We start from the raw sequence: 144,179 nt of genomic DNA, 5'->3' as shown, positions 1-144,179 counted from the left end.
TTCAGCTATAGTTATTATAGTATAGCTATAGTGTAACCCACGATGATGCGCAGATTTGTCAAATCTAATCTTTAATAACATTTACAGTACATATGGTGCTACTTTAACGCACTAGTGCGAAAATTAGCATATTACGTTACTGTGTCGAACATTTAAAGGGCCACATGTACTGTAAGACGTTGTACGATACATGTGCGAATAGGTAATTCGCAACTCGTGTCGATTTAAAACACTCCCTTCGGTCGTGTTTTAATTTATCGCCACTCGTTTTGAATTTCCTATTTTTCGCACTTGTATCGTAATGTACTATTACGTAATAGACCTGCTCATGTTTCATGAATTACTCTGTATATATTATATTACATATTAACACTAAAATTCCATATTATCTCTTTTTTATAAAACTGCTACTCAATTTCTCCAAAATATCAAAAACTCCTGGAGTAACCCGTGTTTTTTTTTTTAATTTGCGGTTTTTTTCTCCTGACTGTGGCTTGACAGACTTAACATATTATTTTTCCCATCACTACCAATTTATGCTGCGACCGATATGCGGTGAAGCGCGGTTCGGCTTCATGTCATGAAGTTGAACGTCAGATATAAGTAAACGACAATCATATTTTAAACTCTGCGTTTGGCCGACGAAATCACGGAAATATATTAAATAAAATACTTATTAATTTTATTAAGAGGAAAGCGGCCGGCAGCTTCTCCATAAAAACGTAGTCCCCATTTTCTTCTCTAGATATTGACATTATGGAAAATATTATTACATAATTTGATGTATATTAATAATAGCTATGTCCCTACGTTTGACTATTTCGATTTCTGGATTATTGTAAAAATTAGAAGCGAAAAATATTTTTCATACAAATTTTAAATGCTCTTAACTCTTATAATAATTACAAAATTGAAATAAATCAAACGTAGCTGTCGTCGATAATGTCAATATACAACAAATTGTGCCAAAATATTTTCAATAATGTTAATATCCAGAGAGAAAAACGTATTTAACTGATTTTCAAGACCGAAGTTCACGGAACACTTGTCCCATAAGTGTTCCGTGAACAAAGTTTTGAACGGAACACTAAAAATGAGGACTACGTTTGTATGAAAAGGTTTTACCATGCGGGTCTTCCTCTTTCGTCTTTAAACTAAGCTAAAAGCCAGGTTGCGGCCTTAGGGGGTGGCGAGCAGGGCAGTCGCCCGGGGCCTCGCGCTGGCGAGGGCCTCGCATCAACCTGATGACATGTTTACATGGGCCTGATTTTAACAAGGGCCGCCTGGAGCCTCGCGAAGATTAAGGTCGCCACAAAAGGTCACCGGTGACCGTAGAGCTGGTAGTTTTCTCGCTGAAAGATTTATTCTTGTGATCCAGCAAGGAAAATGCTGCTAGCATCTGCGGCTTGCCGCAGGGGGATAGTTTGAATACCTATTTTATTTTAAGATCAGAACCCCTAGTGTAAATTTATTTGATAGCGTGACGACGCGTTTGCATTTTGTATGGGATTTAGAAACAGCGCGCCTAGCGGGACGTTTCGGAAACTCAAAATCCCATACAAAATGAGACTTAACGCAAACGCACGTCACGATATCGAATTAATTTACACTAGGGGTATAGTATTATTTCGTTTTAGATTTATGTTTTGAGTTTCATAGTATTCGATACTTAAATTCAGAGATTGAAAAAAATATTAAGTACTTCTGTTTTTTTACGATTAGATTTTATGCTAGTAAGTTTCTAGATTCGTATTAATTATGACTATGCTCTGAAAAGTTGATACCAGTCAATTGCAAAATCTCTTGATTTAAAAAATTACTCTTTAAGATTCCTTAATTACCGTTCCCATGACCAGGCAAAATTAATTATTAATTAACAATACGATTACTAATGGCTATTGAACTTGTGTCAATCTTTTTTCAATACCATGTCTCTAGATACACACAGAATCCTACGGGCCTTGTTTGAACCTGACTTCATCAGTCTTTCAATTTGTCGCAGTTTGCATTTTAGTTATCGGCTATCTTACAATGATATTGTCAATAAAGATTAAAGAGTTTTTATTTGACTACGGAACCCTAAAAATTGAATTTAAAGTAGCCTGGACTTAAATCGACCGGGATATAAACCGTGAACCTTTTATATTGTTTTTATTGAGCTCCCGATATATCGACGCAGTTACATGCATCTTGTTCACGGGTAACACAGTCTAATGAAACTAACCGTGAATCATAAAAAACTATCAGAGTAGCCTGACCTATGATCTCCGAAGCGATATTAATATCTCGTATGTGGTTATGTCCAACACCAACACGATGCGGTCAGTCAGGTCCGGGCCATGTGGCGGTTACACTGGATGCGATTCGCACGTCGGTGCGATGTGCGAGCGGGATGTCACTATAATATGCGGATAGCGTTGTCTCGCTCAAAGTTCGGAGCGTCGTGCGAATCGCATCCGGTGTGATAACCGCCCACATGTTCAGATATTTGACATAATACCCCTAAATTACAAGCAGCTTACGCGCTATCACATGAACGGGGTCTACCGCGAACACCGAAGTTCGCAAATTGCGGGCATCTGACATCCTCTGTCACCCTAATTACGCTTTAATTGGAGTAAAAGAGAAAGATACCCGCAATAGGGAGTATTACTGCAATGTTTTGCCGCCAGCGTGCAGCACTATCACGTATCTTAAACCATAAAGTAACTTATACATACCGTGCCTTAAACTGTATTTTGACAAGTTTTCACACATAATAAAATGTGACATTGATGCATCAAAGCAGTTTGTTTACAAAGGGCCTACCGGGAAACGCGAAAATCGAAATTAGTTATCTGCCTCTTTATCGCTCAAATATGCAAGAGTGATAGAGAGGTTAGATAACGAAATTTCGATTTTCTTGTTTCGAGGTAGACCCTCAGATTGTGATTGATTTTGTTAGTGGCGCCCAGACACAGAGTTTCACGTAATATTCCCTATTTGCGAACTTGGGTGTTTGGGGTAACCCCTCTGGTAAGATACAGATATATTTGGATGGCTATGAAATACCTGCAGAGGACTCAATTATAAAATACCTTCATGCCACGATGTGTCAACGTAATATAATATGCATATTACGGCTTCCGATATTTTGTATGATTGAAACGGTTTCAAAGCAACTTTGGGTACGAAACACACGGAGACTTTTTGCAGAAATTCAGTAGAACTTTCGTGAATTGAATTGCGAGATGTTCAGCCCTTGTCGTAATCACAAAGCGCAAAAGAAGCGATCCAGTGTCGATACCAACTCAAAAGTGCCGTGATGGATTCGCGCTAATATAATTCAGCATTGCTTCTGCAAAATAGCAACAATTAGTAAACTTAATTAAAATTTTCGAAATTATAAATGAACAATAAAATCAAACTGTTTATCCAATGGATAAAGATATGTTCGTGACGATCACAAAACATATACGAAATTGTACAGACAAGAAAAGCCAGAAAAGAGGAAATCGTAAAGTGTGCATCACGAACTGGAGCCCACTCAGCATAAAGCTAGCTATAAAGCCAGTGCTGGTCTTCCGTAGGGCCCATTCAGTGATAACACATAAAATAACACATTAAAATGTAAAAAAAAACAAGTGGAATAATTACGGAAACAAACAAACATTTTTTTGAGAACAATAATAACTACATCAATAAATTGCTCTGATATTTAGATTAAGATGATATTTGTAAAATTTGACGATTTAAAAGTGCTTGTTGCTAGGCATATTTGAATAAAGAATATATTGACTTGACTTGACAAAACAAATATATACAAGAGAAAATATCGACAAACACACCTACTAATATTGTTTTCATCACACTTGCTCGAAAAAATCTTATTTCATGCAGGTGTATTGAAGGACAAAGGCCTATTTTGTTTCCGTAAGAGTTATGGATTGTGAAAAAAGCTATAACTCCCTAGATATAGCTTTTTTAAATTATGTCACTTATTAATACAAACCAAGTAGCATTTGATGTTTATAATTTTATATTTTTGTTTATGTTTAAAATTAAATAATTCGATTAATTTAACAGCCGTTTAAAATATTTTTACATAATTTTCAATCGTGGCTGAATGCCGAAAAGGTGTAATATGGCAATTAGCCACTTTAAGTGTTTAGCAGTAATACACTGGTTTACAGGCAGGCTTTTACAGAATATACATTCATATACTATGACACATAAGGTGTTTCACTACTACTCCCTGGACCCGCTCGAAACAATATTAACAATGTTATTTGATAGGTCTGTGCCTTTGATACCTAACCTGTCAAGAAATTACAAAATAGCAGACGAATGTTTGATATGTCACCGTATTTAAGAATTATTTCGCTTAAAATGTACTTTTTTCTTCGCAAGTGTGATGAAAAACATTGTGTAACTCCGGGGGTAAGAATATTGCAAATTCGGGTCTTTAACCACCACCCTCGTATCCAAAATTTCACTAAACCCCCCGCCCGCCCCGTTGCACAATGTACTATAACTTGTGTGTAAAGTTTGGCAATGGGTGTTATCGCTGCTGCATACTGGGGCAGAAAAATGCAAATAATGCCTGTGCCTTGACATTAAGCACGACCGTGCCGTGGCCTATATTCTAGGCTGAGAGTACAAACTATTGTAGCAAAATGCCTGAACAGACGCAAAACCTAGTCAATAGACAGTAAGTTCAAGGAAATTGAAACCTCTCTCTTGAAATTCTTTTTGAAATATTGTTCAGCTTTGCTCCATAGTAAAATTAAACAAAAATTTACTTAGTTCATTGGGGCATTCCCTACTAAAGAGGAGTTCAATAGAATAGACAGTTAATGTAAACAAATATTACAGATTTTTTAGTAGCATTTGATGTATAACCTAAAAGTTTTACTACTTACTTCGTTGGCTCAGCGACCCAAAATGAGACTTGGCCTCCGACACAAGACAGTGCCACTTTTCTCGGTCCTGTGCGACCTCTCGCCAATTGTCGACTCGAAATTCGCGTAGATCCGGCTCCAACATGTCGCTCCAGCGATACCTAGCGCGTCCGATATGACGTCCTCCTGCTAGGCGACCCGGGTACGCTCTTTTTACGTTCCAATCTTCGTCCACTCGATGACTCGACTTGTAAAAGTTTTACGATGGTTGTTTTTTGAACTATCATATTAATAAGCAAAAAGACCGCCCGTTGTTTACCTCTTTTTAATGTGCTGTATTATTTGTATTGTTTCTGTATTGAGGTGTGGAATAAAGAGTATTTGTATTGTATTGTATTAATAATTAACATATGTAACTGCTGGAGCTAGGTCGCAGCTACAAGCAAGCATTGACGCATGGCATGGTCGCGTTCATATAAAGTGTTATGTTGTATCTTAATGATTTGTCTTGTATATTTTAGGTTTTTTTCTTAATTAAGTGCTCCTCTCGTGTATTTTTGTAGCATTTTAACATGTATCTTTATGTGTTATCTGTCGTGGCATCACCGAATGGGCCCTACGGAAGACCAGCATTGGCTTTATAACTAGCATTATGCTGAGTTGGGTCCATTTCGTGATGCACACTTTATGACTTCTTCTTATCTGGCTGTTGTTGTCTGTACATGTTCGTACACTTTTTGTGATCGGTACAAATACATATATTTTATGTTTTAAATCATTTGCATGTATTGTAACTAATAATTTATATAAATAAGGCTTTAGTAGCTATATAAACTGTTCATAAAATTAAAGTTGTCTAGAAAAAGTGCGAGATCACGAACAAATGAAGATTATTTTTTGTAGATTTATTTGTCTGTTCTATTGAATTCCACTCTATTTACAATACATTTAAATTATACTAAACAAGAGATGTTGCCTTTCAATTTCATTTTATTTAAGGACCGACCAAGATCATTTTTTGTTAGTACAAATATGACTTATAAAATATGGTTAGTAATTATTCTATACACTATATAACGTCATTCTATGCATGTTATAATAAATAAATGAAATGAAAAAAAAAAAAAACAAAATAAAATTTAATAATCAAAATAAAATTCGCCATTTGTACTTATTTCGATGTTCAATAGTAATTTTGATAAAATAATTTAACATTTTAGCATTTTATGTCCATTGTCCAGTCAGAATTTAAAAAACCATGAAATTACCAGAAGATAACAACGTCAAATCACAAGTTAGTTACTTGCTATCAAATTTTTGAGCGCATGATAACAAAATATCTCCCACCCCAAACTAACAAAAGAAAAATAAGATCCCTGACTAGGCGATTTCTGTAAACATAAACCTGCAGTACGCAAATATACCTTTTTCCATACAATATTCCGATTCCACACATTTTGATGTGCCCTGGTTACACGATGATCACGTATACAAGACACGTTTCGACAACTAGATATATTTAATTTGGGCAAAACGTGACGCGTGTTTTCCCTAAGTCATGCAGAAGATGAAAGGATGCTTCAAAGGACCTGTTTATGTATGTGGAGACTATGAATCACGTTTATTGAATTTTGTATCTTTAGAGAAGAGGATAGGGTTGTATTTGCTTTGATTTATAGAGTTTTGAGATTTAGTATAATTGAATTTTATGCCATTCCATATTTCATAATTCATATTTTATTTAATTTTTGTTTAGGGGTAATGTGGGTTTTGACTTTTAACGTGAATAAATTCAAGCTTGGTACTAAATTAATTAATTGCATTGGTATTTCTATAATTTTAACAAAGAATATAAACAATAATTTTAACAAAATTGAGTGATGACGTAGTAACTTAAAAATGTTATGTAAAATCTTTAAAAAAAATATTATGTTCAAATCTAAAACAGTAAATAAAAGGAAGCAACCTGTTCTCAGGGTAAATATGGACATTCATTCACTTGTACATATATATAACCAACGCATATAGGTACCCAACGTAACATACTTGTTTACAATATTAAAATCCTGCGCTTTCTACTATCTGCGAATTCGAAAATATAAATCGGTACTATACAGATACCAAAAACTTTTTACGAATTAAAAAAACATCAATGAAATGAACTCTTCGACAAGTTATCTAAAAACACTTTAAACTAGGTATCCATATTTATGTAAGTGGAAACCAAATAAAAATATACCCCTGCATCCGCCATACATTATGTATGAGACATTACTCCCACATACCAAAATGTGGTATAGACCGAATGGCACCCTGCCCTGTCTAAATTATTTAACAGTAAACGCTTTTATTTCTATACCTTCCTACAATTTACGAATACAATTGTAAGGCAATTTAGAGAAGAGCTATTTGACATGATATGTTTTAAAGAGACTGATGCCAAACGCAGTTATAATTATGATACAAAAAATCAAGAATAAAATACAAAGATAAAAACTGTCAGAAGAAATAAAAACATTATCTGTCAAATTTAGGTTTAGATACGATATGGATCAGTAATGTCATTGTCAAAAGTGACTTTTATTCAAACAAAAACTACACTTTTGACAGCGATATATCTGATAAATATCGTATCTAGACCTAATATTTGACGTTCGAATCGGGCCGGTAGACTTCGTGGTTTCACTATTTTGAAAATTTTCCAAAATTGCATTAACGAAAAAACGCGTACGGCCGTCGGTCATTACCGTACACGTTTCGTACATTTTTTCAAACAAAAAAGTCACTTTGGTCATATACGATCCATATCGTATTTAGACCTAACATTTGACGTATCTTAAAGTTCGAATCAGGCCGTTACACTTCGTGGTTTCACTATTTTGAAAATTTTCAAAAATTGAATCATCAAAACAAAAACGCGTTCGGTTGCCGGCAATATTTTTAATTTTGACCATGGATTAATATGAAGTAAGGATAATAATCTGAAGAACCTTCATGAAATATTTATTTATCTCATACACTGAACTCATAAATTTAAACCGCACTTAACTCCGGGGTCCCCTAATCCCTTGTAGCGCGGTCTCCAACCGGTTTCAATAATACTTACTGCCTCTAAGCTTCCAGTACCCTAGTTCTAAGCACTTTAAGATATATTACAATAATTCATAATAAAGATTTCAGGCTTATTAAATATGCAAACTTAATTTAATTCAATAGATAACTAAGATATTTTTGCCTAAAATTACAAATTCGATTCAGAATAAAACAATCGAGAATTTCTGTTTTCCCCTTTGGTTGACTGGTAGGGAATGCCTTAAGGCATTAAGTCCGCCATTTGTACTTATTTTTATTGTGCAATAAAGTTTAAAATAAATAATAAATAAATAAATAAAACTTTCCACAGAAATGTCAAAAAAATTAGAAATACAGCTTTTAGGTGCGAAGCCCATAAATGTATTGTCTACGTAAGCCTGATTCAAATTTTAAGATACATCAAAAATTTCCGAACGATTGGACAAGTCAGTGTCAAAAGTGACGGTTTACTTTTGACACTGACTTGTCCAATCAATATCGTATCGTTCGGAAATTTGGTTTGAAGAAACGTTTAAACGAAATGTTTGACGTATTTTAAAGTTCTAACATGCCGTACATAGCTGCCATAGCTGGTGTGTATTTTTTTTTGACACACGTGGCACCAATTATAATTTTGTTATAATCGGCGCCCGCATTCCACTCACCAACGAGGCGAATGATAACAAATAACATCATTTTAGATGTTTCGATTTTAGATAAAAATAAATAACAAAATGAATTCAAAACCAGACGAATTAAATGCTAATAATGATGATACACATATTTGAGTCTAGCAGTGAAACTAAAATTGGTATAATTTAATAAAAAATGTGGATGTAAAAACATCACGTCAAATAAATATGTCAAAAAGCAACTCAATTACTATATGAAACTTAAACAAAAGTTTATTACGAAGTTTAGGAACTAATAATATTTTATCAAGCAAATAAATATGCAAGCAATACTACAAATAAATATGCAAGCAATACTACAAATAAATATTCAAGCCATACTACAAATAAGTATGCAAGCAATACTACAAATAAGTGTGCAAGCAATACTACAAAAAAGTATGCAAGCAACACTACAAATAAGTATGCAAGCAATACTACAAATAAGTATGCAAGCAATGCTACAAAAAAGTATGCAAACAATACTACAAAAAAGTATGCAAGCAATACTACAAAAAAGTATGCAAGCAATACTACAAAAAAGTATGCAAGTAATACTACAAATAAGTATGCAAGTAATACTACAAATAAGTATGCAAGTAATACTACAAATAAGTATGCAAACAATACTGAAAATAAGTATGCAAGCAATAAATCAAAGGAAAAAATTAGTTTTTTTTTTATGTGCCTCCCTAAAGCGTGTGAAACAAAAACGTAGAAATGGAAAGATTCGCTCGCTTCTCGTAAGGTTCAGTAGCTTAGTTGGTTAAAAGAGATCGGAACGGTGTTAGGAAAAATCACCAGTCCTTGCCGAAAGTGGTGAGTTTTTAAATTTTTGAAAGAAAGAAAGAAAGAAAGAAAATAAATTTATTCAGGACGGTTACAATGTTGCTTAAATATATTGAAACACATTTATTAGTAAAAAAATATAAACGTTACTGAAAAGGTCTCCCCTCAGCTTGATGTCAAGTTACCTTTCAGGTATCTTGACGCTGGTCTTCCGTGGAGACCTGTCCAAGCGATCGCATCTGTACGTAAATTTAAATAACATTACTAAGTAGAGATGAGAATAGGAATCACATTTTTTCAGTTAGCGCTATTTATATATTATGTATACCTAACTTGTTTTCACAACGACATATATGTAGGACTAATTAGAATTTACCCCGTGGTTCTATGGAATGAGAATAATAAAAACTTAATAAACGTTAAAGTTGGAATTGGCACTTGGAGCTGATTTCTGCAAATTTAAAAGGTACTTTTTGTATTTTACTTTAAAAGACAAAATTGAATGCGAATTTAGTATGGGCGGCGGTATGTTGTTCCAGCATTTCGTGGCGGAATATCTAAAACTGCCACGAAATGCAGCTGTGTTGTGCCGTGGGCAGATAAGACGAGTAGCTTCTCTAACAGGCCGCTGTGAAAACTGCAACTTTTTAGATAGATAGTGGGGTGTAAATGACTTAATAATACCAAATAGCATACATGCGAAATGCAGAGAACGACGCGACTCCATGTTCATTAGCCCGCTGTTATTAAGGTAAGGAGTTATGTGAGTTCTGGGTGGTATAACGAAACAAAATCGAGCACATGCGTTCTGCACTCGCTGTATGAGTTTTTTCGTTTTATATTGAAGACATTTCCCTATAACGGTATCTGCATAATTAAGTTTAGATAAGACTAGAGATTCACAAAGAGCAATTCTTACATCTGTAGATAAAAATTTACGAACTCGGTATAGTATCTTAAGTCGATAAAAACAGATTCTCGAAATGTCTATCACATGGTTATGGAACTTCAGTTTCCCGTCCATAAGAATGCCTAGGTTTTTAGTTTCAGTGACCTGATCTATACAGTCCGCACCAATTTTGATAACAGGGTTACAACCAATAATCTCACGTATTTGCTTATCAGAGCCTAATACAATGAATTTTGACTTGAGAGGGTTTAATACTAAACTATTTATGGAGGACCACTGAACTATCCGTTTCAAATCGTCATTGATTTTATCGACTACACTGGGAGTATCAATAGGTCTAACAGGCAAATACACTTGCAGGTCGTCAGCATAAATATGATATTTACAGTTCTGGATAGAATTAATTATATCTGCACTATATAGAATGTATAGGATTGGACCCAATATTGAACCCTGGGGAACACCATGGGAAACTACGGAAGCTTCAGAAAGGTGGTTAGAACCACTCTCAGTATTTACTTTTACTCTTTGTAGCCGACCGCTTAAATAACTAGAAAACCATTTTAGGGTAAGAGAGTCAAACCCATAATAAGCTAGCTTGGAAATTAATAGATCATGGTTTATAGTTCAATTTTCCGTGAAATAAAAATTTGAATGATTATTAAGGTAGGAATTAAGGTAAAAGAAATGGAAGCACAGAGAGAATGGGAAGAAGAGACTAGCTGCAGACAGTCTAAGATGATCAAGAGCATTGATCACAAAAGAACCAGGTATCTTCTGAAACTAAAGTAAGAGCAGTCTGAGAATATTGTCAGGTATCATATTACTGGTCACAGCACTCTCAACAGACATCTCAAGGTAATGAAAGTAAATAGAGACGCCTCCTGTCCACACTGTGGTAAGGAGGAAACTAGCTTCCATCTACTAGCAGAAAGTATCATGTACGCGGCACTGCGATATAATACATTCGGTAGAGACTCACTAATAGAAAACGAACTAAAGGACGTCGAACTTAAAGATGTCCTTCTGTTCTGCAGGAAAACAAGAAGATTTGAGGAGATTGGTATGGGAATGCCGCCGGGACAGTAACCTGCAGCTCCAACTTCAGGGAATTGGGCTGAATGAACGCAACACGCGATCGACAGCCCGCCTGCTTCCGGCCGGGCGTCCCTACACTACATCTACAAGGTAGGAATTAGTATAACACAGCTTACCACCTTACTACATTTCAGTTACAAGAACACGAAATATCAATGGAAGCCATTTTAATCAACAGTTTATTAGAAAACTTGATGCTTAACTTTATCAAACCCATAACTTTCCTATCCGTCACGTTCAAAATTGTATTTTATTTTCTACTTACCAAGGTCGCTTTTCGAATTGTTTATATAGAAAAGATATGGTGTTTTGTAAGTAAGGTCGGAATGGGAGTGTATCAGACGTTATCGTGTGACCTAAAAAGTTAATAAAGTCGGGGATAACTCTGATAAATGGTAAATTGGTTTAGAGCCCTGTGTGAAAATAAATGGTTTCCCTTGGGATAAGAAACAGGACAAATACGTTCAAGTAAAACTATATTACGGGTCAAACAACTACACAAATACAAGGAGGGTGTATGTAAACGGCACCAATCATGGGACATTTAAGAGAAAATTTGGAGTATTTTTGGTATTTCACCGACATCTGTAAAGCTTAAAGCGTAAAGCTTTAAAAGCTGAATGTTCAATTCGTCCTTTATGTTTTCTATGTATTTAATGAAAGCTACTGCAATTGGTTTTAATATTATTAACCAATTAAAACTGTGGTTTTTTGCTCCAGTAATGGGATGTATAGCGCCATTCATTTTCAAACTAACAAATATCAATGAAAAATTAAACTTAAGCAGCTCTTTGGCTCTTGTTTATGGTAAACTGTTGCCAGCGATAAAAAACTGATGGTAAAAACTCGTTTTACAGGATTTGTCTATAGCATCCCATTACTGGTGCATGTTCCATTATAGGGGTGTTTAACGACCCCAACGAATATTCGTTGCGACGCGAAGATGTTATCGTCCATTATTTTTTATACTACACTGTGAATGAATACCTAGTAAATTGTTTTTTTTTATTACTCTACCCTAAATCCCAATGCTGGGCAAAGGCTTCGTTTTCTCCACACAACCCTGTCATTGGCTTCCCACCATTTTGGACAGAATGCATCCAAGTCGTCCCGCCGTCGCCATCTCCTTTTTGGTCTTCCTGCACCCCGTCCTGCACCGGTTCCGTGGGTCCCACTCGGTAACCATTTTAGTCCGTCTTTCTGGGCGCATCCGACAGATGATGTCCAGCCCAGTGCTACTTTAGCTTGACGCCTCCATCTACAACTCGAGTTAGTTCTGGGGCGAAGTTCCGTGTTTCTGATTCGATCAGTTCTACGAACACCTAATATACCACGCTCCAACGCTAGCTGATTTATTATTTTTAAACCCTGGTTTTATCGTAATTAAAATAAATCAAATATGTTAAATAATTATTTATGGTTATAATTATTTTAAATACTGTTATAAACACGTTCCATAGTGGGTCATTTACTTGCCAATAATAACAATTGTCGAACGTAGTATAGATAGTGTCATTGACGAAGACGCGTGTCTTGAGTCTTATTGTCATGTTAATAAAGGTAAGATTAGACAAATCTGCATGTCATCTTGAATGGCACGAACTATAATAACTTTCTTCTTTTTTTTTTCTTCTTCGATGGAACAAAATAAAAACAAAAAAAAAATATTCTCATATAATACCCGTAGGTATTCCATACAAAATGCATCATATTGCTAGGTACTCAATAATTCAATGTAATACCATACAATTTTCATGACAGATTATCTTTCCGAGTCTGCCATTAACTGTAATGATTTACATTTCGAAGACTGGTATCTAAATAGACTAAATTTATATTAGTATTCCTATTATAATTCATCGTTATCTATATTACACATTGTGTAATGTTTAGCAGTCTTAATGCTAGGAATTATTTTCCTATCAGTATTATTCATTGTTTTTATTAAACATACTAAATTTTAGTACACAAATTACCATTTCACCCTTCAGTTGATTGCTTGTTCCGGCCGAATAATAAAATAACAATTTAAATTTAAACTCCATTAAAATTCAGTGCCGACAAAATATTCAACGTCACAAAATGTCCTCGATTCTAAAAAGTTATATAAGAATAATAAATTGTTACCAGTTAGTACATCTTGTTCCAAATTTCACATGCTATGTGCAGCCAGCCAGCTACCAATTAAACTTGATATATTGCTAGTGTAACACAGATGACATGTTATATTTGCAATTTAATCCGTGAATGTCAGTTGAAAAACTTGTTGCAAATACATACATTATGAACAATATTTGTTTTACAAATGACACCCTTAAGTAACTATTCAATAGTGATATAATCAAGTTTTTCAAACTCGTACCTTACGTAGGCAACTCAGCAAGCTTCGTTGCCTAAACACGGTACTCGACTGAAAAGCTCTCTATTATATAACGATTGTATAAAATACAATTATTGGTTTTTGTAAGTGTTGTTACAATATAGGTTGGGATCGTCTTTTCAGCAATAAAATTATGCTTGTGACAGAAGACCCCGCTCTTCTAATAAGTAAGGGTAGAAACCAATATGTTAGTGTATTTAATCTAATACTTAAAACTTAAGACTAAATACTTATTTTATAGTAAAAGCCCTTTGTATAAGAAGAATGAGATGCAACTAGTGTGAGTTAAACAATGGAGAGCTTTGTACACTGCTCGACTATATAGGTACGAATAGAGTGGTTTCTGGTTCAAACCCGTAGAGATTCAGTGCTTGAATCTTTCTTTACAATACTGTAGCTATGGTACAGTTAATAATGTACATATGCATTAATATAGGGAATTAAAGTTTAATCAATTAATCAATAAATAAATATTATAGGACATTTTTACACAAATTGACAAGTCCCACTGTAAGCTCAATAAGGCTTGTATTGAGGGTACTTAGACAACGATATATATAATATATAAATATTTATAAATACTTAAATACATAGAGAACACCCATGACTCAGGAACAAATATCCATGCTCATCACACGAATATATGCCCTTACCAGGATTTGAACCCGGGACCATCAGCTTCGTAGGCAGGGTAGTGACCCTGCCTACGAAGCTGGTGGTTTGGCCTAGTGGGTAGTGACCCACTAGGCCAAACCGGTCGTCAAAAAAATGTACTTTAATGAACATGAAGATTATAACAGAAAAATGGTATATAAATACTATTTATTCTGGAATATATTCTCGACAGGGGTAATAAATAAGGATCGAATTTACGAGAGTTTAAACGTAACTTCTACATAAATATACATTTAAACAATAACATTGTTAAATCTCCTATTTGTACAACTTTGCATTATGCGTCAATCTGATCTTAGCCGCACCGATGGCAAACGACCCGATGGCCTGACCCTAATACCATGGGAACGGGGGCGGTGCTTGGTGTGGGACGCTACGTGCGTCAGCACCTTCGCCGCCTCCCACATCAGCCGTACCTCGCGCACGGCCGGAGCGGCAGCCGAAACGCAAGCGGCTTTAAAGAGGCAAAAATATGCCCCTATTTGCCCAGGCTACATATTCGTTCCTTTCGCTGTAGAAACGGCGGGTTGCTGGGGAGCGGACGCAAAACGTTTTATACGCGAACTAGGCCGTCGTCTCAGGCAAAAGGGGGAGGGTCCCCACTCCGAGTCGTTCCTAGTGCAAAGGCTGTCCATGGTAATTCAGCGTGGAAATGCTGCGAGTATCATGGGCGCCTTTGCACCCGGGACGGTGGGGAGCGGTTTGTTTGTGTAAATTTTAAGTTTTAATAATATAATTATATGTTTTTGATCAAATATTTATTAAATAATACATATTTTCATTTCATCTGAGTTGAAGTAGGTACATTTGAATCCTATACTGACCGAGAAACGTCACGTTATGAAACCATTACACAACAAAAACGTATAAAAATATCATGAACCTCTATAAGCATTTTATAACTTAAGTCTATGACATAAGGCTCATATTTATTCACGGAGTTGAGGGTAGTTAGGCTATTTTAGTGCAATTACAGTTTAAAGCTACCCTCGTCGTGGGGTTGTTGAATAATTTCTCCAACACCTGTTGACGTGGTTTTGTTTTGGGATTGCTCGAAACTTATGAACGTAGGTATGACAGTTATTTTTAATTTTGAATTGTTAAGAAATTGTTATGTTGTCGTGTGTGATGAAATAGGCAAAAAAGAATAGTTAAATAATGAGTTCAATTGATTTCATGTTAGTACATAGGCTGCTACGGAAGTTGTTAGCTGCTTTGGATCTACTCATGCGAGTACAATATTATTTATAAAATATATATATATATATATATATACCATATATAAGAAGTCCTTATATAAGAAATAATAATAATAATAAAAGCCTTTTATTACCCAACTATAAATGTTACAAATATATATATAGTAGGTACTTATATAGGTGATGTCAATTCATTTTTAGGAAATCGCATACCTAGTCTTTTTTTGTTTTTTTTTTTTTACTTCGACGTGCCGATCAATGATCAGCCAGGATGATCAGTAATTGAGACTCCATCATGTGGTATCATTTTATAGACATTATTAGGTTAAAAACATAATAGATTTTTTAGGTTCGGCTAATTGCGAATCTCGACCGTTTTCATCGCGAATAAGGAATCAACATAGCATTCAAAAGTCATCTACTTGCATATAATTCCACCATTGTCTCACATAGATACTTACCATCATATTTGACAATCTACTTTTTCAACACGTCACATCACTAGCGGCCGGCAGACGTTTCTGTCTGACACCCACGTGACTTTCAACGAACCAATCACAGCATGGGACTCGCTCACCGCGTCTTCCACACCCCTGTCTTTTTGGCAGCATCGGTTTCATGAAATAATTACTCGAAGCTACGTATATTTAAGCAAGCTACGTATGTAGCTTACGGTCTGTCTGTGACCTATTGTTACTAAAATGTAATGTATGTACCTACAACATTATAATAGTATTTTACAGTACATATGGTGCTACTTTACCGCACTGGTGCGAAAATTAGCATATTACGTTACTGTGTCGAACATTTAAACGGCCATATGTACTGTAAAACGTTGTACGATACATGTGCGAATAGGTAATTCGCAACTCGTGTCGATTTAAAGCACTCCCTTCGGTCGTGTTTTAATTTATCGCCACTCGTTTCAAATTTCCTATTTTTCGCACTTATATCGTAATGTACTATTATAGTGTTGAAGAATTTTATGGATATTAATTGATTATATAAACAAAAAACTCAATAAATATTTATTTTTAAAACTATTTGTTATTATAATTTATATTATTTTATGTTTTTTGTTGCTTTCTATTCAGTTACAATTTAATGAGGTGTACGCGTGATGTTATTTTTGTAGTTTCCTATGTTTCCAGATGTACGTTGATACCATATTAAACGATTTAAATTGAATTGTTCAAACGCAGAGCAATTCCAGTAACAGAGCGCTGAAAGTAAAAAGTTTGAAAAAACAACTCGGTCCCAACAATTTCCAATGCTCTACAATCCAGATTAAGGGAAAACTGGCAATTTTTACTAAAACTTTGTCGGATTGGTTTTGTATCCGGCTTGCCGCAGTATACAGGGTCTTTAAAACTTGAATTTGTGATTTTTTTATACAGGAGTCAAACGAGCAGACGGATCACCTGATGGTAGGAGATTACCGCCGCCCATGGACACCTGCAACACCAGAGGGGTTATAAGTGCGTTGCCAGCCTTTAAGATGGCTTCCGTTCCTCCTTCCGTGGCGTTTAGGCATAAATACAGAATCAAACTAATTTTTGTTCGCATTATTTTTATACGACGCGGTGGTAAACAAGCATACGGCCAGCTTCAGGCTGCTTACCGTCACCATAGCCTATGAACAACTGCAACACCAGAGTGCATGTGCGTTGCTGGCCCTAAATAGCTTCGTTAGTTTCGTTACCTTATTTGTTTTTTTTTCTAAAGCAGAAAAAATATACAGACTTCATACATAACAATTAGCTAAAGTTTTTATAAACCTCAAAGCAAGTATAGAGTTGCCACTTGTGATCTCTCGCGAGGGACAGAACATACGCAGTGCGACGAAATTAAAAACACGTTTTAACATTTCTGATAACATAGCAAAAACCACCTACGTAATTTAGTCGGGTTCATTGTTGCGCACCAAACACTGGTGGGTAACAACAATACATTTACCGTTGTCATGATTTCTTAATAATAATAATAATAAGATTGTAAATAATTGTCCCCATTCAGTGAATGGTCTCATAGCGAAGAGTCTCGACCAACACCTTGAGAGACTCTCGCTAGGTGGTTGGATCAAGGGTCAGATGCAGAAGGCGGTGATCTTGGACACGGCGCGGATAGTCCGCCGGTTCCTCTCTCTGCGGCCCTGACCACCGGCAGCTTGGGCCCTGCCCCGCTGCTGGCGGCACCCTAGGTTAGGTTTTTTATAATGTGTTTATATATATTTTGTATTGTTTTGTAAGTGATTTTATATTTTACTTTTATATTCATATTATAAATGACCTAGCCTAAGACCAAAAATAAATAATAATAATAATAAATAGTGTAATCAAATATGAATTTAACGTTGGCAACATTACGAAAATACCTAAATGAATGTGAGAGTGATGGGTAAAGATTCATGGCTCACCTGGCAACACTTATTTAGTGGTAGGGGTAAGCGGAAGCTAAGGAGAGTGTTGTACAGACTCGTTCACTTGGATTGGGGAAGTCAAAGAGACGACATCTTGATGGCAACGGGTTCAGTAAAGTTAAAGAGACACTTCCATTTTATAATTAGAGCAATCGGATATATTTATAATACCGTTTTGACGTGGAACTTAGGGCTTTTCAGAAGCTGGCAACAATGATAAACGAGATTATGATAAGGATAAACAAGAATAGTGCCATCTCTGCTACTCCTCCTGAAAGTTCTATAAGACCATCTCGTCCGGTCATCTTCCCCTCCCCCTAGTCGCCTCTACAGTTACAATGCTCCGAGTTAGAAACTGTCAGTAAATAGTATAATCTCAAAATTATTATGTGATATTTTAATTTAGATATAGATCCCACGCTGGCCATATGCGGGTTGGAGACTTTACATACACCATTTCTTCGCGGATGTATGCAGGATATACGATATTTCCCTTCACCGAAAAGCTGGTGGTAAATATCAAATGATATTCTAAACATAAGTTCCGAAAAACTCATTGGTACGAGCCAGGATTTGAACCCGCGACCTCCGGATTGAAAGTCGGACGTCAGATCCACTAGGCCACCAGTGCTTGATATAAGAATGACATCTAAATGATGATCTAATTCAGGGGTGGCCAACTTGATTAGACCCAAGATCTCCTGTTTACTAACGAAACCCTGTGCGATCTACCAATTACATATTTCGTGAAACCTTAAATGAGACTGGTCTACGGATTTATATTTTTTGCCTTGCCACGATCGACTGGCCTAACAGTCGCGATCGACTGGCCTAACAGTCGCGATCGACTGGCCTAACAGTCGCGATCGACTGGCCTAACAGTCGCGATCGACTGGCCTAACAGTCGCGATCGACCGGTCGATCGCGATCGACCTGTTGGCCACCCGTGATCTAATTGATGTCATTCAGCTATCGTGCATTTCGCTCGTATTTGCCCTACATGTATTGGCGTGGGCGAGAGATACGATACATGTATTCTGAAGTCAATGTACGTTCTAATTGACCTATAAGATACTAGACATAATTTAAGATATTTTTTTTGGAGATTGTCAGCGACAGATTTTTTTATACCACGACGGTGGCAAACAATTATATGGCCCGCCTGATGGTGAGTAGTCACCGCAGCCTATAGACGCCTGCAACTCCAAATTTAACTTGCAAGATTTGACCCGTACAAACATACATAGTTAGACTGCAAGTTAAATAAAATAAAAGCTTGTAAAAACGACTAACGCGTAGCAATGCGTGTGTGTGCAAAAGTAGCGTATCGAGATAGGCTACTTTCGGTGCTGACTATACCTAGAGCAGTTGGATTACGTTGTTTTATTAGCTATTGTACCTATATGTAAAAATTCTGTTATCACCTACGGGAGAGCGGTGTCTCTTGACACAAGTGTCATGTACGCTTAAAAAGAGGCACCAGCCCAGTCAAAATCACGTTTGTTTGTGCTAACTCAATAAACATTTTATTTATTTATTTATTTTATTTTTATTCGTATTAAGGGGCTCCCTGGCACTAATGACCTTCGATCTGAATCCCTAAGTTTTCTAATGGTTTTTATAGCTCATCATATTAACAGCAACGACTTTAAGCAATATAGTATCTCATATGTAGGTACTTCAAAGTTCAATGTTTTCGAGATATTTGGCATCAAAGTTGAACAAGTTTAGGCCAAAAAACTGGTTTTCTGGCCATAACTTTTGTGTTAATTAGTTAAAAAATAAAATCTCTGACCAGTTTTTAGAGACGTCAAAGACGAGCCCAAATATGTAGATTTCATATACATATGTGAGATCCTTCACAGCAATCGAGTTATGAAAAAAGTATTTCTTTAAACAATATTTTAAAAAAATATAAAAAAATAGTTCGTTTAATTCTTCATTTCTTTCAAAATCCGGCAGACAATAAAGGAGATAAAAGATTGAAGAACCGATAGCCTTTTGTCTTATAATTCTATCTGTAGCGCAAATTTGACGACCGGTCTGGCCTCGTGGGTAGTGACCCTGCCTATAAAGCCGATGGTCCCGGGTTCAAATCCTGGTAAGGGCATTTGTTCGTGTGATGAGCATGGATATTTGTTCCTGAGTCATGGGTGTTTTCTATGTATTTAAGTATTTATAAATATTTATTTATATATTATATATATCGTTGTCTAAGTACCCTCAACACAAGCCTTATTTAGCTTACTGTGGGACTTAGTCAATTTTTGTAATAATGTCCTATAATATTTATTTATTTATATTTATTTAATGTAAGAGTAACGGCTCAAAACTTGTCAAAAAATCTATGACAACCGAGGGGAACTCCTTAAATACATTAGGAATTATAAGGGTCACAGCACCGTATACCTTTAGACAAAAAGCTAGGGACGGAAATAAAAACCTTATCACGAAGACGTAAAGTCTAATGTTGCGATAAAATTTATATTTTATAATACTGAAATCACAAAACTCGATACACTGCCTCGTAACTCAGTTAAACGATGGACTTTAAAAGACGGACGGAAAAGGAATCGTAAATTCCCTTATTGCGACAGAGTTCCAATCGTAAGGGACTCCATTAAAGTTGGAACCATGTCTCGGAGCGTCGCTTTGATATCTCAATGGAATTAGTAGACCAAAGTGTCGATGTAAATGTTTCATGGTGATTTTAAATATATGATTAAATATTATAGGACATTATTACACAAATTTACTAAGTCCCACAGTAAGCTCAATAAGGCTTGTGTTGAGGGTACTTAGACAACGATATATATAATATATTAATATTTATAAATACTTAAATACATAGAAAACACCCATGACTCAGGAACAAATATCCATGCTCATCACACGAATAAATGCCTTTACCAGGATTTGAACCTGGGACCATCAGCTTCGTAGGCAGGGTCACTACCCACTAGGCCAAACCGGTCGTCGTAAATAAACTCGTGGTATTGTATAAGGTTCTTGTAAAACTGACACGATTTTGTCTTTGGTTTGATTGGTAATAAACTGTACGGTATTACCTGGAGTCAAACCAAGCTAAGTTAGCAGCGATTTTGATAGCCCAGCCTGTGCAAGTGTTAAGAGGATACGGGAGCTAAGATTTAAATATTATAGGTGAATATATCCGTATCGCAAATGGAAGCGGCTCCTAAAATCAGTGCGATAAAGACAACGCCTGGTTAATCGAAAAATCGTTTGTAAAAATCTCAAAAAACGATGTCTCGTACTCGACTGTTTCCTCCCCCATAACTTAACCAATTGTAACGAAATTTTGAGGTCTAAATGGTATCTATGGTATGGCTTTTATCTGTGTCGGACTGTTTTGCTTTTTAGGCTAAATGATGTCAGTTTTGAATACCATGCTTCTCTTTGCAGCCTAGTAAATTAAGCCGTTTTTGCGAATATATATATATATATATATTTTGCATGCACACGGTGAAATTTAATCGGCGATCAGAATATTTGAAGTGTACTAGCGCCTTAAGAAACAAAAATATTAAAAAAAGCAAAACAGTCCGACTCAGATATTGATAATAATAATCTGTGTTGGAAAAAACATTGCTCTAGCTTCAAAAACCATGTAGGAAACAGTCGAGTACCTTTGGTTGAAGAAATGACCACGCCTGTTGCCTCTAAAGTCAACATCATTATTTCATAGAAGTTTGACGTTTAAAATAACACTTGCACTGTCTGTAAGCTCAATTAAATAGGGGTTCAGAATATTAATCTCCGATAACCTGCGCTCAAGTGCGCATTGTGTCGCGAGAGTAAGTCAAGTAGAGTAGAGTGTCGCGTAGAGCGCGCGGATGTCTCGAGTGACTCTCGAGTCTCGGTCACTTACCTCGGATTATGTCAGGCTTGCCTGGGGAATTTGCAGGTAGAGCGTATTAATTTACGCTGCACATACTGAACATTCGAAATTATACATTAAGAGGAGGTTAACTACTGTTGCCAACCTTAGTACACCGATTTGCGGTACATTTGCGATCGAATTGCGGGACTTCGGTATGAAATGTGGGACTCCTTTGCTCGGCCTAATTGGGTAGGGTATAAAATTAACTTTCTAGGCACGGTATTTAGTGCCAAGCGAGCGAGTGAGCGCACGGAGTTTTCGGGCGTTACTCTCGTTGCGGTATATCCAAATTAAAATCACGCGCTCTTTACTTTATAATTGAACGTTCGTTGCAGAGCTTGTAATCTAATCTAGCATGATAACGGGACCATCGGCGTCCCGCGCGGGAACTTTGTGAAACGCATACTCTGGTACTCCCGAAACGAGACGTCCCTAGACGTTGGCAACCCTAGGGTTAACGCAAAATTGTGGTTATTATTTTGAATTTTTAGTGTTCCGTACAAAACTTTGTTCACGGAACATTTATGGGTGACTTCGGTCTTGCAAATCGGTTAAATGCGGTTTTCTCAGAGACCGTTTAACGTACATAGCTACAATTTGGAACAGTTATAGAAATGACCACCACTAACATTGTTTTAAAGTCAAAACCACTTTTTCATCGTTTTATTCGTGGGCATACGGAAACTAGAATATATTTACAACGGCAGACTTTAATCAAAGCCTTAAAAGTTGAAAGTAAGCTCGATACAAAATAAATTTAGGAAAAAAACGACTAATTTTCATTTATTTTAAGTACCATATTGCTACCCCGCATGACAAGCATATAATTATCATTTTTAGTACTTATAACATAGCTAATGTTATGGCCAATGGATCTGACAAGCTAAATTCTAAACATAAATGTATTTTTAGCGTAATTAGAGACAAAAAAAAATTAAACCCGCGCGATGGTGATATCGCCCGTCGCAAATCTTCCGCGGCGAGCCATATTTTTTGTTGCCTTCTAATTTCTTGGCTTTATGCTCCCTCTTAATCGCAATTATATAAAACACAAACTAAAGGTCACCGCATTGTACTGTTACCAGATTTTTAAATCAAAGATCGGGCGTTGAAAGTCGAATAGTTTAAATTAACTTACGGTATTAGAGTCCTGTGCTGTGGCTTTATAACTATAACTGGACTTGAATTTGAACAAAAATAACATTTGTAAGTTAATTTAATCTATTCGACTTCCAACGCTCGGTCTTTATTGTCTTGGATAACTATGTACTTACCACTAGAAAACGATAATAAACTTTGAAGACTTAGAACGATTACATCGTAAGTGGTCTGGAACTTATTCGATAGAACGATTGCGTAACATGGACTAAGTTTTTCGTTTTAGTAAAGTATAATTATTGTGTAAGTATTGGAATAATATTTTAGCAAAATAGTATGTCTTTAGTGTATATTATGATATTTTAACGAATACTGTAAAACGTAATCCCAATGGGACGCTTTGAGGCGTCGCCTTAAAATTAAAACCACACTTCTCCAATGAGTTCTTCGGAACTTATGTACGAAATATCATTTAATATTCACCAGTCGCTTTTCCGTGAAGGACATCGTTAGAAAACCGTACTAAACCCAATAAGGGCTAGTTTGCACTTTGGGTTAGAAGGTTAGATGGCAGTCGCTTTCGTAAAAACTAGTAACTACGCCAATTTTTGGGATTAGTTGCCAAGCGGTCACCAGGCTCCCATGAGCCGTGGAAAAATGCCGGGATGCGAGGAATATGATGGTGAATGATCGATTTACATAGTCTCACTAGAGTTTGTAGTTGTCTCACGCCTCAAGAATCAACCTGTATTTACCTACTTGTGACGACCGTTATATTCATGCCAGTCTTACCTGAAACAGAAAAATAATTTGTTTATATAATGATCTCAAACCCAAACTGAAATGGACATTATATACTATTTATACAAAAAGTGACGAAGATCAAGTAAGGAATGTCGAGATCCATCGCTGCAACAAGGTGTTGGCAAGTTGGGCAGGACATGTTGCGAGACTTGCGAGGCAGAGTGGTGGCAAGTGGACTAAAATGTTAACGGAGCGGTGGCCGCTTTCGGATGAAAGAAGCCCCTTGTATCCATTGGCTCGGTGGGTGGACGACATTCGGAAGATTGCGGGTCACTTCTGGATGAGATTAGCTCAGGACCAGGACAAGTGGCGTACTAGAAGAGAGGCTTATGCTTAGCAGTGGGCGATAAAGGGCTGATAAGACGATAATGATGACGTAGCCCTCCAGTGGTGAAAGCCGATTTTGAAGCGGCGTCTTCAGCTATCGTGGCTAATGCCACGGAACCCTAGGCCACCTCGTCATGGGGGAACCTGTCCCAATTCCTCGACTATATGACTTAGAAACACATCTTAGGGCGAGCAGTACGTGCTTGCACATTCTATAGGAATCCCTTACGGGATTACGATATTGCGAGATAGATGATGTTGCCATCTATACAACACTAAATAAAATACAGTGAAATCTCGATAAACAGGCACTTCGATAGTCCGGTACACCCAGTAATCTGGCACTAAATAGGGGTGCAAGTGATCATTCGACCTAATAAAATTAGGCCAGGATCAGGTCGACCTAATAAAAGCGTGTTAAAAATTAACTCTTTCTAAACTTTAACATTAATTTTGACATTTAAGAAGGAAGAATAGCTTTGCTATCCTAACTAAATCACGGTTATTTTCTATGAAATTCAATTTCGGGAGAAAACGGTTTCCACTAACTAAATCTTACCAAATAACTTTGATTTTGATGTCGATCGCTTCAGTATAGTATAATCTAGGTTTATAGGTTTACCTTCAATTTTTTTTGTAATGCTAATTTTATACTTTAAAACCTAGTTTTTCATTGTGTTAATAACATACTAAAATATCATGGAGAATGGAAAATATGTAGAAGTGTAAAAACTCTTTTTGTATAGACTAGTATTAGTCGTTAGATTTGTAGCTGGCCCCCAACGGCTTATCCTTTGTCTATTGTTAACTAAAACGGCGCGTGACACTAGCTGCAAAAAAAGGGCCCGGTCACTTTAACCGGATATTTAATTACAACTCCTATGGTAATTGAAATAAGATTCAAAATGAACAAATGGTAAAAACATTTGCGATTTCTTATGTGGTCCCTATACGATTACTGAGTCCCAGCGAGTCGAACGCTACCGAACCAGTCTAAAATAAAAAAAATAAATAAAAAAATAAAATAAAAATAAAAATAAAAATAAAAATCATTTATTTCAGACCTTGGTCCATACAGTGTTAGTACGACTTACTCTAAAAAATTATATTAAATTATTATTGAAATAAATTAGACTTACGATATTTAAGGGTTTAAAACTGGAGCCAGGCACATACACCAGTAATATCTACATACACTCATGCGAATTGTGTGTATGTAGCTACCACTGAGTGTACAATGAAAAAATGAATGAATGAATGAATTGTGTGTAAAATGTGTCCTCGATATGCGTAACAAAGGCGCGTTAACGGAGAGCGCACCTACACTGTTTTTTTGAGCGTTAGACTAGCCCGCGCTCAAGTGCCAATTAGAATTATACGACCCTTTTTTGCAGGTAGTGGCACGCGCGGTTTTAGTTAACAATAGACAAAAGATTAGCCGCTTCGAGCCAGCTTCAAATCGAACAACTATACGTGGTATATTTCCATCTTAATTAAACTGCCGACAAATTCGGGGAACGCCTAAACACTCCATAACACATTAATTTTCCAAAGGGGCAGGAACAATGGAATTTCATTAAAATAATTTTAATACCCGTTTTCCTTCCCTTATAAATAGGCAAACGAGGTCCGGAAATCGATTTTAATTAAACCTTACAGTTACATTTTTAAACAGGTCTTGATTCGACCTTGACGATCGTCTAGGTAATTGGCGCGCATCTCACGCACGACTTTCACTTAAGAGAGAAAAATAGCTTTTTGAATATAACGAAGTAACGGTAATTTTTCTATGTAAGTAAGTAAGTAATTTATTTATTGTATACTGTGTACATAAAGGTGTAAAATATAAAGGATGTATCAACATTTGCTCGTTTCGAGCGTACAATTTATAGCCTTAAAAATAGATAATAACTATATATATTATAACATATATTCTTAGTATCTAACACATATGGCTTCTTCCATCGCTCCGAAAAACTCATTTAAACTATAAAATACGTTTTCTGTAAGAAACCGTTTTTATTGAATCTTAAATTTATTACCATCCAACATTTTAATATAATTAAGTAGGGCATTAAATACACGTATGAAAGTGAAGAAGACGCTTTTGTAGTACAATGTGTTATTTGCTTTTAGACTAGAGACTTTAGATTATCACTTAATGGAGACTTTTTAGCAAAATATTCAAAATTATTCTTAACGAAAAGACAGAGTTCAAGTACTAGAGTTGATTGATTGATTTCGAAGCGATTACTCGCTATACATACGGTATATAGTACGTACGCATCTCTTTTGTAAAAGAAAAGTGATACATACATCTACAGAATTTCCCCAAAAAATAATTCCGTAGGTAAGAAGTGGAAGAACATTTCCAATGTAAGAATTTTTCACAACGATTTCGGAGCAAGTGCCCGATAAGATTGACAAAGCATAACATTGGCTAGAAATTAAATGTTTCTCTCGAGCAATATGATCATGGATATATATGATATGGATGTTCGTGTGATGAGCATGGATATTTGTTCCTGAGTCATGGGTGTTTTCTATTTATTTAAGTATTTATAAATATTTATATATTATATATACCGTTGTCTAAGTATCCTCAACACAAGCCTTATTGAGCTTACCGTGGGACTTAGTTAATTTGTGTAATAATGTCCTATAATATTTATTTTATTTTTATTTATTTATTTAATATGCTCTTTCCAGTTAAGAAAAGTATCAATAGTAACACCCAGGAAACGTATATTACTAACTTCTTCTATTGTCGTTCCCCCTTCTGTGATATTTAATTCTATGGGAGTTGTTTTATAATTCCTAAACTGGATATATTTAGTTTTATTCAAGTTGTCTTTAAGATTTAGTGTGTGAAGTCAAATAACTTTTTTAAGGGTTAAATTAGTATTTTGTTCCATATGAGGTATGTTGTGTATATGAAATTCCATTTTAGAATAAAACTGGTTCCATTAACTAAATATTAATGTCGATTTTGATGTCGATAGGTTTGGCTGTTTTTTGCAAATTTTGAAAAAAAAAAAGCCTATAAACCTAGTTTTTCATTGTGTCAATAACACACTAAAAATCATGGAGAATGGAATATCTTTCGAAGTGGAAAAACGTTTTCTCTTTTTGTATGGACGATCACGTGATACACTTCCCTCGCTAGGGAAGGGAGTTCAGGTTCTTCTCTCACTCTCACTGACTGTAAGCGTGAGCGAGATGGCTGTATGTGCCTGAGACCGCGGATATCATATTTTGAATTTGCGTATGCGTAACTTATTTTTTAATATCTCTCTCGTACTGGCATATTAGTGCGAGCGAGATGTATAGAAAGCGTTAACGTTAGCGAATATGTCAGTGTTAAACTCATGGTAAGGCTACTGCTTATTTTTCTTGTCCGATTACCAGGGTCATTACTGACTACAAAATTTTAACTATATAGTAAAAATATCTATTAACTCTTAATTACCTAAAATCTATGGTATTTTTTATTGTTGCAAATGATTTCTCTGTCAAATTTTATTGACGTAATCGACTAGAGTGAGACCAAGCTAAGTTGGCAGCGATTTTATTAGCCCAGCCTGTGCAAGGGTTAAGTAAACATCATAATTTCATAGATGATTGACGTTTAAAATTACACTTGCACTGTACGGGCTATTAAAATCGCTGCCAACTTATCTTGCTGTGACTCTATATATTTTAATGAAGCCCAGTTTAGTCCCTTGAGGCAACCCAAACAGAAAAATAAACAAACCCCAACGAAAGCCCTTGAAGCAACACCCGTAAAATGAGTAGCCATCCAAACTAACTTACTTCCAAATAGTTTGTTTGCAAACTCGCAACAAAAAACTTTTATTAAGTTCGTGTAACTTGCCAACGTGCCCGGGCTTCGGTGAAATGGTGCTTAAAAGCATCCGTGATACAAGACAACTTGGGGGTTCATTCGAAGCTTTTATATCTCAACTTGATTTATCATTTATACTTATACTCGTATTAAACGCTAATAGCTAGCGTGCTCGGGGTGGGGCACGTATGAGTTGGTCGAACGCTATGAAGAGGTCGGCTGGTGGCAGTCTGTACCGTGCAGTAAGTACACATGGCTTCAGACCGCACATAATGGAGAGAAATTACATGTAGTTGCGATCCGCAACTCCGGTACTAGCAAGCGACACCATTGGCGCTGATATCTCAAATCGAATTGGCACCGGATGACAGAAATGGAGAGACCTAGCTAGAGTGCTGTGCGAGACAAGAATGCCAATACAGGTAAAGGAAAAGTTTATAAAACAGCAGTGAGCAGCTATGACGTATGGAGCAGAATGCTGGCCCTTGAAGAAACAACTAACCGACAAGCTTCACGTTGCTGAAACGAAAAAGCTGAGGTGATCGTTAGGGGTACCTTGACAAGGTACCTAACCGGTATATCCGTGGCAGATTTAAAATAAGGCCTCTATTTGAAAAGCTGGAAGAAACACGACTTCGTTGGTGTGGCGTCGCGTTATGAGGAAGCCTACCGACCACATGACAAGAAAAGTGCGAACCGAAACCAAGGCATCGGAGAGCTCTCGAACTACATATCCGGCCAGTTGAACTCGCACAGGAAGGGTTCCGTTCCATTATCTATAAAAACGGTCACCCATCCAAGTACTGACCCCGCCCGACGTTGCTTAACTTCGGTGATTGGATGAGAACCTCGAGATTGGAAATAAATATTTATTTTATTCTGTTTTTAGTATTTGTTGTTATAGCAGCAACAGAAATACATAATCTGTAGAAATTTCAACTGACTAACTATTACGGCTCATGAGATACAGCCTGGCGACAGACGGACGGACGGATGGATGGACGTTTGACCCTTTGGGTACGGAACCCTAAAAAAGACCTCAAAATCTCCAATATGGACCCTAAGACGACTCACAAAAGACCACTCTGGAGACTAAGGATTAGGAGAGCCGACCTCAAATAGAGACGGGAATAAGCCCTGAAGAAGAAGAAGATGTAGTCGCGATCCGCAGCAATCAGAAAACGAGAAAACAGTTCCATTACTTAGACATGGACAAAAACGCACAGCCTAGGTGGAAGGTAGAAGCTCGAAATTTGAGAGATATGTTTCAAGACGTTCAAATTCAAAGATTTCTGCTAAGATTTATGAATTCCACTCCTTTTCCAATTCAACGTAAAGTAGTTGAGTTCAGTTGAATTGAGTTCAATATTTTTGACGTAAGTCGCGGGCAAGGGCGCCGAGGGCTAGAACATATTAATTTCTATCTATGTATATACCAATATTACACGACCCGAAAAGTATCTCGCTCGTGGCATTAAAGACTCATTATCATTAGTCAGCGTAGGACTTAATTGCGAGTTTCGTTAAATCGCGGTATTTGAGTCACACGACCCACCGCCGACATCATATCAAAGTTCCTATCATATCAACAACATATCAAATGGGGATTATTATTTATTAAACATCAAAGAGACCTGGAAACCAGTTCAAAATTACTACGTACATGTCAATATTGACAGCACATGATCGCAGTATGCCATCACTCACTTGTGCAAGTTTGTATGTTTTTTTATTGGAATAAGCAAAATTTAGAAGCGAAAATAGAATTAAAAGGGCAAACCAAAAACAAGATGGGAAAAAGACCTCATAGAAACAATAGGAAAAAACTGGAAAGAAATGGCAATAGATAGACAAAAATGGAAGAAAATGTTGGACAAATACCTAAATATAATAGAAAAAGGCGATTCGGAAGAGAAACCCCGGCTCGTACCAATGAGTTAATCGGAAATTATGTACGAAATATCATTTGATATTTACCAGTCATTTTTCGGTGAAGGAAAACTGAGGACACCGGATGACCGGACTAATCCCAACAAGGCCTAGTTTTACCCTCTGGATTGGAAGGTCAGATGTAGTGATTTTTATATTTTCATCACCAAATCAAGCATTTATTGAGTTGGTGCATAAATCCTTGGACACTTTTATTTCATAATTTTTTTTCTAAGTTTCTATTCGGTTACACGCTAGAATAATCTATTATTCTACAGAATGTTCTAGGAGCTTTACGCCAAGGGGTATAAAAGGGCGCGCGCGTTCCGAGTTGTTCAGTTTAGTTCAAAATGGAACCGCGTCAAATACAAGCGATCATGCTTTACGAGCATAATCTAGGAACGAGTGCAAGGCAAACGGCCGAGAAAATTAACACTGCGTTCGGACAAGGCACTATTGCTCATTCCACAGTGAGTTATTGGTTTAAGTCTTTTGATAAGGGGGATACGAGTTGTGAAGACAAACCTCACTCCGGTCGGCCAGTTGTCTTCGACAAAGACCTTCTACGCTCACATTTGGAAAGAAATCCGGATGCGACTACCAGGGACTTGGAGAAGGAACTTGGGTACGACCATTCCACCATAATTCGGCACCTGCATGCAATGGGCTACCACAAAATAATGAGTCGGTGGACACCCCACGCTTTGACAGACAGCGAGCGCGCAGTACGCGTGACCTTATGCGAAAGTCTCCTCCTGCAACCTCACAGACAAGACTTTCTCAGGTCCATTGTCACTGTCGACAACAACAAAACGCGGCAGGCCTATTGGGTTCTACGCGGAGAAAGGGCGCCAACGGAACCAAAGCCAGATCGTCATGGACGAAAGATAATGTTATCAGTTTTCTGGGACTGGCAGGGCATTCTCTATTGGGAACTGTTGGACGAGAAGCAGACTATTAACGCTACTATTTATGGAGAGCAACTGGAAAAGTTAGCCTCTGAAATAGCGACTAAGCGTCCAAAAAGGCTGTCTGTATCACTTCTTCAGGACAACGCTCGACCACATACTGCGAAGTCTGTCCGCCACATTCTGGAAAAGCTAAACTGGACAGTGGTACCTCACCCACCATACAGTCCTGATATTGCGCCGTCGGACTATTGTCTCTTTCGGGCTCTAAAGTTACATCTAAGAAAGAAGAAGTTTGAAAACTATGAACAACTCCAAGACGATATTGCCGAGTTTTTTGACCACCAGCCTCCTGCTTTTTGGAACACGGCATAATGTCTGCCAGAGAGATGGTTACATGTTGTTGAACATGACGGTCATTATATTGTGGATTAATAAAAAATATTTTTAATAAATGTGTTTGAGTGTCCAAGAACTTATGCACCAACCCAATACATTTAAAAAGTGACATTTGGTGAAGTGGAACTGCTGATGCTGATCAGAATGGAACTCTTCAACGACGCATAGTTCCCGCTTGGCGATTTGTCGTCTTCCTTATGTTTGCAAGGCTTATGTAGGCAAATTAGGTTTTCGAGACAAATTTTTGTCAAGCGCGAGATCTGATGGTAGAATCTATGAGGAATCGAGGGAACTCTTCAAATGTGAAAGGCATACAGATAGTGATTTTTGTATTTTCATCAACAAATCAAACATCTCCATTTAAAAAAGTGACTATTGATGAAGTGGCACTACTGATGCTGATCAGAATGGAACTCTTCAACGACGCATAGTTCCTGCTTGGCGAATTGTCATCCTCTTTATGTTTGTTCAACTCGTCAAATGTTAAAGGCATACATATAGTGATTTTTGTATTTTCTTTTACAAATCAATCATTTACATTTAAAAAAGTGACATTTGATGAAATGGGACTGCTGATGATGATCAGAATAGAACTCTCCAACGACGCATAGTTCATGATTGGCGATTTGTCCTCTTCGCTGTTTGTTAAGTAAATTAGATTTTCAAGACATTTTTTAATATAATATAATAATCTTTCTTTCACCGGTCTATCGTTGAAGTCGGTTTTTTTTTTCTTAAAAATTATTGTGTAAGACGTTCATAATCAAATATGAATTCAACGTGATTGGAATCATCCTTATCAATCCGCTTAAACATAAGACTCAGCCTTACTTCTAAACTCCAATTACTTATCAAACTCCGAGTAACAATGCTGTATGAAACAAACTTATAATTTAATTAGAAATTTAACTCGCACTCCTAATTATCACAGCGAACTCGAGTTGCACTCTCTCGGGTATCAATGAAAAGATACGAGATAAATACTTACGGCCTGCTTCGAACTATACTCATAACAATTCACTACGATACGATACCGATCAGTCAATGTTAAAAGTGACATTGACTGATTGGCCAAAAAACGTCATTTTTGACACTGACAGATCGGTATCGTAACGCTGTGACTACTTAGAAGCATTGTTCGAATCGGGCTGTCTAGAAAGTTGTTAGTCTTCTTTAGCAATACTAGACTCTGCTGGTACCCACACCACAAGCGTTATCGAACTTACTGCAACACCCTGACACGGGTATTTTATACAGCTTCAGCTTATAAAACAAACAAAATAGAACAAAAATAAGTTTTGTAAATATTATAGGACATTATTACACAAATTGACTAAGTCCCACAGTAAGCTTAATAAGGCTTGTGTTGAGGGTACTGAGACAACGATATATATAATATATAAATATTTATAAATACTTAAATACATAGAAAACACCCATGACTCAGGAACAAATATCCATGCTCATCACACGAATAAATTCCCTTACCAGGATTTGAACCCGGGACCATCAGCTTCGTAGGCAGGGTCACTACCCACTAGGCCAAACCGGTCGTCGGTTATTTAACTATTATTACTACGTATATGACCAGCACATAGAACCGGCATGAGTTTACTGTGGGACTTAGTCAATTTGTGTAATAATGTCCTATAATATTTATTTATTTATTTAAATGTTCTAAATTAAGGCCGACGTTGCATTGTAACGAGATACAGATTTTAAACTAGCTTTCAAGTATTCAAAATGTCGATATTACACTTTAAACAATATAAATGAACAAAAAACTAAGGAATTAATCGCAAGGCGTGACTATCAGGATGGCGCTCGAACCGGAAAACGACATTTAATGTGTTCAGTGACAAATCAAACAGGACAGGAATGAACTTATTCAAAATGGCGGCCAAATGTTGATGTTCTCAGCTTCGCTGTACCAAGAATCAGGCAACAGCAGCAGCCTACGTTGACCAACTCAGGATATAATAATTGTTAAGTATGTGTTCGATTGATCGCTGTAAAAGTCATCCAGTCTGACCCTCAGACTCGTAGTAACCTCTGATGCGTAATCGAGGAACGAATATCCAAACATACACCCGGACCCGGGTACGTCCTTAAACTACGTCCAAAAGAGAGGTATGGGCATTGTGAATGTCATCTCGCTTTGTGTGGACAGCCAGTGGATGTCATTACAGATCTAGAGCAGAGCCCAACTGGGGAAGTACCTCCACCTTACAGAAAACAGCAGCCAAATAACACTAGACCCTACTCATAGTGTTGTGTTCCTGCCGGTGAGTAAAGTTGCCAGAGCTCAACGAGGGGGGGCGGGGTTAGGGTCGGCAACGCGCATGTAACTTCTCTGGAGTTGCAGGCGTACATAGGCGACGGAGACTGCTTACCATCAGGCGGGCCGTATGCTTGTTTGCCACCGACGTAGTATAAAAAAATACAATTGACATTTATTTAATAATATTACAATAATACGAAACAAGCCTATTAAATTGAGAGAGTATTATGAAAAGTCAAGGCCACTTCAGAGGGACACTCGTTCATTTCTTTGACAAATAAATTTATTTTGTCCCGTTTATTTATATTGCCAGTCGTCTGAGTGCTAGACCCAAAATGTATTTTACTATAGTAATGTCAACGAAACGAGATAAATAATATAAACAAACAATTCGTAACTTACGGCCGGATTCGAACAATAAAATACTTCAAATATACGATATGGATCGGATATGTCTATGTCAGTGTTAAAAGTAACGTGTTTGCTTGAAGGCAAAAGAAAAAAAAATCGGCCAAGTGCGAGTCGGACTCGCACAGGAAGGTTTCCGATAAAAACGGTCACCCATCCAAGTACTGACCCCGCCCGATGTTGCTTAACTTCGGTGATTGGATGAGAACCTCGAGATTGGAAATAAATATTTATTTTATTCTGTTTTTTGTATTTGTTGTTATAGCGGCAACAGAAATACATAATCTGTAGAAATTTCAATATATTTATTTATGTAATATGTATGTGTCTTTATGTATTTAAGTAGTTTATAATTAATTTATGTGTATTAGGACTCTAATTCTTTCAATAACAATTTCTTTTAGTTTTAAACGCACCGCCTACAATATTTTCTGCTTTGCCCTAAGGTTGACTGGTAGAGAATGCCTCATGGCATTAAGTTCGCCTTTTGTACATGAAGTTTATCTTTTGTGCAAAAAAGTTTTAAATAAATAAACTTTGTGTTTTACTAATTCAAAATAAATTTCGAAATATGTACAAAATTTAGTACACTGGGCGTGGCAAGGATAAATTTCAGAAAGCCTAGCATTTCACACGCCCGGTTCCGCGTAACGCGTTTAACGTCCGCCATAAACGGACCGTTAACGGCTGGATTGGTATAATTACAGGTTTAACTGTCAGTTACACAGTTAATAGATACAAGTAGCACATCTTTGGGAAACTCACATAGCGCTCCAAAGCTTAAAAAAGTCCAACAATAAGCCACACTATAGGGTTGAAATGATAAAGTTCGTTCCCACTTTAAATGTACAGGCTTTATAGGTACAGGATGTATGTGTATTCTAATTTTTTTCTAGTTCTTTTTTTGCCATTATTGGTATACATAATACATTCACATGCCAAATAAAATTGCAGCTTTTTTATAATGATCACTGGGCACGAGCGACTTATAAACGAATATGGCAAAACGAATCGAGTTCCTAATAACTACGAAACTTACGTTTAGACATATGGTTGACTTCTCAGCAGTAACCAAGCAATATACCTAAGAAAAAAAAACAATATAATAGTACGTGTGATCCACGATGACGCGTAGTTTTACGCGTAGTTTTGTCACATCTAACATTAATAACATGACAAATACAAGACCAGCATCTTCCTGAATGTATACCTAGGAAATATTTGCATCACTCTTTAACTATTTCTAAAGTAGCTCTTAAGCTGTAATTCTACTACCATAGCACCATACGTCAGTACATTCTGATAAATAACACTTCAACATTAACAACCGAAACGCTTTACTCTCCTCTTTTCGCTCTGCTCTATTTCAGCACGTGAATATGGAATATGTCCGCATTTAAACTATGGCTATATAGATCCGTCGCTGTGGTTATAGATCTGTAAATGTCTCGGTGACGAATAGCGCTATCTATCTTACTCACTATAAAACCCAGATTACTAGAAAATCTCGTGATCTTTGGATCGTGATCCAAAACGACGTTAACGAATAATTATTACGAAAAAATTTCTTACACGTATTTTATAATTTTTATTAATGTAACTACAATCATTTAACTAAAGTGAAAGATATTTATTATCCTTAAAATATGAGTTGGTCAAGTCTATCGCATGCATCCGGGTAGGTGGGCTAGCGTAGCCAAGTGGATGCCGGTAGACGGGCGTGGTCGGGAGATAGCGGGATAACCTGAACAGCTTCCTCAATAACTGGCTGGAGGAAACACCAAATCAGGAGTCGTGGAAATCAAGGGGAGAGGGCTTTATTCAGTATTGGGACACTCAAATCGCCTAAAAAAAGGTCAGTAAAAAGAAAATTACAACTTATTTTTTGTTCATCCTGTGCAATCTGATTGGGGACTTTATATACACATTTAAAATTCTTCCTTCAATATTATCCTTCACAGCTTTTCTCTTAAATCTGTACATAAATATACTTTCTATCAAAAAGTAAAATAATTCATTTAAAATCCTCCTCGATCCTTTTCGCTCAACTCGTCCTTTTGACCTCCTTGTAAATCATATAATCAATATTACAAACATCACTTTATGGTCGGGCGGCATATTTTAAATATAGACTTTATTTTGTTTATTTTTAGGTAGAAAATCAAACGGATTAAAACCATCTTGCAAGCATAAACTAGCTTTGAACATGTATGCTGATTTCCTCAGGAAGTTTTCCTTTAGAATAGAAACTGATAAATGTCTGATGATATTCTATATGTAGGTGAGTTTCGAGAGACTCAACGAGGGGGGGCGGGTTTAGGGTCGGCAACGCGCATGTAACTCCTCTGGAGTTAGGCTACGGGGACCGCTTACCATCAGGTGGGCCGTATGCTTGTTTGCTACCGACGTAGTATAAAAAAAAAAGACTCATCAGCAGATATTTTAAAGCTAGTATGTTCTTTGTTATTAGATTCTCAAAATTTATATTTTATTGGAACGAACTTCCTTATCGAACTTTTTTCGTCACGAAAATCCGTCACGACCAGTCTTATTTGAATTCATTCTCAAGAATTAGTAACCTAATTTCACCTACTTACGTATATCGTATAGTGGCACGGTTGGCAAACAGCCGCTATGTAACAGCGACGATCCGGGTTCGAACCCGGGACGTGTGTATGCAGATATTGCTTTTTGTATTTTTTTTGCATTTGAATTTCATATTTTAATTTACTAAGCAAGTGTGAAGCGCGAGCTAAGAGTATCAGTTTCAGCTTGTACATAAATGTTTTCTTATGTTTGGTTGTTCTCCCTACCTGTAAGTCGCATTTCTAAACTGATTTGTGAAAGTTTGTGAGCAGATTCGATAATCATTATTTTGTCGATTAAGTTTTTGGTAAAATTAAAAACGGAACTTAATCGCGTATAATTTTACGTGTAAAAATCGTAAAAGTTTAAATCAGTATCAAGTTTTTGTATTTGTTAATTATATAAATAATACAATACGTTTATCAATGATATAGGTAAAAAACTTAAGTAAGTCACCTGTTGTATGTAGTTGTGACGTGTTTGAATAGACAATACATGTTTAAAAGACACACACAGACAAAACAAATGTCTATTCGAACACGTCACAACTACATACAACAGGTGACTTACATAAGTTTTTTTACATATACTTTACTTCAGTCCAAGCGAGTGTTCCACGACACTCACGATTTCTTTATGTTTTATTATATACTTTTAATGCAATTATGTTCTTACAAGCTAAACTTTTTACCCCCTAAAATCCGATGTCTTGATGTCTTGTTATACAGAACAGTTTTTACTATGGAATTTCGAGATTCGAAATAAAATAAAATATTGACTTATATCTTTTACAATTTTGAGATTGGTTCTATAAAAGAAGTTGTAGGATATATCGTTTATACTTACGTACTTTTTCAACAGGTTGAATATGACTAAAAGATAACAAAACAGGCTGTATTATAGATTACCTATATAATCGAATCAAAATCCTAATTTCCTACAAATCAATAGTGGTATATTATTAGTCGAGTAAACATCCTTCTAACCACACGTGGGGATATAAATATGACTGAGCTCACTGCTCGATACGACTCGGATTTAGAGGGAAGGTAAATTGGATACATATATAGAATATTCTTTATTGCACACCTAAAAAAAAGATACAGAAAAATAACCACTAATGACTAAAGTTAGATACAATAAGTTTTAGTCAAAAATTTCATTTTTGGTATAAGCTTTTATCGCTGACTGTACTTTTCTTTCCACATGCAACGATCGAGACAATTCTAAAAACCCAAAACACAATTAGGTTGCGTGGTTTTGACCACAGAGTTCCCATGGCCACCTCCTATCACCATCATCAGAACAGCTCGATGGTACCATAATATATCATTGTCACCCGACTTACATTTGTATGCAAAGTTTCAGCTCAATCGGAAATCGGGAAGTGGGTCAAATTTAGCTTCCAAGATTTGACCCACACAAACATGCATAGGTACATATTATGTACTAACAGGGCAATTTAAATAAAAATGAAAACTAAAGATAGATGAGTGAATTAAAAAAAATACATATTAACTTAATTATAGTTAAGGAACTGTGTCGTCTTAACTTAACTTTTTTATGGAGGATAGGCAGACGTTTGTCCACGATCTCACCTGATGGTACGTGATGATGCGGTCTACGGTGGAGCACGCTTACCTACAAGATACCTATTTACTCTTGCCTTGAAGAGATCCAGATTGTACTCATGCGGAAACACAAACTCGGGCAGGGCATTCCACTCCTTGGCAGTTCGCAGAAATTGATATTTGATTAATTTATTTGTATTACAAAAATTAACCATGTAAATTGTATTTATTGTACCTAATTCATACATACTTAGGTATAATGAGTCTATCGCATACGCTTATAAACTTTAATGCTTATAACTTAAATAGTAATGGCTTAATCGTCGTAAGACAATGGAATCAGTTAACTTTTGACTAGTTACAGGTCCTTAACTATGTTTTTTTTTTGCAATTCACTCAGATTCAATATTTCAATAGATTTAAAATCTACGAAGGCACAATAAATGTTAGACTTATAATATAAAACATAATACCTTCTTTATTTACCTCCAAACCTTCAAGAAAAGAGCGTACTCCCATCTTAAACGCCGGCAACGCACTTACAACCCCTCTGGTATTGCAGGTGTCCATGGGCGGCGGTAATCGCTTACCATCAGGTGATCCGTCTGCTCGTTTGCCTCCTCTATCATAAAAAATAATAGTAATAGATATATTGTATAATATTACTGTATATATGCTGGCGGCATCTCCTCGCAATGATGATTCGTTGTGCGAGGAAGCCGCCAGCTCGTCGGTCACCGTTTACGTCAACCAGACGCTTCGCGATTTCTGCAGTAAACTTGTGCGCGCTTGGACCCCGTGGACCTAGAGTTTCAGACCAATTATTTAAATTTGCGCCTTTCCACATAACACTTAATACCTATAAGTATGTACATAGTTTTATATCATGAACAGAACCTACCTATATACCAACTATACGGGTGAAACGAACCTAATTTTGGGAATATTACTGTCAAAAAAAAAGCGGCCAAGTGCGAGTCGGACTCGCCCATGAAGGGTTCGGTACCATTTATGACGTATTAAAAAAAACTACTTACTAGATCTGGTTCAGAAAAAAATGATATTAGAAACCTAAATATAATTTTTGAAGACCTATCCCTAGATACCCCACACGTATGGGTTTTTTATATTTTTTATTTTTATTTTTTTATTTATTAAATACAATGTAAGTTTACAGTGTCAGACCAATTCACTTACATGCTAGGAAAACATAAATTATCAAGAATAATAAATTAATAAAGCTGAATCAAAGACATACCAAAATATAAAAATCATGCGCATAAAAATGTCAAAACTAATTAAAATTGTCATTTTACTTACACTCTAAGAAAACAAGAAAATAAATAAAAATCAAAATCAGGAATATGGTAAAACAATATAAATAAAATAAATTAAATTAAATGTCAAAACAGATTACATAATTACCTTATACAATGTCAGTCAATCAAATTTATGAAAATTTAAAAATATTCTACCAATTTTGCACAAGTGTGCTAATCGATCGGCGAACATGTCAGCGTCATCGTGCCGAGTGAGCATCAAACGAAGCAATGATAAAGCACGCGTGGTAGGTGCGTGCCTCGCGAAACACGTTCGAGCGGACGGCCGCAGCAACACACACGGCCGGCGGCGCGGAGCAACCGCCCCGTCCACATCCCGCGGTACCCTCCTAGGAACCAACAACCCTATCTTCTCTAACACCTCTGGGCTATCAACTTGGTGGTGAATGATTGAGAGATAGTGCACCAGGAGCAACAACTTCCGCCTCAATGCGAGCGTGTCAAGCCCAACCATCCCCGAGACAAAAATGGAAGGGTAGAGGTACGGGTAATATCCATAGGCTTTTTTATACAACCAGCGTGAAAATTTCCGTTGTATTTTTTCAAGCATTAGGGAATACTTGGCCTCATATGGATCCCAGACAACCGCACCATACTCCAACTTACTGCGCACGTATGAGTTATAGAGCACTTTAGCCACTCCAATGTGAAATTGCTTGGATATTCTCATCACAAATCCTAAGGTTTTACTGGCTTGCTTGCTAATACTAACAATATGCGAATGAAAGTCAAATTTACTGTCTAATATTAAACCCAGATCTCGAATTTCATTAACTTTCTCCAAGGAGGAACCCGCTAAGTTGTACTCAGTTTGGAGAGCAGAACGTTTACGCGAGAAAGTTATCGCCTTACACTTTTTAACATTAAAGGGAAGTCGGTTTCTCTCACTCCACCTGGCAGCAGCATCAATATCAGCTTGCAACGCTGCACTGTCGCTAATACTACGAATGCCTTGGAACAGCTTCAGGTCATCAGCGAAAAGGAGACAATTAGCAGTACTGATTGTGTCAGGCAAGTCGTTAATCATAAGAAGAAAAAGAGTGGGCCCCAGGGTACTGCCCTGACTCACACCAGATAGCGTACAGTAGTCACTAGACTCGAAGCCACCCACCCTGACGTACTGCTGCCTGCCACACATGTAACTAGCAAAGAAATCTAATAGCTTTGGTGTGAAGCCCGCCAGCGCCAGTTTGCTCAGCATGATGTCGTTGTCGACCAGGTCGAATGCCTTACTGAAGTCGAAATACGCAGCATCGACCTGGTGCCCCTCATCCATCTCCTTGCAGACATAGTCAGAAAGGGCAACGAGATTCGTGACTGTAGATCGCGACTTACGGAAGCCGTGCTGACTGGGATGCAAGCGATCAGCCACCTGCAGACTTATATGGCAGTTAAGCATGATTTCGAATATTTTGATGAAAAAAATTTTTTTTTTTTTAATTTTATGACGTATTAAAAAAAACTACTTACTAGATCTCGTTCAAACCAATTTTCGGTGGAAGTTTGCATGGTAACGTATATCATATATCTTTTTTAGATTTTTCATTCTGTTATTTTAGAAGTTACGGGGGGGGGGGGGGGGCACACATTTTACCACTTTGGAAGTGTCTCTCGCGCAAACTATTCAGTTCAGAAAAAAATGATATTAGAAACCTCAATATCATTTTTAAAGACCTATCCATAGATAGGTTTGATGAAAAAAGATTTTTTGAGTTTCAGTTCTAAGTATGGGGAGCCCCCAAAATTTATTGTTTTTTTTTTCTATTTTCGTGTAAACATCTTAATGCGGTTCATAGAATACATCTACTTACCAAGTTTGAACAGTATAGCTCTTATAGTTTTGGAAAAAGTGGCTGTGACGTAATCGGACAGACAGACGGACATGACGAATCTATAAGGGTTCCGTTTTTTGCCATTTGGCTACGGAACCCTAAAAACCTGATACGCACGTTCTTCAACCTTACTTTCTAAGTACGAAAGCATATATTTTGTGTACATGCTAAAACGTAAATGGAAGCCGACGACCTAATAAGGCCCTCTATTAAGCCTCTGTATTTTTGTATTCACCCTTTTATAAATTATTAAACATTTTCTTTGACATATAACATATGAGTACGCCGGCTAGGAGATGAAGATTTACTCTTGCTAAAGCTATATCTTGGATGCCATTCGTGATAATATGTGTCCGACTGTCTTTTTATGTATACGTAGGTATTTACATACACCCATACCTTTACATTTATTTATATTTTCGTCTATTAGAAGGAGGACATAAACCATTTTTAATCCCTGATGCAAAAAGAGGGGTATTAATGTTTGACGCCAATGTCTATCAGTCCGTCTGTGGCATAGTAGCTCTCCAACAGATGGACCGATTTAGATGCGGTTTTTTTTCGTGAAAGTGAGTTTCCTTGCGATTCTTATGTTTGATAGAAATCGATCCAGCAGTTTGAAGAATATCAGTTCTTTTTGAAAAAGATGTAAGGCATTTTTAACATAAACTTGATTTATTTTTAGAGCGCAGTGGGTTTTTTAAATTTAATAATGATTAAAATATGCGCCCTTCCACAAAACTACATAATACCGGGTGGGACTTCTAACAGGAGCGATAAATTAAACTGCAGGCTCCTCAAACTGATCAACATTTATGCAGCGACTTTTCAAAACAACTCGTGTTTTGATGTATAGTACACTTTAAAGGTTATTCTAAGACGCAATGTATTGCGAATTTTGTTACGTTTAAAGCATGAAATGACAAGCAATGTCATTTACAATGATAATAGCGTACATTGAAGATAATAATTAATTTATATTGTAAATGTAAGAGAGATGTGAAATTTAAAATTAAAACATTATTAATATTCTTTTCAATTTAAATTTAAAATGGCATGTAAGGGCAAAGTCGATAATTAGGTCGAACCATAGTAGTCTCATTCGACATTTAATAACACCACTAGAGTAATAAGGATAGACTTATGTAAAAACTAAAAGGTAAGAGTGAGATAGCGCTTTACAAATAAAATACACTTCCGATATGTCGTTGTTTCAATAAGCAAGTCCTTACAATATGAAAGACTTCATTAATTTAAGTTGCAGAAGTTAAGTTGCTGGCATTTTAAGATACCTTGCGATCAGCTGGGCTAAGATGGTCGGCTCTTTATCATTTGTTCGGCTGTTTATCAAATGATAAAGAGCCGACCATCTTAGCCCTCCAGCTCGGTATATTACGATATATTTTGGTATATTTCATCTCTCTCACAATGTGGGTGCTAGACAGACAGCGATAATTTTTTTGGCATGTGTGGTGCTTAACGATATTATAAGATATTTGTCGGTATACAGTATATTAATATATATTACCGCTCCGTCTGTGACGGACTTTAATAACAGTTTGTTGCCAACTGGATTAATAATACAATGCTTATTCCTATATATAGGTATGTATGTGTAAGTCGCGTCCTGTACAGGAAGTAGGAACCCAGTGTCAAAAGACAAGTTAATTAACGCGTGTCCAGAAGGGCATAGAGAACAATGATGTTGCACTCGCTTACCGAGATATACGGCCCGATTCGAAAAATGATTAAGACACGTTTAAGATCTTGGAAAGATCTTTAAAAGATTAATAGCTAAATGACATATCAAAATTGACGTTTATTTCGATTCCGCTGTGATCCCAATAAGATTTATCCACGATATTTTTAATGTCAAAGTGACATTAGTAGCCCGAATCGAGCTGCTTCTGTCATTTATACGACATACAAACGATATCTAAGTAAGAAATTATCTAAACCAGAACTTATCGTTATCTTATCTTTATCGTATATCATTCTTCGAATCGGGCCGATAATTCTAAAGAATTCCAGAAATCACTAGAAATCTTTTCAATTTAATGAGACAGTGCTTAAAATACTTAAAAACATGTTAAGGCACACTAAAAGTTTATGACTAGAATCAATACAAGATTGTCGATATACGTGTGTATTTTGATACGACCGCATGACCAAAGGGTAGTTTAAGCTTTCATGAACACACTTTCATAGGTTTTATAAATAAACAGACGACTTTTATCTTTCCATATTAAATAACTCGATTTGTTAGACCTGTACCCCAAAAGCATAAAATTGTTGTAGTAATTCACCGAATCGCATTTCACCTCGATCTCATATTTAATTTTCGCATTGTGTCTCAATAGTTTTTTTTTCTAGTGGCTATAAGTTTTAGTCGCATTTCACCTCGACCGTACATTTAAACATCGCGTTGTGACTCAATCGTTTATTACTTTAGTCGCATTTCACCTCGATATTGTATTGGCGACGTGATTCAACGCAACGTCAACGTCACATAGATAAAATTTTAATGAGTTTGATAGCACTTGAGGCTTAATCCTACAAGTACAAAAAGTCCTACAAGTGTTTAAAAAAAAACACTTAATTTTAGTGCAAGCATCAAATTAACGTATCAAGTTAAATAGAGTCCCAAACAAACGTCGATCGCGGCGAAATGCCTCTTCGGTAACATACTACACGAAAAATTAAATACTACAAATTAATTATACTAATGTCAAAGGCTACGGGGAAAAGTGCGTCAAGTAAAAAAATCCAGTGATATCTTTTTCATTCAAGGTGAAATGCGATTCGGTGAATTACTACAACAATTTTATGCTTTTGGGGTACAGGTCTAACAAATCAATAACTCAGCAAGTAATGCATCACTAACTACTTTGTTTTAAATCAAAACGTCATAATTAATGACGCGACGGACGCCACAACTGTCACAAATGACTATGATGCTCGAAATACATTGCCGCTCGAAATTTAAAAATCTTACAGTACCCCTAGTGTAAATTTATTCGATAGCGAAACGTGACGTACGCGTTTTCGTTAAGTCTCATTTTGTATGGGAGTTTGAGTATTCAATTGGCACGCGGTTTCTAAATTCCATATTAAATGAGACTTAACGCAAACGCGTACGTCACGTTTCGCTATCGAATAAATCTACACTAGGGGTTCTGAATCTTTTTAAATACGTCTAGTTTAAGTTTGCAGTTATATCAAAAACACGCACTGTATGGTTGTCATTTTGGATACGTGTCGATATACATTTGACATTTTGACTACGGCCCCTAAGGGGTGAGTGAGTAATCTGTCGATACCCCCCGTCAGGGGGGTATGAGGGGCCGCTACCGCCTCACGGCTGCGGCGGCTGTCGCGGGTCGCTTCCCCACCGACTGGTGGGGTGGTCGTATGGCCGTCGTTTTGGGGACGGTGTGGGTAGCTGGTGTAGGCCAGCTCTTCGCTACCGATCGTTATCCAACCCCACGGCCCCTAACCTGGTGATACCGTTTGAGCGGGGCCAGGTTATGGAGCTGCGGAGAAGGCGACCGGCAGCTTAGCTGGCGTGTGTGGCGTGTTGGATCCGAGTGTGGTGTGGGGCCCCTAAGGGCCTCCCATCTGCTTCTTATGAACACAAAAATATTCGTTATCTGTAGGCCTAGGCTAGGCGGACGCAACTGGCTCGGGGCGACGGGGACGGGGGCAATAGGAATCTATCAGGACACAGTGGCAATTAGATAGGCGCAAACATTCACTGTGTACAAACAATATTGACTCTGCGCCGCGGAAATTAAAGATAGATCATGGTATTGCGAAAATCTAGTAGGTACTAGTATATATGGATTCAGGGATCGGAAATCGGTATTTTTTGTATGGGAACGCAAACGGTATTGTATCGTTCTTTGTTAATTATTTCATTTCTAATTGGGCAATCTCCCCGCCCCCTATGCTTGGAAATGGAGACATAGGCTTTCCGAAACGTGTTGCTAGAGTAGCTAAAATATTTTTATATTTTTTTTTTATTTCAAACCGTAAAATTAGCTCAATGTTAGTACTCATGACCCACGACAGCTTAAATCCGAAAATTAATTATATTACTACGAGTATCATTCATAATACTCTAGTGTGGTGAAAACAGACAGTTGTAGTTCACAAAGTTATTTAATTAATTCCGGGACTCCGCCAGACTTTGACAGCAATAGTGGTCATATAAAATTGTGTTAACTGTTACTCTGCGTAATTTGGTTGAGGAAAACGAAAATCTAGTCTTATGGGTTGTATTTACAACCCTTAGCTTAGCCATACTTTAGCAAGTGAATACCGGGTATATGGCGTGTAACACGAGCGATAGTTATTTGTATTACAAGGGGGCAAAGTTGTTGTTTAACCACTCGAGCTAATATTGATAACCGAGCAAGCGAAAGACTCCAAAGTTCGACAAGTGGAATCTTAAGCGTTGCGAAGGTTTCAAGGCACGTGGGTTAAGAAACACACTTTGCCTCCGAGTGAAACACAAGTTTTTCACTACACCGACGCGAGGAAAATACTAACTATGAAACACCAAAAAAGTCCAACCAAATCAAATCCAAATGAACGTAATAAAAAAGTATCATTCAAAATCATGATTTGAAAGTCAATTTTACCAGCTAATATAAGGAAACAATTCAAAATATGGAATACATTGCGTCTTAGAATAAACTTCGAAGTGTACTAAACATCAAAACATAAGTTATTTTTAAAAGTCGCTGCTGAAATATTGGACAGTTAAAGGAGTACAGCCTAGTCTTTTTAGGGTTCCGTAGCCAAACGGCAAAAAACGGAACCCTTATAGATTCGTCATGTCCGTCTGTCTGTCCGATTCTGTCACAGCCACTTTTTTCCGAAACTATAAAAGCTATACTGTTCAAACTTGGTAAGTAGATGTATTCTATGAACCGCATTATGATGTTTACACGAAAATAGAAAAAAACAATAAATTTCGGGGGTTCCCCATACTTAGAACTGAAACTCAAAAAATCTTTTTTCATCAAACCCATACGTGTGGGGTATCTATGGATAGGTCTTTAAAAATGATATTGAGGTTTCTAATATCATTTTTTTCTAAAGTGAATAGTTTGCGCGAGAGACACTTCCAAAGTGGTAAAAAGTGTGTCCCCCCCCCCCCCCCCTGTAACTTCTAAAATAACAGAATGAAAAATCTAAAAAAAATATATGATATACATTGCCATGCAAACTTCCACCGAAAATTGGTTCGAACGAGATCTAGTAAGTAGTTTTTTTTAATACGCCATAAAAATTAAAAAAATTTTTTTTTTCATCAAACCCATACGTGTGGGGTATCTATGGATAGGTCTTCAAAAATGATATTTAGGTTTCTAATATCATTTTTTTCTAAACTGAATAGTTTGCGCGAGAGACACTTCCAAAGTGAAAAAAAGTGTGTCCCCCCCCCTGTAACTTCTAAAATAACGGAATGAAAAATCTAAAAAAAAATATATGATATACATTACCATGCAAACTTCCAACGAAAATTGGTTTGAACCAGATCTAGTAAGTAGTTTTTTAATACGTCATAAATGGTACGGAACCCTTCATGGGCGAGTCCGACTCGCACTTGGCCGCTTTTTCCTGTTACAGGCCACATCCAGTATATTTTTAAAGAGCAAATTAAATTGAAACCGAAATCACTAAAAATAGTTAAACATAATAGTTTCAGCTGATCAGAACCCCTACTGCAAAATTGTACGATAGCGTGACGTGACGTACGCGTTTGCGTTAAGTCTCATTTTGTATGGGATTTAGAAACAGCGCGCCAAGCGGGACGTTTTGGAAACTCAAAATCCCATACAAAATGAGACTTAACGCAAACGCGTACGTCACGTTACGCTATCGAATAAATTTTCACTAGGGGTACAGAGGGCCTACCGCGAACCACGTTCGACATGTTGCCTTTCTGTCGCACTTGTAAATTCGTTCGTACGTAAGCGTGACAGGGAGGCAACCCGTCGAACTTGGTTCGCGGTAGGCCCTCAGAATAGATGACGATATTTTTTATGAAACAGTCAGAATATTTTCGCAATTTTGGGATTATACCGAAATTCGTTCAAGGATTTAACTCGGAGAGAAATAACGTCCTAGCTAGAATATTATTTAATTAAACTAGATACTCAACGACACGGGTCTAAGCTTGAGTACAGTAGAAATACCTAGTAAAAAATAAAATAAACTAGTAGTTCTAAGAACTGGTGGCGTTCTCTCGTTTCGGAAGCCAAGAATATTTTTGGATCGCTGAGCCAAAGCAATAAGTTAGTTAGTTTAGAATTTACCGAAAACCAGCACAAGATTCTCAAATTAAATTCCAATGTCGTGTCGAAAAAACGACATTCCTTTGACGCTTTTGAAAGGGTTCGAGTTTTTAAGCCGTTAAGAGGCTGTCAATACCTAAAGCGCACACACTGTCTATTTGTATCGGAGTAAATGAGATAGCACTGTCGCATGTTACTGGGCCTGGGCAAGGGAATAATAAGAAAATTATTTAAATAAAAACAGTGGATTATTAGACCAATCTTTGCAATTATTTTATATCGAGCCGATTTCGTTCAATCATGTATCGAGTACAACCACGGCCTTTGAAATATAATTAATATGAACATATATTTTTCTTACTTGACTAAAACAAATAGTCTTTCTTAAAAAACTGTTTAAGTAACATCAATTTCGAGGACATTGGGTGTTGACAGCCCCTTAAGAAAATAACAGGCCAGAAAAGGACCCTTTACCCGAAACCAATTTAATTATAAATACCGCAATTATAGGTTTAAGGAGTTAAGTTTGATTGGGTTGCCGGGTTTTGCGAATTGGTTCGAAATGTAAATTGATTTCTAAGTTACACTTTTCATTGTGTCAGAAACTTGGACACTGACATTGATATATTTTCCTACTTCTCTACTGTTATCTGTCATTTATACATTCATTAACACGAATATAAGAACATCCATAAAAGATTTCAAGAAAAGTCTATATTGTCTATTCCTCATAAAAGCTCTTGTGCTTTTATTCGCTATAACGTTACTGCGATTAATGGCTACCAACCTAACAAAACCAAAACGAATACAGTTTTAAACTAAGTGCATTGATGCCAACTTACAAAATATTCATTTGGTTGCATAGTAAAAATAATTACTTCATAAGTCAGAAACAGGCATGTGACACCCGTAATATAGCAACACCCATAGACTACGAAGACCGCTTAGCGTTGCTTGTTAGTCTCCGTGGGCTACGGTGGCCAAAATTGAGAAAAAAACTGTACAAAAAATTAATTTAGCAAGTACCAGGGCCTCATGAGTTACGAGGAGGTGTCACCGACCGGCCGGCCGCGGCCCGGGGCGGGCCGGGCGCGTAACAAGGTATGCTCGCGCGTCTTACTTTTGCTGTAATTTGTTTACCTAAATTGAGATTTATTTTTGTTGACTCGTAGGAAAAATATTGTATGCAACGTTGTATAAGTAGGTCAAAAAATTCTCGTGGCGTATTCCTTTACAATGTTCGCCTACGCCTTCGGCTCCGGCTCACATTGTAACTCACGCCACTCGCCTTTTTTGACCCTTCTTATACAACTGTTGCATAAAATACTATTATAAGCTTGCCTTCATAATAATTCTGTTTGAAAGAAAGTTACGAGTAATCACATAATTATAATAATACAGCTTATATAGGTATATATACAGCTTATATACACATACACACGAAAAGACTGAGTATCTCCACATGCGACGCTATAAAAATACCCGTGTTCCACCCCAAAACCTAAATGTAGGAGATATAGTGTAAAAAGGCGTGTCCAAATTTAAATACTTAGGCTGCACCGTTACTGATACCAACAATCGTGACGAGGACATAAAGATTAGGATCCAGAATACATTGCGATGCAGTGCAGCCCTTCACAAGGTGTTAGTGTCCAAGCTTCTAAGCAGACGCACCAAGATCCGAATCTATAAGACCGTGATTCGCCCAATCCTAACCTACGGATGCGAAGCATGGACACTAACACTCAATGAAGAAAACATGCTGCTAGTTGCCGAGAGGAAAATCCTCCGTAAAATACTGGGCCCCAAACGAGGACCGGATGGAAGTTGGACAGTCCTTAAGAACCGTGAGATTGAAGACCTAGTGGCTGAACCTAACATCCCAAAGTAAAGCCCAAAGACTCCGTTGGTTGAGCCACCTTGAGAGAATGGACGAAGATCGGAACGTAAAAAGAGCGTACCTGGGTCGCCTAGCTAGCTAGCTAGGCGACCGCTGGAGCGACATGGTGGAGGCGGATCTGCGCGAGCTTTGAGGCGACAATTGGCGAGAGGTCGCACAGGACCGAGAAAAGTGGTCATGGTGGTGGCTGATTTTGGGTCGCTGAGCCAACGGAGTAAGTAAGTAAGTAAGTTATATAGGTATATATAATTTAAATATATTAAATAATACAACCCCGCCTGCCTGTCGGCCCGATTCGAAGAATGAGTTACGATAACGATACGTTCTGGTTTAGATAAGTTCTCATTTAGATATCGTTTGTATGTCGTATAATTGACAGAAGCAGCTCGATTCGGGCAACCAATGTCACTTTGAATACGTGTGGGGTATCTATGGATAGGACTTCAAAAATGATATTGAGGTTTGTAATATCATATTTTTCTAAACTGAATAGTTTGCGCGAGAGACACTTCCAAAGTGGTAAAATGTATCCCCCCCCCCTGTAACTTCTAAAATAACAGAATGATAAAACTAAAAAATATATATGATATACATTTCCATGCAAACTTCCACCGAAAATTGGTTTGAACGAGATCTAGTAAGTAGTTCTTTTTTAATACGTCATAAATGGTTCGGAACCCTTCATGGGCGACTCGCACTTGGCCGCTTTTTATTCTGGCTGCGGTTCTGTGCCTCAAGCATACTGTCCGATATTACACAGATCGTAGAACACCGGTCTATGCATGCTTCTTGGATTTATCCAAGGCATTCGACCTGGTGTCCTACGATCTCCTATGGAAGAAGCTAAACCAAGCGGCGGTACCTGGAGAGCTGGTTGAGCTGTTTAAATATTGGTACAGTAACCAGAGTAACAGGATAAGATGGGCGGGTTCGCTGTCTGACTCTTACAAATTGCAGTGCGGTGTGAGACAGGGAGGCCTAACTTCGCCAAGGCTGTTCTGCCTATATATGGATCACCTGATTCAGGAGCTCAGCGGCACTCGAGCGGGCTGTTCAGTCGGAGGACAGTGCTTCAATAACATCAGCTACGCTGATGATATGGTGCTGCTTAGCCCTTCGGTTTGCGCACTTAATAATTTACTGGCCATATGTGAAAGATACGCGGAGGTACATGGCCTCAGGTACAATTCTAGTAAGACTGAGTTACTAATTTTCAAAGCCGGCACTAAAACATACAGCATAGTTCCACCAGTCATGTTAGGAGGCGTTCAGTTGAAATTAGTAACACAGTTTAAGTACCTGGGGCCAATGCCCCAATGGTCACTGCGTCTCAAAATGATGACATGGACGTTGAGAGGGAGCGCAGGGCTCTATCAGTGAGAGGCAACATGTTGATCCGCAGGTTTGCAAAATGCACAACAAGTGTTAAAATAACCTTGTTCAGATCGTATTGCCAAACTTTTTACACTTGCAGCCTGTGGATCAACTGCACGAAAAAAGCCTATAGTGCGCTGCGCGTCCTCTACAATAACGCGTTCAGGATGCTGATGGGGCTGCCACGGTACTGCAGTGCGTCGGGGATGTTCGCGGAGGCATACACGGACGATTTTCATGCCATTATGCGCAAACGCGTCGCGTCCCTGATGCGTCGTGTTCGTGGTAGCCCCAACAGGCTCTTGAGCGCGGTCGCAGGGGCCCATGACAGCCCGATTTTTGGCCACTGGGCGAAATCTCACGCGCCACATGCCAACTACGATAAGTAATTAGTTTAATATAATGTGATTGATAATAATTTTAATTTAATTTATTTGATAATTGTAATGTAATTTAATTGATAATTTTGATTTAATATAGTGAATAATGTTAATTTAATTTATCCATATTTTTAATTTAATTTAATTCATATTTTTATTTTATTTTTTTGTAATTTATATGTAAATATTTTGATTGTTTGTTGTATTACCTATGGATATTGTCCGAAATAAATGCTTTTTATTTTATTATTTTATTTATTATTCATTCGAGTACCTAACTATCACAGAATACCTATGGATACTATCGTAAAAATGTTGATTTTAAATTATAGAAAGTAAAGTTGATTTTTGACTATGTTTAGTAAAAATATTTTTTTATTATGCTTAATGTTGTATGGCTACTGGACCTCGAAAAAGCGGTTTCCAAAAATGATAACCACTGAGACTTTCAAGATATATTATTTTCACAAACCGAAGTATTTTATTTTACGATTAATTATACTCTGTGAGGTAAACGGGACTTTCAAATGGGACTTTTACTTTCAATACAAAAGTATGAAGCCTTTATAAATCAAAATAAGTAATAACTTACCTGAGCTACTTCTTAGTTTTTAAATGAGGGTCTCGCACTTGTATATGGAGAAGACCACCTCAAAATCAGGAGTATTAAACATTGGGCTCACAACCTTCACTTCTTTAAAAGTCAAATACATCTTCCAAAGAAGTAAGTCGATAAAGAGTATAAAGACCCCAAAAAACGATACCGTAAATTCACCGCATGAAGAAAAAATACGACCAAAATAAGCAGTTAAATTTCACTTCACCGTTATTTATCGAATGGAATTGCGATGTTATCTTGAAATTCTGCCGTCACTTAAAATGCCAGAATTTACTTAGTTTTCCTTTGGAAATACGTCGTTTTTAATTAAGGTCGTATTTAAAGCTAACCTTGTTTCTAAAAGGTAAATTGGACGAAGCAATTTTATAGTACTACGTTTTCTATTAACTTGGTAATGCCGGTATCGGGGAACGATTATTTGAGCTACGGAAAGGTTGATTGCCACGGGCTGTTTTATATTTGTTTTTATATCATCTTCGCTAACGATTTTAACCTATTTACCTTTCTCATCATTATCATCTTCCTCGTGTTGTCCCGGCATTTTTGCCATGGCTCGCTGAGTCTGGGGTCCGCTTTGCAACTAATCCCAAGAATGAGCGGAGGCACTGGTTAGGAAAGCCACTGCCATCTGACCTTCCAGCCCAGAGGGTAAACTAAGCTTTATTGGAATTAGTCCGGTTTCCTCACGATGTTTTCCTTCACCAAAAGGCGACTGGTAAATATCAAAATATGAAGGTACGAGCTGGGGTTAGAGTTTGAACCCGCGACCTCCGAATTGAAAGTTGCACGCTCTTACCTCTAGGCCACCAGCGCTCCTTCCTAATTACCTTTCTATCGGCAATCTTCAAGGTGGTACCAATATAAGATAAAAAGTAAATAAGATCAAAAGTAAATGAGATCAAAAGTGAAAAAGATCAAATAAGATTAGAAAATAACAAGTTATTCTCTCCCTTTTTAATGCCAATAGTACATTATTGCAGAGACCGGAAAAGAGCGATTCCGGGATGAGTTTCGATTTTCTCCTCTTCGTCTCCGACAAAGAAGACGAATCCACGAATTGCAGTTCCTGCCGTGGTATATACAGTCCTATTCTCCAAACTTGCGAGGAAATAAGGTAAAAATAAGGTAAACTTCACATCAAATACGTCAAATACAATTTCCCTCATTAATTATTAAAAAAAAATTAAAGGCACAACTTATTCTGCCATTCAGTACCATTCCATATAATTGTGAACTATAAGTTGTATTTGCACGCATGAGATCTTTAAAAAAATAGAAAAATTATATAGTCTTAGATTTTATCAAGCAGTATTCGCACGATTATACGCGACGGTCTTGAAAGAACGAGACAGTCGTTTACTATCTCACTCTATCCTATACCTTGAAACGATGCTGACCGAGTCACGTAGACGCGGCCCGCGGCTATATTAATTGGCTATTTGCGTTTTTCTTAGTAACTATATCTTTTTAAAAAGTAAAAACTTTTCATCCGCTAAAACACGACAATAATGGTTTGATTTTTTTAAATTTCAGCTTGACCAAAATGAAGAACTTCCCGTACTATTTTTGCTACAATAAGCTGAACATTTCCGGGTATATTGGAGAAAAAGACGTTTTCATAACACAATTTCAATACCCTTACCTTATTTGTACAACAGGTTAAATTCAAAACTAGACTTATACCCACTTAGCTATGCTGGTTGTAAAAATATTCTACGACGCGCCCTTCAAAAAATGACATACGATGATACAGAGAACTTACTAATAGCCGTAAAATGATTTCTTACTGTACTTTGATATAGAATACTTCAATAAGTTATTTTGTTAAAGTTATCACCTTACCAGATTTTATTGTGTACTATTTATAATTATAATTAAGTGAATAATTACAAATTAATTAATATGGTGCTATTCTTATTTTTAATTTAATTTAATCCGTATTTTAATTTAATTTAATTCATATTTTTATTTTATTTTTTGTAATTTATATGTAAATATTTTGATTGTTTGTTGTTTTACCTATGGATATTGTCCGAAATAAATGCTTTTTATTTTATTTTTATTTATTCTGCCTGAAACACAGGAACTCCTAGTTCAGGCATTTGTAAACTTTTCCTTATCCTTAATCCTTAGTCTTTAAGTGCTAACACTGTACTTGTACTGTTTTCAATAAAATTATTTGTATTTTGTATTTGTAATACCAATCAAGCATTTCCAACTTCGTGTATTTTACTACTCCCTCAAGAGGGTAAGTACCTTTAATTGGCAACGTCTGGTTTCTAGTTCTAGTAGTGATTAAGCACACATCTGAACTCTAGTGACAGTCCATATCAAAAGATGCCTTATGGCAATCGTTGCCTACGTCGCGTAGTACCGCATTAGTATTGGCGCGCCGCTAATAACGACGTAAGCACCAATCGCCATAAGGTCCCTTTTAGACTGTCAGCTATGTTTTCGCTTGTACATGCCGTGCCGTTATTACACTAATCAATCTAACCTTTCCAGCAGAAGAAAATGCACTCGGGTATGTTCTTAATTGACGTGGGGTATATCCTTAAACTACGTCCAAAAGAGAGGCTTTGTGAATGTCATCTCGCTTTGTGTGGTAGGGCACAGCACAATGGCTGTCATTCCAGATTAGAGCAGAGCTTAACTAGGGAAGTATCTCCACCTTACCGAAAGCCGCAGCCAAATAACACTAGACCCTACTCATTGTGTTGTATTTCTGCTAGTGAGTAAGGTTGCCATAGCTCAACGAGTGTTAGGGTCGGAAACGCGCATGTAACTCCTCTGGAGTTACAGGTGTACATAGGCTACGGAGACTGTTTACCATCAGGTGGGCCGTAAACTTGTTTTCAACTGACATAGTATAAAAATACACGAAAGCAACAAAGATTTATGAAACTCAATAACTTAATCCTCTAAAAACATGCTCCAGAAATTTAAGTCACGTTCGGTGAGTAAAGTTGTGAGGGTTCTCATCGTTTAGCATCTTTTATAAAAGGTTTTCTACCCCTGATAATACCTATAAGGGCTTAAGTGAAAGCATACAGGTTAAAATAGGAAATGTGATCCAGTTGTTTTTTTTTTGTCTTAATAATAATAATAATAATTTCTACATGACATTAAAGCTCTCCAAGGGGCCTCTACGTATTGGATCTATATCCCCACGCAAGCCTATCAAAAGACCGGGATTTATAGGCTCGTGAAATCCAAGGAGATATAATAATAAATGTCTTTATTTCGGACAAACAATGTATCCATAGAGTGTTAGTACAACAAGAAAATATCTTAACCTAGTGTTAGTATTTATAAATATAATTTAAACAAGATGAGCTAATTTATAACATATATATACCTACATTGATACATCATATAATATATCTATAGTACCTGGGCGACCGAGCTTTGCTCGGTTATAACTATTTATTGTAATATGGTGGTGTATAGGTGATAATCTTAACTTTTTTTTACTAAATTAAACTTGTCTAAAACAATAAAAATTCAAATAACATATAAAATATAAAACAAAAGTTAGTCACCGGGCGGGATTCGAACCCGTAACACTGGTTGTTTCTTGCCGCCCGCGTCTTAACCCGCTGGACCAGACGGACAGTGGCCTGCAACACGAAATTAGCGACCATATTCGGCGTCGAAAGAAAAACGCATGAAAACTCGAAAACACGCGTTTTCCCAAACATAAGACTAATCTAGATCGATTGTTTACCCCCAAAAACCCCCATATACCAAATTACACCGAAATCGTTAGAGTCGTTTCCGAGATCCCTGTAATATATATATATATACAAGAATTGCTCGTTTAAAGGTATAAGATTATAAATTGCGCAACACTTTTAATTAGCTCGGTCCAGTGCTTTAACATCGGACAATCGAACCTATTAGCAATTTCCTTTAGAATGCTGTTGGGACTACATCTTAAAAATATTGTATTTGTGTATCTAACAAATACGTTTTACAAAAAATTGTTGATGTCACATTTTATGATTGATTTCGTGTTGTTGAATGCGTTCAACAAATAAACAACAAATATTTTTCATGCTTGTAGGTCATTCCATTCAAACGCAAAGTCCTTAAAGGCAAAGTTTAATGTTTATCAAGTGGCGATATACATATATAAGTATACAAATACATAAATAATTATATACATATGTCCATAACTCAGGTTGAAATATTCATGGTAGCATAAACACGTATTATGCTTACTTGTTATCATCGATTAATCATTATATCCTTGTGTGTATTTGATGTAGACTTTGGCGGCATATTAACGCGGTGTACCTATTGAAATATAACCAAATTATCCTTAAGAGGCTATCAATACCTAAAGCGCGAACACTGTCTATTTGTACCGGAGTAAATGAGATAGCACTGTCGCATGTTACTGGGCCTGGCCAAGGGAATAATAAGAAAATTATTTTTAAAAAAAAGTGGATTATTAGTGTAATATTTTACTCGTTAGCGGTTTAGATATAAATGTTTTTAAATTGTGATTTTAATTGCAGATCCATAAGTCAAAACAATAAAGACATAGAACCGTTTAATTGTGTTTTTAAGACCAATCTTTGCAATTATTTTCTATCGAGCCGATTTAGTTCAATCTTGTATCGAGTACAACCACGGCCTTTGAATTTATATGAACATATATTTTTCTTACTTGAATAAAACAAATAGTCTTTCTTAAAAAACTGTTTAAGTAACATCTATTTCAAGGACTTTGGGTGTTGACAGCCCTTTAACCAAGCTATGAGATAAAAACTTTGTTATTATAATTTTGTTCTAATGGCTTGAAGCTATACAGCATGATACAAACTTCATGCAGATTCCCTTGCCATTTCTGATCGCGCCTTAGGAATTGTGCACAAATCACGCGAGGTTCGATAGGAGGGAGGTCGGGGGGGTCCACGAAAAAATCACGACAGATCATGTTGTGGTAGGGGCGGTATAAGGAGACCTCACGTGTATTTTCCTACAGTGAACGAAAGTAAGAAAAATATCTCCCACTTTTCTCGGTTTCGTTAAACAACAAATCTTCAGTTCGCACTTCAAAATAGCGAGTCTATTTTACGAAATTTTAGAAAAGCGCCTATAATAAATATACATCACGTTCATAACGCCAATAGAAAAATTAACAAGATTTTAAATTTGGTCGAATAAAAAAACATGAAATCAACAAGGACCTATTTTGTGCACAAGCCCGTATCCACTCTATCTCATAATTTTAAAAATACAAAGTAAAAGGTCGTCCGTTACTTAAAATATCAAGGGCATACGACTTTTTCTTTCTAGTGCGTTAACAGCTCTGAGGTGGCAAACTTAGAGCATTATCGAACAACTCCTGGTAACCTTTTTGTGCGCCATCTTTGCCTATTTATTCCGGGAGCCGATTCTGTCTTAAAAATTGACAAGTTTGACCGATGCCCTTGGATCCCGACCTTGACCTTGCTCACCCAATGAGCCAGCCCCAGACCCAGCTCACACTGTTTAGTGTTGATGAAATTCAGTTAGGACCACGATTCTGATATCAACTCACGTGTTATTGGTAGCTGTAGCTTGGTGTGTTTTTTTTTTTTGTTTGCTTTTTTGTCCCCAACAAATGTAACAGAGTGGCATTAATTGCATGTAAAAATACGTAAGTAAGTATAACGGGTTAGCACTGATTGACTAGCACGTTATTTTTTCGCGGATTAGCAAGGTAATATTTTTGGTATTAATTAGTATGGATTTCCACAAAGTAACGCCTGATTCTATTCATTATGTGACGAAATGGAGCTTTTTGTATGGGGTGAAATTTAGTTATTAATTTTTCTCATGTGAATTATAATCTACAGCTAGAAAGAAATGCAATAGTACTCATTTTTTATTTTCTAAAAGACAAAAATAGAAGCGTGACAGAGTGGTCAGGAACAAACAACTGTAGCCCTTATTTTATTATAATAATAGAGATCACTAAAAATATCAACAACGTGAGTGCTTATTAATGCCCTTCTTGTTCTGCCAATAGTGACATATCTGATATGGCAGAAATGTCGCTGTTGACAGCTGGGGTATCAAATGGGGGATGGGGGATCGCCTTGTGTGGTAGGGCACAGCACAGCAGATGTCATTCCAGATCTAGAGCAGAGCCCAACTGGGGAAGTACCTCCACCTTACAGAAAACCGCAACCAAATAACACTTGACCCTACTCATAGTGTTGTGTTCCTGCCGGTGAGTAAGGTTGCCAGAGCTCAACGAGGGGGGTGGGGTTAGGGTCGGCAACGCGCATGTAACTCCTCTGGAGTTGCAGGTGTACATAGGCTACGGAGACTGCTTACCATCAGGCAGGCCGTATGGTTGTTTGCCACCGACGTAGTATAAAAAAAAATCCATCCTATTTCAGAATAATAAATTAAAAATCACAATCCTGGAGACATCTCTTAAGGCATTTCGGACGCTCATTGGTTTGCGTGAAATAAAAATGAGATGAAAACCATGTCAAATTATTAGAGCAGAATCGGTTTCATTTAATTTCTTTGCATGAGTTTTTGAAGTCGTTATACTTTTTGGTAGTAGCTGGATTTTACGAAAGTAAGTACATTAGCCGTTGTAAAAATTACTGAAGGAACATTTATGTTGTATTTTTGTTTAAGTTACTAAACAGGTATAGGTTATTAATGTTATTATAGATCGTGTCATTAACGATGACGCATGCCATGAATCGTATTCTCATGTTAAGGTTGTATTTGACAAATCTGCGCGTCATCGTGAATGACACTCAAAGCTAGTGACCGGTTTATAAAAAAACCGGTAAATACCGGTTTATTTCGGTCTTCCGAACTCTTATAAGAACGCGAACATTTTAAGAACTTTATTGTAACCTAAAAAAATACTGGTTTATTCGACGAGCGACGAAACGGCCGGCCGGTTTGGTGGTGTGCCATGTAAACACAGACACTGTCATAGGAAGAAACCGGTTTTTATTTTTCTAAACCGGTTAATTTTACAAGAACAACTCTCGTATAAACCGGTTAAAAGATAACGGTTTTTCGAACGAAACAGAAGTTTAAAGGTTTTACGCCAAGTACATGATAACGGTTTGGAAATTTAACCGGTTTACGAGCCTTGATGACCCTAACTATCTTAGAATTATTGTTTGCTTGTTGTTACAGCAAACAATGCTAATATTTTTGCCGACTGTATTGCTGTAAATACATGCCAAAATCAACAGCAATGCTGCAGCACTAACGCTGGTGCAGCGTGACACCGAATATAACCTTTATTAATTTTAATTCATTTAATTTCTTTCTTTATTTCAGGCCAGTTTGCCCATATATTGGTAGTTATATACAGACTAGTGTTAGTACATCTTAACCTAGGTCTCACAGCTTTTCATTTGGGGTCTTGGTACACAGGACGATGCAGACGCCCAGTGACAAAAAACTGGACAGTCCCATCTCTCCACTATATCTACAGCAAGCTCTTTTGCATTTTCCAATCTTACCTGAAACAAAACAAAATTCAATTAGGAATAATATATTGTAACCATTAAAATTTTTATTACCATGCCAAGCTGGCATTCTCGAGTCCGAGTCGAGGTCCTACAGTAAGCTCAATAAGGCTTGTGGTGTAGGTACGCAACGATATACAAATAATATATGAACACAATGCGTAGAAAACACCGATGACTCAGGGACAAATATCTGTGCATGCTCATCACACAAATAAATGCCCTTACCAGGATTTGAACCCGGCAAAAAAACATTGCTATACATACTCAATAAAACTGTCAACTCTTTACTATTAATTTTATTCCTTCAGCAATTAGGATCACCTTTACATTCCGTCTCCCAATATCTTCAAGTGGTTTGTATGTTATATTATTACGTCGGTTGAGAATACGTTTCTGCCATATCCATTTTTGAGAAAAACCGTTTTTTAACGATTTCTAAAATATCAAAAAATGTGCTATAATTCACTCTAAGCAGATTAAAAATTAACAGAAAATGATCACATAATTATTATAATAATAAAACGGATTTCATGATTACAACTATATACAAAATATTTGTATTTTGTATGGTAGATACTTTAAAAAGTAAAGTAGTATTACGTAAAGTAAAAAGTAAAGTAGTATTACGTAGTTATTTTTGGTTACATAACTAGAGACTGACGACCCCACAGTCAAACTCAATGTTGAGTTTTGCGGGGCTACGATTTTTTTTTAATACCACTGTGTTTTAATAAATAAATAAAATATATAATAATAATAATGTGCTTAAATGATAAATTAGTCCAATATACCCTAAATATAACACTTTAACGAAAAATATTTATGTTGCTTATTTCGCTCTCTTGCAAACCAATGTAAGTGGTTGCGTATCGCATTAACGTATTTTCACCCGACGATAAATGATAATACTCTTAATCTTATTACCAAAGTTGACAAGAAGCAATCAAGTCGATCCTCCTCAATACATTCCTCAATCAACCCATTTACATATAGTATAGTCAAGTTAAGAAAAAGTATGGAAGTAAGTCGTGTAGTCGTGCTTTTTTTGGATTTGTTAGATGGCGCAACTAGATTGATTCCCCCGAGTTGCACCGTTTCTATTATGTACGGAAGACCGTTAAATTTTAGGTATAAACTATAAAGTGCCGTAATTTTGGAGTAAATTAAAAGCTATTAGGTTCAAGCTAAGTAGTGTATAGAGAACACCTTGGTGCATAGTATATCTTAATTAAAAAGATGTGCAATGTATGATACGCTAAAAAAAATTTTTTTTTTCGATTGCGGCTCGAGGATAAGTCAGTCGGTTGGTGCAATCTCAACTTAAGCTTTTTAAAGCATTATAAACATTCAGTTAACTTTGCACGCCTGGGCAAATTATGGAACATGTATTTTTAATTATTTTGTACATTGTGCTTCGGGGGAAATTAAGAGAGACGTGAAAATTTTAAAAACGGTACTTATCTAAAGACACTACATTTGCACTAAATAAAAAATAGATTTTTTTCACCGGAAGTTTGTCAAAAAGTAAATAGAATTAATCGCAACGAACTGCAAGCGAAGGTGGTTGGCAGCACGTGGCGCGGGGCGCGCGGGGCGGGGAGATAGCGCAGCGCGCAGCTAGGGTTTGCAATATCCGACAACTTTTCGGATCCGGATACATAGAAATAGGATATCAAGAACGACTGTCAAACTTCAAAAGTGCGACCAAAAATGAAATGCAAGTTTGTGCGTAAATTGTCTATGTGAGATCAAAAATAGTGATGTCATGTTACAACATAATAATAATCTATCGGTGTTTGACTGCTTTATCGACTACTTATTCAAATGTGTTTGATTGTATAAAAAAATGTTATACGAGTAGGTATGAAGTCGCTTCCCTTATGGTCATATAGGGCCAAAAAAGGTGCCTATGAAACCAGCATCATATTTTAGTATGTTGTTAAGCATGTTATTCTGACTAGAAAACCATCGGGAGACAGTTTCTAACGTGGTTAAGTCACCAGTTATGACGTCATCAAAATGGCCGGTGCCGTGTTCAGAATATTGCGTATACCACAGCAAGTATATCACATGTAAGCTTGTGTGGGGTGTCATAAAAAGCAAAATTAAATGCGCTACAATATCGTTTATACATTTGACCTTGTAAATACCATAATTTGCGAGAAATTTTAAGTTTTATTGAAATATTCCCGAAAAAAAATCCGTTTTTTGTTTTCATCAACTTTACTAGTAACTTTACAGGAAGACATTGTATCAAGATATGAATGCTATATTAATAAGCTATAAAATTCCATAAAAATTTTGAAAATCGGTTTATAAACAAGCAAATTACACTATTTTTGTTCCATACCGGATGACACCACCAAGAGTCCACCAAGAGCAAGGCAAATGATGTTTAAGTAAAGGTAACTTGCTGAACGATATTTATAGTAAAGTAATATTTTCGATGAAAGTATTATTATCAAAATTAAGAATACTGAGATCGTTTTATTGTAATTTACTCCGGATCTAGCTAATTAAAGTTACACACTAATTAAACAAAAATATTTATTTTTTTACGTATTATTTTGTCCCAGAGCATGCACCTTCGCATGCGCAAAGCATAGTGTATTTAAATCCGTGTTTTACTCCCCCACACCCTGTACAGCGTTCTTTGCACTTGCAAGACAATAGCTCCTTGCAGAGGTGTACGCTGGTCCATCATTTTTCTTTCGCCAAGCCTAGTTGCAAGAATCTAGCATTTGTGGGTCGCTATTCAGGTAAATTGGTCCCAATGTGGGTCTGTTAAGCCCTTTTTATATGCTGTAGGAGAGCATCCTGTTGAAGGAATATACTCGATCGCTCTGGTTTTTCCTAAACAAGATCCTCCTCGCAGTATTTACATTACCTATTTGTGTCCCTACTGGGAAGTTATATGTAGGGTTTGCAATTAGAATATCGTCGCCGTAGAGCGAAAAGTCACCAAATCGTTCATTAGTCATTTTGAGTTATGAGGGTTTAAAAAAAAAAAATTTAATTTTTATTTTTCTGAAATTATCTTAAGATGAAATTGTAGTTTTATATGTGTTTATTCATTGGAAACTGCTATTCTTTGAGCTCAAAATGGACTTATATTATTCACACTAACGATTTAGGAGCTATAGGCGATAATTAATTTTTGCCCTTAAATATTACACCTTAATTATAACTTAGTGATTTTTTGAACGAAGTTAATGATTATTTGCCCACATTTTAGTGCGTTTATATTTGACTAAGTGAAGTTAGTGGAATTATGACTGCTATGATAAAGTGAAAATACGTGTTAATTAAAAACTACTAACTATAATATTTTTTTGGATACTGCTTAATATTTAATAATAAATAAATAATTTCTTTATTCAGACAAAGTGGTCCACATTTGTTAATTTGAGTATCTTATAAGCTATAGTTATTTACTACTTGTACAGAAAAAAACACTAAAAATAAAAATAAAATGGCTACAAAATTTTAATTTTAATAATAAACAAACCCAGAATGGGGGTTTATTAATGCGGACATCCAATGTCTTTGCAAAAGACTGTCTGGCCTATCCGCTAACATACTTAGTATGCTGTTGGGACTTCCCTGGATTCTACTTCTTATGGACATGATTCTTTTGTGCATTATGGCGTGGAAATTCTCTACGTGGGCGTCGGCAAACATGCCAGATGCGCTGCAGAATCTAGGAAGTCCCATCAGGACCCTAAACATGTTATTATAGAGGACTCGAAGCACTCAGCGTGCTCTCTGAGTATAACTAACCCACAGGCCGCTGGTGTAAAACGATTGACTGAAGGATTTAAACAAAGTTTTCTTAACTTCCCCTGTACAATGCGCGAACCTGCGAGCCAACATATTCCCCCGAACAGTCAACGCCCTACGTTCCCTATCAATATCACTATTGTCCTTTAGGTCACTAGTAATAATGTGACCTAGATATTTGAATCGATCGACTCTCTCCAGCTCCTTTTCATACAGATCAAAGATAAGGATATATCATAGTACTGGTCGTGATAATTTGCCTGCCGAACTAATTTGACTTGGTTGTGTGTCTCGCTCCCTGTACGCTCTCCTTCAGCGTTCTTGGACCTCGGTGCCCTCGGGCACGGTGCCACAGGACATGAGGGATGCAGACATCGTCACTCTATACAAAGGAAAAGGAGATCGCGGGGACTGCAATAATTATAGAGGCATATCCCTACTGAGTATTGCTGGTAAAGCTTTTGCAAAGGTGGTTTTATTAAAGCTTGAAGCCTTAGCGATGCGTATTTACCCTGAAACTCAGTGCGGATTTCGCGGTGGACGGTCGACAAGCGACATGATATTCACTCTTCGTCAGCTTCAGGAGAAGTGCCGCGAACATCGTGTCCCATTTTACATGGCCTTTGTAGATTTGAACAAGGCATTCGACACAGTGAGTCGAAATGGTCTTTACGAAGTGTTGTGTAAGGTCGGATGTCCGCCTACTCTACTTTCTATAGTGAAATATTTTCACGAAAACATGCGTGCTACGGTAGTGTTCGATGGTGAAACGTCGGAAACCTTCGGCGTCAACCGCGGTGTAAGGCAGGACTGTGTGCTGGCACCAACTCTCTTTGATATATTTCATTCAGGGATTTTCATTTGGCATTCAGGGATTGCGACGTCGGAGTGCATCTGCATACCAGAAAGGATGGCCGACTTTTCAATATCAACTGTTTAAAGTCAACTACAAGACGTGATGATCTATTTGCCAGAGAACTTTTGTATGCAGATGACGCTGCACTTGTTGCCGACTCAGAGGGGGATCTTCAGGTGCTAATTGATAAGTTTAGCCAGGCTTGCCACTTATTTCCATGAGTGTCAATGCCAAGAAAACAGTGGTTATGGTGCAGGGCACAGATAGGAAGCCTAGCTTTCTGCTTAATGGTTCTGCTTTGCAAGTGGTTGATCATTTTTGCTACCTCGGTTCCACAACAACATCTACGCTTTCTAGCGGCAAGGAAATAGCTTCTCGAATAGGCAAAGCCTCGTGTACATTTGGACGTCTTCACACTCGCGTTTGGAGAAATGATAAGCTCGCCATAGCCACCAAAGTCCTCGTATACCAGTCGTGCGTACTCAGTACGCTTTTATACGCTTCGGAAACGTGGACTACTTACTCTAAACAAAAGCGCCAGTTAAACGCTTTTCATATGCGTTGCCCGAGACTAATATTGGTAATGACCTGGAAGGATAAGATGACAAATGAAGCAGTTCTTGCAAAGTCAGGCATCACCAGCATTACGGCGATGCTCAAACAGAAGAGACTGCGTTGGCTCGGTCATGTACACCGTATGGATCCAGAAAGGGTGCCACGCCAAGTGCTAATGGGTCAGATAGCAAATAATGCGAAAAGACCCAGTGGGGCGCCCGATGTTAAGATTTAGAGACTCCTGCAAGCGTGACATGGAATGTTTTGGCATCGATACCGGCGACTGGGAAGAACGTGCTGCATTGAGACCCGAGTGGCGTAGAGACCTATGCGTGGGAGTGAAGAAGCACGACGACGTGTGGCTGGAAAACTTGAGGCATAAAAGGAACAGGCGTCGCGCTCGTTTAGTGGTCTCATATCTAGAGGCACAACATACACATACATGCGACTTATGCGGCAAGAAGTGCCGTGCAGAAAATAGTAACTACACGTATCACTGTCGGCTCATACGCCACAGCGCAGCGGTCGGTATCGGTTGCGGGGGCCTGCGGCACTGGGCGAAAAGTCACTAACTTGCGAGCGAATTTTAATCAAATCACGTCGGCGTACAGTACAGTCTTTATTGTAAAATTAATTAAATATGATTAGTTATTGTATTGTATATTTGTTTGTAGGGTAAAACTCATTAAAACTGTTTAATTAATTATCGCTTTGGTTAAATGATGTACATTGCCTTGAATAAAAAATAACTAAATAGAGTTAGTTAATTTTCGCTTTCACACTTTTGACATAACCGGTATTTAAAAAGTAACTAAGTAAATTAAGTGACTTTTTGAATGAGGTTCTTCGTGGTTAAATAGTTTAGTAATACTTAGGGAAAAAATAACTAAATTGACTTAGGTACGCTCATAAATAAGTTACAAGAAGTTTAAAAATGTATAACGGAATTAGGTATTTTTCGACTATAATATTGAATCCGAAGTGAGTTTTTAGTTACTTATTTAACTTTGTAAAATTGAAACTATGATAGCTATTGCTACCGCAATAAGACTGAAATTTGGAGAAAAAAAATGCGATTTTGATGACATATATAAGTCAATTTTGGCCATTTTGTGATTTGGTGACTTTTCGCTCTACGGCGACGATATTGTGATATTCTAATTATTTGAATATCCACCAAAATAAATATCCGAATAAACTAATTTAAATAACACAGAAATAACGTTTTTAACTATGTTTTAATACAATGATATCACCCCAACTAATTTTAAATGATTACTTGATTACTATAATAGCTAACATAATGTTATCTCTAAAACCGTACTTTATAAGGAGGGTTTATATCTGGATTAGCTGGTGCATAGTTGGAAATACATCCAATGCCTCACCTCGTGTTCATTCGTCATGAAATACTAACTATGAAAGCACTACTTACTTACTTCACTGGATCAGTGACCCAAAAAGAATCTTGGCCTTTGATACAAGAACAACGTCACTCTGCTCTATTCTGCACCACTCCACGCTAGTTGGATACTCCGAGGGCGTTTTAGGGCTACATCGCTCCTGCGGTATATCTTTTCACAGCCCGATTCTCTCCCGTCCACTCCAAGTGACCAAGCCTGCGAAGTCGTGCGGCTATAATCTCGCTAATTATATTGGGTGCCGCAACTAGCTACTCTAGCTCCCTATTTTTCCTACGCTTTCATCTTCTCTATCTTCATCTCTGATAGGTCCCAGAATATTCCGCCAGAATTTCGTCTTCTTCACTAAGAACTTGTTCTTTTTTTTTCTGATTCAGAGTCCAAGTGTAATACTTACCGATGTCATTCATCAAAATCTAATTATTGTCTTATAGACTTGAATCATGGACAGTCTACTGATCAGCTTGGACACTAGAACTCGGCGAAGCGCTGCTGAGCATCTTAGGGCATTTTGGATTCGAACATCTATCTCCTCTTCCCGATTACTTTAGGTAGGTCTTTTCTTTTCGATCTGCGGTGGCAGCATGGTTCTATTTTTATCACTTGTCACTATGCCCTTCATGACAAATGATAAAGAGCCGACCATCTTAGCCCTATTCATTTGGAGATATTCTAGTGGTTGATTATCAGGCCAATTTTCGCTCCTTCCTACTCTACTATCCTAGCCTTGGCCTCCAGGTCGCTTTTGTTTTGAGCCTATAGCCCCAAGTCATCAGGATATCCAATGATCTAATGTTTGCATTAAGCAACATTCGCATTCATTGTATAAAGTTACTGCGTGACACCTGTATGTACCTATCAAAATTGATGTGCTGTTAGTATTCGAATTGATTAAATATATGAAAATACTATATTTCAATGACAAAATGGTATGAAATTATTCATAAATTTCATTAGAAAATTGTTCCGGTTATAGGTCAATAACCATATTTAACGGATCCGTAATATCCGGATCTTATGACCCGATATCCGGATATTTCGGATATCCGGATCTCAAACCCTACGCGCAGCGATTGTTCCGAGACAGTTTGTTTGACACTTTTGACGGGCAACCTTCTCTTGCCACTAATCACGCGCTTGTCGCTTCTGTGTATTTATTGGTCTACGTTTTTGGTACTTGATTACAAATTGCATGTTCCGTATAAAAATGCCAATTTTTTATGGAGTGCGAATGTAAACAAAATCAAATGAATATGATTGCATCAATTTCCAATAGTATTAAAATTTCCCCCGAAGTACAACGACAGTAAAACATGAAAAACTACTTTCCGGGTGTCGCACCATGGTGCGAATTTGACATTGGATTTAGATAATTTTTCTAATTATTTACTCAATTTGCACCGAGTACATTACTTTCCCCAGACCCGCAATGGCCAAAATAGATTTTTTTAATGTTGTATTTTTTTTTACCTGTTCCGTAGCTTAAATTAACATAAATAACACGTGCGAATTTAGATATAAGTGTTGTAAAACGTACGCCAAATTACACCGAGTACACCTTTTTTCTCTTCTTAGTTATAACCATTACATTATTTTCAGCCGATTTCACCCCTTTCCGGGGGGGTGAATTTAGTAACGATTGTATAAAGTTCGATTTTTAGCCCATACAAAACAATCCGTAGTGATTTTATTAGTCCTTAGAATTAGTTCCGGACTTTAGTGAAATTTGAGTTAATTTGACCGTACTAATATCAATTTCCACCAAACACAAGATGTCGGCCGTTCACAAAGACCCTTTCACTGTATAACGGTGTAATTCCGATCTCTTATTTATTATGTAGGAAAAACTTGTAGGATATAACAACTGGTGACGCCTTGTCTGTAATTTTTTGTACAATAATACAGTCTGCCGATTTTTGCGGGGAGTTCTGGTTTAGATAAGTTCGCATTTAGATATCGTTTGTATGTAGTATAATTGACAGAAGCAGCTCGATTCGGGCAACCAATGTCACTTAGACGTTAGAAATATCGTAGATACCTAGATCTTATTGGGTTCAAAGCGGAATCGAAATAAACGTCAATTTTGACATGTCGTCTACTTATCGATCTTTTAAAGATCTTTCCAAGGTCTTAAACGTGCCTTAATCATTCTTTGAAACGGGCCGTAAGATTGATAAACCATTAATTTCCACGGATTTTACGTGTAAAATAAAGAAAAAATGAACAACAAGAGTAACACTATAACACAAAAACCGGCCAAGAGCATGTCGGGCCACGCTCAGTGTAGGGTTCCGTAGTTACTCTTCCGTCACAATAAGCTAAACTGGAGCTTAAAGTATAGTAAATTGTTAACCAAGGGATGAAACGGTACCTTTCACCCGAGTTAAACAAATAGGCAAATTTGCATAATCAGTACCTAATTAAAGTAAGTCTTTTTACTATGAAGGGAAAACTTTTTGAACAGCTAAACTGATCATGTCCGCTATAGTTTTCATTTAATGTCTTTCTTAAGCTCTACTTCCACGACTTTTTTCATATTTTTTGGACCTATGGTTCAAAAGTTAGAGGGGGGGGGACACATTTTTTTTTCTTTCGGAGCGATTATCTCCGAATATATTCACTTTATCAAAAAATGTTTTATGAAAACTCCTATTAGTTCTGAAAGACCTTTCCAACGATACCCCACACTCTAGGGTTGAAGCGAAAAAAAAAATTCACCCCCACTTTACGTGTAGGGGAGGTACCCTAAAAAAAATTAAATTTTTAGATTTTATTGTACGACTTTGTCGGCTTTATTGATTTATATATACATGCCAAATTTCAGCTTTCTAGCACTATCGACCACGGAGTAAAGCCTCGGACAGACAGACAGACAGACAGACAGACGGACATGGCGAAACTATAAAGGTAGTTGACTACGGAACCCTAAAAAGCATAAATGAGAGGTAGGTTGCTGTGTGCAGCAAAACAAAAAGGTTCAGAGGGCGTACTGCGAACACCGAAGTTCACTTTCGGGTATATTTCTCGCTCACTGCAATTAAGGCGTAGTTAGAGTGACAGAGATAGTTGCTCGAAATTTATCAACTTTCATTTTCGCGGTTGTTGTTTTCCCAACGAAAAAAAAGCTCAGCTTTTCGCGATTTCGGGGTTGGTGCCATAGTAAAAGTTGCTCAGTATGACCTATATATTCACCCCGTAAATTATTGCAGGTAACTAAATAAACAGTCTGTATTCTAAATCATAATTAAGCCGTGAGAATTAACTAACTGATATAGTAAAAGAAAGGACAAATCAATCTTACAGGCCTTTTCGAACGATCATAAGCTACAGATTTAAGTAAATAAATTTCTATACGAACAATACCTATCGAAATAAAATCATTCAAATATAATTCTGATGTCAGTGTACGTTCGAAAATACCTGTTCAGTTCAGTTCAATTCAAATATACTTTATTCATGTAGGCCTAGCAACAAGCACTTATGAATAGTAAGACAGTATTACATATAATAAGCTAGTTATCAATTTATTGATGTTAATATTATTCCATAATACTACTGAATTAATATACAGATCAAATTTAATACTAAGAATTTCACGAAGCATCGTCAAACATAAACAAAACAATTGTATAAAAAATACTAGACTAGAATATTTCTGGAATAAATTCTAAATATCAAACAAATAAAAAAACTGTTAAAAAAAGAACACTAAGCACGAGGAATTTCGTACATTAACCCGCTTTTAATTATATGGCTGTCCCGCCCAAGATGCTGACGGTCAATAACACTGCACGAAATGTTAAGAGGCTGTCAACACCCAATGTCCTTGAAATTGATGTTACTTAAACAGTTTTTTAAGAAAGACTATTTGTTTTAGTCAAGTAAGAAAAATATATGTTCATATTAATTATATTTCAAAGACCGTGGTCGTACTCGATACACGATTGAACGAAATCGGCTCGATAGAAAATAATTGCAAAGATTGGTCTTAAAATCACAATTAAACGGTTTTATGTCTTTATTGTTTTGACTTATGGGTCTGCAATTAAAATCACAATTTCAAAACATTTATATCTAAACTGTGGTCGAGTTAAATATTACACTAATAATCCACTTTTTTTTATTTAAATATTTTTCTTATTATTCCCTTGCCCAGGCCCAGTAACATGCGACAGTGCTATCTCATTTACTCCGATACAAATAGACAGTGTGCGCGCTTTAGGTATTGACAGCCTCTTAAAGACGCTATCCGCAGTTAGTTCCAATTTTTATCACCTTATGCACTGGGATCGCTTTAATTACCCCCACCATGCACTTCGCACGTAGCCAATACAGCTTTGCCTGTGCAGTTGAACTGTACAGGCAAAATTGCGCAGGCATAACCGCGTGTGTAGCCAGCTTAAAGTAATCGAACCTTTAAATAATGGTATTCTCAATTACATCGGATCCGTATTTGCTTTCAGATATCCATTTAAACTGCTTTATATTGTAAGGCGTATATGATTAGGAAAGTCACGTCTGATACGCTCTTATTCTACAAACAACTATAACCATCAGAATCAATAGGTCGTATGTAAGTATAAACTGCATTGCATAGAAGTCCAAATGATTCTTAGTTGATAGAAATTGGTATTGGTTTTCCTTCCGGCCTTTGGCGGATTTAAATTATTTCTAACCTCTAACGTAAGACGAGAAACCGTATGAATATATACGGCCCGATTCGAAGAATGATTAAGACACGTTTAAGATCTTGGAAAGATCATTAAAAGATCGATAATTAAACGACATGTCAAAATTGACGTTTATATCGATTCCGCTGTGATCCCTTCGATCAATAAATTTATTGATCGAAGTGTGATCCCAATAAAATCTATCTACGATATTTCTAACGTCAAAGTTACATTGGTTGCCCGAATCGAGCTGCTTCTGTCAATTATACGACATACAAACGATATCTAAATGAGAACTTATCTAAACCAGAACTTATCGTTATCGTATGTCATTCTTCGAATCGGGCCGTTTGTCGACTCTGGGAACGAGACAAAGATTATCACGTTTCACGATACGCTTAGGAATTTTATGATCGGCTTATCTTAATTAATTAATGCCGTCGACATAATTATAAACTAGGTTTTTGTTCCTTCGACATTGCAACGATGCGTGTTATTTAGTAAATCAGTCAGAGTCCGAATGAGTGCTTCTCATCCGTTAAACACTCTACTTTTCATTTCGGTGGCAAACAAGCATACGGGCCGCCTGATGGTAAGCAGTTTCCGTAGCCTATGTACGCCTGTTAACAATACTGCACCTCGTGAAAACTGTCACTAGTTTTTATAACTTTTAACAGTAGAACACGTTTTCACCAAGGCATTTAGTATTTAAAAGGAAAATATATATAGCAAAATAATTCCTAGTTCATATATATGTATAACATTAAAAAAATACACTAGCTGCATTTTGCACCAAAGTTTATTAATTACTTGCCCGACTATCACAAGGAGGATAATGTTTTTAGTACTAACGTTTGTTTGCAGACATTCCTAATTTCGTCGCGAAAGTGGCTGCATTTAGGATAAAACCTCAGATCATAGAAAGTACTAGATGGCTGACGGAGGCGTGGCGCGTGTCGCCGCGACATGGCCACATCGTGGCCATACCGGCCCGCCATAAGACAGTAGCAAATTAGCTGTCATTGAACAATGTGCGCGTCAATTTTATTGAAATGCCGAATTATAGCGTTATTTTGTGTCGAAATAGGAGTGCATCCAAAAACTATAAGTTACATACCACATGTGAGTACATTTTTTTCACGTATTAGTCAATAAAACCACACATTTTAACAAATAAATCCAGTGACATATGATTTTTCTGAGTCAGACCATGTCGTCATTCAAACGCGTGGCAATGTGTCTATGCATTCTACATTGACGCTTTGGCATGGAAAACTATTTGTAGTGTCCTAAGCAACGGCGCAATGCATTAAACCGCTAACGATATTCACAGGGGCATTATTGTTTCTTGGTACGACCGCCAACCGCTGCCTTCACTGACGCCGCGAAATAGAGTGGTGCTCGTGCATATAATTGATCTTTGAGCGTTATCGATAAAAATGTTTGGATATAGTGTGTATCAAAGTAATAATTTTTCAAGTAAAATTTAACAATTATTTTATATGCACCTAATGTTTAATTTAATACTTATTAATTTGGATTAAAAATCGAATAGGTACGCCAAAAAATAAACTGATTTAATTAAGTACAATTTATTTATAACATTATAGTTTATACCTATAAGTATATTTTATTTGAAGCGCTGGTGGCCTAGCGGTAAGAGCGTGCGACTTGCAATCCAGAGGTCGCGGGTTCAAACCCCGGCTCGTACCAATGAGTTTTTCGGAACTTATGTACGAAATATCATTTGATATTTACCAGTCGCTTTTCGGTGAAGGAAAACATCGTGAGGAAACCGGACGAATCCCCACAAAGCCTAGTTTTACCCTCTGGGTTGGAAGGTCAGATGGCAGTCGCTTTCGTAAAAACTAGTGCCTACGCCAAATCTTGGGATTAGTTGTCAAGCGGACCCTAGGCTCCCATGAGCCGTGGCAATATGCCGGGACAACGCAAGGAAGAAGGAAGTATATTTTATTCAGGTTCTTAGCAACGATTCGAATAACTGCACTAGGTATAATCAAATATGTTCATGATTGCAATTTTTTTCAGTTTCCCGAAAAATCCGAGTATTAAAGAAAAATGGATAAATGCTACATGTAGAGGCCCTAACTGGTTTCCAAGCGAGAAAAGTGTTATTTGTTTGGATCATTTTCATTTATATAACGATAGAATATAAATATGTTTAAAACATACTTAGTCGATCCAAAAGTTCTATCAGAAAGATTTTTACTGATAATTATTCGTACATATGATTTAAAAGCTTATTTTAATGGTGCATTATACTTACAATATAATTTACTATAACTTGCTTTCGCAGTTCTTCATAACTCTATGTAACATGCTGGAATTGCTTTCAATTGGTGACGAAATATGCTATAATAAACTGAAACTATTTTTTTTTTTAATGAAACACTGATTTTTACTCCGTTTTGTGAAGTAGAATCCAGACGAGCGCTCGCGTCTAACGACAATCCCAAAGTAAACAATTTAAACAAACATTACATCAAATAATGACTAAAATTTAAACCAATTTGATTAGTTTAGCATAAACAAGTTTTCGCATCATGGTACATTTTTTTTTTTAATTAAAAGCTTTGTATTACATTTTATCAGTAAAAACCTTTGTGAGAGAACTTATGGATTAACTAATATACCTTACACGTACCTTAAAATTCTTAGCTAGCAAATAAGGTCAAAAATTTAAAGGAATATAAATTAAATCTATGGCAATTATTACTTAAAACAAAAATTTCAAAACTCTTAAGGTCATGTTCAGAATATGTAAAATATCGATAGTTCTATCGAATTGTCCTCACTCTAGTGCCGCCGCTCTAGGCTCCTACACCGCGCGGTTTGGCCAATCACAGCGCGTGAGTTGGTTGTCTGGCCACGCCTTTAATGATGTAGTGGGGGACAGTTGGAGACAGCGAGACTCGTTGAAATTATGCTTCGTTATAAATCTCCTTACTTCTTATATCTATGGATAAAACGTGTTAGTTTAGGCAAATACTATTTATTTTATTCTATTTTTAGTATTTGTTGTTATAGCGGCAAAAAAAATACATAATCTGTAGAAATTTCAACTGGCTAACTATCACAGTTCAGGAGATACAGCCTGGTGACAGACGGACGGACAGCGGAGTCTCAGTAATAGGGTCCCGTTTGACCCTTTGGGTACGGAAACCTAAAAAACTAAACTCTGCATCTTTAGGTATTGAAATAAAAGTAAGCAAAATCTACCCTCAAATAACCTTAAGCCTATTGAGGGTAGATGAAAACATTACATTTTGTAGGTTAAAGTCAGGTCGCTCAGTGACAGATCCAGGCGGTTTGGTATTTATTTGGTTAACCAATAAATGTTATAACTACTTTTTACTTTTGTTTACTTTTATTTAAATACCTAAAGATACAGAGTATAACTATTATATGTCCTTCCCTGGGCCTGAAACTAACTCCATACCAAATTTCGATTGGTTCAGCAGTTTAGTAGTTTTTGACGACCGGTTTGGCCTAGTGACCCTGCCTACGAAGCTGATGGTCCCGGGTTCAAATCCCGTTAAGGGCATTTATTCGTGTGATGAGCATGGATATTCGTTCCTGAGTCATGGGTGTTTTCTATGTATTTAAGTATTTATAAATATTTATATATTATATACATCGTTGTCAACTCAAGCATTATTGAACTTACTGTGGGACTTAGTCTATTTGTGTAATAATGTCCTATAATATTTATTATTATTATTATTTATTTATTTAAGCGTGAACATACAGAAAGACATACTTATTTTCCTATTTATATTAGTTGGGATAATATGGATAAAATACTTAATTTTTTCTTGTTGTTATGGTCGCTTTAGAAGTGGCTTTTAACTTACTGTAGATATTAAAAAGCCTGAATAAATATATGTAAAGTATTAGTAAGCTACCAACTCTTCGAACACCAGTTACGTCAACCAGACGCTTAGCGATTTCTGCAAAAAACTTGTGCGCGCTGGGACCCCATGGAGGCATGGACCTAGAGTTTCTACGCCAGTGGTGCCTGCTTCCTCGCACAACGTATCAGTATTGCGATACAACGTAGAAATGCTGCCTGTATCCTTGGTACAATGCCTCAAGGGCCTCTTCAGATTTAACCTAGTTATAATACTCTGTATATATTCATTATGTATATTGTTAATGCAAATTATTATTTATTTACTTATTCAAGTAATCCCAGCAGAATACTACACTTTATTACAAAACTATCGTTAAACCAGTAAGGTTTGTCTCGATACTCAATCCGCAGTAAGTTTAAAATAAAAATGTCATTATTTTAGGTAGTAACTAAGTACCTAATATTAGCAATTTAGCCAAGTAGTTCTTAGAAATACTAATTAATCTGTTCCTACAACCCACCTATTAAAAATGGATTCTATACTTTTCAAACCACTCTATACGTCGTTTTCCCAAAGTTGAACAAAATATTAATCGTTTAAGAATTTTATTACCCTAAAATGATTTGCAGATTTCATTCAAATTTTCTCTGAAAACGTTTAAGCCGAGTGTAATATTATATTTTTAAACCACTTCACGAATATTTTTCGAGCCGTTTTTCCTTAAATTGTTCTTAATTAAAAATCTGACTTCCGTGAGCCTGGGCTGATTGTATACTTTGATTTTAATTCGTTTAATATTTGTTTACCTAAAATAAACTTGGCACGTCTAATTATGAAAGCTGGTTAGAAAGGTTTTATTTATTTTCGGGCCTGTTTCACAATGTCCAAGTAAAGTATTGGATAAATGTATAGCTAATTAACTAACAAATAATTAATACATGTAACGTACTAAGCCGCCAGCTCTTCGGTCACCAGTTACGTCAACCAGATGGTTCGCGATTTCTGCAAAAAAACTCGTGCGCGCTGGGACCCCATGGATCTAGAGTTTCAACGCCAGAGCTGGCGGCTTCCTCGCACAACTGATACTGATAGTATTGCGTTGCGTTACCCGCCAACCGCCAGATAAAATTTCCTGCAAGACTTAGCACTTAACTGGTAAGCCTATTGAAGATGACTGGATATCCTTCGATACCTCCCTGTCGGGAGGTATGAGTGGCCGTGTCTGCCGTTAAGCTGTGACGGCTGTAGTGGGTATGCTCCCTACCGATGTGGGGAGGTCATTCCACATCTTTGTGTGCACGTGTGTGCTGCTGATGAAATTTGAAGATTGTGAAACGCCAACGTTGACTTTATTCGTTAGATAAGTGCCAAGTAGCTTTATTTAGGACTTTACTTGGATATTGTGAAACATTTCCTTATTGTTCTATGTCTTCTAGATGAGGCGGAGACATTAATCTAGTATAACTGGATCCATGAGCGGTGGGGGGAAATGACCGAATGGGATAGTCTTATGTATCTTCCAGTAGGAGTAGCAGAGAAAGCGCTATTATTGGTTGTCCTTGTCACAGTTTAATTTTTTGAAAGATAATGAATACTGTGCAAAGTATTAATAAATAGTTGTCAATTAGCGGCCCGATTCGAAGAATGATTAATACACGTTTAAGATCTTGGAAAGATCTTTAAAAGATTGATAACTAACTACATGTCAAAATTGACGTTTATTTTAAGTCCGATGTGATCCCAATAAGATATATCTACGATATTTCTAACGTCAAAGTGACAATTGGTTGCCCGAATCGAGCTGCTTCTGTCAATTATACGACATATAAATGATATCTAAATGAGAACTTATCTAAACCAGAACTTATCGTTATCGTATCTCATTCTTCGATTCGGGCCGTAGACATCAAAATTTTCTGCAAAAGTTAAAAAAATAAAACATACTTGAAAAAAAACTTAACATTATGAAACAGGCCCTAAGTCAAAGTAAGTCAAGTAATTAAATATTTTGTTACTGTTATGCAAACATTTCTTTCAGTGTATTTAAAAAGATAACGTTATGAAACCGTGAGTTGTACACACAATAACTCCACAATTTCGCCGTTTGTCACAAAATATGGTTCCCCAAATTGAGACATTATACCTCAATAGGAGCTTAATTCACTTTTTTCCCTTCGCAATGTCGAGAGAAATTATTCCCTCCATTTCTCGTCCAAATTACCTTTTCCCCCGTCATATTAATATAAGGGTGAAAGAAAATCTCAGTTACAATTACTATAATATATTCAGAGCTTCAGAGGATTATTATGCACGAGATATGAAGTATGTTTGGGAAATGTTGGAGAATATTATGATTCTGTTTCTCTAAAGTGTTAGAAATCGCTTTTATTGAATATTTTATGTACATGCCTAAAAATACGTTGAGCTAATGTATTTATATTTAGGAATATTTATACCGTCAAGTAGCGTAACTGGGGACGAGAGGGGTAAATTAGACAAAGGTTATATCTCAACTTCGATGTTTACTCGATGCAAAGGCTCGGAAACCGGTTAAATTTCCAAACCGTTATCATGTACTTGGCGCAAAATCTTTTAATTTCGGTTTAACTCGAAAAACCGAATTTTAAACCGGATTTTATGAGAACAGTTCTTGTCAAATTAACCGATTGAGATCAATAAAAACCGGACACCACTAGACCGGCCGTTGCATCGATCGTCGAATAAATCGGTTTTTTTTAGGTTAAAATAAAATTCTTAAATTGTCGCGTTGCGTTGTTTTTAGGGTCAGCAACGCGCATGTAACTTCTCTGGAGGCTACGGAGACTGCTTACCATCAGGCGGGCCGTATGATTGTTTGCCACCGACGTAGTATAAAAAATATATATATATATATATATCTATCTTAATATAAAAGTTTGGAGGAAAACCGAAATAAACCGGTATTTACCGGTATTGAAAAATCCGGTTCAGTGCTTGATGCTTCATTTGCCAAAAAAGAGACTGTTTGTAAATTATATACCTGTTTAGCTACATTAAGCCGTATCGGGTTACCTATCTCACCTCCTAATATTTTAAATCCGATAATAAAAATCCCGAAATGTTCATTTGACCGAACGCATTTTTAAATTAACCGTTATATTTATATATTGCTAACTTTCGAAAAAGGCATCCTGTAGAAGCCACTGCGTTAGGTTAGGTTAGATTGGTAACCCTTCTAAAAATTCAACGGTATTTAGAAAACGCATTGACACGCGTTCGGGCAAATGAACATTTCGGGATTTAAAAAAAAAACGGATTTAAATTAGAAATGAGATAGGTAACCAGGTGAGATGTACGCAAACACGTAGGTATACACTGTGTATAGAATTTACAAACTGCCAGTAAATTTTTTGTTTAACTTTGAATGGATCCGTAATCACTACGTTTTTAAGACTATCGAGTAACATTCTAATGGCTTACTTTACCTAAAACGCAAAGGATTTTAGTTCAAAATCCCTGTGGAGCCTGACAACATACCGGTTGCAAGCACGAACATGAACTGTTACTTAACTGAGTAAATTATTTAAAGCCTCTTAAAAGCTCTGAAACCATCCAATAATAAAGGTACCTTTACAGTAAACTGACATCAGCAATTGAACGTAGGTACATTGTAATTTAAAGCAAATAATAACTAGGTATTACAATACAATACAACACAATACAAATACTCTTTATTGCACACCTCAATACAAAAACAGTACAAATAATACAACACATAAAGAAGAGGTAAACAACAGGCGGTCTTATCGCTAAAAAGCGATCTCTTCCAGAAATCCTTTAGGTAGCGGAATTAAAAATATATATATATGTCAGTAGGTGTTCCAGATGCAATAAAAGAAGTCTAGCACAGAATAAACACAAAACAAAACAATATATCATATACAAATATAAATAAAAAAGATATATAAATACATATCTTAGTCATATAGTAAATGCCAGCTATAAGTATGGAAAAGGAAGCAGATAAAAGTATTACGGAGCAGATAAAAAGTGAAGTTTAATGAGTCTCTTGAAAGAATTAGGACAATGAGTGATTGAGTGATTAACTAATATAAACGGGACTTATTTAATCGCGTGTTAAGTTTAAATTTATCTTCGATGTTTCGAGAACGGCGCTGTCCCGTGGTCTCGGAGAAGAATGTTTAGTAAATAATGTGTACAGCGAATAGGCAACTGGGTAGTCCGATTTGTGTTGTTTTTGGTTGGTTCGATTTTCACTGGCCATATTTCAAAATTAATAGATTAAAAAAAAATAGTTTAAATAATGTAGAGAAATTCTATAAATTAAAGCTGAATTGTCACAACAATCACATTTTTGTAAGATATTTGCGATTTTTATAATCATAATTTTCACGTTAGAGTATTTCTCTGTTAAACCAGATAAATTACGAAAAAAAGGAAATAACAAGCATTTAAATGCACAGTAAAAATTTGTTAAGCTCGGAAGATGTCATTAATGGTATTTTATGCAACCGTTGTATAAGAAGGGTCAAAAAAGGAAAGTGGCGTGGGTAACGTGGGTTACAAGTTACAATGTGAACAGGAGCCGGAGTGAAGAGGAGTGTGAGGAATAGACAATATAGACTTATCATCAAAACCAAAAAAACAAGGTATGTATGAAACGAAATGAAATGAAAAAATGAAATGAAATTAAATGAAAAAAATGAAATAAAATAAAATTAAAACTTGAAACTCTGGGTCCATGGGGTCCCAGCGTGCACAAGTTTTTTGGAGAAATCGCGAAACGTCTGGTTGACGTAACTGGTGACCGAAGAGCTGGCGGCTTCCTCGCACAACGTATCAGTATTGCGACACAAGGGCCTATTTTAGATATAAGCTAGTTATAGTAATCATCTGTATATATCCATTATGTATATTGTTATCTCAATAAATATAATAATTGTGTTTACCATCTCTAAATAGTGTTTAGTTGTAATTTTATAAAATGTATATGTATGTTAGTTAGTCTGTAAGGTATTTGTAATATGGGCCATGTTGCCTGAATCAAATTTTAAATAAATATTGATATTATCTTGACAGACTGAATTGATCAATTAAATTTAATTAATTTACAGGAGGGTTATGGAATCCAGATGGAACAGGTGCATTCAACTCGACGGGGACTATGTAGAAAAATAAAAATAAATTTAAAAAACCTGTGTTTTGTTTTTAATATTCGGGCCGCGAAAATTTCAATCCACCCTCGTATGCAGCACCAAAGATTTAACTCACTTATCAGTGTACAGTCAGCGTCAAATACTTTGTAGCAACCAAAGTGGCCAAATAGTTCGGTACACCATATATTTAGTATGGTGTACCGAACTATTTGGCCACTTTGACTGCTACAAAGTATTTGACGCTGACTGTACAATCACGTCAAAATATACCATCAAGCCATAACGATCATTAAAAAAACACTATAAGCATAAAGTGCCCTATAAAATCCAAAGGCCGTATATCATAATCAAATTTATATACCGATACGACATGTGTTCATATTCTCGAATATTACACGTTCAGTTCATTAAAATGCACTTTATGTATTAGGTATTAAGTGTCATAATATTCATACGTTTTTGGAAAGCAGTTCATTAAAACATGGCCGCCGCTGCTGACTGAAACAACAGGTAATGTTTTCACTTTGTAATTACGTATGAACTTGAGTTGGATTGACGGCGTATGATTAATTAAAATTGTTGTTTTATAGTTGCTTACTGGTTATAGAGGTGTTTGAGATCTATGGTTCTTGAAGATCAGTATCGCGTCCTCCTGAGCACGAATAGTACATTGTGTATTACGGCCCGATTCGAAGAATGATTAAGACACGTTTAAGATCTTGGAAAGATCTTTAAATGATGGATAACTAGAAGACATGTCAAAATTGACGTTTATTTCGATTCCTCTGTAATCCCAATAAGATCTATCTACGATATTTCTAACGTCAAAGTGACATTGGTTGCCCGAATCGAGCTGCTTCTGTCAATTATACAACATACAAGCGATATCTAAATGAGAACTCATCTAAACCAGAACTTAACGTTATCGTATCTCATTCTTCGAATCGGGCCGTTAGAGGCCGTAAACAACAACAACACGAGTTCGTAATTCCTGTACCGACCTATGCACACACAATGTTTTTCACACTTGTGAGAAAAAACAACGAATTTTAAGCGAAATAATTCTTAAATACGGTGACTTTTCCAACATTTGTCCGCCATATTATTATTTTTGACAAACGTCAGTATTTTAAAGGTAAAACTCATTTATATGTATGTACTAAATTCGTATGAATTTGTGACATAATTAAAAAATATTCCGATGAGCTTAATCATATTAAAAAAAAACTTCCGTGGGCATAATACAGCTCATTCCATCTCAGTATGCTGGCATACAATAACACCGTTTACGAGCAAGTATAACGAACAAATACTTATTTAAAATAAAGTCTGGCAATCAATGTTTTGAGTAGAAAAAGTCGCAAGTATATTAGGGAGGTCTAAACTTAGCGTCTACATTTTTAAATTATCCGCCGCCTTTTTCTACTTATGAATTGATTTTTCACACTATATTCCCACTGCCTATACCTGCTATATATATATACCTGCTATAGCTATTATACCTGTTTTAATGTCACCCAAAACCACCATATAGGATTTTCGCAACCCTCTATAGTATCGCGACCTATTGATTAAGTAACACTCAATACAGATATTTTGGCGTTGAAACTCTAGTTCCACGGGGTTCCAGCGCGCACAAGCTTTTTGCAGAAATCGCGAAACGTCTGGTTGACGTAACTGGTGACCGAAGAGCTGGCAGCTTCCTCGCACAACGCATTAGCATTGCAATACAACGAGGCAATGCCGCCAGCATCCTTCGTAAAATGCCTCAAGTTCCTATTTTAGATTTAAGCTAGTTTTTTTTTAGTATTTGGTTTAGTTTTTTTTCGTTTAGTATTTGTACAGTAACTGTAATACGTTTGTATGTATCTATTATGTAAATAAAGTAGGTACTTATGTTTAAAAAGTAAAACTACATATTATAACACAAATGGGTGAGTGACAAATCAGTGTCTTGGACTGATCCTAGAGTGGAATTTTTTAACTTTAGGTACAGAAATGACAGGAAAAACGTCTAACCCTTGTTTATATTGATAGAGTTCCATTTTTATGATATACGTCGTAGTATATATCCTGGCTCCTCTACACGATGGCCCATCGTACGCCAGTCTAAGGGACGCAGCTATGCAGTGGAATGAGATATCATTATCACTTGCTCCCTCTAACGCATAAATGCGTCCCTTGGACTGGCCTACGCTGGGCCACCGTATAGAGGAGCCATTACAGTCATGTTACTTAGTTGATTCCAATTGCTAATTAAAAATTAAATGCAGCTTACTTGATAACTCTTGTCAACTACACATTCTGTTGTATTCTGCTTCGGTATTGTTTTTATGTTCTGTTGTTTTATGTTTGTTTTACGTGTCAATGGATACACTGAAAATCAGCGTCGCAACACTACTGAAGTGCTACGACACATGATGATTATCCTTTTCTGGAACCACCCGCAGGACTGTGTTTTCTTATTTACCTAGATATAAGCTTAATGTTGTTGTGTATGTGTGTTTCGAATAAAAGCATCATTCATTCAAATAAAAAAATGTGGGTTTTATTTTATAGTTTAAATGAAACTCTTCTCAAGGGCGTAATCCATTTTAGTGCAGATTTAGTAGAGTTTACTACATTTTTACGACAAAGTAAACAGGTATGTAGTTTAAGTATTAAATATTAAAGTTTAAGTACTTTAGCCTGGTAAATTACTAAAGCGTAACGTTACCTAATTTGCAGAGCGCATGATGAATTTGCAGAGCGCTAGATGAATTTGCAGAGCGCTAGATGAATTTACTTTGCTTAACTTAGACTGCATATATTTTTTGCAAGCAATATATTTCGTACAACGTGATCTGCACTTCATCACTGGTCGTCAACATATAACTTTTAAAATTAAGGACCTTTTCATACTGATTCGCGTTTACAGAAATGAAATTGTATTTTCTCCGAGATCTTTGTGCCTACGTTGTCGAGTTGTCGAGTGACGGGGGAATATTCATTTATGTCCAATTAAGGTTCATGAAGATGTTACTGTGTAGATTTTACGTCAGAAAGCAGTTCTTGGTCAGTAAAATAATGGGTAAAATTAAAATTATTACCAGATGATGACAATACAAAACCAAAATTTATGTACAGTGAATCCTGGATAACTGAGACTTCAAAGGACCTGCCAATTTTTCTCACTTGAAGAGGTATTCGAACTACCCAGGGTCTCAGTTAGGTATAAATAAATTTCAGTCTCATTTACAGAGTGTTCCACTAAGCGAAATTTGTGGGTAAAGTAAGAATAGTTTTCAGGCTATATATATCTTAACGGCTTTCAGGCTATTTTTCGCACCGAATATTTTAAAAGGCCCCGTTATTTAAACAAAAGCCTGGCTCAAAAGGTTTATCAAACTACAAATAATTTTACCAACAAAAAAATAAAAATATAGTATATTGCTAGCTGATGCTGCTGTTAATCCAGTTACACGTGAAGTGCATTAATTTGCATCACGCAGCGGAAACTTAATTTTTCATGCAAAAGATATAAGTTTTATAAGCTTTTAAATAACCTGCCTTGTTATTATATGTAGATTCAATATTGGATATTAAATAAAAACTAGCTGCTGAGATAGAGAGCATCTGAAAGAGCCCGAAAAGGTCATAGAAAATAAGTGATGACACCTCTTAGGGCCTGTTTCACAACGTCTAAGTAAAGTCTTGAATAAGCTACTTATCTGACGAATAAAGTCATTGTTGACTTTTCACAATCTTCAAATAAGATTAACTGGTAGGTAAACCACTTTTTATTTTATTCAGCTCGTTATAGTATCCCACTGGTGGGCGAAGGCCTTTCCCCGTGATCTCCACAGCTCCCATTGTTGTGCTGTTTCTGGCCAGTTACTGATGAAGGGATCTTAGTCGTCCAGCCATCTACGTCTGGGCCTGCCACGTCCACGCTTGACTTGCGGCATCCAGTTATTAGCCATACTATCACACATATCCGGATGCATGCGGCAGACGTGACCCGTCCAGTTCCATTTCAGCTTGGCGGTCTTCGACCCTACGTTAGCTTTATCTGGCAGTTAATTTATTTGGTAATTAGCTATCCAATACTTTACTAAGACTTTGTGAAACAGACCCTTAGTGTCAGAGTTTGTTAGAATTAACACGATCTGTAGGGCTAAGATGGTTTGCTCTTTATATTATCATTTACCACCATGCCTGTCACGTTCTGACAAGTATGCAAGTATGAAAGTGACAGGCATAGTGACAAGCGATAAAAATGGATTTTTTTGGAAAATTAAAGTCAGCGATAAAAGCTTGTAGCCAAAATGTTGGTCCTTCGAACCGGATGCCACAACAATGAAAATAAAGTATTATCAAGAAACGGGCCCAAACGTGGCGGGATGTCGGTTACAGCCAGATCCGGCAGCCGGATTCAGAACTGGATCCAGGCCCGGCCCCGAAATTGATTATTTGCCTTTACCTGTCGATCGTAAATATTGGTTTGTGGATGTGTGAAAGTGGATGTTGACGCAGGTTCATAAATTTATTGAAGCATTGTGTGTCTGACAATTGTTATTTGAGCGTAAAGCGAGGTGTAAACTAACATGCATTTTTGAAGTGAAAACTTCTTTAGCGGCGCTGTGCACTTTTTGTGATGGGGAATAATAAATAATAATAAATATTATAGGACATTATTACACAAATTGACTAAGTCCCATAGTAAGCTCAATAAGGCTTGTGTTGAAGGTACTTAGACAACGATATATATAATATATAAATATTAATAAATACTTAAATACATAGAAAACACCCATGACTCAGGAACAAATATCCATGCTCATCACACGAACAAATGCCCTTACCAGGATTTGAACCCGGGACCATCAGCTTCATAGGCAGGGTCACTACACACTAGGCCAGGTCGTCACGTTAATCAATCATCGTTGGTAAATTTACGTTTAATCGCTGACTACTAAGGTAAACAGCATTCGAAATGATCAGTGTACATTTTATCGACATCATAACGTGACGAACGCGTTTGCGTTAAGTCACATTTTGTATAGGATTTTGAGTTTCCAAAACGTCCCGCTTGGCGCGCTCTTTCTAAATCCAATACAAAATGAGACTAAACGCAAACGCGTACGTCACGTTTCAAAATCGAATTTGGGAGAATCAACTTTTTAGCGTCACTCGTTGCCATGGTTACGATTAGTTGTCCAGGGGACAAAAGTTCATTGAAATACTGATTTTATGGTACTTAAATGTATTAAACTTGCGTTTTTGTGGTCGTTATAACCAATGTCCATAATGGGCCCCCTACTAAGCATGTTAATAGAACGGCATACAACGTCTCTTCAAACAAACTGTGCCACTGTTGCCCCTTGGACAACGGAACAGGATAACAAAACAAAAAAAGTTGATTCACCCATTTATTTACACTAGGGGTACAGATACCATTTAATATTACAATTGTATCGAGATGGTAATCTCAATGTTATAAGGACGTAGTTAAAGGAAAAGGATTCAATCCACAGCGAGATGAGCAAAAGTTATGGAGGTTTAAAGTTAGAAATGGTATTCCTCATTACTGATTCACTTTTCCCATAATACTTATTTGGATGAAACATGAGTTTTGACGTGTTTTAAGATTCTGTACATAAACGATTTAGTTTAATGTCGTATTTCTTGAGATATTTAACTAAATGTGGGGTTGGATCCATTTTGAGAAAATACTTTTTCCATGTAACCTTTTTCATTTTAAATAGGCAATAAGGATCCATCCCAATAAATTGGAAAAAAAAACGAGAAAATCACCAAGAAAAGATAAAAAACTTTATTAAAAAAACAATGTAATAGCTTATCAAAGTATTGAGTGTTAACAAAATTGAGATCACTTCTGTTTAACGATAATAAAAGCCTCTTATAATCACTAATCGTTTTTTTTATTTTTTTTATTAGCCTATTTGTGTGTCCCACTGCTGGGCAAAGGCCTCCCCTCTAGCTTTCCAATCCTCCCTGTGCTGAGCAAGGTCCCGCCAGTCCCGCTGAAACGCATCACTAATCGTTTACATAAAAAAAATTTTAGGACATAAATCAAAATACCATTTTTGAACAATATTTCCCATGACATACCAAATTCATCACATATTAATCTTTTGTAAAACCAATGGAAAATGAATATTTAATAGTTAATACCAAAGTAATTGTAGATTAAAAGAAATATAACTATAACCATACCACTTACTTTTATGCCTATTTTCGTCATTTTTTTCATTCTTGTCATAGCATGCCTTCCTTGCAAAAAATTTAGGATCGCTATTCTCAGCTAAATAATAACATACACATAATAGAACAGAACTTTAATAATTTATCTTATCTTATCGGAAGAAGTTTTGATGGATTCAACCAAAATAGCTTTTACTCACCATTTTTGTCGTTACAAATCCACAGACCTGTCTTTCGCGACAATGCACAGCATGACGCAATAGCAAAATCAGTTTTTTTAGTTACAAAAATGATAGGTAAAGTTTCAAAATTATAATTACTATAACATTATTAATACCAGCAACGTATAAACGAAATTAATACTAAAAGCAATTTTTTTTATGAACAATATAATTAACATGGATCGTTATTAAAATTTAGCATTGTATTGCCATTTAAAAAAAAAAATCCTATAACGTATTTATGTAAACTGGATCTTTTCCGTTGATTAATTTGCCACTATGAAACTATACCTGGAGTAAATTATCAAAAAAGATCCAAGTAACTTAAATCGACTTTGATGTTTGACGCTGAATATAAGAACAAGTTAATTTAAACCTGCAAAAATGATTCAAACAGTTTGAATGATTTCTTTCTTGTTTATGAATTACGATCCAAGTCGACATATATAGCAAAAAATTCAAAATTAGCCTATCATAGCAGTAAAACTGCCTTTTAGGTTAAGTATAAAGTTGTTTAAATTTGAAAAGTTAGCCTAAAGTTAATATATTTAACATGAATCGTTTTTGTTGTTTACTGACTCACCAATGCTGGAATAACAAGAATTCCACAAATGTGATCCAAGTTTGCTGAATCGTTTTTGTTGTTTAGCTAAAGTATTTACACATCGTCAAATTAGTTTCTCAAAAATGATCCAAATGGGTTGGATCAGTTTTGTTGATATATATTTAGGACGAAAAGTATTCATTGCATTTTCTCAAAAAGATTCCAAGCAGTTTGGATTTATCTTGTTGAAATTTATATAAACCAGTCCTGTCACTAACATAATTTTACAACAAGGTACCAAGAGTATTGAATACTTATTGGTGAATATCATTTTTAATCTTTCATACATGGGGGATGGTATCCGATGTCGATTAAAATATGAAAACGCTATGTGAGCTCAGTGCTTTTTTGCTGAATGAAAATATACACATTAAAGGCCTGCCTGGTATACTTAACTCATGTTTTGGTATTTTTGTGGATTGGATCCTTTTCCTTTAACTACGTCCAAGTAACATCTAAAGTTTAAGTAACAATGTTATTATTTTTAAGCCTACTTAATCATAAGATGTATGGCTTATAAAATAAAATAAAAAAACTTTTCACAAGTATTGTCTTTATCTCTAAAACAAGACCTATTTCAGCAAACTTTGTATGACATTTTAGTCTCTAAAAAGGGCCAAGAATACACCTTTAAAATCTGTCGGGTTTTACCAGCCCACGGTGTATATTTCACAAATCAGCATATAAGGTATAATTTATAATTAGATGAGTGACTGTTGTTTCCCAAAAATACACATCATCCATCTCAAGCGCTTCATTTCTTTTTCATTCAGGTTATCTCAATCGCCGTTCTCGGCGGGATAAGCGGGATTATCCCCCGGGATAGGGGCAAATTGGTCCAAGTTTCCCGGAGATACACGCTTTACTGGAATATCTAAATTGTCTTGATAGGAAACTTGGGTAATTGTAGCCAGAACTTAGATCTACGATTGAAAACACGGTTGTACAGTCAGCCTTAATAATTGCAGCATAAAATAAATAATAGTGCTACCGTACAGAAGTGACACTTCCTACAAAACCGAAGTTTGACAGCGATTCAGGGACGAATCATGTTGTCCCTTTCTAATATATGGTACTATCCCTTTTGGCTATTTAGGGTTGTCAAGTTTGCGCGCTATCGACGTCAAGCAACGTCACAGACTATATAATATAGTCTGTCAAGCTGACCGTTAATAGGAATAAGCGGCAAATATAAAAAATATAGGGACTAAGGGTTATTGTCCCATAAATAATCGGACAGACAGACGGATATGACGAATCTATAAGGGTTCCGTTTTTTGCCATTTGGCTACGGAACCCTAAAAACCCTTTTCTACTGACAAAGTCGTTCGACAGACATATTCACCTAACTCACGGCCCGATTCGAAGAATGATTAAGACACGTTTAAGATCTTTAAAAGATCAATAACTAAATGACATGTCAAAATTTACGTTTATTTCGATTCCGTTGTGATCCCAATAAGATCTATCTACGATATTTCTAACGTCAAAGTGACATCCCGCCCGAAACCTTACTTCTGTCAATTATACGACATACAAATGATATTTAAATGTGAACTTATCTAAACCAGAACTTATCGTTATCGTATTTCATTCTTCGAATCGGGCCGTCATTCAGCGCTAATCACGACACGTTGTCGTTTGGCCTCTACGAAGCATTTCTGCTACATACCAGGAAATCCATGTTATTGGCTAGCGCTACAACTGTACTCGTAGCCCAGCAGTGAATGTTTTAAGTCACTACTTATATATTATCTTACATATGGTTGTGTACGTCACAGCGTCAAGTTTTGCCAACCCTAATAATTGCTCGTAGCCACGCCGAGCCGAACGGAGTCCAGAGTGCCCGAAAGGTCCAGTGTCAGCCCAAATGGTTGTGGATGAAACAACACGCCAAAAGTATCTGCAGATATACTCTTCAATATAGACGTATATTTCTACAGTTTGCATTCAAACATAATTATATTGTTTTACGTATAGAGACATATCTCATTTTGTTATTAAAAAATGGTACTTTTGACCCTTTGGTGTAGGAAATTAAATGAATTATCAATCTTATTTAGGGTTCCGTAGCCAAAGTGGCAAAAACGGAACCCTTATAGTTTTATAGTAAGCACCTACCTATTGGGCGTGCACCGTTTCAAGGGATTAGGTTGCCAAGCGGACACTGGTCTCCTTTAGCGTGCAACCACGCAAATGCAATAAGGAAACGCGGTGCTAAAAGAAAATAGTTGGTATTGAGTTATAAATTATAATCATTTCAAAAAAATACATTAGTAAGATTTTGACCAAAAAAATCTTTTGGGTACAAGTAAGTAAGTAAGTAAGTAAATATTCTTTATTGCACCAACAATTATACATTTTACATACATGTAAAACTACAAATGAATTTTAAAGGAAAATAGAACCAGGTAACAACAGGCGGTCTTATCGCTAAAAAGCGAAAGCAAGCTTTTATCGCTGACTGTACTTTTCTTTCCACAGGCAACTAACACTCATCGAGACAATTGTAACAACCCGAAACACAAAAGCTTGCGTTTGTATATCACAGAGTTCCCATGGCCACCTCCTGTCTCCATCATCAGATCAGCTCCATGTCATCATAACATTGCATTGTCACCCGATTTACATATGTATTATTGACATATATTCTAAGGACGGGCTTTACGGGCAATAAGAATGGGGCATGTACAGCGGTGTCCTGCATATGAATTTGACCCAATAGTGCAGTCTAGCGCCACAACGCGAATGGTTGATGAGTTGGCATCACGCGCGCGATTGGTCGCAACTAGTTGCGTTACTGCACAATTGGCTCGAATTCGTGAGTGACACCGCTCAACTAGCACCATTCTTAGTGCCCGTAAGGCCTGTCCTTAGATATATATGTCAATGATATGTATGCAAAATTTCAGCTCAATCGCAAATCGGGAAGTGGGTCAAATTTAGCTTCCAAGTTTTGACCCACTAACAAAACAAAAAGTTCTTATTATACGCACTTCTTCTATTTGAAAAGATCCGTAAATAACACGAAAAACTAGTTAACCTATCAAGGTTAAAAGAGTAATCAAACTTAAAGTTCACAGAAAAGGAACAGACAGACGGATAAACAAATAGCGTAGTCTCCAGCAAGTCGCGGTTAAAAATAACCCACGCGTCACGGCAATTTTCTGAGGTTATACGAGTAATGTATCCTGATGAAGCATTATGACTTTCCAAATAAGTCTTATAGCCAAAAATATATGGATATCTGTTGTCTGAAATAAATATTTTCATTTTTATTTTAAAATCGGAGCGTTCAGAGCTCAACGAGGATGCGGAGTGTTGCTGTACGAGTGGTTCCAGTTGAACGGTCTGGCACTCAATAAAGATAAAACGTGCTTTATGACCTTTAAATTAAATGGTCACACAAGCAAAGCCCTGAAGGTGTGTGCGGGCGGTACCCCTATACAGCACCTGTCTTGTAAGCGCCTTCTTGGTTTCCAGCTTGACAACGCGCTAACGTGGCAGCCGCACGTAGACGAACTTTACGGTAGGCGGCGCCTGGCGCAAACCGCGGGAGGAGACGCAGTGCGGGAGTGCTATTTCGCAACACTGCACTCACTCCTTACCTACGGTGTTGAGCTATGGGCGCGCGCCTCCGACTGGAACATTGCGTTTGTAATGCAAAAGCGTGCGGTCCGCGCGATGGCTGGCATGCCTGCGGATAATAACTACCTACCTATAAGGTAGAAGTATTAGTGCTCAACGCTGCACTAGTCACCGACATGGGCACTTTATTTCAAGGAAATATAGGTAAAATTTGAACAACGAAGATTTTTCTGTATTCGATCTTAATCCTTGTCACTTTGACATAAAGCGCCCATGTCGAGTACTAGTGCAGCGTCGAGCACTAGTACTTCTACCTTACAATAACGTTTCATAAAGAGTACCTATTTAATTTGACTCATTAGCGGAGCATTTCAATCCCTACATTAATAAGTACGAATATAACTGTTTAAATATTTAAAAACGTGCTGTAAAATAAATGAAAACACTGCGAATATAACTGCAAAATAAATTAAATTTAGTATAATGGCATGGGAATTTTGAGTAGTGTGGTTTGTGTGGCGATAGGCAACCAAGTGTAGGAGTTGAGGAATATGTGTCGTGAGCATTGCGGAGCTGTGATTGGCTAATTACACATATCACGCGATATTTAGGGTGCGGCTCGATACAATGCAAATATGTGCTTTATGTAGTGGAAATAAGGTTGAAATTATAATAGAATTAAGTGACAAACGCAGCAAAGCGGCGTGAACAATGTGGGATTTGTTCTTTTATTCGCTAATAGGTTGTTGCATAAGATTGCGACGGTCGAGACGATAGTGATTCACCAAAATACGAAGACTATGTATTTGCGTGAATAAACAATTTGTCATTGTTATGTAGTATATGGCGAATTTTGCGAGTGCCTTGGACAACCCAACGCACAATTGATACATCAATCTTGCAAGAAGTGGGAGACACTGTCAGGCTGTCGACGATCTGTCACCGTAGGAATACTTCGGACACATAGCGGTCGGAAACGACAACCTGAAAACGCCTCCTAACGGGGAGTCCAGGGTGGCCGAAAAGAAGAAGCACATTACGCTGGTCAGATCAGATCCATGACAGCACAAAATCCAAGGTCCACGATGAGTTACACACTTCCGAATATCGCAACAGGTGGAAGGCGTTAGTCCACTAATTCATTTATGGAGGCCATGACCCTCAGCAATGGGGAACATGACACAAGGAGAGGGAGGAGGGATGTTGTCTATAACCACAGTGACTAAGAAGTGTCAATGGGGCTTAAATTGTGAATAATTTGATCTGGTCCGTTAGTCCTCTTTATTACGCAACCTCAGAATATAATACATGAAGAGAGGTAAACAACAGGCCTTATCGCTACAGAGGGATCTCTTCCAGACAACCTTTAGCCATACAATTTCATCCTAGTTTCATCCTAGATTTATAACTGGTGGAGGTGCTGGGACGGTGCATTGTTATTTTTTATTTATTTATTTGTATAACATATTGTCAGTTGTTTAAATTATAATTATAACGTTTAGGTACTTTAAAAACGGTCAATTCCATTTCCCTGAAGCGATGACCGCCTCACGTGTCTATAGTTGGCACCGTGACAAAAAGAATAGTTTATTTACAAAATAATCGAGTGCTCCAGACGGAGCACTTGCGCGTAACGTATTAATAACGCTTAAAGGATTACAAAGCTTTCCGTCAACGGCTTTGTAGTACGGAAGAATCTTTTGACATAAAATTCAAATCGGGAAAGATGCTGTTGAAGCGGACTTGCACTCCAAGCCGATAACTGGTGGGAGATGGCACAGGATCGAGACAACTGGTGGTACTCGTGTGGGAGATGAAGACTCATTTTGGATCGATGCGCCATTAAGTAATTACAAAAGCAAATTTACGCAATCACACATTATTTCTGAATTCTATACTTCCAACGAGACACGACAGCAATCCGATTTGGCTCGCACTTTTGATATTTGACAAGTAGTCTTGCACATTCTAGATCCTTAGTCGTCACTACTCCGCTCAAGATTCTCTAAAAAATTAGAACTCACAGCTATACAACGAAACTAATATTTTTTTGGGTACTATAGCTGGGGAGCCGGCGATGCTAAATATGTACTTACTCAAGCATCCTAGAGACCTATTGGAATCGAAAGATTAGATAATAGGAAAAAAGTTTATATAAATATGTAGGGTCGGCAACGCGCATGTAACACCTCTGGAGTTGCAGGCGTCCATAGGCTGCGGTGGCTGCTTACCATCAGGCGGGCCGTATGCTTGTTTGCCACCGTCGTGGTATAAAAAAAATAAAGCTTTCTTTTCCAGCGAGTGATAAAAACGTCTACAGATTTTTTTTAATTTTTAGAGGTTGGTGGACAGTTAATAAAAATGATTAAATAAATTGTGAATGTGGTTATTTTTGTCCGTGTTAATGCTACAATTTTTCTGTAACCTAATCTGTATTTGTACGCATTTCCTTAATCTGACGATCACAAGTTTGACGCCAAATTTTCACATTATAACCGTCAGATTAAGAAAATGCGTTACTAATAATTGACAGATTTAGTAAAAGCACAATCACAACATTGATTTCAACTAAAATGACCGAACCCATAATCTGCTTAACGATTTGTTGAACTCCCTTGGAAACTCCTCATAAACCAACGGCTTAACGACTAAAAGTAGTTAAGGTAGACTCCACGGCCCCCACAAGATATCACTTATATCTTAATCTCACGCGCTCGGGTAACTACAAAAATCCTCTCTTGGGCTCCCGGACTATAACGTTTATATATAGTAGTCTATTTTAAATCCTATAACTCTAAATATCACTCAGTTTTAATATAGATAATTAAGAACTTACCTCCGATCCCCAGTTGAATCGGATAGCTTTAAGTGGTGTGTAATAAACAAACTTTGAAACATTCCAGACAAATTTAATTGCGGAATCCCAAAACTTTCTGATTCGAGTTTTGCGTATTATTTGAATTTGTGATTGATAATTAGTGAAAACAAGGCGGTTTACTCGTCTGCGGGAAAGCTAAATAGATGGGTTTTGATTTTACTAATGCATATTTGATATGTATTATAATTATATCTATTTGGGGTCCCAGCGCGCACAAGTTTTTTGGAGAAATCGCGAAACGTCTGGTTGACGTAACTGGTGACCGAAGAGCTGGCGGCTTCCTCGCACAACGTATCAGTATTACGATACAACGAGGAAATGCCGCCAGCATCCTTGGTACAATGCCTCAAGGGCCTATTTTAGATATAAGCTAATTATAGTAATCATCTGTATATATCCATATGTATATTGTTATCTCAATAAATATATTTTAATTTGTAAGTAGGTTTATGATTATAAAACAAAATCGCACCGGCCTCATCTCATGCTAGAGAGGGCTTGGGCTATAGTCTCCACGCTCTAGCCCAATGCGGATTGGAAACATAATATACATCATTACATTCGAAACCAAAGCACAATACAATTCAGATTATAAAATAGGAAAAACAGATCACAATCAACTTTCGTCCATCACCTCACATAAGACACATCTGATACACAGCCATCCATCAAGTTGCAAACATATCACAATCTGGAGCCCATGACAGAAGGGAGTTCAGCAGACTTAGAGCTCACACAGCTGGTGAGTTTTTATGTGTTACAGTGCTATTTATGTTGCTTACTTTCATTTAACGATTAATGATTGATTTGTGAAATAAAGAGTAATGTTTTTGTCATTTGTTTATGTTCCTAAGTAAACTATTAACTTTTCGACGCGACTTCTTCCATGTAGAATGATGGTTTCCTTGATAAAACGTAAACTATTTTCATACAAAATGTAATTTAAATTAATTTAGCAATTAAATCATGAAGAGATGACAGAATGACAGGTTTCTATTTCTAATATACATGTAAGTAATAATGGCACAGTTAATTTAAAAAAAAATTTAAATTATTGTTTTTGTTTATTTTTGTAAAAAGTATTTTAATGTTGCATATACCATGTTATAACAAGGGCATTACATTTATCTCAACCAAACAATTGAAAACTGTGACATAATCAATGTCATTTCGAACATCGTCCGAGATAGTACTTACGTTTAGTAGCAAATGTATACATTACCTATACGTTTGTATGGAGAAGATATCGTCATTTCCTCTTAAAGAGGAAATGCAGTAAAAACCTTTTAAATTAAATTTGCCTTGGACGGTAGGTAAATCAGTATTCCGTTGTAGGCTCTGAATAAATGTTTATTAATAATTAACAGCGCTCAAGCTTTAGCTGATTTAATCATTTATTCACGGGATAATGCGTTATTTTAAATGACGATGTTAAAAGGTAAATAAGCAGGCATCGTAAAGTGCGAGCAAAATTCATTGAAGTACTAGGGTTGTTACTTATACATATGTATGGAGGAATGTGTTTATTTATCATTATATTATTAAATTACTACCTTTACTTTAGTGTCTAGGTTACCTAGACACTGATAAGTGTAATCTATGATATTAAACTAAAAATTCTTGGAATTGATAAATATATTATCTATAGATTTACGAACTAGTATGTTCTTGTCATGATTGTCATGTGACTCCGTCAAGTACTGATTTTGTTTGTTTATTTTAACATTTTCAATATGTTTATTTACTGTAATGTATTTATTTACAATAACAATATACATAATGGATATATACAGATGATTACTATAACTAGCTTATATCTTATATATGTTTATTTTATTTATGTTTATGTTTTCAAGAAATTGCAATGCTGATTGTATTGTTTGCGTTGTTTCGCCATCGAACTAGCGAAAATTATTACTCACTATCCCAAGGGAAAAATTTGGAGAGCTTTGGATAAAAATTGTAAATAAAATACAAAAATTTACCATTAAAGTGTAATAATAACATTAAACTGAGATTCAGATTCTGTTCAGTTATATTTATTTGTATTATTTTAGTACATAATATTTTCGTTCATCAATTTAGAACCATCGCCATCCCTAACTGGTTGTCATACGTCATTTCAATGGATTTCGCTCGCAGTTTACGATGCCTGTAAATAAGGTACCATGGTTAAATTGACCATTCATGAATCGTGTTGCAATAAGATAAGATCGACAATTAATTTAAACTTATATATATGATCTTTACTTATTACTTCCGACATGATATCACCATCATCATAAGCCGAAAGAAGTCCACTGCTGGACATAGGCCTCTATCAGGGCTCTTCACAACGACCAGTCTCGCGCCGCTCTCATCCATTCACTATGACTTTAACCAGGGCGTCGGATCACCTTATTGTGGGTCTTTTCTTGCTGCGTTTTCCGATTCGCGGTTACTCAAGAACCTTTCTGCCCCATCGGCCATCGGTCCTACGAGCAATGTGTTCCGCCAACTTTAGTCTAGCCAATCTCTGAGCTATGTCAACAACCTTGGTTGTCTTCCGGATCTCGTCATTCCTCATTCGATCTCACAGAGAAACCCCGAGCATAGCTCGATCCATAGCCCTTTGAGTGACTTTGAGATTTGATTACTTAAGAGGCAACGAGTGGTTACCTCGACTGTTTCCTCCGTGGTTTTTGAAGCTAGAGCACTGATTTTTTCAACACAGATTATTATTAATATCTGTGTCGGACTGTTTTGCTTTTTTGATATTTTCGTTTCTTACGGCGCTAATGCACTTCAAATATTCGCAAAAACGGCCTAATTTACTAGGCCGTAGAAGCATGGTATTCAAAGCTGACATACTACTACTACTATATTCACCTAAAAATTAAATCTCTTGTCCCGTATCCTCTTAAACTGAAATATATGGGTAGTTCGAAAAAAGATTCGTGGCTAAAGATGGTTGACACAATTCCTCGCCAGTATGGCTGCGACCAAGTGCGTCTATATCACGTTCGAAACGTCAGGATCAGAGCTTGCCTGAGGTGAACTGTTTTCAAAGTTTGCATAACATGGACATACCTTGTCATTCACTGGTGGATGTGGTGTAATTTAATAACGAATGCCTTTCTGCTACGATATTTACATCGCCATAAAAAAAATATAACAAGCCTTTTTAGCAAAACTCTATAGATTAGATAGATAGATTCATATATTTCTTATTGGAAATGTACATTATATTTTACATGTCAAAATAAAATGCATTCACAAAAAGATCGTCACAACATAATAACAACAATAATAATAATAATAACTACGAATCGGAATAAAATGAAACAGTAAACAAATTAAAATAAAAAAATATAAAAACACTTTCTATAAATAGAAATATTTGTCAAAGTTATCAAGAATATAAAAATAAAAAATACAGCTAGGACAACCTAGGTAATGTCAAAAAGTCAAAAATTTTAATAATACAATAAATAATATGTATAACCATATGCTACTATAAGAGTTAATCAAGTTATATAATATCATATCAAACCTCTTCAAATAGGCAACCTACTCTTTTTGTACATAATGCGTTGTCATTTAAGTTTAATTATAATTAATATAGTTTCATCTTCTTTTAATACTATTTGTTTTAAGGTGTGTCTATATTAATATCTACACTTGACATAATTGACGTAAAGATGGCTCCCCCCTGCCGAGCTCTGGTCAGGATACATAATGCTAACTTTGATGGTTCCTGCTTTTAAATCGAGCGTCTCATCTTCCTCGTAGCACCTTTTGTCCCAATTCCCTATTTCCAGAGTACCCTAATGCCACAGATTCGTATCTGAAAGCAGTTTTATCCTACAATGTGTCGTTCTTATTAAACGTAACACATTTCCTATACGGCCTCACAATCCCATGACACCCAAGACAGTTGGGGTGTTGTTGTCAATGCTTATATAATACCGTTCTATAAAAAACACCAGTTTACGAAAAAAGATTGACACTGAAAGATTGTTCAGGGTTCAATTTTATGACTTTCTAAATAAAGCAAATTAAAATTTGCTTTCAGTCAATTCATACCACTAAAATCTACGTCACGTTTAAGTTTGTGGTAGTGGCCATAGAATAATATTTAAGTAACACATCAATTATTACAAATAAGAAAATACATTTATTTTATTTATTTATTTAAAACTATATTGCACAAAAGAAAAACTTAATGTACAAAAGGCGAACTTAATGCCATGAGGCATTCTCTACCAGTCAACCTTAGGGCAAAGCAGAAAATATTGTAGGCGGTGCGTTTAAAACTAAAAGAAATTGTTATTGAAAGAATTAGAGTCCTAATACACATAAATTAATTATAAACTACTTAAATACATAAGGACACATACATACATTATATAAATAAATATATATACATTATATACATAACCGATTCGTGAGACTGATACTTAATTGATCTTTAAACTGCCAGCAAATAAATCACGCACAAATTTTTTGAAAGCAAACTTGTTGGGAGCTTTTCTAATGTTAGGGGGAAGACCGTTCCAGAGAGGTGCTGCCTGAATGGCGTAAGAGTTAGACATGAAGCTTGTTTTATGAGTGGGGATAGAAAGAGAGATTGCCAGTAGAGCGAAATTGACGGTCACGAGAAGCACCATAAAAGTGAAAGAAGTACATTAACAACAACAAGAAATAAAAAAAGGAAACAGTGGAAGTTGAAGAATACAAAACAGACAGGTATATGTGTGAGGCTGAAACGGTCTCCACTCAGCATTGCAGTTGGCACGACTAAGCGTTATTTAAAAAATACACACAGTATATCAGTTTACACGAGTCAGACGCCAAAAGGCGATGACAATTACAACCTAGGAGACAATGCCTCTCCCATTGTGCTGCGTATCTCTTCGCAAAACCTTTTGTTCTTGAGGGCCCCTGGTACAATATGAACCCTAGTTTCCTGACAACATTACTGTATCGAAGTTCAGAGTTGTTCTGGTCTTTGGTAAAATGAATAGTATTGTGCATTATGCTGACGGTATTGTTGAAGGCGTTTTGATAGGCATCTTTTAGTGATATATTTGTAGCGCTTTATGTCTATTTCAAATAGTTAATGCTATCTCAAGATAGAGCAGAATACCTTTCGTGAGGTTTTCTGGGTTGAAATAGTGATAAGGGCGCCGCATTTATTCGTGTAATGAGCATTGAGCACGGATATTCGTTTCTGAGTCATGGGTGTTTTCTATGTATTTATAAATAATTATATATTTATATATATCGATTCTTTTCTTGTGTCGGTTGTGGAACAATTGGCGAGAAGTCGCATAGGACCGAGAAAAGTGGCGGAGGCAAAGTCTCATTTTGGGTCGCTGAGCCAACGGAGTAAGTAGTATTACATATATCGTTGTATGTACAGTCAGCGTCAAATACTTTGTAGCAGTCAAAGTGGCCAAATAGTTCGGTACACCATACTAAATACATGGTGTACCGAACTATTTGGCTACTTTGGTTGCTACAAAGTATTTGACGCTGACTGTACCCACAACACAAGCCTTATTGAGCTTACTGTGGGGTTTAGTCCATTTGTGTACTAATGCCTTATAATATTCATTATATATTATATTATTGGAGTACTACGCTGATTTATTAAAGCCAAAAACAAACTGATTTATTAAAGCCAAAAACAAACTTAATTAATAACAAAATTATGATAACCTATAAAACCAAAAACAAACACCTAGAACATAAAAAGAAAAATATGGGTGACCTATCCCAAAAAGATTACATTAGGCTAGATCACCGAGGTCAGACGCCTGCAGAAGTGTAAGGCCTGAGTGGACGCTCGAGTTGAGCGTGCAGCGGGGCGGGGCGTGCGGCGTGCATGTTTTGCAAACGTATAGGAGCGGCCGCATTGCACGCTGCTCACATCACTAGTGAGCCTGACGCCACGCTGCACGCCCCGCCGAACGCTGCGCGTCGAGCGTCCACTCGGCCTTACACGAAGGGTTCCCATAAGGCTGCCTGCGTTCTCCTTTATGGCTATTGCTATTGAAGTTATCTAGAAAGGTTTAAGACGAGCTGAGAAACTGAAACGTTTGTTTTCATATATGATTCCACTTATTTTGCTCAAATAACTACTTTTTGGTTCACGGTATTGTTTTTCTTCCAGTCGAAACGCTATTCGCAAGACGTAACGATTACTGATTCTGACTGACGTCTCTTCGTTTAGTGGGGTTTCGTGGCATATTTCTGACGTTTCTCCCCTTCATCCATTAACTACAATGCCGACATGATTCGCAACACAAAGAGAGGTAAATATAACAAAATGAAGCATAAAAATTCGTTATATAATATAAAGCCTGACCAGTAATATATGATCATGCGCCATACTGTGGAAATGGCTACTTGACTGTTTTTTGTAAATAATGTCAAACGATCTTGATTTTCCTGAGGATCAAATGTCTATATAGGACTCATAGCATTTAAGCAACACAAAGGTCAGAAATGAGAGTTAAAGTCTGACGCTCGCAGTCGACGATGGAAACGCCTCTCACAAAATGATAAGGTGATGTGACGTCACATCATATAAAGTCTGTCCTAAATGTATCGAAGATCAAAGAAATTGCCATTTGACCCTGAAATATTGCGTTTATGTGTATAGTTGTCATACAATTTATTTTTCAATAAAATGCAAGGAATCGAATGGTACCATTTTCTTTTCTATTTTTGAGATACAAAAAAAAATATATTTTTTTAATTCGGGGCCTTGTATTTTTTTATAATCTCAATATAATTTTTTAAATTCCACTTTTTTATAATGGATGGCTCATTTTCTACCCATTTAACAAAATTTTGTTATAATATTCAACATGTGTCAAGTACCCAATTTCATTGGAGCTAATTTTTTCATACTAAACTGAATTGTCCCTGAACCCTATACATGAGAATTAACAGCGCCCTCTTGGCAATGATCGTATATTTCTGGTTTTAGTACATTGTGCATTTCCGTGGCTACTAAATGGCTCAACACTTTAAGTCCGTGAGTGTACCTACCTATTATAGTAAACAAAACTATATACTAAACATTTATAAGAAACGCATTTATTTATAAGTGGAGCGCGAAGTATTAGTATATATTATGTGTCCTTTAAAAGTACAAGATTACGAAGTAATGAAGGTAAATTGGTTTGTTTACATTACTTGAGTGAGCGAGTCGTATGTGTTGGCATATTATTGTATCGATTAACGTATCACATCGTTTACTGATAAGTTTTGGTTTCTTTGTTCAGTATATAATAAAATAAGTATTAATATTTAAAAATATTAGTGGTAACACATTGTAAAAAAAAAAATCTAGTGCTAACCACCAATTATCTGTTAACCTGTTGCTACTGGTGGGAACCTATAATTGGCTCTTTGTTATCTATATATATAACTATTGTACAATTTATAGCTGTTGGTTCTCCGAACAATTTTGACGACCGGTCTGGCCTAGTGGGTAGTGACCCTGCCTACGAAGCTGATGGGCCCGGGTTCAAATCCTGGTAAGGGCATGTATTCGTGTGATGAGCATGGATATTTGTTCCTGAGTAATGGTAGTTTTCTATGTATTTAAGTATTTATAAATATTTATGTATTATATATATCGTTGTCTAAGTACCCTCAACACAAGCCTTATTGAGCTTACTGTGGGACTTAGTCAATTTGTGTAATAAAGTCCTATAATATTTATTTATTTATTTATTTACAATAAATAAATAAATTATTTGCCATTTCTGTAGAACTCAACTTTAAATGCGGTAATTTCAAAGGAGGCTTACGTGGCAATAAAATAAAAGTGAAATGAAATGACAGTTTGAATCTGACAGCTTATTTGATAAACAAAGTAGCTGCCATAATATATAAAGAATTAAAAAACCGGTCAAGTGCCAGTCCGTTTTACTCACGCACTGAGGGACCCGTACATACTTTGAATAATCTTGTGTATCTATAAATAAGTAAATAAATACTATAGGACAATATTACACAAATTGACTAAGTCCCACAGTAAGCTCAACAAGGCTTGTGTTGAGGGTACTTAGACAACGATATATATAATATATAAATATTTATCAATACTTAAATACATAGAAAACACCCATGACTAAGGAACTATTTAATATCCATGCTCATCACACGAATAAATGCCCTTACCAGGATTTGAACCCGGGACCATCGGCTTCATAGGCAGGGTCACTACCCACGAGGCCAGACCGGTCATCAAATGTATCTTCTTCTCACATTCATCATAAAGGCGAAAGACTTGATCAGAAGTACCTATACTAAGTACAATTGTGTACAGCACCATCTATCGGCAAATTATCTAACTAATTTGCGCGATATAATGCACGTATGTTGGTTTTTCGAGGATAATCCTATATCATGTGAACCGATTTCAAAAATTGTTCTTTTATTTGAAAAAAGGTATCTTTAATGTAATCTCATAGAAATTTTAAGTGTAATAAACACACGTAAAGTTGGTTAAATTGCAACCTGAATTCGGAATTGTTTTACATAAAAATTTCGTAATTTTTCTCTTTGGTAAACTTCAGAGATAAAGAGGGGGGGGGGGGGGATTATTAAAATTGGAATGTACAAGTTGAGCTCTTTCAAATGATATCCCACTTGAACTAGTCACTAGACTTTGAAATTTTGCCCCCTCTTTATATTAGGCATTTTACATAGTTAATCAAAAGCGGTGTGACAGACAAACAGACAGACTGATGGACAGAGTCGCACCATAAGGGTTCCTTTTGTACCTTTTTGGTACGGAACCCTGAAAATAGCTCGTGACACGACTGGCTGGCCAAGCTCTAAGCTTCGCAGGGTATAGGTCATTTAAATGCTACACGCGAAGTTTTCATTTAAATAGCAAGCTATTTTCACTACGATTGAATCGAGTATTATTTATTTATGTTTCCTGACATTCCAAACGACAAACGGTTTTTGTTCAGTTCTTATCTTGACTATGACAGCTGGCATTTGAAAAGGTATGAGGGTAAAATTATCAACTTGAAAACGTAAAGTGTTGGAGCGACAATTGAGGTAAGAACAATATTGAAGATATGAAAACGCATATAGTAAGCACCCCTATAATGAAACAGGCACCGGTAATGGGATGGTAAAGACAAATCCTGTAAAATAAGTATTTATCATCAGTTTTTAAACACAGGCAACATTTTACCATAAACAAGAGCCATAGAGCTGCTTAAGTTTGATGTTTAATTGATTTTTCTTTATTTGAAAATTAATGGCGTCATACATCCCACGACTGGAGTAAAAAAACATAGTTTTTATTTGGTAATAAATAAATAATAAATATTATAGGAAATTATCACACAAATTGACTCAGTCACACAGTAAGCTCAATAAGGCTTGTGTTGAGGGTACTTAGACAACGATATATATAATATATAAATATTTATAAATACTTAAATAGATAGAAAACACCCATGACTCAGGAACAAATATCCATGCTCATCACACGAATAAATGCCCTTACCAGGATTTGAACCCGGGACCATCAGCTTCGTAGGCAGGGTCGTCAAAGGTAATGATATTGAAACCACTTGCAGTATCTTACATTAAATACATTGAAAACATAAAGAACGAATAGGACTTTCAACTTTTAACGCATACACTTTTACAGGTGCCGAGGAAATATCAAAATACTCCAAATTTTCTCTTAAATGTCCCAAGACTGGTGCCGTTAACATATATATTGGGCGCACCGCTCGCGTTGTGGCTGCGACCACGCGCATTGGCAGCGCCTGCCCCTCGACATGGCGGAGCTGGCAGACCACCGCGTGCTCGTAGCAGTGGATACGCACTCCAAATGGGTTGAGGTTTATTTTATGTCGAGTATCGACTCTGCGAGCGTTATAGCGAAACTATGCGATATGTTAGCTAGATTCGGTTTAGTTAGAACATTAGTAATGGATAATGCTACGGATTTTACTTCGGCGGCATTTGAATACTTTTGCAAAAGTAATGGCATAAAACACTACAAGAAGATGCCCGTTTTTGCAAATTTTCCTGCCACCAATAATGTTACCTTTCTTTCTTTCGAAAGTCACTTAAGAGGGAAATATACCACGTCGTCGTCTATACAAAACGACTAATACAGTATGCTCCTATTTATTGATGATTTATTTGAATAAATTTAACTTTAAAAAAATACATTTATCTAATCAAATTATTTACCATATTAGAACATTCCTGAGAAGGAACTCTACTCGGGATCTCGGTCAATGTTTAGAGAGTAGAGCACGTTGTATATGTACAGTCAGCATCAAAAGTAGCGGATGAAACAACGCGCCAAAAGTATCTGATATGCGGGATAACTTTTCCAAATATAAATAAATTTCTATAATTCACGTTCCAAAGTATATCTTTTACAGTCTTTGTTGTTCTATATTCAAGACATCACTTTTTGTTAAGCTGTTACCGAATGGTAGATACTTATGAATTATTATTTGATCCGCTACTTTTGATGCTGACTGTACATCAAATCATACAAAAACGTGTAGTGACGAGATTGGGAGCGTGCACGACTGTCACGCAACCTAGTGTCCGCAATTCTAGGGGAAAACGTCAATTCACTACATCTTATAAAACTACTCCAAAGCTAAAAACTACTGAACGGATTTTCATACGGCTTTCATCTATCAATAGAGTGATTCCTGAGGAAGGCTTAAGTATATAACTTGTTAAGGTTTTGTGTAAATTGTTTGAAATATAACGATGTTGTCGGAAAAAATCACGCTGGCTAGGAGCTTTAATCGAAAACGCTGCCTAATCCGTTTGAGCTATAACAACACAATGTATGGTGGGGTTGTTTCTCATTCATAGGTCTACAAAAAAGTCCGCGATGTGAAATGTCTATCTTTTAAGGATAACTTACTATATCCATTCTTAACTTCTAGAAAAAGATCACGTAATATGTGGCATTTGCAAAGCTATTTACATGGATACATTATTAACAATTATCAAAATAAATACGTTAGTTACATTAAGCATTTCATACAGATTACAATGGTCCCTTACACCATACAATTTAAATGAATATTTCAGGAGTAATCGTAAATCAAAGTTTCATTTCGAGCCATATCATTGTATGAAATGTTAAAGACGCTATCCGCAGTTAGTTCAAATTTTTACCACCTTATGCGCTGGGATCGCTTTACTTACCCCCACCACGCACTTCGCACGGTCCCAATAGGAGCAGATTAAGAATGAGTATATAACGTTTAGTTTTCTGGCTACTGTTAGCAGTCACCGTCTGCGATCTATTGCAAATCTGACCTTAGCCATTCCGCCGAAAAAGTCGCGTGTGTACTCTAGATCTTTCACTGCCTACGTAGTTAAGCTGTAGAACGATTAAGTGGATGTAAGGACATCGCAATCTGTTGCCTCACTCAAAAAGTTGAAAAGTTGTGGTTATTAGACTCCTGATATTAGAACTGAGTATTTTTATGCATATATTTATTTATAATATGTATCTTATATACATATATATGTATGTATATATATGTATGTATATATGTATCTTATTTTTTTATGTGTCTTGGAGCGACATGGTGGAGGCGGATCTGCGCGAGCTTCGAGTCGACAATTGGCGAGAGGTCGCACAGGACCGAGAAAAGTGGCGCTGTCTTGTGTCGGAGGCCAAGTCTCATTTTGGGTCGCTGAGCCAACGGAGTAAGTAAGTATCTTATATATAGGTGTATATAGATTTATATATTTGTTATCGTTTGCGTATTCATACTACATGTTGTCTACTTTTTATTTTATTTATTATTATTGATTGCTCTCATGCTACTTTTATGTGTATCCAAAATTCATATATTGCTACTGTTAATATTGATTTGTCTTTCACTTGTTAGTGTTTGATCCTTTCCCATTTTCTCAAAGGTTAGCTGGAAGAGATCCCTTTTAGAGATAAGTTCGCCTTTGTACATAACACTTTTTTTTGTTTTGTTTTGTCTGTTTTATGTTAACCTGTTTATGTGCAATAAATTGGGTACTTGACACATGTTGAATATTATAACAAAATTTAGTTAAATGGATATAAAATGAGCCATCCATTATAAAAAAGTGAAATTGAATTTTTTTTATTGAGTAGTATATCCGAAGTCTAAAAAAAAAAATGTTGTCTTTCAAAAATAGAAAAGAAAATGGTACCATTCGATTCCTTACATTTTATTGAAAAATAAATTGTATGACAACTATACACATAAACGCAATATTTCAGGGTCAAAATGGCTATTTCCTTGATGTTCCATACATTTAGGACAGACTTATATGATGTGACGTCACATCACCTTATCATTTTGTTAGAGGCGTTTCAATCGTCGAGTGCGAGCGTCAGACTTTAACTCTCATTTCTGACCTTTGTGTTGCTTAAATGCCATGAGTCCTATATAGACATTTGATCCTCAGGAAAATCAAGATCGTTTGACATTATTTACAAAAAACAGTCAAGTAGCCAATTGACATTCATATATACATATAAAGGGAAGTTTTCAAGTCGCACCGGTAACGAAGACAACAAAACGTCTTCAGATAACGAAACAACCGAAAAGTTCGAGGCTGCAGTTTCGAGCCCGATTCAAGAGCTCTCAGGTATCGCGACCAACATTCGTATTCCACCAATATGGCCCTAAATATGGACACAATTTTTTTACTGAAGAAGGAGATTAATAATTGGACCGGTGATTAATTTAGTTATCGGTATGTTCACTCGGACCCGGACCCGGGTATGTCCTTAAACTACGTCCAAAAGAGAGGTATGGGCAATGTGAATGTCATCTCGCCTTGTGTGGTAGGGCACAGCACAGCAGATGTCATTCCAGATCTAGAGCAGAGCCCAACTGGGGAAGTACCTCCACCTTACAGAAAACCGCAGCCAAATAACACTTGACCCTACTCATAGTGTTGTGTTCCTGCCGGTGAGTAAGGTTGCCAGAGCTCAACGAGGGGGGTGGGGTTAGGGTCGGCAACGCGCATGTAACTCCTCTGGAGTTGCAGGTGTACATAGGCTACGGATACTGCTTACCATCAGGCAGGCCGTATGCTTGTTTGCCACCGACGTAGTATAAAAAAAAAAAAAAAAAAAAAAACTCAGACCACAAAAAAAAAAACAAGTTCCGAAAATCTATATCTTAGTCTTACTTAAACTCGGAATCCTATAATACTAGATCTTAGTAAAGTAATAAAATAACAAAATTAAAACAGTTATCAAACCCCACTTATTTTGCACTCTCCGTTACAATGCCGACCCAATGCCTTAATATAGGACGGAGGAGGCGTCCGATTACCATCCTCAGGATGCTGTTATTGCTGCCTCTCACTCGTCTCAGCAAAGAGTCTAACCCTCTTGCTGCTTGCCGGACGCCTCGACTGTCCTATTAATATAGGACGGAGGAGGCGTCCGATTACCATCCTCAGGATGCTGTTATTGCTGCCTCTCACTCGTCTCAGCAAAGAGACTACCCTCTTGCGTCTGATGGCATGGAAGCCATCTATGTGCGCCTCGGCAAATATGCCTGACGCACTGCAATGACGAGGCAACTTTAACAACCTCCAATTAATTTCCGAGAAAAGTGGCGCTGTCTTGTGTCGGAGGCCAAGTCTCATTTTGGGTCGCTGAGCCAACGGAGTGTGTAAGTAAGTAAGTAAATAATTTACACGAAGCTTTCAATAATATACACAAAGGGCACAGGAAGTATTCAAGTTTAATGGACAAATTAATTATCTTCACAGCTTAATCAAAATTGAAAATAAATGTTCTTACACAGAACAAAAACAATTTTGTTCTTGTGATGAAATATTACGATTTTTCTGCCGGTTGAGCCTCACACCGGTTCGTGTCGAAGTTTTCCAATTTTCTCTTTTCTAATTAGTTATGGATTGCTAATTAAATGCGAAAACGGTCCTAAAACTTCTTATTGTTTAGAAAATTTTCTAACCTACTTGATCAATACGATTCCTTTTTACAAGCTTTTTATTACAATGTTTGTATTTATGTTCACTTCCTATTATTAGATTCAGCTGAAACTTCACATACATAATTTATGTTGGGTGATAATGCAATATTACTATGGCTTCCAACCTAGCACGGGGTCGTTCTCATAGACCCCGTCATGATTATGAACGCGATTAGCGTGACTGATTAGTCACGCTAATCGCGTTGCCCTTTTTACAAATACGTTTATTTCATTACTTTTTACAGCAGTTCATAGGTACAAATATTAGGTAGGTAAGTAGTCCAGGGTTCCGTAGTCAACTAGAAACCTTTATAGTTTCGCCATGTCCGTCTCTCTGTCCTTCCGCAGCTTAGCTTCGTGGTCGTCAGTGTTAGAAAGCTGCAATTTGGCATGGATACATAAATCATGCATGACGACAGAACGGTAAAATAGTAATAGGGTCCCGTTCTATCCTTTGGGTACGGAACCCTAAAAAGTACAAAAAAGTTGACTAGGTCTTTCAAAACGAATAAGGGTCTCCAACAACCATTTTTTGATAGTTTCTTATTTCGATTTTCGGAAATAATCGGTCCGAAAGAAAAAATATGCTTCCCCCGCCCTCCGTTTGAACCATGGATTCAAAAATATGAAAAAAGTAAAACAAAATCTTAATAAATACTTTCAATGAAATCTATAACAAACATTATCCGTCCAGCCGTTTTAGAGTTATTACAACAAGTCTTCTCTTCATAGTAAAAAGACGTACAAAAGCGCTCCGAAGGTAATCCCTTATGCTTGTAATGTACAGTCACCTCTCAGCTGGCTGTACATGATATTTACTAATAGCCTCCGTTTAGTCTATTCTAACAGTATGGTAACTACAGAGCCCTACACTGAGCATGGCCCGAAATGCTCCTGGCCAATTTTATATGTACTTTTAATATTCTATAATTTTAGTACTGTGTCACCACGGGCACCTGTGGCACCTTGGGTAGTATCTGTCTAGTAGATCCAATTGATCTTTCTCGGCTTCGAACCCCATTTCTTTTCCACCTCAATACGTAATAGCACCCATTACCCTATTATCGCTTAAAATTTTTCACGAGCACCGTGTCGCCGCCGGTACGAAGTTTAGTCTTATTCATCAAACTGCGGCGAAATGAGCTGGATATTGTATATCTTGTATATCAGTTTACGGCGGTTAAAAGGTTAAATACAGCTAAGAGTATCAGACAGGTATTCGCGGAGAACAATCCACTCAACACACCTAGAGTTTGGCATGTTTCAGGCAACAATAATTGATTGACACTTTGGACAAACAATGGCCAACATTGTGCTTGCATTAGATCTGCATGCAGAGCCTATTGATTGTTTGAATTGGTTTGCCAAACGAGGGCAAATGTTTTGTTCTGCCTGCGGGGCTCGGAACCGGTATTGAAATACCTGTTAACACCTGTATTGAAATAACTATTTCCAGTCGTTATATTAACCGGTAAATTGATTGAACGAGGAACTTTACAGGAGGGAGCGATATAATACCGGTTACTTTTGACTCTCGGAGACTCTCGGATACGGAGACGTTCCATCGTGTGTCGATATTTTCAATTTAACCGGTTAATTTCGGTACACAAAACCAAAGACGAACGAATTTGACATAAACCGGTAACCGCAAACGGAAACGGAATTCTGTTCGTTTCCCGTGAATCAACGATACCGGTTAAAAAACTAATCGGTTTCCGAGCCACAACAATCATAATAATGCCTAGTCATGAAACCATTTTGGATTTCATCAGTTATGTGCAGCAGACTATTACAAATATTGACTAAGTCCCACAGTAAGCTCAATAAAGCTTGTGTTGAGGGTACTTGGACAATAATTTGTATAATATATAAATATTTAAAAACACCCATGACTCAGGAACAAATATCCGTGGTTATCAATCACACGAATGATTTTGAATGATAAATACTCGTATTTATATATTCCGCACAGGCGATGAAGATAAGAACAGGCCGGTCATTGCATTGACACGAGCAAGACGAATTTCATACGTACGTACTCAACGTCGTTTCTCTAGTCTCGTTCAATTTTGATGCTATTAGAACAAGCACCCTTGATTGCCTATAATTCCGTTAGCCAAACAGTTTTCGCAGTTGTATGTTTTCCATCAATGCCTCATACCGGGATTCATGTTGGTTCAACGATGTGTTTCTTAAATAATAACGCTTTGAGTTTATGGAGCAGAATGATTTTGCTTTATAAGAGGTGCTGGAGTGTAAGGAGGGTAAATTGTTTAATGAACCTTTAAAATAAATACCAGAAATAGGTAGGACCTACCAATATGGAGAAAAGCAATTTGTAATATCTACTTTTTCACCAATGTTTTCATGTGCTTCTTTTCTAGTTCTAATACAAAACCAGAACCATCAGTATGGAACCAGAATTGGGTAATTGACACATTTTGAATATTATAACAAAATTTACCTAAATGGATAGAAAATGAGCCATCCATTGTAAGGAAAAGTGCAATTTATAAACTCATATTGATATTATAAAAAATACAAGGCTCTAAAGGCTCAAAAAATTTTTTTTTCTTTCAAAAATAAAAAAGAAAATGGTAGCATTCGATTCCTTACATTTTATTTAAAAATAAATTGTATGGCAACTACATACATAAACGCAATATTTCAGGGTCAAAACAGTAATTTTCTTGATCTTCCATACATTTAGGACAGAGAAATGCAATGTGACGTCACATTACAATAACATTTTGTTAGAGGCGTTTCAATCGTCGAGTGCGAGCGTCAGACTTTAAATCTCATTTCTGACCTTTGTGTTCCTTAAATGCCATGAGTTCTATATAGACTATAGATTCTCAGGAAAGTTAAGATCGATTGACATTATTTACAAAAATCTGTCAAGTAGCCAATTTAACAAAAAATAGGTGTATTTAGTTTTCACAGTTGTATGGACGAATACACGATATTGTACATAGGATGAATTGCACTATTAATGTATACATCATATTTTTGATACCAAATAAATGTCGGAAAACACACATACATCCTCCTAAGGCCCACGATAAAAAATGGCAGTTGAATTTGAAATCAATAGTGAAAGAAATATGGTTTCTTTGTTTTGATATTGAACAAACAAAGGAAATTCAACTTTATTCCAATTAAATATGATTTAAATTATATTGAAATGATTAGTACAACAGGTAGAATGGTGGGCATTAGGAGAATAAAAATCAAGTAAAATGAAGTAAAATCCAATAAAATTCAGCTAGGTATATGAATTTTACATAAAAACTTAATTAAAAAATAAAACAACGTCGTAATTATTTTGCCAGTTTCTCTCTTTGTTATATTCAAATTGTGCACAGAGAAGACATTTCCTTAATTTTTTGTCATAACAAAAAGCTTTTAAGACAAAAATATACATAGGAAGGTAAAATTAACAGCAAAACTTGTACTGACTGATTTAAACCCATGAGAAATATATCTCTACATTTCTCTTTAGTTTAGTGATATGTAATAACTTTAACAATGTCTAAAAAAACACAAAATTACGGAAGTATCATTAATCTTTCCAAATATTGCCCGAAAACTGATATTTTCTTGACAAAAATTAGACATTAGTGTTTGATTTATTGAGTTGTTTATTACTATTCTGTCGAGCCGTCACGGCCAAACGCCTAATGTCGTATTTTTGTAGATTTGAGAAATGGATATCCGGTCCCAATTCTTTAAACTTCACGACAAAGTTCGTACACACTAACACTAACAAGAGTCTCTTCTTCACTCGTAAATTATATACTTTAATATTTAATTTTCGTATAATCTTATTTATAGCTCCAATAGATGTTGTTGGTCTCTCACTTTATTATTCTTTGTATTCTATTTAAACGAACGTAAAAAGAGCGTACCTGGGTCGCCTAGCAGGAGGACGTCCTATCGGACGCTCTAGGTATCGCTGGAGCGACATGGTGGAGGCGGATCTGCGCGAGCTTCGAGTCGACAAAAGGTCGCACAGGACGAAGAAAAGTGGCGCTGTCTTGTGTCGGAGGTTAAGTCTCATTTTGGGTCGCTGAGCCAACGGAGTAAGTAAGTATTCTATTTATGTGTCTAAACCTGTGTGTTACTGTTTTTTTGTCCCAAATAAAAAGAAAAAGAAACATCCTATTACCTGGTAATAGGAGGTTTTTTTTTGACACAGACAGAAATAGAATACAAAGAATAATAAAGTGTGAGACCAACAGCATCGTCCACAGATTACTAGATTACCTACTGTAATAAATCTACAATATATAGCGCTAGGTAACAATATAAAGCTAAAATTAACACAGCTACGGTTACAACATAGGTTTATAGATACACAGCCCGATTCACAGAATGATTAAGACACATTTAAGATCTTGGAAAGCTTTAAAAGATCGCTAACTAAACGACATGTCAAAATTGACGTTTATTTCGATTCATCTGTGATCCCAATAAGATTTATCTATGATATTTCTAACTTCTAAGTGACATTGGTTGCCCGAATCGAGCTGCTTCTGTCAATTATACGACATACAAACGATATCTAAATGAGAACTTATCTAAACCGGAACTTATCGTTATCGTATCTCATTCTTCGAATCGGGCCGACAGTAACAAATTCATTTTGATATTGTTTTTTTTAATACTACGTCGGTGGCAAACAAGTATACGGATCGCCTGATGGTAAGCAGTCTCCGTACCCTATGTACGCTTGCAACTCCAGAGGAGTTACATACGCGTTGCCGACCCTAACACTCTGCACCCTCGTTGAGCTCTGGCAACCTTACTCACCGGCAGGGACACAACACTATGAGTAGGGTCTAGTGTTATTTGGCTGCGGTTTTCTGTAAGGTGGTGGTACTTCCCCAGTTGGGTTCTGCTCTAAATCTGGAATGACATCCGCTGTGCTGTGCCCTACCACACAAAGCGAGATGACATTCACAATGCCTATACCTCTCTTTTGGACGTAGTTTAAGCACATACCCGGATCCGGGTTAGATTTTTTTTTTTTTTTAATAATAACGAGAGTTTTTTTTATGCGAGCCTTATAGCTATTTTCAGTCTGGGTTAATAATAGTTGTTTTATAGTAAAATTTTAGTAAAATTCTAACTTTACCACAACTGATTATTACGTGGCCTATTATTACACGTACCAAAACTTAAGCAGGATTTTGTTAACTTCCTAACTTAATCCAAGTTCGGAACTCGCAGCTAAGTTAAATTCATATCTTCTGTAAGCAGATTAGGATAATTTTCTCCCTGGTTGCCCCAACTGACTTGAGGTAAGAAGAAAAGTAAGTAATAAAGATTGTCAATGTCTATTAACGCATTCACTGCCATCGACGCATATATGCGTTCACCGTCATACAAGTTAGTTCCTAGGCCACGCCCCCTGGCAGTGAATGCGTTAATATGTACGTAAACTGTAAAACATAATCCCTTCTCTAAGCGCCACTTGCACTAACCCAGTAACCAGGGGTTAAGAGGTTAAACCGGTAACCCTATGTCAAATTGAACTGGTAACCATGGTAACTCCAGGATTAACCGGTTAACACAGGGCTAGTGGAATGGTGCAAGTGGCGCTTAGAGTGATATTGAGATTTTTAAACTGTTATACTTTTGATATATTTTATTATATTTTGACATTTGTAATCCTTATAGAAGATAAATCAAGTTACGAGTCAACGGCTGACGTGAAAAGAAAAACAAAAAAGCCAAAGGCAAAAAAGGTAAACAAAAACAAACAGAATGTACAAGACCAGGTAAGTTATCTACACAATAAAAAAATACAATCATTGAAAATACTTAAGAACTAAGGTTTAAATTAGTTATAAACTTAATTGTAAATAAAACTAAACCTAAATTAACACAAAAATTATTCGAATAACCCAGCCTGCATCGTTACCGATGCAAAGGTACCCATTACGCTTGCCGCGTTTCCGCGTTGAACCGCGATGGACAACCTCTGCGCCAGGAATTTGTAATTAATTTTTATTTTATTATTTAGATATTGTTATCAATGAAAATTCTTTAAATGTTTTTTCATCTTAATTGTAATACTGCTAGGCTGAAATGGGACTGGGCCGGCCACGAATGCCGTATGCATCCAGACAGGTCGATGCTTTTATTGTGGAACTACCAAGTGGATGCCAGAAGATGGCTGCGGACGCGGTAAGCCCAGACGGAGATGGCACCGTCCTCAACAACTCGATAATCAATAATTATCTGCGAGCGCACATAAGGTTAAATAAATGAAGAATGAATCTTTTAATTTAGGACTTAGCCTTTAATAGCGAAGTATTACATAGTATAAAAAAATGTATAGAAATATGGGTCGCGGCCGCGTGTGTTCGGTCCGGCGACTTGAGGCAAAAAACTGGCCGGAAGATGCACTATATCGGGAGTCGTGGAGATAAAGGGGGGAGCCTTTACCCAGCAGTGGGACAGAAAAGTAGGCTAGGATTTTTTTTAAATATTTATTGTCGTATGTATGTCGTAATATGATAACAACAACCGTTTATAAGAATATGAGAAGAGATGAATACAGTCTATACGTTTATCGGTTTATGTAATAAAATGAATTCAGGATTATTTTCTCGGCTCTGGCTAGGCGGATTGTACGAAATAACTTATGCTAAACAAATGGCGGAATATTTCAAGAAAAACTTTGGGAGCAAAGGGTTCTCAGAGTAGAACTACTCATAATAATGTATTCATTCGTGTTTAGGTAAATATAGGCAAAAAGAAAGGTTTTTGTGAGATGAAAAGAACATTGGATATTCTTTGGTCGTAGCTTTATACAATAGTGGCTTAAAATAGAATACAAAGAACACATAATATACTAATGTTGTTAATATAAATACCTACTTTTACTTTGCGTTGTATACATATATATACAGTGCGTAAATCCAACACGGGCGATAAATTAAACAAGATATAGAATTTATCCGTGTAATCATTAAGATGTTTTTATTACGTTACGCTTAATTATGACCCCGTAATTAATTTTTGATAATTTATCTATATATAGTTTTTGATATTTGTGGTTACGCCAACGTACTAATGTAAAAGCGGGCGCAGCGGCGGAATGCGCCGAAATTTTGAAACGTAATAAATATAAGATGGTAATCGGTAGAGAGTACCATTTTGTACCATTTGGCGTTGAAACTCTAGGTCCATGGGGTCCCAGCCAGGGATCGGAAGCCGGTATTTTTTGTATGGGAACGAAAACGGTATTTTTTCGTTCTTTGTTAATTACTTCATTTCTAATTAGGCAATCTAATAATACGAAGTCGTTATCTGAAAACACAACTGAGTCCTACATTTAGAGTATAAAATAAACCGAAATATATGGTTATTTCGATGTTTATGCAAAAAACCGGTTCCGATCCCTGGTCCCAGCATGCACAAGACGTAACTGGTGACCGAATGGCTGGCGGCTTCCTCGCGCAACGTATCAGTATTGCGATACAACGAGGAAATGCCGCCAGCATCCTTGGTACAATGTCTCAAGGGCCTATTTTAGATATAAGCTTGTTATAGTAATCCTCTGTATAAATTCATTATGTACACTGCTATTGTAAACGGTTTGACCTAGTGGGTAGTGACCCTGCCTATGAAGCCGATGGTCCCGGGTTCAAATCCTGGTAAGGGCATTTATTCGTGTGATGAGCATGGGTATTTGTTCCAGAGTCATGGGTGTTTTCTATGTATTTAAGTATTTATAAATATTTATATATTATATATCGTTGTCTAAGTACCCTCAACACAAGCCTTATTGAGCTTACTGTGGGACTTAGTCAATTTGTGTAATAATGTCCTATAATATTTATTTATTATTTATTTATTTATTAAATAAAGAATTTTTAGGTATAGTGATATAAGTTGTTTAGCAGATATATAATCACTGTTTTTTTTAGTCCGAATATTAGGCGTGGTAATGCTTTAATCTAAATTAAAGGTTTACCTCCATCAGATTGTCTCTGAGTCTATTCGCAACTTATTTCTCTAGAGAAACCTTCGGCTAACGCTAGAAGAAAATTTTAGAAAAGGGAGTTTTTGCAGATATCTACTTAAATATAGCATTTCAGTGTCATAGGCCGAGTGTAGATTGTTTTAAATAAATAAATAAATATTATAGGACATTATTACACAAATTGACTAAGTCCCACAGTAAGCTCAATAAGGCTTGTGTTGAGGGTACTTAGACAACGATATATATAATATATAAATATTTATAAATACTTAAATACATAGAAAACACCCATGACTCAGGAACAAATATCCATGCTCATCACACGAATAAATGCCCTTACCAGGATTTGAACCCGGGACCATCAGCTTCTTAGGGTGTTTTGCACGTATTTGTCTTATTTATTTCCACGATGATTTCCTTCACCGAAAAGCGACTGGTAAATATTAAAAGATATTTCAATTTATTATTTTATTTTATATTTTGGAGATACCACAGAAAGAATCACAGAACAAACATGTATGGATACAGATGTTTCCTTGATTGGTTGTGTTGCTAAGAACACATGGTAAATTTCGTACATAAGTTCCGAAAAACTCATTGGTACGAGCCGGGGTTCGAAACTTCGAACCCGCGACCACCGGATTGAAAGTCGCACGCTCTTACCGCCAGGCCATCAGCGCTTATCTTTAATATTTTTAAAATATTGTCTACTCGTAATTTATTTAAAAAAAAATACTATATCCCGCACTATGTTTAAAGACGAAACTTTGCTTTAAAGTCGCAGAAAAAACAACGTTTAACAAATTTTAATCAGGCTAAACGTTAATTTTACTAGTAGCTCTGTGAGCTGAAGCCCTTAGAATCCACCATTCGTTTTCATTTATTTTAAATTAAATCGATAAAAAACAAAGTCCACATAATGGGATGATTTTGGGATCGTGATTTCGAATGTCAAAAATGTGTCAGAATCAAGGGTCGGAACCGGTTTATAAAATACCGGTTTATTTCGGTTTTTCTCCGAACTTTTAAGAACATTATCGTAACTACTACTATCTAACTTTTAAAAAACTGCTTCATTCGACGAGAAACGAAACTGCCGGCCGGCCTGGTGATGTGGCACGTAAACATAGACGCCGACATAGGAAGAAACAGGTTTTTATTTCTCTTAACCGGTTAATTTGACAAGAACTGTTCTTATAAAACCGGTTTAAAAATAACGCTTTTCGAGTGAAATCGAAATTAAAAGATTTTGCGCCAAGTACATGATAACGGTTTGGAAATTTAACCGGTTTCCGAGTCTTGGTCAGAATAAACAAATCCCCATGGGAATAGCCACAAAATCGCGAAAATAAATCTAATGTATTCTCTTGAGGCCCCGAAGTAAGCGAAATGTATGGGCCCAGGAGTAAATTTTGTTCACGGGAACCCTTGTTCTACTGAACAACTACCTCAATACATTTTTGACATTGGGGACAACGACCCCGAAATAATCCAGTTCAATTATGCATAACTAGAATCAAACTTTATTGATAAAATAGAATTACCTTACATGTTAACACATTATATTAACATTTTGACGACCGGTCTGGCCTAGTGGGTAGGGACCCTGCCTATGAAACCGATGGTCCCGGATTCAAATCCTGGTAAGGGCATTTATTCGTGTGATGAGCATGGATATTTGTTCCTGAGTCATGGGTGTTTTCTATGTATTTAAGTATTTATAAATATTTATATATTATATATATCGTTGTCTAAGTACCCTCAACACAAGCCTTGTTGAGCTTACTGTGGGACTTAGCTTAGTCAATTTGTGTAATAATGTCCTATAATATTTATTTATTTATATCTTTTTTTATAGGATCACACATTATCATTATGCGGATGTTGTTTATCGATTTAATAAAAAAATAAATTAAAATGGGCATAAAAATTAAATTAATTCATTATGTTTGTGGAGACCAGTCTCTTAAACGTAGCCCGTTTAAGAGACCGGTCTCCATATTATGTTATAAGTATCTAACTTTACTTTTGAGTGGCATTAACGTGAAACACTTCATTCGGTTCCTGTGTGTTTGTCTGATTTCTTTTCATGTCTTTTAATTATTTATATAAGAATTCAAGTTTTTATCATAGTTTTTTTTGTGTTATTCGATATTTAGAGACTGTATACATCTCTAATAAAGTATCCTATATTTCATTGATTCCATATTTGTAATTGTATTTGTTACTTTTATTGATTGTAAAAATGTGTCATGTTGAAGTGATTTTTTGCTACATACATGTTTGTTTGTTTGTTCAATTAGTATAATAGAACTTCTTTACATAATTTTTCTAAAAGCTGTTTTGAAAAACGCAACACGTAGAGGAAATATCCGGACATATGCTTGCTCAAGCTGAAATAGGGACCTTCGTTTCGGTCAATGAACAGTTGTCCTAATTTTACCGTCATTTTTAATAATATGTATTACATTAAAAAGCGTTGGTAGCCTGGCGGTAAGAGCGTGCGACTTTCAATCCGGAGATCGCGGGTTCAAACCCCGACTCGTACCAATGAGTTTTTCGGAACTTATGCCCGATATATCATTTGATATTTTTATCAGTTGCTTTTCGGTGAAGTAAAACATCGGGAGGAAACCAGAATAATCCCAATAAGGCCTAGTTTCCCCGCTGGGTTGGAAGGTCAGATGGCAATCGCTTTCGCCAACTCTTGGGATTAGTTGCCAAGCGGACACTAGACTCCCATGAGCCGTGGCAATAAGCCGGGACAAACGCTAGGAAGAAGAAGATGATTTACATTGACGTCATCCGTATTACTCAACGTCAAATGACGTTGAATAATATTGACATAAATATGTCTTCAGTTTATTTTCTATATTATAGTAAATAACCAAGACTGCGTGGCGCTAGCGGCAGTTTTCAAAGAAACCGAATAATTTCCGTTTAAATTACTTACTTTTATTCAATTTTCACGTAGACAGAAATTTACAATTTTTTTTCTAACCAATTTGGTTCATTTTTGTTCCACTCCGCCTAGTTGCAACACCGTACTATGCTATTACAAGCGTCGTTAAAATGTATGTTTATATCCTTCAGATAAATCAGAGCACTAGATGAGAAATCGCGAACACATTGAAGCCAAGCAAATGTATACTTTCCAGGAACTCATTAGTGAATTTAGTTTCCGTGACGTCACGTATAATTTAGGGAAGACTGAACTGTTTTTATTTCGGCAGATAAACATTCGGGTAACCTTCCATAAGTCGAGTGTGCGAGTTTATTTTTACCACAAAAGTAAACCGAACTGATTTACAGACCAATTCACGAGCCTCTATTCTTTGAAGATACGCAGATGTTTCTAAATCTAAAACTTGAATGTAAAACGCACACGGCCGGCTGCCAACTTTCGTTGAAAAGAAGTCAAACTGAAACTTTCACGTTTAAAAATAGCGGAGGTGAACGTTCTGAGGTTCTGAAACACTGACCTCCTTTCTGCGTGATGTTGAAGGTGCGGAGCCGGTAGGAATCCTCATCAGGTTCCTCCTGTTCCGGTTGATGTGGTTTAGGAACATCCAGGAAGGCATTGGAGCGGCGAGGTTGGCTGTTATGTCCAGGCGGAGGTCTACGTCTTGCCGAAGCCTGCCTTCTCACTTGAGGGGGTGTTTCTGCTTCTGCTAATCGTGGTTCAGAACTGTAGCGTGCTCTGGTCTCCCTGTCCAGCTGTTGCTGTTGTTGCTGCCGCCGATGTCTGACACTTCGACCGCCTGTGATTCTGGCGGATTGGGAGCGCGCTGCGGGGCGACGGCGCGGCGCGGGTGTAGTCTCCATGGGGGCCACGAGGGCCTCCATGCTAGCGGAGGCCGGCGCGCATATCGACTGCGAGCGCTTCGTACGTCCGTCCGATGCCATGGTCGCGGCGGTACTGACGGGCGGGCGGGCGGCAGACTTGTTGCATCGCCCGCTCATTTGTAAGATTAATAATGGATCAAAGCGGTGTTAAATATTTAACTGTTAGTCTATAGGAAAGTTTTGAACTGTTAATTTACTTTGTTGTAATGATGAAGTTGAGTTTTAAAGTAGCGCTCAGTTTAGAGCTTTGTTAATTTAATTTGACTATTGATTATTAGTCTTGTTTAATCTTAATTATGTAAGACGCTTCCTGTTTCCGTTTTTAACTCCTGTTAATTTCCATATTAGAAATGCGCAACAAGAAAGTTTACAGTAATGATCAAAATACTTGAGCACCCTTATTGCCTTGATAATAAAATTATATTTTCTTTTACTGATAAATACTACCAGTAGTATACATATTATTAACGATTTTTTAAAAATAAATATTTTCATTTTTTCATCTCATACTCGTATCCAGCAGTAATATTGATTTTGAGCGGAGAAAATGTGTCAGATTTTCGACACCAACTTGTGTTAAATTAGGCATACAAGATGAATAAAAAGGTCACAAAATGCAGTAGATCTTTTTATCTATTGTTTCTTGTGTTCTAAGTCTAAGGAAAACTCAACATTTTTAAATTATAAAATCAAAAGTTGGTACCTATAGGTGCTGTCCTAAACCGTGAATGAGTCACATAACGAGTAGGTAGTTCACACCGAACTGAGAAGTCGAAAAAGTATGAAATGAAATGAATTGAAATTAGATATTTATATGTAAAAAAATGGGTATAGTTACATAAAAGATCTTATTCTACAGTATCTCCACTTTCAGATTACAGACATACGAATGAAATAAACGTAAAACTATATTTACCGAACTTGTAAGTATCGGCCCGATTCGAAGAATGAGTTACGATAACGATAAGTTTCTTATTTATATATCGTTTGTATGTCGTATAATTGACAGAAGCAGCTCGATTCGGGCAACCACTGTCGCTTTGACGTTAGAAATATCGTAGATAGATCTTATTGCGGAATCGAAATAAACGTCAATTTTGACATGTCGTTTAGTTATCGATCTTTTAAAGATCTTAAAAGTGTCTTAATCATTCTTCGAATCGGGCCGTATATTGAATTAATTTCTAACAGAATTACTTTTTTTGACATGTTCGATTTCAAAATAAACCATATTTTTCAATATTTTTAATTAATTTAATTGTATTCGCCTTTTCACGCCGCGCGCGCATCCCGAAAATGACACACGTACTATTTTCAGCGTTAAATTAAAACTATAATTAATAGAGTTAGAGTTCCAAGACTTGTTTTTTTTTAGTGGAAATATCCACTCCTTTAGGAATCTTTTGTTTTCATTTCTTAAATGTTAGCATATGATTATGAGATATTGGCCAAACACGCAATACCATATTTTTCATGTGTATTTTTTTATAACTATTGCAAATTAAAGAAAAACAATTGATTACGTACTTAACCCATTCAGCGCTTATCACGTCACGTCGTGTTGCCTCTACGAAGCATTTTCGCTATATACCGGGAAATCCATGTTATCGGCTACGACGTAGCGCAACGATCGTAGCTCAGCGTGGATATGTTAAAGATAAAGTCAAACAACAGGCAATCTTATCACTAAAGAGCAATATTTTCCAGAAAAGATTTATAGTAACACATTTTTCCATATTATCGTGTCCTCTACAACCATTGTTTTCCCAAATAAAGTTATACCCAAACAGCGCGATATATTTTTAGGCAACTATATTCCTTGATAAGCGCTCGATTGTTTACCACCCTTCGCAGATAAGGGCTTCGGGCCGCTTTCCACCGTTTAACGATCAATGTTTACCGCGAAACGGGAAAAGTTTTTGGGGAAAAATAAATAGGAAAATGATTTTATCCCCTAAAACGCGACTTGCCAAGTCTAGAAAGTGTATGCATACGGTAGAGCCTAAAGTATATAATAAAATACTACTCTAGTTAAAACAAACTGCGAGCGACGAAAATTTCAATAAAAAAACTTAAATCTAAAGTGGTATGTGATGCATACTATTCTGTCGATGCCTTTTTCGAGACCTAGCAGTGTATCAAGTGAGTAAAACTATGTACATTATATATATATATATATATATATATATATATATATATATATATATATATAAAACAACTGGTTCGCTAACTCAGCCTTGCCTCTCAACTATGAGTATTATTAAATTATAAGACTTAGCTATAAGCACAATGTACAGTCAGCATCAAAAGTAGCGGATCAAACAACGCTTCATAAGTATCTACCATTCTGTAACAGGTTAACAAAAAGTGATGTCTTCAACATAGAACAACTAAGACTGTAAAAGATATACTTTTCAACGCGAATTTTAGAAATTTATCCATATTTGGATAAGTTATTCGGAATATCAGATACTTTTGGCGCATTGTTTCATCCGCTACTTTTGATGCTGACTGTACCTGATATGTAAAATGTTATTTTATCGATAAAGTATTAAATTGAAATGCTTTGAACTCCAACATTGTAACATGTTGCGAATAAATAACTGTTGATTTTAACGAATTATTGACGATTATATTTGAATGTGTGCATTGGTGATTTAACTTTTATAATAGCTACGCTTGAAAGAATTAAAATTTCGATTGAATGTGAAATAGCTAGGTGTAGAATATGAGTGTATAACAGTCAATTTTAACATTATGTAATAATTATATTTAAGACTGTTTTACGTATGACTTTATTACTAGTACTTTATTCGATATCATGTATAGTTATATATCATTGGTCGGTTGACTGGTAGAGAATACCTTATGGCATTAAGCCTGCCACGGGAGTTATCTAGAAATAGAAAATTATCTAAACATTGACTAAACGTGTAACAACAAAATTATTATTATAATTAAAATAGGTACCTACTGTATATTGGAAAATGGAAACTGTAAATTGAATGAATTAGAAATTGCAATCATGTACAGTCAAGATATTAAATATCAATACGACAAAGTGCCAAAAATAAGTACTCCCACTACCTTAATGTATGGGCAATAAGGGCGAGTATACATATTTTTGGCACTCTGTCCGTATCGATATTTAATACCTTGACTGTACCTATTTGTTATTTTGCTCCAAATCTGTTCAGGCAGTTTTAACCATCGCATTGTACGCATAACTCAAATATCTAGATATTGTTCAAGCGTGAGCAGTGACCAGAGATGTGACTTATTTGAAATACTTGTATTTAAAATGCAAATACAAAATGCAAAATACCTATTTTGTATTTTGTATTTAAATACCTTTTAAGGAAAACTATTTTGTATTTTATTTCAAATAGTTTTTAAGACCTATTTTCTATTTTCAAAATACAAAATACTTTTTATTAGGTGAAGTAAGTAGGAGTTACAATCTCTTCTGACGTTACAATCCTTGCAACTCTCTCATTCTTTTATGGCGACCGGTCTGGCCTAGTGGGTAGTGACCCTGCCTATGAAGCCAATGGTCCCGGGTTCAAATCCTGGTAAGGGCATTTATTTGTGTGATGAACACAGATATTTGTTCCTGAGTCATGGGTGTTATCTGTTTTTTTTTTTTGTGTATTTATTCACTATGAATTTTTTGAAACAGGGTTTAACACAATAAGCCACTATTGAAAACCTCTAGGGTTTATGTAATAGTTGGCGAGATCGCGCGGACCGATCCGCGTTTGCTTAATACTATTATTACATACTTTGTTATGTTTTCTTGTCGAAGCTGTTATTGTATCTATCGTTTAAATATTTATATGTACTTAAGTATTTATAAATATTTATCATTGTCTAGTACCCACAACACAAGCCTTAATGAGCTTATTACTGTGGGACTTAGTCAATTTGTGTAATAATGTCCTATAATATTTATTTATTATTTTAACATGGAACTGGTGAATCTTTTTAGTAATGCCGCAAATGACCACAAGCGTAGCGAGAGATTAAAAATGTGGAATCTTAAGCGTTGCAAGGATTTCAAGGCACGAGAGGTAAACAAACTTTTTTGCCCTGGTGAAACACAAACGAGACGTTTTCACCAACCAACGAGAGGTATATACTAGCTGTAAAACATTTACAAATCTAAATTAATGCTTTTAATAATTGACCGTTAAACACCATCACTTAAAAGTCCATTCAACCGGTAAACATGAGGAGACACAAAATTTGCACTGTATAGGACTGATATACACACTATTTTTAAAGAATAAAGAAAGCCTTTCCAACTTGTAAATTCCGAGCAATACTAACTTTTTAATTCAGACTAGGTATTCACTATTTAAGAGTACCTTTTATAGCAAAGTATTTGTATTTTAAAAAAGCATTTTGAAAATACCTATTTTGTATTTAGTATTTTAAATACAAATTTGAAAACTATTTTGTATTTTGCATTTGAAATAGTATATCAAGGAAGTATTTGGATTTTGTATTTAAATACTTTTTATAAACTATTTTTCACATCTCTGGCAGTGACATAATACGTAAACTAAATAGTTTAGGTATTGTGTTTATTTGTCTATTAATATGTGTAAATTATACACGGTGTTTTTTTAAAGTCCGTTAATTTCAAGGGTGCATTCCTGAGCTTAAATTAAGTTACTTTCTCAATGAAACCGGTATTTTACGAGTAATCAAATCCATTTTGGAGATAATCAATGATTTATTTTTATTTGATAAGGCCCCAACGAGTGCGTACACTTGCTTTATGGCCTATTTACATACATACTAATTAGTAAAGTATGAGGCACATTTGCTACTAAACGCAAGTACTATCTCGGACGATCGATATTCGAAATGTCATTGTTATGTCATAGTTTTCAATTGTTTTAAGTTACTATGAAGCAAATTCCGACGTGTCATAATTGTTGCGCGTGAGATGCACTGCAAACCGTGTGAAGTTTGTATCATAACAAGATCAGTACTATAACTAACTATTTTAGCTCAGTAATCCAAAAAGAATCCTGGCCTGCGAACGAGAGCGTGCCACCTGTCCCGATCCTGCGAAACTTCCTGCCAGTTACTGACGCGGAGCTGAAGCAGATCCGCTGCCACACTGTCTTCCCAGCGATACTGGGCCGACCCACTGGATGACTACCAGTCGGTCGTCCCAAGAACGCCCTCTTGACAGCCCGATCCTCTGCCATTCTGATTAGGTGACCGAACCAGCGAAGTCAGTGGACTTTCGTTTCGCCGATGATATTGGGCTCGGCCAACTCCTCGATCTCGGCATTTTTCCAAGATCTTACATAAAACTTTTCTTTCCGCTACCAGGAGTTTTCTTCTTTCAATGCTAGGGACCAGGCCTCAAAGCCATAGATAAGGATAGGTTAGGAAAACTAACAAATTGTTAAATTAGAATCGGCTTCTATAACAGTAAAGTTGCAAACCTCATATCCATAAAATATCCCATACAATTTATACCGAAGCTGGGTTGGCAAGTAAAATAATAGTTCCAATAAATAATGAGTAAAACTGAAAATTCTCAAGTATGTCATTATTTCCAAGCACGTATGCTGACTCGGGGGTGTATTTACTAACGAAGGTATTTTCAATTGAATTGGATTGAAATCGGATATGCATAAGTTTTTGGTAAAAAAATATTGTACAAGCTTTTATCGTTGACTGTACTATTTTTCAAAGGCAACTGATACTACACAATTCTAACAAAACCAAGTAGATTGCGTTATTTATCAGAGTTCCTATGACAAGTGTATGGCCACCTCCTGTCTCCATCATCAGATCAGCTCAATGTCATCATATTATTGCATTGTTACCCTGTGATGGCGCGCGCAGCCACGCATCACAATACCACGCCACCGCCCGCGTGATCTGTCCCGAGCTACCCATTCGCGCCGCATGCCGGCCGCCGAGCGACTGAGAGTCGCTGCCCCCGCCCGCGCCCCGCGAGCCGCGCACTATAAAAGCCAGCGCGGTCGCCTAGGTAGCAGGCATGGGAGTCGACATCAGAGTCTCGGGCCACGACCTTCGGATTCTCGCCATCTACCGCCCTCACATCAGAGGAACAGGGATCACTGGAGCCCTAGTCAGAGACCTGCTAAAGCTTCTCAGATCCCCTTCGCCGATCATACTGGCAGGGGATTGGAATGCCAAGCACCAGGCATGGCACGCCACAAGGCAGGACGTGGCGGGCCGCGCCATCTACCAAGCCGCCGTGGACCACAATTTCGACGTGTCCGGACCCGAAGAGCCGACACACTTCGACGATCGGTACGGGACCGCAGACACCATCGACTTTGTGGTTCACAAGAACATCGAAGCAGCCATTCACCAGGAGACCCTGCCCGACTTGCCCTCGGACCACCGCCCAGTCCTCCTGACCCTGGAAGACCTACCCATCAAGGCCTTCACGACACGCCCAAGACGCCACACCTGCTGGGAGACGTACACACAAGCCATGGAAGAGAAGCCCCAGTCCATGGCAGTCTCCACAGCAGAGGAAGTGGAGACAGCAGCCGCCACCATCGCCGCCAACATCCAGGACGCGCTTAACACATCATCGCACACCATCCAGAGCGACGGGAGACGCCCTCTCCTGCCGCAAAGGATCTTGGAACTCATAAAGCGGAAGCACGTCCTGAGGAGGAGATGGCAAACCACACGATGCCCAACTCTTCGAGCAGAGCTTAATGCTCTTGTTAGAAGAGTCAAGAAGGAGCTCAGCGACCATGCAGCCGAGAGTTGGGAGAGCCACATCGCGTCCATAGACGGTGATGTCCCCTCCATTCACCGTCTGTGCCGACAGCTCGGCACGACGCGGGACTCGACTCGCCCACTCAAGAACACCGCAGGACAACCCAGATACAAAGCGGAAGATAGGGCGGAAATCTTCGCCGAGTATCTGAGTAGCCAGTTCCAGCCGAACCCAGTCCAGGACCAGGAACACCACAATGCCGTCTTACAACACTTGGAGAGGTTCCATGAGCAGCCGCTGGAGACAGAAGTGGACCCGGTCTTCTTCTCACCCGGCCAAGTGCAGCGAGCTCTCCATCGCTGCAAACCCAGGAAAGCCCCGGGCCCCGACGAGATCCCGAACGCGGCGCTACGTCACTTGCCACAACGCTCCATTGTGGCAGTGACGCGCCTGTTCAACGGGATCATGCGTTCGGGACACTACCCGACAGCATGGAAGCTTGGTCGGGTGAAAATGCTGCCTAAACCTGGAAAAGACCGAGGAAGACCGGAGAGCTACAGGCCGATCACCTTGCTCAGCACCCTCTCCAAGGTGTTCGAGCGGCTCCTACTGGGCCGGCTCCAGCCCTTTATAGAGCCAAGGCCGGAGCAGTTCGGCTTCCGAGACGGCCACTCGACTACCCTGCAACTGACCAGAGTGCTCCACTTTATGACGGCGGCCATGAACCGGAAGGAGCACACAGCAGCCGTCTTTCTCGACATGGAGAAGGCCTTCGACAGAGTGTGGCACGAGGGGCTGATCTACAAGCTGTCGAAGACCGAAGCACCCCGACGGATAGTGAAGGTGGTGGCCTCCTTCCTGTCCGACCGCCGCTTCACCGTAGCAGTCGAGGACGCTGTCTCGGCGGAGCACCCGATCCACGCGGGCGTCCCGCAGGGCAGCGTACTCTCGCCGGCATGCTACGCCCTCTACACTGACGACCTCCCAGTCGCCGGAGATGTCAAGCTGGGCCTCTATGCGGACGACGCGGCACTCTACACCGCGTCCATGAACCCCACGCACGCCGCTAAGAAACTCCAGAGGTCCCTCGACATCCTCCCCGACTGGCTCTCCAGGTGGAGGCTGTCAGTGAACGTGGGCAAGACGCAGGCACTGCTGACAGGATACACCAACAAGCCCCCGCCGCCCCTTCGCCTCAACGGAGAGGCGATCACTTGGATGCCGCAGATCAAGTACCTGGGAGTCACGCTTGATCGGCGGCTGACGATGAAGCCGCACGTGGATGAGGTGGTCCGGCGCGCCAAATCGGCACGCACACTGCTCCGTCCTGTCCTCTGTAGCAGTCTTCCTCGGCGCACGAAGCTGGGGGTCTACAAGACCTACATACGGTCCCGCCTGACGTACGCAGCTCCCGCGTGGTACGCTCTGGCGGCGGAAACCTACAAGAAGAAACTGCGTGCGCAGGAGAATGCGGCCCTGCGCACCATCCTGAAAGCCCCCCGCTACGTGCGCAACGCGCACATACACAGAGGACTGAAGTGGCGAAGCCTGGACGCCTTCGTGAGCCACCTGTCAGCAAGAATGTTCGAGCGCGCCGACCATTCACGCCACCAACACCTACAGGGCATCGCGCCGCTACATGCCCGCCCGCCGGACAGCCGCCGCTCGCGCCAACTCCCCAGGGAACTGGTGCGAGACTCATCGCCTGACTGAGCTTGAAGGGACCGCAAACCGCAAGAGCAGTCAGGCCGAAGAAACTACCACAATGCCATGACAGGCCAGCACAAGTGGCCAGCCAGTCATGGCGCACGATACCACAGCCCAAGGAAAGGGCAATGAATTGACCCGCCCGTAGTCACGGGCGGCGATTTGCCACCGCCAAGAAGCCTAGATAGGCTGGAAAGGCACCTCATATCTCCAGAAGGGAGATATGAAAGAAGAAAGGACCGGTTAGGTAGCAGGCAGTCGCTCTCACCGCCTTCTGCTGTGAGGACCGCTGCTCTCCCGGTACGAGCCGGCGTGTTTTCAGACGCGTTATGGCTCCCGGTCCCTAGCCACCCTACCCTTCCTGATTCCCGTAGGCCAGTTGAGCCGGCGTGTTTACAGACGCGTTAAGGCACCTGGAGTACGTACCCTTCCTGACCCCGTAGCCCAGTCGAGCCGGCGCGTTTTCAGACGCGTGAAGGCACCTGGAGTACGTACCCCTTCCCGATTCCTTATCCCGGTTGTGCCGGCGTGTTTACAGACGCGTGAAGGCACCCGGGGTATCCACCCCTATACTATCTCGCTCCCGTCAAAACCGCCCCTTCACTCTTAGGGGATACCGATCCCAAAACTCGCGAGTAGCTTAGGGTCCGCGCCGTCCCGTAATCACGTTGATATAAATTAGAAGCATCCCCCGCGTCGTACCTAGCCTAGGACATCTAGATTTAAGGAACCTTTATTTAGAATAAACCGGCATAAAAGCCCGCCGATTTGCATTACAGCATTAACTTTGGTTTCTTTGTCTCACCCTGCACCCTCTCTCTCCTCTAAGCTAACTAGGAAACCCTTGCTCCTGTCTGGAACAAGGGAGTTGTATGAGGCCACGCCCGCCCCGGCGAACGTGACCCCATCACAACCCAACTTACTTGTATGCAAAATTTCAGCTCAATCGGAAATCGGAAAGTGGGTTAGATTTAGCTTTCAAGATTTGGCCCACGCTAATTTAAGGGCAAGTTTAATAAAAGTTTGTATAAAATGGCCAATTCCAACAATATAATGTGATATTGATCTAACATGGATCGTATATCATTCCAATATGAGATGGTTCCAATCTCTTTTAGAGAACCTGCTGAATTGCGCATTATGTCGACCTTCAACCAAAAAAGTCACTTATGACACTGACAGATTCATTAATATCATATCAGTGTCATATTGGAATTAGATTTAATAACTAAAACTGGATGATTGTGAACTCTTGCGCCGTTCCATCTTCCAGGAATGTCAAACAGAGCTGGTGCTGCCGTCGACGTGGCTGAACACCTCAAGCGGCGCAAGTATGCATCCATTGTTCTGGCTGTATGTTTGAGCCGTTTGAGGTGGAACCCTTGGGCCGTGAGCCGCCCACAGCATTTTCAATGAACTGGCGAAGCGCCTCATGCAGGCGACGGGTGACAGGTGGGCTGGCTCTTACCTCGCGCAACGCATTGGCATTGTCGTCGGCAGACGGCCTACCCATAGAACGAAATGAAGTACATAGGAACCTATCTAATGACCATCCGCATCATCGCATTTCCGTTAGTTTTTGATCCAGGCTCCGTTAGTTTTTGAATCAGTATCATATTATATATTTCTGAAGAAACTCTTTAAGCAGACTAAATTCAATAGAGGATTCCCAATAACAAAGTTGAAATATGTTTATATAAAAATGGCTGACTTTGAAGCTTTCCACATTTTTGCGTTATTAACTTTGAAAGCTCGCTTTTTCTGGAAATGTAATAAAAGTATAATTTTCCAACTTAATTTAAGAGATCCGTTTTAGCCGAATATACAACATACTTATTGTCCATTATCAATAGAAAAATAATTGTATTTTAATTTCTTCCACAGAAGGATTAAAAAAGGGCTGATAGTATGAGAATTTATAGTTATATTGCGTAGGCGTAGTTGCTGATTTTTTCAAACTGGGTCTATTTGGCAGAAGATTATATGCAAAATTATCTAATATGATAATTTGGACCACGCTTTCTGAATTCTTCGAAATTTCTACGAACTATTGACATTTCAAACATACACCGTGGACCTATTAAACCCGCCAGATTTTAAAGGTGTTCTTGACCGCATTTAGAGACTAAAATGTCATATAAAGTTTCCTGAAAACTATCTCGTTTTTCGGCCCGATTCGAAGAATGATTAAGACACGTTGAAAATCTTTAAAAGATCGATAACTAAACGGCATGTCAAAATTGATGTTTTTTTTCGATTCCGCTGTGAGCCCAATAAGATCTATCTACGATATTTCTAACGTCAAAGTGACATTGGTTGCCCGAATAGAGCTGCTTCTGACAATTATACGACATACAAATGATATCTAAATGAGAACATATCTAAACCAGAACTTATCGTTATCCTATCTCATTCTTCGAATCGGGCCGAATGTAAAATTCAGTGAAAATTTGGTTCTGTTATAACTTATTGATAAACGCATTTTCAGCTGTGACGCTGCCACTAAGTAACTTGGTTTAGACATACCTACTGACAGGCATTAAAGTTTTAAAGGAAACTTGCAATTTTCTTCTGTAAATAAAAAAAATACTTTCCTCATTCGTGGTGAAGTGTTTTTTTTTTTCACCAAGATATAAAAGAAATAACGTATCGTATGCAGAAAGGACAAAAAAAATATTTTTTCGCCAAAAAAATTGTTTTGCCGAATTTCACTAAAACATATCAACAAATAATTTTTTTTGCCCCTTATGCCTTCAAGAATACGTGGTTAAAATCTGTCGGGCTTATAGGCCCACGGTGTATAAAGGCCTGTAATCACTTTCACTGTATATTTGATACTAAATGTACTATAATAATATTTCCAAGTGTTCCCAGTGTTTGGTCCGGGCTGTCACCGCGAGACAAGGGTGGGAAGCTGCGTGTGACAGTTGTTTTGTGACGTCACATCCAGCCATTTTTGTTCTACCTGAATGTTATGGGTTCACGGGACTTTGATGAGTATTGGATAATGTAAAATAGGTTAAATGGGACAAAAAGAAGCGCCTGTAATTTTATACGAACAGTTCTTTCGTTTCTTTCAGCAATTATTTCTTTCATTTGTTTCGGGAACATAAAAAATAATAATTAAAAGAGCTTTGTTCCAACATTACCTTGATAGCATTTAACACATACCTATCCAATTTTTGCCTCTACAAATAATTAGACTTTATGATTATTATGTACCTAACCTAGTATAGCCCCACGGATCCCACAGTCAAACTGTGCAAACAGTTTTGTGGGACGTTGTATTTAATATTAAGTCAGTATCCACTGTATTTTATTGAAATAAATAATAATAAAATAATAAATAAAAACATCCATATCTTAGTAATAACTTATATTAGAATATACATGTACGGACATCTCAGCGATCACCTTCAGGTGAGTGTTGGTACTATAAATTTGTATGACACTTGATTTTCACTTCTAATTGTTACCATAAATCGAAAAAGTCAAATGCGAAGTCAATATTCAGAGAGGAAATGGGGACTACTTTTTCATGGAGAAACGGCCGCTTTCCTCTTAAACCTCAATCAGACTCTAGATGACAATTGTATTTCGACAAATATCAATCGAAAAGTAAAACACTTTCTGATTTCGAATTATTGTAATTATTTGGCTGAATTTGGCGTTGAAACTCTAGGTCCATGGGGTCCCAGCGCACAAGTTTTTTGGAGAAATCGCGAAACGTCTGGTTGACGTAAATGGTGACCGAAGAGCTGGCGGCTTCCTCGCACAACGTATCAGTATTGCGATACAATGAGGAAATGCCGCCAGCATCCTTGGTACAATGCCTCAAGGGCCTATTTTAGATATAAGCTAGTTATAGTAATCATCTGTGTATATCCATTATGTATATTGTTATTGTCAATAAATGAATTAATTTGGCTGAATTTGAAACATTTATCTTCATTGACATTTTATATATGCTAAATATTGTAATCAATTGACTGACTTTGTAAATTTTATTTTTCTTGACATTTTATCTGTTTGTATGTTTTTATTTTCCTGACATCTATTTTTCTAGTGTGTAAGCGAATTGGTGTAGTACTATAAGCTTGCACTGTGTTAAATAAATAAATATAAAAATGTATCGGGATCGTTCATTTCATTCATTCATTCATTTCATTTATTTATTTCTTTAACAATAATATATTGTGTTAGAAAACTTACGAACTAATTACATACTTATAATTTAATTAAACTAAGTAGTGAGTGGACATGTCAGCAAATAAATAAATTTTCTATGATTAAATTAAACAATTAATTCATAAGTGAAATGTAAAAATGAAATAAAATAATGTCAAAATAAAATAATAAGTTAAAAATTCAAAATTTGTAGTAATTACAATTAAATAAATATTTGATAACATGTCAATTCATACAAAAACAAATACTTAAATAAAAAAACAAATATAACTTAATTCATTAAATAATTTACAACACAGATCACAGATGTACTTAACGAAAAGTGATACAATACAATGCAACACAAATGCTCTTTATTGCACAACCTCAAATTATTTTTACAGAGATACATAATACATGAAGACAGAGGTGACAACAGGCGGTCAAGAGTGATGTGATCATATCCTTAACCTTTTGAACGTCAAGAACCTAAAGTCGTCGTTACTGGTCGTGCCCCTGTGGCCTGTGTGCCCCGCCAAGATAACAACTTGCTTGCTTGGCTTGGAGGATTTTAGAGCTTGAGACGCCTTGTCTGTAATACATAACAGTCTGCTGATTTTTGCGGGGGATTTTTGTACGTTACGTTGTAGATAAACGCCATTCCATATTATACATAGGTATGATCATTGACCGAGGTTTTCGATGGAGGGGTAGCTGTTAAAGGCGACTCAAGTTGTTAAATACTCCAAGACCCTTGGAGTGGTAGGCCGTCGACTCCCGACCGTTTATGTCATTCAAATTTCAAATTTGATTCATTGAAATAAAATCAAAATTCCAACAACTCAAAAACGACGTATGCCACTTGAAGAGCTATAGGCGGCGTCATGGCGGACCCAGTCAAAGTAACCTTCACACTTTCGAGTAATGTTTACATTACCTCGCTTGCGTTCGAGTGATAGTTGTGTTTATGACAAAGCGTTCAGAGGGTTAAGTTTCATATAGCCATTTCTATAAACCTTTACTTACTTTATAAAATTGTCACTTGGCTAGGCCCCCTGATTCGATTATAATAATTCAAGATGTAAATTTAATACCGGCGAATATTCAAACAGTGGTTAGCAAAGGACCTAAGAAGTATATTAAAGATAAATTTTGCTTACAAATACAATGAAAATATTAACCATACTTTATTCGGCCCACGATGTAAAGCTACACACGTTACGTTTTTAAAGCGCATTGTGATATGCCTACTTGAATAATAAACTATATTTATCTTTATTGGTACAAGCCAGGATTTGTACCCGCGTCCTCCGGACTGAAAGTCGAACGACAGATCCACTCGGCCACCGGCTTCAGATTCGATTATTTTCATTACCAAGAGGGAGATAGCACGCTTGTCCCATCTCGCACTATCGTCTCACAGAAGGGTCGCATCCTATGGAGTTGAAAATAACCGTAATGACGTCACAACAATGGCGTCACGATCTAAAAACACCTGACGACGGTGGGATTTTCTCCGAGCCCCTTTAACGTCATTCTTTCGTAATAGCGGTGAAGATTTAGTATGTGTTTTTACTGCGGCAACATTTTAGATTAGTCAGAGGATGGAAATAAAATCAAGACATTGTTCTTCTTTTATTTAACATTTTGAACCATAATGAATAGAATCAGGCGTTTTTTGCGGAAATGCATATTAATTATAAATACAAAAATAAAATACTTTGTCATCCGCAAAAAGATAACGTTCTAGTCAATTAGTGTTAACCCGTTATACTTAAAGCCTGACTAGTAATATATGATCACGCGCCATATTGAAACTAAAATGTTTGATACTAAACTGAACTGTCATTCTATACATGAAAATAACAGCGCCCTCTTGACAATGATCATATATTTCTGGTCGGGCTTTACTTGCATATTTTTACATGTAATTAATGTTCCCATCCTCTCACCGTAAAAATAAATACGCATATAAATATAACAACCCACCACCGAAAGTACAAAACTAAGAGTATTGTACTTTTTGTTTTAATTTTTTCACACATTATTAATAAATCTCAGAGGATTTATAATTTTTTGAACGAATGAATGATTTTATTACGTATGTGGAAATGCAGATTACAATAACAGGTACAATTGCATATTAGGAAATACCTCCACTAGACACTACCTTTACAGGTGTACTGTGAAGGTTTGGAACCTTCACAGTCTTTTTGTAAATAACTGGCCGCAGTTATAGATTTGAATTTAGAATTATCGCCCTCCTAAATGAATAAAGATTTGGAGACGGCCATTCGGGGGGTGGCAGGCATTACGCGTAGGTGATTTATAATATGTAAAAGGAAGATAACATATTATATCAGAAATCTACTTCTGCATTTACATTTCTCACCGCAGATAGACCATATCCCTCGTTACAATACACGCTTGCATACACTTAGTACTATTTTAATAAAAACTGAACTTATTATAAAATGTCAAAATAAATTAATACAAAGAATACAATTAAATAATTAAAATTCATAATAACTATGTGATTTCAATGTCCATATATTCTCTTAAACTATAAAAAAAAAATAAGTCTTATTTTATACTTGCAACAAAAAAAACTTAACATCCGATCGTAACAGTAACTAGATAAATATGCAAAAAAGTTGAAGCAAAACAACGTTTATGCCACATGTTAACACTGTACGTGGTTCTGTATAAACACGCAATTTGTTTGGTTTCGGCCTCCCGAGACGTGTTGTTTAGTAGGCAAAGTTTACTTACGAAATAATTCATACTAGGGATCCGTGAATTAAAACTATATTATTTATTGACGATGCAAAATGAATACAGCCAATAAAGTCATTTTAAAGGACCACCTCAAATCGCATTCAGCCCAAAGGTTCCCTTCATACTAGCAGCGTTTCCACGCTGTATAGCCAACGAAATTCCCTGCACCAGATACGACCCGGAGCGTGGATCGCAGCCCCTATCCCTAAGCCGGCGACCAAGTTCCTTAATAAACGCTTTTACCACCGATCCCCAGGGTCCCGCAGTCTCTACAGCAATCGGCACAAACTCGTACATTGGTTGGGCATTGTACTTAGCGTTCTTGAGTTTGGCCGCATATTCCACGGCTGACCCAGCAGACTTAAGCGTAAGGCTAAGGTGATACGGTGCAAACGTACTGACACACATGGCGTCCCACAAACTGACCCTTCTGCCATGAAACCAATGTGAGAGTTGTGAGACCGTCTGGCCTTTTGCCAGTACGAGACAATCCTGGAGGCTCTAAAACAGAAGGTATATTGGCTGAGACCAGAGCCCAGCGGACCGCATCATTGATTGAATGATGCCTCGAAAACGCCCTGCGCATCTCAGGCAACTAAGTCCATGGTGACCATCCTCCTCCACTCTCCTCCTGTGGTGGACTCCACCAACGCATCGGTGCGACTCGCAGACTACAACCCAACCGCAAGACAACTGCTATTCTCAGGGAGTCATTAGGTATCGAGCAAGGTGCGCAAAGCGACCTGAGGGGAAGGCAAAGCCTGGAACCACGCCCCCGATACAATAACATAACTACCATTGGATAATCGCACTTTACGAGTATGCGCATGTTTTAATTTTTAGTTCAGTACATTAAGTACTTTAATTTCGAAACGGCTATGTATTTTTGCTTGGCTTTTGGCTTCTATTTTATTGACTCCCTTTAATTATTTTTTATCGTAATTGTGCGTGTTTAAAATAAAATGTAAATTTTGAGTATGCAAACAGTTCCTACTGGAATAAATTGATTTTTATTTCTATCTTTATGTTTTTAATTATTATAAGACTTAGAAGCTTTCCAAAATTTGTATCGAATTTGTTTTCGCTGCTCATATAATAATCAAAAAATTATAAACGATCAACTAAGAGACATAGTAGTGGTAAATATACATTAATAATGAATGGTTATAATAAACCGTTTAAATTAAATACCACTGTAACCGAAGACAATATTATGAACAAACATAAAAAAAAAACTCCAATCCAACACGCACTTGGCCGTTTCTTTTCATCGTAAATCATCGCTGCTCATGATTTAGTGAGGGTTCTAAATCTGGCGGTTTTTCATTAATAAATTACTTGAGAGTTCACCTCAGTCTGAGGTGAAGATACATTGTATTTTTGCATGAACAAATCTCATTTGTAATTTTAGTTTTAATTTTAGAATTTATATTTTGCTAATGTATCACAACTACTATCTATAATATCGACCTTTGACGACCATGATACATAGAAAACAATACATAGAAAACATCCATGACTCAGGAACAAATATCTGTGCTCATCACACTAATAAATGCCCTTACCAGGATTCGAAACCAGGACCATCGGCTTCATAGGCTGGGTCACTATTCACTAGGCCAGACCGGTCGTCAAACATACATCGTTGTCTAAATACCCACAAAACAAGCCTTCTTGAGCTTACCATTTATTGACTTAGTCAATCTGTGTAAGAATGTCCTATAATAATAAAAAAATGTTGCCACGAATCTAGTTCGATACAAACCCGACAGGGTTTCACAGCGCTTTTCTGTTTACATACGATTTTTATATACGATTTTATACAAGGTGCACGCGAGAAAACGGAAAAAAAAATCCGCAATTTTTTTTTTTTGTTTACTTTTTTGTATTTTTTTATACAGTCCTTAAGAGGCCATCAATGCTTTTAATATCATAATGTATTCTAATATCGAGTACATGTTCTTGAAAATGTATGGATTAATATGAATCGATACTTTTATTTTCGTAAAAACTAGTCTATTCTAAGTGTTCCTTCTAGAAGGTGACGTCTAGACTAGGTCCAAAATGGCGACATTGCCATCAAAAAGGCGTTATGCACACGATAAAAAAAGATTTTTGTTTATTTGGCATTAACCCTGAAACAAGGCAAATAAAAAAAAAGTATAAATTACATTTTTGTCTCTAAATACGATCCGGAATATACTGTTAAAATCTTTGCGTTTCCCCGCACGGCACCTTGTATAAAATAAATAAATTAATTAAAAATAAATTACATATATTATTTTAGCACATTAAAAATGCGCTCCGACGCCGCCCGACTCCAGCCGGTCGGTGGGAATCGTACATTACATTACAGTATTGTAGGTGAATTTACATTACAAAGTGCTACTTACGATCTATCATAGTTAGTGTATTATTCTGTATTAATCATCTATCACGAGTCACTCCTCACAACTCTTCACCTGAATGACGTCACTGTACTGCGTCATGACGTCACTAACCGTTATCGACACTCGATATTATAATACATTATGATATTAAAAGCATTGATGGCCTCTTAAGGACTTTCTATGACGATATGTAGGTTATCTAAGCTAGATTAAAAAATGAATAATATTTTGTATATAATACATAGACGTATTTATACAGGCATATATACGTGTAGTAAAGTAACTCTGTGTGCTCACCAAATTGCATGCAAACGGGCTCGCGGCATTTTTGTAGGTTTAGCTTCAATCACACCGTTAGAGAGTGAATATTTGTGCCATTTTCAACCAAAACGGTACGTACTGTCGGATGTCAATAAGCATTTCCATCTTCTTCTTGTCGCGCGCAACGCGCATGTAATATATCTGGTGTTGCAGGCAGACGTCCATAGCCTACGGGGACTGCTTACCATCAGCCGGGCCGTATGCTTGTGTGCCATCGACGTGGTATAAAAAAACAGTTCCGTTACTTATATCGGCCAAATACGAACGTACACTGACATAATAATGAAATTGAATGAATGAATTTACTATATAATAAGCATCTCCAACTGATGTCATTCGGTTATCGTGCATTTCACTCGTAACAGTCCGTACATGTATTGGCGCGAGCGAGATGCACGATACCCAAATAATCATTCATCGTATAGATATCAGTGTGGAATTGGCCTAACAGACAGACAACGTACTACTGTAGCTCAACCGTTGAAGGTAGAATCTTGAAATTTGAAACGCATATTTTCAAAGGTTAGAGCTACACAAAGAAACTAAGTAAGTAACTAACTAACTGCTTTGGCTCAGCGATCCAATAAGTATCTTGATCTCCGAAACGAGAGAACGCCACCTGACCCGATCCAGCGCGGTTTCCTGCTATGAATTGGCACTCAGCCACGACATCACAACAGCGGTACCTGGGGCGCCCGATCGGTCGCCCCATGTACGCTTCCTTGACTACGCGATCCTCCCCCATTCTGAGTAGGTGACCGAGCCAGCGAAGTCTGTGGGATTTAGTTACGCCGATGATATTGGGCTCAGCCACCAACTCCTCGATCTCGGCATTTGCCGGATCCTCCAGGAGCCGTTTTTTAAATTCAATCCCTAAAAAACCGACTTTAAATAGGATGTTGTTGTCGTCTTATGGTACCCCATTGGTACAGAGGTCCTTCATGAGACGTCGCCATCCGCTCCTCTCCTGCGCCTCGCGCTCCGCGTCCCTCCAGCTCAATTCGGCTGCCCGCAGCTCGGCGTCGACGGTGCGCTGCCACATGTGCGCCGGCCGACCCCATCTCCTGCTCCATGCGGCCTCCACGTGAACGCGATCCTTACCGTGTTGTCCTCTGGTCTTCGAAGGGTGTGACCTATCCAATTCCGGTGGGCGACTTCTTACTTGACCGGGTCTTGGTGGCATCGATTCCATATCCTGGTTGCTGATAGTGTTCAACCAGAATATGCGCAGAATGGATTTACAAACACTTGTAGCTTGCCCATTAGACCATTTGTCTCCTTCCAAGTCTCGCAGCCGAAGAGACAGACTTCTCTATGGAATCGAAGAGGGAAACTTCAAACAGGATATAATAAAATATTATCCTTTTTATATGAGCAAGCAACTGATATATTTAAAGTGCCAAGCGCCAACACTTTGTCGAATCGAATGCCGACCTTGGTGTTGTTCGATAAGAAAGAAAGGAAACTATCCATACTTGTTTGGAGGTCCATTAATGACTAGTATTGAAATATTTGGGCTTGGCACCGATTTCAATCATCATCAATTGGTAGCACATATAAAAGAGATAAAATTAGATTTTATCCTTTTTGAATTTTTATGGTTAATTTGTTATTCTTCCATTTCTTAGTTTGTTGATGAAAACACAAAATGCGCTATACCAATGTACCTATGCCTATCACGTTCACGTTTGAGAGGTCCCTCATGGATCATCAAATTCGGATTTTGCCAAAAATTGCCAACGTGAAACTAAAATTTCAAACACACAACATTTCAAATCTGTTAAGAAATTAAGTAAAATACACAACAAAGGGACGAATTTATAATCTCCTCCTTTTTATGAAGTCGGTTAAAAGGCAGAACTCTCAGGCAAATTGTACCTCCCGTGGCGACGTATAGACATTGTATATTAGTGCTTGTATAGCCGTTCCGCAATTCCGTCAAGCCAGCGAACGATTGAGTGGCACCCGCTGCGTCGACAATTGAATGAACACCAATATGTTGTCGCGACGAACAAAGATATTTCTTTTATAAGAAATTTATAATTTATAAGAAAATATGGTTGTTGCTGTTGCGGTTGTGATTATAATTTAATTAATTCAATGTAAAATATTCTGTGTAACATTTGTTAATATTATTATTATACTTATTTTGGTAACTAACAATATATAAATATTAATATGGTTGTTAAGTAATTAGTGAATCCATGAAATTTAAATATAGAGTAAATGCATGTTAGTAATTAAGATTTAAAAAAAAAGGAATTACTCCTTTGAGAGTTATGGCTTTTTTTATTATGTCACTAATTCATACAAACTAAGTAGCGTAAATGAGTTTTACTTTACTAAAATACTGACGTTTATAATTTTATATTTTTGTTAGAAAGTTACACATTATATAACCTATAAAACTTAAAATCTAATTCTAAATAAAATAAAACTAATCTTAAAATAAATAATGCCCTGCGGAATGGTGCCGTAGATGCTGGCAGCATTTCCTAGTTGTATCGCTATACTTATTCACTGTGCGAGGAAGCTGCCAGCTGTACGATCACAGGTGGCGTCTGCTATTTTTTTTTGCTAAATCCTTGAATAGTGTAGACGCGTTCGGACCCCACGGGCCAAGGGTCTCGACGCCGAAAAGTACGAAAATTTTTGTTTATATTTTAAAATATCCTGAGTATTTTATTCTCCATTTTGTTCGAGCCTTCCTCCCCTGGTTATCTTAAACGTAAATTCACTTTCATCACCCCCCGTCCAGGATGTGAACTCCGTTCCTCCCGTTCTCTCAAACTCTCGATTCCTTCACACCGTACTGGTTTTATGTCTAACTCTTTCGCCGTTGAGGCAATCCGTCTCTGGAATTCCCTCCCTCTCTTTATTCGACAAGCCCCAAGCAAACCCGTTTTCAAACGACTACTTCGCAAGCATCTTCTGTCAGAAGAACTTAAATAAGGTTCACCATCATGTATATGTACATAATTATATGTATTAGTCTATCTTTTATACATTATATAAGTAGTAGTATTTAACTATTTATATATTTTTGATATTATTTGACTTCACGTTTAATTTTTTCCTTATTATTTGTTATTATTTTTTCCTGCACCAACATACACAAATGTCTCTGTTTGACCCAATGGTTGACTGGTAGAGAATGCCTTTTGGCATTAAGTCCGCCATTTGTACATTTTTCTTTATGTGTGCAATAAAGTTTAAATAAATAAATAAATAAAATATTTAAATAATTTTATTAATGGCGGGTAAAAATATGGCGGACGAATGTTCTATATGTCACCGTATTTAAGAATTATTTCGCCTAAAATTTAGTTTCTTCTTCGCAAGTGTGCCTGCGGCCGTAGGGAATTACCACCCTCGCTTCCAAAATTTCACTTACCACTCTCGTTGCACAATGTACTATAGTAACATTCATATATTTATACACCGTGTTTTTATTGAATTGCGTTAACTCCGGGGTTTCGGTAAGTACGTTTAAGGAAACTAAATGGCATAGTTAATTTTCAAAAAAAAATATTTTTTTTTGTTTTTTTTTTACTATTTTTATTTTTATAAAAAGTAACTAAATGTTGCATATAGCGTTGTTGTAACACGGGCATTACATTTAACTCAACCAAATAATTGAAAACTGTGACATATCAATGTCATTTCTAACATCGATCGTCCGAGATAGTACGTACGTTTAGTAGCAAATGTATGAACTCGCACTAAACACTAACTAATAAGTAAACAGGTCCTAAAGCAAGTGTACACGCTCGTAAGGGCCTTATAATATAAAAATTTATGATTGATTATCTCCGAAATGGAGTTAGTTAGAATATCGGTATCTTTGAGAAAGTTACTTAATTTAAGCTCAGGAATGCACCCTCGAAATTAACGCAAATCAAAAAAAACACGGTGTATATTATAATTATGTACTGTAGTAATATTCTCAACAACCCTATACCTAGCTACCTATTAATATCATTAATGTGAAAGTAATTTTGAGTATCTGTTTGTCTGTGTTGTCTCACGCTCAAATGAAATTTCGTACCTACCTATGGAAACAGTTTGAGGCCTAAAAAGGACAAAAGATTTTTTTTACTACGTCGGTGGCAAACAAGCATACGGCCCGCCTGATGGTAAGCAGTCTCCGTAGCCTATGGACGCCTGCAACTCCAGAGAAGTTACATGCGCGTTGCCATCAGACGGGCCGTATGCTTGTTTGCCACCGACGTAGTATATAAAAAAAAAGGTTAAATAAATAATAAAAGTACAGTCAGCGATAAAAGGTTGCGGTTATTGTGGTTTAAATTTAATTTTTGATAAAAAAAAAACCTTATTTTATACACTACGGTGTGAAAGCTGAAAGACCCGCTGAACAAACAAAGCGTTTAGTGTAAATCGATGACAGCAAACAACCCCACCCAATTAACACGAGGGGCTTATTTTTACGAGAAACGTAACGGGAATATATTTACACGAATATATCGTGGGAATAATGGAGAAACGAGAAAGAAAAGAAATAATTGGTCTCATGGGACATAACATAAATACTCTTTATTGCAAATCTAAAAAATAAAGAAACACGGTACACGTTACAAACTGTACGTTTTTAGGGTTCCGTACCCAAAGGGTAAAACGGGACCCTATTACTGAGACTCTTCCGTCCGTCCGTCCGTCTAGCTGTTACCAGGCTGTATCTCATGAACCGTGATAGCTTGACTTGCCGCTATAACAACAAATGCTAAAAAGTACGGAACCCTCGGTGGGCGAGTCCGACTCGCACTTGTCCGCCTTTTTTTGTAATTCGGCACATAACTTAAAACCGCTGGTGGCCTAGCGGTAAGAGCATGCAACTTTCAACCCGGAGGTTGCGGGTTCAAACCCTAGCTCGTACCATTAAGTTTTTCGAACGACATTTACGAAATAATAATCATATTTACGAGTCGCTTTTCGGTGAAGGAAAACATCGTGAGGAAACCGGACTAATGCCAGTAGGGCCTAGTTTACCCTCTGGGTTGTGAAATGGACACATGCAGGCAGACCAAGGATTTTCTACCGGAACTGAACCACAAACTCACCAAAATACTACTGAAAACACCTAGACATCAACTACGTAAAATAGTAGGATTAATTACGGGACATAACACACTTAACAAACACCTACACAATATGGGTAAAACAGACAGCCCCATGTGCAGAGCGTGCATGGAAGAAGAAGAAACAACAAAACATATTCTCCTAGACTGCAAACAGGTAGAAGTATACAGGAACAAATACCTAGGGACTCCGTGCACACTAGGAGAGGCAATTAGCAACCTGAAGACTTTGCTAGGCTTCGTGGAGGAGCTGGGGTGGTTAGAGTAGCGCTACCTCGATTTCACGCAAAATAGGCACAATGGTTGTCGATTTGCGGAAAATGCCCAGAAGCACTAACTAACTAACCCTCTGGGTTGGAAGGTCAGATGGCAGTCACTTTTGTAAATCTAGTACCTTGCTCACATGGAGAGACTTTATACAACTCTAAGTAATTATAATACTTTTAGTTTGAATTGATATTTGCAAATTAAAACAAGAAGTATTATTTAAATAACGTGCTAGTCAATCAGTGCTAACCCGTTATACTTACTTGCGTATTTTAACATGCAATTAATGTTCCCACCCTCCCACCGCAAAAATAAATACGCAAATAAATGTAATAGCCCGCCACCAAAAGTACAAAACTCACACGTGATATTTGCAGTTAGTTGTATTTTATAATTTTTGATGTGTTATTTTTTCTTGTATTATATGTAAATTATTAAATTTACTAAATTCCATGTTGACGCGTAAAAGTGCCCGTGCGGCCTATTTACTGAATAAGTGTTGAAGTATAAAGTTTGAAAGATGTTTTTTATGCCGAAACTGAAACTTCGGTCAAACGCGGCTTAAAAGTGATTATGATGTTTTCATAAAACTTAATGGATGCCTTTTGTACATAAATTGTTCCTTTTGTGCAATAATGTTTAAATAAATAAACCGTGACACTCAGTTTTGTGTTTTTTTTAACCGCGGTACTATAATAAAAATAAATTTAAAAGTGGAAAAATTACTGTCTTGGGTGAGACTTGAACTCATGGCATCTGGATCGATACTCCAGCGCTCTGCCATCTGAGCCACCAAGACCTCATCCCTAGGCAGCAAATTTTTCCACCATATAGTTCTAGGGGACCCTAGCGACATCTACCGTAAGAACGTTACACTTCTTAGACGGCTACTGGAGTTCCAAGTCATTTTGAAAATTCACCAGTAACGATTTCTGCTTGTTAAAATTAATTTATAATAAAAATGTCTATGAAATTTATTAAAATATACAATAATGGAACTTATATGAAAAAATATTATTGGTAAAGAGATTTAGCATGCAAGTGATATTTGTAAAACAAAAATTATGGTAGAATAAAAAGGATTTTTTTTTTATAAACCGCGGTACAAGCGATAATAAGCGCCACCAAGCCTATGAAGCTTATCATTCTCTGGGTTCGAATTTAAGTAAGAGAGAGATGAGATAGACACAGATATGTTTAAGTGATATAAGTACTTATACCTAAGTACGAATATTCCTATGTTCCTACGTTACGTACTCTTTTTACAAAAGTTTTTTACAAGCTTTTATTTACTTTCACCTGACCGTTGTCTATTTGTAATCAAATCTTGCAAGTTAAATTTGACCCACTTCCCGGTTTCCGATGAAGCTGGAAATTTGCATACATATGTAAGTCGGGTAACAATGCAATATTATGGTACCATCGAGATGATCTGATGATGGAAACAGGAGGTGGCCATAGGAACTCTGTGATAAAACAACGTAACCTAATTGTGTTTGGGGTTTTTAGAATTGTCTCGATGAGTAATAGTTGCCTGTGGAAAGAAAAGTACAGTCAGCGATAAAAGCTTGTACCAAAAATGAAATTTTTGCCAAAAACTTATTTCCCTTTTGTTTCTCAATGCCTGTGGTATTGTTAGCAGACTTCT

The 144,179-nt window shown here is 37.1% G+C and overlaps 2 protein-coding genes across 2 annotated transcripts; one reads left to right on the top strand and one right to left on the bottom strand.

Annotated features, from left to right (window-relative positions):
• Positions 1-30,346: 30,346 nt before the first annotated feature.
• Positions 30,347-31,279, top strand: LOC133533266 (histone-lysine N-methyltransferase SETMAR-like). The gene has a single exon (XM_061872223.1). The coding sequence runs from the start codon at positions 30,347-30,349 to the stop codon at positions 31,277-31,279; it is 933 nt and encodes a 310-aa protein (XP_061728207.1).
• A 27,781-nt stretch (positions 31,280-59,060) lies between these two features.
• Positions 59,061-119,516, bottom strand: LOC133533270 (uncharacterized). Its single transcript, XM_061872228.1, has 2 exons — positions 118,712-119,516; positions 59,061-59,398 (listed from the first exon to the last, which is right to left on the bottom strand). The coding sequence occupies exons 1-2, from the start codon at positions 119,190-119,192 to the stop codon at positions 59,277-59,279; spliced, it is 603 nt and encodes a 200-aa protein (XP_061728212.1). The 5' UTR covers positions 119,193-119,516; the 3' UTR covers positions 59,061-59,276.
• Between the last annotated feature and the right edge of the window lie 24,663 nt (positions 119,517-144,179).

Source organism: Cydia pomonella, unplaced genomic scaffold (assembly GCF_033807575.1).
Source record: "Cydia pomonella isolate Wapato2018A unplaced genomic scaffold, ilCydPomo1 PGA_scaffold_146, whole genome shotgun sequence".
Lineage (NCBI taxonomy): Eukaryota > Metazoa > Arthropoda > Insecta > Lepidoptera > Tortricidae > Cydia > Cydia pomonella.
Note: the sequence above shows the minus strand (reverse complement) of the source record. Positions and strands in the feature narration are given on the sequence as shown.

Excerpts from the sequence above, each read along its gene's own strand:
- LOC133533266 (XM_061872223.1), top strand. The coding sequence starts at position 30,347 with ATGGAACCGCGTCAAATACAAGCGATCATGCTTTACGAGCATAATCTA.
- LOC133533270 (XM_061872228.1), bottom strand. The coding sequence starts at position 119,192 with ATGAGCGGGCGATGCAACAAGTCTGCCGCCCGCCCGCCCGTCAGTACC. Across the intron at positions 59,399-118,711 it reads CAACATCACGCAGAAAGGAG|GTAAGATTGGAAAATGCAAA; the intron begins GTCAGTGTTTCA and ends GTTTTGTTTCAG.